The sequence below is a fragment of the Calypte anna genome, chromosome 1 (genome assembly GCF_003957555.1).
Source record: "Calypte anna isolate BGI_N300 chromosome 1, bCalAnn1_v1.p, whole genome shotgun sequence".
NCBI lineage: Eukaryota > Metazoa > Chordata > Aves > Apodiformes > Trochilidae > Calypte > Calypte anna.
In genome coordinates, this window is record NC_044244.1 from 173,861,010 (window position 1) to 174,005,188 (window position 144,179).

Sequence of the window (144,179 nt, forward strand, 5' to 3'; positions counted from 1 at the left end):
GTATAAAGTATTGATGTAGTTTGTTTTAAAGTTAGGACTGTCTGTAGTTAGACTACTGCACTGGTACCAAGGGTACATCTAAAAGGGACTTGAACTATGATGTAGAAAAGGGAAACAAAGCGTGCATTGAAGAACCAAATAATTATCATTCATCTTGGGGATGGTCTTTGTACTGGGAACAGGAAGCCCCGTGCTCACAGGATGCAGTGAGGAGGAGGTGGGAGTCAGACACGTCCATCCCCTGTGCTGGGCCAGTCCTCAGGATCTGACTGCAGTGCTTGGAGCCCAGGGAGCACTTACTGACACTCGCTTTGTGCAGCCCCATGGATGGTTTCTCATCTTAGATCCAGGTTTCATGATTTGCTGCACTTTTGGCTTCCCTGCAGAGTATGGTGATGGAGTGAAAGCCACAAACAAGTGATGAGTGAATCTGTGTGCAGGACCTTTTTTAAAAGCTCCTTCTCTGTGGTCCTTCTGTAAGCTGGAAAACCTGCTGCCCAAACTCTCCTCCACAGAGCAAGTCTTACAAAATGCAGTCTGCCTGGTAATCTTTTCTGAGGAGGCAGCTGGAAGTCTTACTACATTTTGATGGTCCCTATTACCTTACTGAAAGGGTGGAGTGTTATTTCTCTCCAGGTATAATTGTCTACTGAAAATGGTTTTGGTTTAAAGGTCAGAGGGGGTGTTAGCTTCTCCAATCTCATTCCTCCTTTGAACACACCAGAAGTATCCTGATGGGAAAAAAAAAGTTTACAAAATGTTTCTTCTCTGGTGAATAGGTGTTACTGCATGATTAGAAGAGGATGCCTGATACCTTCAGCTACATCACATCTGTAGATGTAACATCACACCTGTAGAAGTAACATTCACTGGAAAGGCTTCTTAGGTGTTTTAGATGCTATGTAATACCTGTTACAGAGTAGTAATAATAATGAACAGAGCAGAAGAATCAGTGAAGTAGCAGGGTTACTTCATTTGAATGCATCCTCAGCTGCTTGCAGAATTTGTAGAGCACAGGAGGATAATTTGTTAAGTTTGAGCAGTAATAGCAAGTTGTCTAGAAAATCTGTAAATGTGAAGAGCCCTATTCAGTCACCGTTTGACATCAGCCAGCAGTGTCACTGTGGAATAAGAAAAGCTTCAGTCTCCTGTAGCAATTAAATCTAATAATAATGTTACACAGAAATTCCAGGCATGCCATTTACTGGTTAGCAGACTTGAGGGAGATGAGTTTAGAAAAAGACATTTTTCTCAGCTCCCTCACCGTCAGTGTCATTGTACTGAGGTACAGGTAGCATGGTTTTTATAGCATGAAAATTTCAACCTTTCTACAGGAATTTCTCTGTGCTTTTCATGTTGCTTATCCCTCTACTTTCTTAGCAGAAAACCACCTCTCTTATTCAAGATCTAACTCTGCCCTTTATCGTAGATACTTCTTCACCTTTGAGGTTGAAACCTCCTTCCCTTCTATTATAGCAACCTAGGGGTTGCTTTTAGACATTCCCAGCATTGTCATCTTCCTCACAGAAAGCAAAGGGTGATCTGAGATGCATCCACTCTTGGGAAGCTCCAGAACCCCGTTTCCTGCCAGTGCTGCAGAGGAAAATCAGACGACCAGTTAAGAGGTTCTTCTGGGACATAATTCAGTTCATCATAAGGCAGATATTTCAAGTAGGTGAAACACACTGTGCTCTGAGCATGCTTATATCTACTCACTCGTTGAGTATAAAGGGAACTCAGGATCACTAGCACAGATGTGGACTGCTCCATTAGCTGTATCCAAGAGGTGGGCCCCTAGGGAGGAAGTGGTGGCTTTCCCAGCCTAGTAATGATGCTTGCTCAGTAAGTGTCTGTGCTGTTTAAATGGAAGCTGGTAAATTCAGAACAGTTTTTACTTTCCTAAATGTCTGCTTTCACTGTACATACAAATAGGATTTGGCTTCATTGCAGCCCACACATGCCTCTCATTAAAGGTAGTCTCCTTAATGTTACCTTACTAGCAAGTAAAGAGGCATTTCTGGAGCACAGTCCCTCTGAGCTGTTTAAAATGTCTGCATGAGGATGAGATTTCAGCAAGTTTAACTGTTGGCTGAAAGTTTGATCAAAACACCTGCTTGTGGGCAATCAAAGCCAACAGCCATCTCAGTTGTTAGCATTTGGGATGGCTGGAATCACTGTGTGAACTCTTCACTCCTTTGATGGCCTCTAGGGGCTTAGATGGTAGAGATCTCATTTTATGAGATGCTGTGCAAAGGCACAGCAGCTGACAGCTCCTCCCCAAGAGAAAGGGAGAGCTCACATAAGGAGGGGGTAAGAGTAAAGAGTGAAAGAGGCAAACAAGTAAATATGGAGATGATCCCTGCTGAGATGCAGTGATAAAAAAGTAAGGCTATAAACCATCTGATTCCTATTATTTTTTAATAAATTCCCTCTTACAGGTTTCACTACTGTTTGATTTGAGATCAGTTTAAAAATCAGGTTTCTCAGAATTCACATCAGTTTAACTTTGCATCTCACTTTAATGTATCCCCATTTTGGAAGGAGATATTTTCTGCTGAAAGGTCTTCATGAACCTATCAACCTGTAGTCAGTTTAAAGCCTTTAAATGCACTCATTAATACTCAAGCTTTGGAGATAGGCTTCCTGAGAGATTTAAAACCACTTACAGTGAGACTACTTAGCTTAAGGCAGATTTTTTTTTAAATGTTTATTTGATCCATCAACAATTCAGACTGTCTTGAAAGTTTCTGTGAAGTACCATGTATCAGCTGACAGTGGTGGGAGTTTGATCAGGCAGTGGCATAAAACACCTTCATCGTGGTACATAGACCACTTGTTTTCCTATTAAGTAGCCAAGAGAAGAAGACATTTACTGCTGCCAGTTCTTCAGCAGCACCAGTATTCATGTGCCATTTGCATCCAGAGGCAATGGAAGGAAACTTGGCACACTGACTGCATGGAGCCAGGCATTCAGCGACACTGCTGCTCTCATGGCTCAGTCCCACATCCTCACACAGCTGATCAGGTATGGTGGAGCAGTAGCTGTAGGATTCAGAAGCACAACACGTGCTTTGTTTCCCCATCAGAGGCTATGCCACAAGCATCTTTTCTCCTTATGTCACATTTTCCTGTGCTCCCTGAGAAGGATAATGGATCAGCAGCATTCAGAACTGTGGCCCCAGGCAAGGTCAACCAGAGTAGAGGAAATTCCTTCTGTATCTCCAGCAGGTCCTGTGTCAAGACTTTCACTGCAAAGCCTTCTCCAAGTGGTCCCTGACTTGCTCAGGATGTCAGACTTCATGCCCTGTAGAGTTCTCTTCCAGTTTACATTATTCTGTGGGTCTGTGCAGAGATTCAGCAACAACTGGATGCCACAGACAGGAGCTCTCTGTTTATTAGAGACAGGCTCAGGATGAAGCATGTTTATCCTCAGCTATTTCTGCATGCATTCAGTGCAGGACAGTTATAAGGTATTAATGTTCCTTCAGTATATAAACCACACTTCAAACATCTCTCACTGTAAACATATCTCCATCACACAACTCTTAAAATGTAAAAAATTGGGCATTTGTGACCAACTTTAATCTGAGCTTGTTCTTGCTGGCTTACAACACTCACCTCCTGTAAGCTCTGCATCTCGGAAAGTCTCACCAGCAAATGAGGTGCTGCACAAACAGCTGGATTTACATCAGAGACTGCTTGCTCCTTGGCTGGATGGAAATGATTTATAAAGGAGAGTGATCAAATTTAGAGACTTCACTGGTGCAGCTGCAGCTTTCAAGAATACTTGAGCACTACTACAAGGTGCTCAGCAAAGGAAAGAAACTCTGCATCCTTTGTACTACTTACCTCTTCCCCTGGCTCCCCATAATTTAGTAAAACCAATAAAATAAGGATGTATTTGGGCATAAGGTATAGAAATTAATACTGGTTTTCAAAGTTGAGAGAAAAGTGCTGCCCAGGATGTAGATTATATAATCAGGAATGTACCAAATGTAACATGTCCACATGCTCCCCAAGGTGAAAGGCAAGGGCTCCTTGCTTGAGAAGAGCCTGGAGAACATCTCAACCTGAGCCCTTCTAGGTAAGCAGAAACCCCACTGAACTGCTAAGAACATTTTTTATAGAGGACTTAAAAGAGTTCACAACTGGTCTCAGTAGCCAGGGATGCACTTAGAGGATGAAGGGACTGAGGAGGAAGGAGCATATAACCAGATGCTCAGTGGGAATTGCAGGTGTGAGGCCAGTATGTACTTGAGCAGCCATTGTGTTCACTAGAGCTTTTTACATTCACATCTGAAGTCACCATCAAGGTCTGCATTAGAAGCATCTGGGAGTACTGCAGTCCTTGATCTGGTTCTTCCTGTACTCACAGTCCAGCTGGCTCTGCTGGCCTCCTGATGAAGCCATTAGGTATGTTGGGGCAAATGGTGTCCCATGTGATCCAGGGAGTAGGCTCTGGTTGCATCTGGGAATTGCACTTTTGCAAGATTACTCTCTGCCTCACTGCAGAAGTGAGTTCAGCTTTGAGTTGAGCTTTGGGCAACCATTCAAGGACACTGTAAGCACATCCAGCCTGTGCTCCCCAAGCTAAACCATGGTCTGAAGAGGAACTACAGGACTGAAAGACACAGATGCAGTGTCCCTCTAGGAACTGCAGCAAAGCAACTCAGTTCAAGCCTGGGTAGGAAAATGCTGTGCCCAAAGGAAGATAGAATCAGCAGAAGCCTTCACAGGGACTACTGATGATTGAAAACATTGGTAACAGGAACTAAGGCTGGACAAGCATCCTTCCCTGAGAGTGACTAAGAGGTCAGGTCACCATCCAAAAAAAGTAAGTAATAGAGTTGGTCCCATCTTGCAGCAGGGAGAGAGATTCTATGAGACTTTTTATTCACAGACTAAGAAGTGAGTAAAAAGCTTCTCAACCTGGAAGCCTCAGTGCAGTCAGTAAGAGGGCTTCTTCCTAACAAGAGCTCCAGGAGTACCTTTCTGCAAGGTACAAAAAGCCTGAGCAGGCATTTAGTCTTTCTTCAGCAGAAACTGCTTTGAGTCTCTAGTGCAGATAGATGCTTCTGGATGGTGTGCACCAGCACAAAACACAGCTTCTGGTTAGAACCAATCTTCTGCTCACAGGAAGCTCCGGAGTGGCCTGGAGCAGCCAGGATCCTGTTACTTTTTCACCCCAGGGCTTTTCAAACAGCTTGCCTGGGTGTGCCTTATGTGATATTGCCATACTGATGTCCCACCTTCCTGCCAGAGGTGAGGCATGAGGGAGTCCTTATCAAGAGGACACCACCACTTGCACCTGGGCCATGCTTGCAAACTTGGTGCCTGTACAGATAATGAATTTAATTTGCAGGCCATGTGTCTTATGCAAGGTAGACATAACCACTAGGTCCTCCAGAGTCAGTTACTCTTCCATTATCACCAATGTGAATATTTGCAGCTAAGTGTGAACAGTTTTTAGATCTTCAGTCATAGTGTTTTTATTATCCATGGATGCTGCTATTTTATATTCTGTGTTAGTATTCAAATAATATTGCATATGAATAGCCTAGGATGAAATAGACCAACCAGTGAATAATTTTAAGTACAGACCTCATAATATAGAAAAAAGTTTGGTAAAGTCTGACCCCTTGCACTTTCACTGTAGTGAGCACATCATATTTCAGAGTGGTTCTGTTGATGTGTGTTTGTTGCATCTTACTAATTCAGTTACGTCCATGAGATGCTTTGCCAACAAGAGAGCAAGGGAACAAATGCATTGGTGAGCAGAGATAATGCACATTCAGATAAATTTTCTTTGCTTACTCAAGCAAGTGGAGTTTTTAATTATTTATAGTACTAAGTACAAGTTAAATGTACCACAGCATACTTTCTGCAGCTAATTCCATGTTAGCAATTTAACCCCTCATTTCAGTACCACCTCTGTGATATAAATTGGGTTGAGAAGTGAGACAAGAAAGTGAAAAAATGGGCCTTTTTGTGTGGATCAGTGTTGCCAAAAGGTTGCAAAGTTCTGTACAGTCAAGGGGCCAAAAGGGTGGATTTGAGGAGGGTGTGTTTTTTGTGTTAAGTACAAGCTATCAACATCTGGTGCAGAAAAGAACCATGAATCACACATGGACTGACCAGGGCCACTTCTGTCTGTGAACACTTCTGCCCTCCCTGTTCCATCAGAGTCAAGGCAAAACATCTGTACCACCCAGAGGAAGGTATTATTCACAGTTAGAACATATCTGTAGAACAGTATAGACAACACTCTCTGGACTCTTGCCTCTTGAGAATAACAAACCTCAGACATACTTAGGTTCAGAAGCCTAAGAGATCAGGGCAACTCAGAGTCCTGGTCATCCCCAGAGTATTCTATCCTCTGCCCTGTCATAACAACAAAGATACAACCACTGCTTGGTGAGTGGACATTTTCACAAGCATTCCTCCTGCTGCATTTGATCTGAGGCATTCTGAAATCAATATATTTAGTCTGGTGTTTGAACAATACACTTTTTAACACACTCCATTTTCCTTTGGCTGGAATTATTCGATTGTAAAAGGGATTATTCATGTCTTGTGTTAATAAAGGTATTTCTGACTTAAGAGCTCTTCTCCTTTTTGTGTCTTTTTTATCTTTGAAAGAGATGGGCCTTGAAAAGCTGTAGGTCCCAGTCTGATCACAAATGATTCTGAGAACCAGAATATTCAGTCACTCAAGTCAGTCTTAGGCAAGAAAAATCAGGGATCTCACTAAGCAACAGAATAAGGCAAAACTTCCAGCAGAATGAGATGCTACACACTGTAAAATGCATTGAAAATCAACGTGGCATAAAATCTAATTGTAGATTCAGGAAGGTTGGTCAGTTTCTTTTTGAAGGAGGTGGCCCTCATCCAAAAGGCATCACATGACCAGTGATGCTTCCTGATGATGGGAGCCCTTGCTGTGGGCTGACATTAGTGGGAGGACAAGACCTGCAGCTGTGCAGGTTTCAAAACTAAAGGAAAAAAAGAGAGATACAGCAAGCATGTACTGCTAGAGAAGTCAGGTTTTAATCTTCCTGAAATTCAGATTCTGTTCTGCAGTAACAGAAGCAAGACAGTAGAACAGGTTAACAATCTTGAAGCCACCCAGACCCTGCTGGGTTCACACACAGCATGGGAATCTCATCTGACACTGCCCAAACAGAGGAGCCCTCCCTCTTAGCACCAACCTGTCAGACCACTGGAACACAGGATGGCTGAGCTGCTGGACATCTCTGCACATCTCCAGCAAGTTCCATTTGTTTTGAGGTAACCAACTCTTGCAGCACTGTCTTAAACACTCCCTGTGACCCTTTTCAACTGTGTGGGTTAGTTTGGTTTTTTTAAAAAAAGTTAATCAGATCTGTTCATCCAAATGTTTTTAATCAGCTGACCATCTAAAATAAATGCAAATGCTTTAATTGTACAATTTCAGCCCGTGATGTTTTGACATATATTCTGAGACCCTGAAAAGAGTAATCTGATTTTACCTCAACCTAAAATAAATAAGAGCCTTGGAACAAAGTTTGAATGCCACCTAGTTAAGAGCTAGCCAATTCAGGAGAGGAGAAACAAAAACACAACACGCCCCCAATTTAACAGAATAAAAAAGAACAGGCTTTTGTTTTGTTTCTTAAAGAAAAGCAAAGATTTTACTTCAACACTTATTGGTCCAGAACTGTTGATCTAAAGTTTTTCAATTCCCTTTTAAAGAACAACTTGCACAACACTAAATACAACAAATCCCTACTGAACAAGTTCAATACACAAACGAAGCACAGCTTGCAAAAATTCATAAGACTTAACAAATACTCCTGAAGAGATTATTCAGGGGATCAAACTGCTGCAATATCATAGTAATACTTCAATAAGCATCTACACCATTCAGGTAACCTCTGTTCTGAAAGGAGGTTTAATACAAACTTTTGTTTTAAAAGCAAACAGTGGGATTCAACACTAACATAATACAGGGTTTGGATTCTTTTCCCAGTCAATTCCAAGTTCATCTGGATTGGCTGAAAACCTGAGAAATCCAGCACTACAGCTGATTAGCTATCAGTTGTCTTAATAGAAGAATTTGAACTTTTTTTTTTTTTTAAATACTACATAAAGGAAAAAACGCACAATTACACATTAGTTTTTGGATGCAATTGCTATTTTGAGTGAAAAGCTTTAAGATGTAATTTAGTCACTTGAAAATAAGTGATACTCTCATCTGTACTTCTGTATCATTTGTAAGAGCTTGGTCCTTACAACTCCACAGAACAAGGCTGAACTCTCAGTTGCCCACGTTCCACCTAGTTCTTCTCTACAGCATTTGCTATTTGCCTCTTTTGGAACTTTAAACACAATCTTTTACAAGCTTTGGACAGACAATGAAGCATTTCAAACCTACTCAACTGGCAGCTAATGAATAGATGACAGGAGGATCACACAATTTGCACTTTTCCAAGCCACTGGATCTACTAGTTCATGGCATGCTGTCTTTGCCTTTAGTTCAAGATTCTATGGGGCATCAGTTTCTCATATCCCTGAGCAATTGCTGTTGGGTCACACCACTGTACGGGCTCAAATTCAAGATTTTTATTTTACAACTTCCATAGAAAGTAACTGACTTTCTTCAATGATTGTCATCAAAGAGTGACTTGCTTAACAGTAAATGCTTATATAGAAAAAATGTTAATTTGGTGGAAGACTTTGGTAGGAAAGGGGTGGATAGCTAATCATTATTAGAAACTTACTTAGTAAAAAAGTAAACAGTAAAATGAAATTTTAAAAAGACTCAAAAAATAGTCCTCCAGATTTGCTTACATGTTTGCAGACACCCAAGCAGCTCAAAATCTCAAAAGTGCAAACAAGAAATATGTAAAAGCAGCAACTTTCCTTTTCTTTTAAACATTGAGATTCTTCGTATTTATATAAAACACACGTCCTATTCCTCCTTCAGCACCAGGTTCATCAGCAGGTTACCAATCTGTTCTGATTATCCAGGTGCTCCTTGAAACTGTTGCTGCCTTTGTTCCAAAGCCTGCTGACTTAACAGTCGCTGCTGTTTCTGTAGAAACTGAACTACTTCTGGACTTCTCAGTAGGGACTGCAAGAAAGAGAAAGTGGACTTTAAAGGACACATATATATGTTAAATAGCTACCACAGTGATTATGGTATAGTATTTTTCCATTAAATCAAATTAAATCAATTTGCACATTACCCATTGCTGTGGTTTAAGCCCAATAAACTATTAAACATCACAAAGCCTCTCACTCCCCCCACAGTGGGACAAAGCACTGTTCAGCAATACCTGAAAAAATTGCTGTGGTATCAACACTTTTTTTCATCACAAACACAAAGCATAGTCCCATACAAGCTACTATGAAGAAAATTATCTACATCTCAGTAAAAATCAGTAAGCCCCTATAAATGAATTTGAGCTGAATTAAATGTTAAAGAATTACTAAATATGCTCACAAAAACAGTCTAGAAATCGTTTTCAGTACATCAGCAGGCAAGAAAAAGCATTAATACACATTCTGAAAGCAGATTCAGAACATAAAGAATATACAGTATCACAAAAAGCAAATGGAGTAATCTACTGATACACTGAAAACACTTCAAAATTGTTCTTCAATTTTGAGCCAATTTTTGCATTTTCCATTCCAAACAGCTCGAAATCCCTCTAATAAATAAAACATTGTAATTCTACAGCAAAGCAGATGTGCTTGTAAGAGCTCAATGTTTTTAGTCATACAGTTTACTTTTAGGTAGCCCTGTGAGGAACAGGGAATTGGCCTCAATGATTCTTACAGGTCCCTTCCAACCTCAGACATTTTCTGACTGTGTTTCACTGAGTGTTCAATAATTTCCCAACATGCCAAAACAGTAGTCCAGCCACAAGGAACAAGTTAAACAAAACCCTCTGTTTTCAGCCAAACGACAGAAGTACTGAAAAACCACTGGCATCTGACTCCTGGCCTGAAAAACTGCTGTCTGAGGCTCAGCTCTGGTTGTTCACTCTCATTCCTGCATGGTGGCAGCTCAAGTGTTTATAAACTCTAACAGCAAATCAGGTTGCAAATTAATCCAGAAAGTAACAGAAAAAAAAAGTTATTTTTTAGCTGAATTAATTCCTTACACTGCTTTACCATTATGCATGGTACTGCAACTCCATAATCCAGATTTACATTCAAAAGGCCCAGCAACTTTCAGGAGAGGGTCTAGAACTTCATGCTACTACGGGCAATTCTGCAGAGATTATATGGAAAAAAAGCCATTCTGCATAAAACTCACACCTCAAGCAGCTCTGAGAAAGTAAGCTAAGTGAACTGGCCACTTACAACACTTACTATTATAAGAGGCTCACTGAACAGATGCACAGCCACCTTCCCCTTACTGTACATGAGCTTTACCAATTCACTTCACTGCACAGGGTAGGTTCTGCAGTGAGGAGTCCTTAATCTGCTGTTCCATGACACTGAGGTGCTTCAGAATCTCCATCCACAACTTGCAGCTTTTCAGCTCCTCACCTCAGTTCTCTACATCTTTATGTCAGTGCAAGCTGCACATCCAGGCAGATGTGGGCCACTACAAAAAGCCTCTCCTCACAGAGATTAGCCACACACAACAAATTTATGAATACACACAAAGGACCTGGAACTTCTAAGTGAAAAATTTAAAAACCCCATGTACTTAGTATTTTAGTAGGGCAGTGATCATTGCTTTAGTCATCTTATTATCCTTCACACATAAGCTGAAAAACACTTCTGCTCTGCAGCCTATTCTAAATTTGGAAACATGTACAGGTATCACACAATCATTAAACTGATTTTCACCTTTCACAAGGGTGACAGCTGACAGCTAAATACTGTTACACTACCTTGATATATTGGAGTTCAAAACCTTAAAAAAAACCCAACTCACCAGCCTCTTTTTATTCAATACTTGTTCTAGAAGAGTAGGCCTTGCTGGGCGATCTCCAACAGCTCCTGTCCTCTGTTTTGTAACAGAAACTGAACCTTCAACACTATCCTGCATATGAAAAGAAAATTAAAAAAAATAACATGATACTATAAAACCCAATATAATGATACATTTACTTTTCACCACAGCAAGCCTCCAGAGTAAAGAATGTTTGCCTCATTAATCTGCAGAGGAAAATAACAGCATAAGAATGGAGACATACCTATTTAAGAATTGGCCTCTTCTTTCTGTATTATTGTCACTATTTCACCAGTCGCAGGGAAGCAATACAGCTAAGTTAGTCTTCCAAACTGCAAAACTAACTAGGTTACTATGGCTAATTAGTGGCTTGAATTTGACTACATATCTTCAAAATCAAGCAATTCTGAACCACCCAATCTCCAGTTTGTGAAGGTGAATGATATTTAACATTTACCATTGGGTAGGACTGACAGTAACATTTTTAATAGCAAAACATAACATAACATACTTCAGAATAACATTATAAACTTGTTAAAGCTATAGGCAAGAGACAGTAAAATACACACATTTTTCTTTGCAAGTTTATTCTGTTCCTTGTGCATTTGCCATTCATATGAATTTGACTGGTCTTTTAAACAACATGGCTCTACAATTTGCTGTAGAAAAAAATATTTGAGTTTGGAAAATTTCAACCAATGTTGAATACCATGTCTATTAAATTCAAAACCTTCTGACACTTCCATTTAATCAAAAGGGACCAATGTAAGAAGAACAACAAAGCACTCCAGTATCTTTCACTTCAGTCCTGTCCACGGTAGTGAAAAATGTAACTTCTGTTAGAAATCCAACTGACCCCACAAGATGCCAGTATCTTGAAAGGCCAGGAATCAGTGGTTCACTAGGTCTTCTAATGTAAAAACCAACTGGCAAATTAAGGTAACAGCAGCAAGTTTCAAAACCAAGAAAATCATTCAAACCATGCAGCAGACCTGAATAAACTAATCAGAATGAAACTGATGCTGAGTTTACAATGGTCCAACAAAAATCTGAAAAAGTAAAGTACAGGGAACAGACATTACTTAGTTACAAAGTACATCAGTAAAGCCGCACCTGTCTCAACCAAGTGCTTTAAGCTGAAAAGGAAGGAAGCTGAGAAAATATTCCCTAGCAACATCAGGTACAAATTTCTGTCCTTTTTCTTATGGACTTGCTTTCATTTCGCCCCTATACTCAGCCCTGGTGAGGCCACACCTCGAGTACTGTGTCCAGTTCTGGGCCCCTCAGTTCAGGAAGGATATTGAGGTCCTGCAGTAGGTTCAAAGGAGGGCAACCAGGCTGGTGAAGGGACTCGAGCACAGACCCTATGAGGAGAGGCTGAGGGAGCTGGGGCTGTTCAGCCTAAAGAAGAGGCGGCTCAGGGGAGACCTCATCACTCTCTACAACTACCTGAAAGGAGGTTGTAGCCAGGTGGGGGTTGGTCTCTTTTCCCAGGCAACTCTCAGCAAGACAAGAGGGCATGGTCTTAAGTTGTGCCAGGGGAAGTTTAGGTTGGATATTAGAAAGAATTTCTTTATGAAGAGGGTGATCAGACATTGGAATGGGCTGCCCAGGGAAGTAGTGGATTCTCTGCCCCTGGAGATATTTAAAAAGAGACTGGATGTGGCACTCAGTGCCATGGTCTGGTAACTGCAGCGGTGGTTCAAGGGTTGGACTTGATGATCTCTGAGGTCCCTTCCAACCCAGCCAATTCTATGGCAAATTTTACAGACAAAAACGATTCCTTGGTTACTATTTCATTTTTATAAGAAAAGCCGAAAAAGGAAAGGGTTTTATGGTTAGTTTGCAGTTAGATCAGTTCCCAGTCACACAACTGCAGAGGGAGCTGTGCAGACAAAAAGAGTTGCTCTTAGCAGGAGTGCCAGGTAACATTTTTTTTCCTCCTGGCAACCACTACTTTATGCTTGTCCTTTCAAGCACAAACTAGCTACCACCCTCAGAAGTAAAACCACTTCCCTCTTTCTGCCTCATCCAAATTCAGGATCTTAAAAGCTAACTCGGTACAGGTAACCACCAGGAGCTGTGTTATCATGGCAGAGGCACAAACTGTAGAAAAAAAATATCTGAACAGTTCAACATTACCATCTGTTCTCCCACTGGCAATATTACCCCATCTGAAAATCATACACAAGCTTATGAGAGCAAGTATGGACTATTAGTGGTCTAAATATCTGACTGCCACTTTATATTAAAAAACTGACACGCATTTTGAAGAACTGTCGCAACTGATTTTTATGTGCAACATAATCTGATACCCAGCTGTCTTTTGTTACTTTAAAACCCCAAATTTCAGTGCCAGCTAGGCAAGAGGACAGAAATCTCTTTCAGATCTATACTTCCATCTCGTGAAATAAACATACGCTGCTCTGCGAAGCGGCTTTTAGCAATTTTTTTTTTTCCTGGGATTTTCTGGCTCATTTGTAAATTGCTACAACTTCTATCAGAAAAGGGACTGGCTCTCGCAATAAAAAAAAACAAAACAAAAAGCCAGTTCTAGGTCTGCCCTTCACTGCCTGTACCAGAGACCTTTCCCCCCTTCTCCTGGGCAGAAAGGCCCCGCTCCGACCGACAGAAACCCATCACCCCCGGGAAGCTTCCCCTCTCCTCCCTTCCTCCGCCCTCCCCTTCTCCACCCGCGGAGGCCCCGCTGCCCCCACACCGCCGCCGCCTCACCCACCTCGGCCCTCGGGCCGCCCCCCGCCGCGGCCGCTGCGCCGCCCCCCAGGGCCTGGTCGCTCTTCTTGCGCTTGTACTTGTCCTTGTAGATCTTGTTGCGGTGCCGTTTGCACATCCAGGGCTTGCGCTGCTTCACCACCTGCGTGGTGGTCTCGCTGCAGCCCTGGTAGTTGCAGCTCTTGCAGACTCCGACCACCGCCCCTTCGCCGCTCGAAGCCGCCACGGTCACCGCAGTCGCCGCCGCCGCCGCCTCCTCCTCCTCCAGCTCCTCCGGACTGGCTGTGCTCTCACCGCCCGCCGCCTCGGCCTCTTCCCCCGCCTCTGTCTCACCGTCTCCGGGACCCCCCAGCTCGCAGAATAACATGAGGCCGCCGCTACCGGGGGGCGCCAGCGGCGGGTCGGCGACTGGGAGCGGCAGCACCGGCAGCATCCCTCCCCCGGCCGCCGCCTCCTCCCCGCCGCCCGGCTGCATCACGAGCAGCGCCAGCTGCGGCGGCGAGGAGGAGGAGGCGAAGGAGGAGGAAGCGGAGGAAGGGGGAATCGGCGGCGGGGCTGGCGGGCAAGGAGGGCGCCGGTCACCGTGACCGCTGCGAGGATTGCGCGCACCCGGTCCCAGCGCGCACGCGCCTCGGCGGCCCTGGCGTGTCCCGGGGAAGGCGGGGCGGGTGCGCGCGCCTCGGAGTGACGACACAGAGCCCGAGGACCAGGGTTCGAATCCGGGTCCGGGTCTGGGTCCGGGTCTCGGTTCCTCCTGCCTTGGGGCCGCGGAAGCACCACAAACGCGAAGCCCTCGTGTTCTTCTTAGCGCGAAGTAGCCGCTGGGGGCCATGTTACAGTCACCGCGGCCGTTGGGTCCCGTCAGCCTGTGCAGCCGTTCCCAGTAGAGTGGGAGGGGGGGACCCAAAGGGCCCTGCAGGTGCTGTCCCGGGGCTGTGCTGTGCCCTCCGTCTCCATCCCCTGTCACCTGGGGTATGGGTGCAGTTTGGTATCTTCTCCCTCTTAGACTTCTTATGGCCTCCATCCTGTTGTTGTTGTACCTTTCAGCTTGATGCTCATTGAGCCTTTTCTCCCTTAACGTGCCTCAGTTCTCTCCTTTGCTCACTTACACGTCGTTCTTTGGATGCTTTTTCAGTATTACAACGTTCATCTGAGCAGCTAAGACCCATCTTCACCCAGTTTATGCCATTACAAATAGATTAATCCAAAGTAAATGTTCTTATTTTGCAATGCAAACGAACGCCGCGTCTATAATCTCAGCCATTTCTTCAGTCCTCAGTCCAGTCCTTTTTTCCCCCCAACAGTCTTCAACATTTTATTCCAAGAATAAACACAGGTATCGTGCCTCCTTTCAGTTTTCATTAGAATTTCTCCCAATTCACAGGCATTGGATCTTCCTCACTCCTGCAGAAACGTCCCACCAGCCTCCTTGATCACCAATCACTTGCCCCACTTCGTTTTTCTGAACTCATTACTCTCCCTAAATTCTTGACTTTTCCTTTGCACGCCTCATTTCATCCCATATTAAAGAAACAGTGCTGCCTCCTTTTGCTCTCTGGCAACTACCAGGGTTCCCTTTTCCTGCCATCAAATAAATGTGCTGTTTATGGTTGTAGCCCTTCGGTTTCACCCCTGACTCTGCCATAATACAGTTTTTCTCCTGGCAGAATAACTAAAGATGTGGTACAGCCCCAGACAAGTTACAGCAAACTGAGTTGCTCTATCCTCAGCACCTTTTACACACCAGTCATCCTTAACAGAAGCAAGATCACTCCCAGTTGTAGTGTTTAAAATGGAATTAAAGACACTTTCTTTTTTTATCTGTGGAGAATTGCTTTCCCCACACGCTGCCTCAGTGCTTTTTCATCTCCATGCTGGGAGGACTTACAAGGCCCCTCTTCGGACTCAGCCTTGCATTTGTGCCAGTAGTGAAACGTGGAAAAAAATTACAGGTAGCCTTGTTGTCCTCTTGCCTCTTACCTCTTAAGATGGGAGCTCCTCGAGGCAGAGTTTGTCTCTAATTTTTTGTTCACTTAGTTCCATTGATGTAATTCTAGTTTACTTATTTTGCCTTAAATGCATCTTTGAAAATTGAAAACTACTTGAAGTTCTAAGTGCCCCTGATATTAATAAAAATAAAACCAAAATTAATTAATTAAAAAAAGGCTTTTCCCCCAGCAATGTTCCCTGCATGTAGCCACTCTGTAATTAATGAAAATCCAAATAAGAGTTTGGAAGTTGATAACCTTTAAATCTCAGGTAGAAGAATTGCTTGTGCCCTTCCCCAACACTTCTCTGAAGTCCCACTGAGACAGACCAATAGACTGAAGCACTTCAAAGCTTAATGAGAAGGTTATTTCCAGAGTGAAGCTTTCCAAGCAAATGCATGGCTAAAAACTCCCTCCCTTTTGAATTGGGTGGATTCTATATCAGGCAACCTGGTAACACACAGGGATCTGATTGGAGACTGTGCCTGGAAGCATACTTGAGCTCCTTAGTTCTTGTTTTCCTCATCTGAGGAAAAAAGAACAACAAACCTCAGAAAACTAACAATACCTTACAAAGATGTAGAGAGGGTTAATTAATTAGCAAATTGATTTGATATTTAATGTCCCTTTTACTGTACTGCAGCGTGAAGTATTATCCAGTTCTGTTTACTCCAGAACCTTATCATCTGCTTGCTTGAGGGCACAGAAACATAATTAAATTAGGGACAGCTAACAAATTAAGCCCTTCTTTAAAAAGTGCTATTGATGCTCTTATTTTCTGCTTGGTTTGCTCAGAAAAGAGAAACATTGTGATGGAAAAGAAATCAAGCAAAATATTAGCTTCCTTGGGCTGCACTGCTGGCTATCCAGCCCTTGGGGAAGGAAGGTCATATTCAGAAAATTGTCACTAGTCTGCACATCATTGCCATCCACCCAGAAGCAGCTGTATCATGTTTTGTCTTCCCAGGTGCAGTTAAGAGGAATGCCAAATGTGATTATTGAAATTTGGTAAGTTCATTTGTCCTTAGGTTGACAGCTTGTTGTTTATATAGATCCTGTAATTTCACACTATCTATTTAATTTGTTTTTGTGAAATTGTTCATTTTAATGTTTCAGATTTCTATGCCAGTTCTTAGTATCCAGTTCTTTGTCATCTTGGGAGACAACATGCATTAAAAAAAGCACATATCGGAAGGTAATGATCATTGGAGAGGCTGGTTTGTCTAGCTTACAGACCACGATAGTACTAATGAGTGTAGCTGCAGTAATATTTTCAAATTGTTAAAGTTATTTCAGCATTTTTCTGTGAGTAATAGTATGAATTCTGTCCTGTTTCTTCCCTTCCTTCCTTCCTTCCTTCCTTCCTTCCTTCCTTCCTTCCTCCTTCCTTCCTTCCTTCCTTCCTTCCTTCCTTCCTTCCTTCCTTCCTTCCTTCCTTCCTTCCTTCCTTCCTTCCTTCCTTCCTTCCTTCCTTCCTTCCTTCCTTCCTTCCTTCCTTCCTTCCTTCCTTCCTTCCTTCCTTCCTTCCTTCCTTCCTTCCTTCCTTCCTTCCTTCCTTCCTTCCTTCCTTCCTTCCTTCCTTCCTTCCTCCCTCCCTCCCTCCCTCCCTCCCTCCCTCCCTCCCTCCCTCCCTCCCTCCCTTCCTCCCTTCCTCCCTTCCTCCCTTTCTTCCTCCCTTTCTTCCTCTTTTCCTCTCTCTCTCTCCCTAGCTACCTATCTCTGTATCTAACTATATTTTAAATCAGAAGCACATTTGCCTTTATCATGTGTTTTAAAATCACAGGCCATACTAAGAACTTATGTAAGAAATGGGACTACAAAATTCATACATCCAGTATTGTGATACCAATTGCAAAGAAAACACAATCTAAATGCAAATTACTTTGTAACCTTCTTGTTCTGTTATAAAATGAAAAGATGGAGTCAAAGAGAGCATTTGGGTTTTCCAAGCAGCTATGAAAGTTACTTGAAATATAACAGGGGATTGAAGACTGCAGGAGGAAGGTGAGAACTAATAACTTTTAAAGCACATCTCTTCCTAAACATATCACTTGATGACGGAATCAAATTGCGAGTATATAGTCAAGAGAGATTTTGTACTTTATTGGACATCTTACTGCTTAATAATCTCCCCACTTATTCCTCTTCTCTGCTCTTGGGGTTCAAATCAAATGTCAGAGTGTTACAGTCGTGGGGAGGTTCAAAAGCTCAGCAGCCTCAAAACAAATCTCCCCTTGAAGGCAAAGTGCAGAGTGATCAGTGTGTGAACTGATACCAATTCCCAGGTGACAATGAGTGCTGAAGTCTTTATTCTGAATAGCAAAGCAAATTACTTTCAGCTACTGCAGTCAGATTGTTAAAACTTGGTGTTCAGTAGATGTGCAAAAGTTTGAGGCCAATTTTACAAAGCTATACGATTTATAAACATCTTGTTTTACACTATACAATTATTTCTGTTTCCCAACAACACTAGGAAGATGCTTAACTAAACTTTATGAATTACAGATAACCTTATTTTTGCAAATCATGAAAATAAAAATTCTAAATAGAGGTTTGGTTTGTATTATGGATATGTATTCTGCTTTTAGTATCTGTATGACATGAAATGGCTATCAGAAATGGGTTTCTTTCCCAGACCCTTCTCATTTTGTGTGGTTACCTCTGTCCCATGACAACAGATAAATAGATCTGCTGACCAATTTATAAATAAAAATACCATCTACAATAAAACCAATAAAAAATAAAGCTGAATAAAAGTGTGCAGGACAGGAATTAAAATATGCCTTGGATGTCACTGTGGACATTTATTAGCCCCTATGATCCCAACAGCTTTAATTCCTAGAACACTTCCAAATCTCAAAAACAGTGTTTCTTTTCAGTTGCTGAACTAAACCTTACCTGTAGCCCATCTTATTAGCCCATTTTTATTAGAGTATTTCAATTACAGTGAGTGTATGGGTGGTTGTTACCCATACCTGAGCAGGATTAGTGTCATTCTGGATGTTCTGTCCCCATGCAGGGTCAGCATCCTTGACTGTCTCCTGTTTTTTGTTCCATACCAACAGTGGGTTGTGGTATAGTATCTGCTAATTCTAGTTATTTCTGTTTTACAGAGTGATTGCTTCTCAATCTAAATCACTCAATTCAGGCCTACTTTAAAACAAAATGCCAGAATATCTCTCTCATCAAAACTGTGAAACTGAATTACAGGGAAGAAAATTGCTTACTATAGAAGAAGTAGGCGTAGTCACTCTGATTAATGAAGCAGTAAACAAAAGTAGTGTGATAAATTTAGAAAAAAAATAGAAAAAGGAAAATTTATCTCAGTTTAGACAATGGAATGTTCTCCTCCAGGAGAAATAAGGGGAGTCTTGCTTGTTAAGAAAGTTAAAACTAGATGGAAGCAAAGCTCTAGGTAAGGGAAGCAATTCTCTGTTGGCAGGGAAGGGAAGTGTGTTAGATGAGCTGCTCCATCTGTTGCTAACATCTGTGGCTGCCAAATACCAGCACTGCATACCTGTATCTGAATGTCAGCATCTTTTCCTTCCTTTTCTATAACAATTGGAGATGTTGCTCACAATATTTTGACCTCACTGCTGACATTGTTTCATGATCTAAGGGACTTGTGCCTTGGGGTCACTTGCACTGTACATTTACTCACACACATTGTGTTCCAAGTAGTCTGATTTCAGTCTAGCAGTGAAGTATTTCCCATATAGTTCTCATATAGTTTTTTTACATGTCGTTTCAAGCAAAAGTTGAATAAAGTTCTGGCGTAGTTATCTGAACAGTAAAATTTGTATTTTCTGGTTTTGGCTTAGTGCCACACATTTCTCACATGTTAGTATTATCAAAGGTGGCTTGTTTTTCTGAAAGATGTATTTCACACTGGAGAGTCCCTTTCATCCCCCCTTTACATGGGAGAGTCCCCCTTTCTTGCTTGAACTAGAGTTATTTTTGCAGACTTTTCCATCACTTTGTTGAAGCTGTGAAACCACATGCCAATTATTGTGCACAGTCCCAGAAGTTTTTTGGTTTGTTTTGTGTCTTGCTGCAGCAGTGGAGGTAGAACCCACTGGAGAAAAGGAGGGACAGAGATGCAGAATATTCCTGAGACAGGAAAGTCAAAATGGCCTTGTTTATGGAATTGCATGTTAAGAAGCATCAGTGGATAAGATCTGTAGGCTCCTCATTTGCATGCTTTGCTAGTCTGCCCTTCTCCTTTACAGAAAGTCAGGGAAAAAGCAGTGAAATTCATGGCTTTTTAACTCTTTTGTTGTATTCTACTCAATAACTTATTCCTGTTCTCTTTAAAATGCTTGGCAAATACAGGTACAAAGGGACTTCATACATAGGGACTTCAGTATGATCAGATTCAGACTATCTGAGATTGAAAGGGACTGATATTTGCAGGAGAGAAGGTAAGGAATTATCACTCTGCAGGACTGAAAAAGATTTTCCTCAGAAAATCTGTGCCTAGGAGGCTATTTCTTCACTGGTTTCTCAGACTGATGCAACAAATATACTAATATTTAGGAACAGGGATAACATATTTGGGGCAAGTACACTGTCTTTGCACTGTGTGCATGCAGCTATTCTCTGCCTTTCATTTGCCAACCAAGAACATGTCTAATGTGGACCTGAAGTCATGCATGCAAACATCTAAGATTAACAGCCTGGTGAAAGTCCTTGGGGACCCCCCTGTTTTCAAAGCCATTTTATTAAAGCTCTTTATACAATTAAGGATGTTTAATTCTTGAGGAGTCAGGGCCCATTCTTCCAACTGGATCAAACTGGTTCCAAATACAGGGACATGAGACCAGCTGTAAAGGCTGGAAAGAGTTCAAAAGGGTGTTATTAATGGGCCATCAGAGCACTGCTTCATCATTTGCTTATAACTCTTAATTCTGATTAGGTTTATCTTTCAGAGATCTAGGGCCAGTTCCTTGGTTAGCTGCTGGATGCCCTGGGACTGCTACTTCACTTGTTTTCTCAAACATTGAGTTTATTCCATAATAACTTTATTCCATTGAGTTTATTAACCTCACTTCAAGCATCTTACTGATTTTCAGTCATTTTACAACATTGGCATTGCATACCATATGGAGGCATATCACAGACTTTGTTGTACTTCAGCATCAAAAGCAACTTTTAGGCAAAAGAAGTCCATTCATTTTTTCAGAAGATTTCTGTGAACCCAGAAGTCCTTGTCAAGCCTGCCAACCCAGTTCACTTACTCACATCTCTTTCTGCATAATTCTTATCAATTCCAGCCAGAAGGGTAAATGTGATTCATGGGCTGAACCTGTCCCAGTTGGAGTCAATGGCTTGTACTGTTCAGTAGAAATTCAGATGCTGACCAGATCCTGGTTATTATTTTAGAAGCACACAATGATGTATTTGCATACAGAAAACTAGAAGTTCATATGGTCACTCCAGATTATCACTTAATGGCTATGCTGAATAACACATATTCTGGTACAAGAAAATAAATGAAGATAAATGTTGCTTTGTACATTGGAAGTGATCAGCTTCAGATCCACAATTTTCCCAAGACAAAGCAGATGCTCATGGAGCTTTGCAAAGCAGTTACCATGTTACTTCCAGTTGTAGAGCTGAGTCCACCTCTTTCAAGAAGCAGAACACAATGTTCCCTTTCAAGCAGAGCCACCCTGACTGCTGCAGATTTTCAGTAAATCTGTTAAGCACAGGGAAGTCAAGCTGTTTGGACTGCAGTGGTGGAGCATTGTGTAATGTTTTTAATGAGGTAAAATGTAGGTAAACAACATTATGAGTGACATTATACAGAGTGACTTGCAGAAAAATAGTATAACACAGTCCCCTAGGGGTATAGGTACTGTCCTCGAAGAGAAAATGAGTTCTTGCATCTGCAAGTTTGAGAATCACTTGCAGGGATAGGATTCATGGATAACCGTTCAGAAAGCATGGGAAAAGTGCTGAGGGGTCTTTTTGTATTAAATGTTGAGAGAAGTAAGGAAAAGTTCTTCCTAAAGACTTTGCAACTTTATTTCACATTCTAAATACACAGCATCTTGTAGTCCTAATGAGTCATTAGCATTCAGCATCTTTTTTTGTATTGTTGTGCAAGCAGTCATAAAACAGTGGTCTGTGCCACATAGTCTGTGCCTGATCATCCATTGAGTTGTGTTTGGAAGGGAAGAAAATAATGAGCAATTTAGGCTTTTCTGCCTTCTACTGTCAGTTAGCTTGACCATTTTATCTGTTCTATATAAAGCTGGGTACTTAATAAAAGCAGGGTAGGGAACTTAAAGAGCAATCTGAAGATGCTCATATGGTTGTGGAATTTTGTATAGCTCCCCTGACATTAACATAGGGATAATTATGACTTATCCTCTCCTCAACAGAACAGTTTGTATAAAAAAATTCTCAGTACTTCTGAATGTTCTCCTCATATTGCAGCTGTTATACAATGTTAGAAAATAAAGGAAGTGGTTCCCATGGTATTATTGTCTTATAAATTATTCTTCACACAAGGGTTTTCATGAAGACAGTTTCATTCAGGTAATGTGTGAAAGATGACTAAGAACTGGGTAATTCTTGCTTGGCTGCTTTTTCTCAATAAAGAACTATAACTCATGTTTAGAAATGTGTAAAAGTCTGAAAACTGTTAATTCTTTCCTCTCTGCTTCTTTTGGCACTGCCACTCCACCAGGAGGTTCCTATACTCTTCTTTATCCTGAAATGAGGAGGACAGGTAGCTTCAGACCAGCTTTGAGCATAAAGTTAACTGGCAGTCTGCAGTGTAAGGAGCACACTGATTCAGATTTTGTTTTTCATTAGTGGTGATGAAAAATGCAAATTCAGTATGGAAGGAAGGAAGGAAGGAAGGAAGGAAGGAAGGAAGGAAGGAAGGAAGGAAGGAAGGAAGGAAGGAAGGAAGGAAGGAAGGAAGGAAGGAACGAAGGAAGGAAGGAAGGAAGGAAGGAACTGGACAGAATTCATAGAATTACTCACAGAAAAATGCTGAAATAACTTTGCCAATTTGAAAATGTTACTGCAGCTACACTCATTAGTACTATCTTGGTCTGTAAGCTGGACAAATTAAGTACACAAGCTGGGAGTTTAGATCATTGTGCTCTTCTGAAACTGCCTGTATTACAAAAGATTTTTAGATGCAGAGAACTCAGATGTTAGAGTCTGCTCTCTCATCTGTTTCAAGTAGGCGTTATTGCTTTAATTATTTTTAAAACAGTAGTAATAAGATGAACCTATCTCTAAACAGGCTTGTTTGCTATCTAGTATCAAGGATTTTCAAACTGCCAAATTCAGCTTTGATTTAAAGCCTGAGCAGCCACCCTGATATCAGTAAAGGCAAAGTCAGTTTCTGCCAATTTCCACATAAATATGCAAATACCACTCAAAGCAGAATTTGGACCTACCAGGCATTTATTTGATGACAATCTCTTCCACAACTCAGGAAATGACAATGCCTTTACTTACTCAAGGGGTGTCTGGTAGATCCATCTTGCTTGTAAAAGAAAAACTAGAAAAAAAACCCCTACCAAAATCACATTAACAAAAAGTCAGTCCCCACTACTGACTGTAGTGATATCCTTGAAAGCTAATTTTTTTTTCTGGTGTTTAATCCCCTTAGTGTTCCCCTGACCTGGATCTCATTACAAGGCTGTGTCAGGTGTTCACAGTGATGATGTGACCAATTGCTGCTGTGTTTGGTCTGTTTCCTCCAGAATCTGACCTGAGCTTGTATATAAAATCCTTTATTTCTTGGCAGCTTGCTGACAAGTCAGCACTACTTGGTGTATTAATGTAATCCATGAGCGTTGCTCTTTAATCCCTATCTATCCTTGTTAGTCTTATTTGCTCCTTTAATCCCACATAATAAAGTGATTGTACCTAAATTAAAGGTGTTTCTTTCAAGCTTGTCTTGGTCAGGCAGGTGAACAAAACTTTCAGTCTTTAATAGTGTGTTCTGTAACACACTGTCCTGCTACTTTAAGAGTGTAGAATACCAAGGAGGGAGGGCTAAGACCATCAGAGCTAAGACACATTTAAACTTTCTAAAAATTTAAGATGGTAATTCTCTTACACAAGCAATGCTGAGCTGTTTATTGCCAGATTATAGTAAATAAAATTAATAACAGAGTGGAAAATTGGTGGACCACTAACCGAGATTAATTGCAGTCACTTTATTGTGGAAAAAAGATTATCCTAAATAGTGGTTCTAAAAATATGGACTACACAGAAACATGCACAATGTATGAGTTGATATTTACAACAGAAAAAAATCATTACCAAATTATGTAGGAAAAAAATGAATTAAAATACGTGGTCTAAAAGAAAAATTTATGGTTAAAAAAGACAATTGCAATCAGAAAATGGAAGATAACTTTGGCTTAAAGACAATATTGACACAGTAAGGATGCCAGGGCAGGATTTGTGAATAAAAAAAATTATATATAATGAAAAACAGGTAAGAAGCTATGGCTAGAAATTAATATGCAATCATGAAATGTAGAAGAAAAAGCTAAAGAATGTTAGCATCATAGATAAAATGAGAACTTGAAGATTATTAGAAAATAAATTCTTCTTAAGCCCACTGCTAAATGGGGATGATAAAGTTACTAGAAGTTTATTAAATATTTTTGTTAATTCATTGTAAGATGTACCATACTTTTTTTTTTCCCATCGTAAGAGGAAATGGAAATTATTTTCCAGTTCAATGTCAACAAAGGAGGGTATTAGACATCTACAAAAGAAAACGTTTGTGAAGCTTACAGTCCTATATAATTTATACCCAGAAACTGAGGAGCTGATCAGGTAGACCTCTTGTCTGTTGAAATTTAGTTTTAGCAAATCTTGGAACTCCACAGCTGTTCCAAGGGACAGGAAGATTTTTAATGCTGCAGCAATATTACAAAGACAGGAATGATGTCTCAAAGCAGTGTATCCTGGTTATCATGTTGTAAGTCACAGGTACAGAATCATAGAATGTCAGGTTGGAAGGGGCCCCAAGGATCATCTTGTCCAACCCTTCTAATATTATTGTTTATATGAGATGTCTCAGCACCCCGTTGAGCTGAGACTTAAAACTTTCCAGAGTGGGGGAATCCACCACTTCCCCTGGGAGACAATTCCAATGTCTGACTGTCCTCATAGTGAAAATTTTCCTCTTGCATCCAATTGGAATCTCACCAGGAGCAAATTGTCCCCGTTGCCCCTCGTCTTGTCCAGGTGACTCCTTGGAAATAGGGAGTCTCCATCTTCTTTGTAGCCACCTTTTAAGTACTGGAACATCATCATAAGGTCTCCCCTAAGCCTGAGAGATCTTACAAAGAGAATGGCTTTCTTACAGACAAGTTGCCACTGCAGTGACTGTCCAGGAGGCTGAGACCACAGCAGCACAGTCAGGCAGAGAGAGTTTTTGCAGATCATGTGAGAAGAGGAGAAGAAACAGGCAAAATTTTTTGTCTCTACTCTCTGTAAATGTTTTAGTGTTCCCAGCAGGGCAGCCCAAGTTCTGGCAGTCCTCTCCACGGAGGGACAAATCAGTCTCAAAGCAAAGGCCACTTTCTGAGCTTTTTATATTTCAGGTTTCTCAAAGCAGTGTTTCATGTTGCTCTTTCCATGTGTATGCCAGCAGAAAGGCTTCCTGACAGAAACTTCCTATGGAGTCTATAGCTGGCAGGAACCAGGAGTCATAACATATATGAACATAGTTCTTGGTCCCCTGCAGCCTGTCATTTCTAGCTTCCAAAGCCATCCCAGAAGAAAGAATTAAGATGAACTGTACTTCAGAATATTCTTGACTTGAGTTTTCCCATCAAAGGGCACTGATATTCATATAAAAACAATAAATACATTGCAAAATTAAATATTAAAAGCTTCTAGCTTGAGGTAAACTGTTCCAGCCACTCTATCTGTGAATATTTGAGGTTATTTGTAGAAAAGACACCTGTACTTCCCAAAGAGGGAGGAGAGGGACCAAGTATGAGCCATCAATTCATAAAAATGGAGTCATCAAATTCTTAAAAAAGAAAATGTGTTAAATTCTCACTTCCTATTCTCATGTGGATGAGATATATTTTATCTGCTGGATCGTGTTCTGCCTGGTACTTACTCAGAAATTCATGTGGCACAGAGGCTCTCTGTCATTTGCTGTGCTGCACCTACCAAGAGTCCCTAAGTCATCAGTTGTTATTGCCAAGAGTCATCATCAGTAAAAGACATAAGCTAAAATTATCTAAATAATCTAAAAGCCCTTAAACAGTCCAAATAAGCTATAGCCCAAGGCACACAGCTGAAAACCTGTTTTTTTAAATGCCTGAAGACAAGAAGGAAAGGTCTAATAAATAAGCCTTTGTCACCCCTCTTGAAACAGAACAATAAAAGACTCAACTAGAAAAATGGAAAGTGAGAATAACAAGGGACCTTTGGTCTCCTCCTGCTGCTGAGTAGAGGATGCTTCTCTCAGAGACTGAGGGGTCAGGAAGGTAACTACAATCCAGTAAGGATGGAAAGCCTTTCCCAACCCCTGCATCACCTGGAACCCCACCAGTGCTGATTTCACTCAGTAGGATGTTTCCTTTCTTTCCCACCACAGTTTCGAGTGCTTTTACTGAAATAGCAAACTCTAGTTTTGATCTGAAATGAACTTATCTTCTCAGTTGGAAGATAAGGGAGTCAGACTTTTTTCTCTTTATACAATGCCAGGGGATTCTTCAGTATTTATATGTTCCAAATTTTGTCAAAAACAGATGCCTGAAACTGTGAGTGCTGCAGGATCCTGGTGGAGCTGTGACAGGTTAGGTTAGTTACTCTAAATGTAGAATTACAGGTGAATAAATGAATATACTGTTAAAACTTTTTTTTTTTTCTATTTTCTCCACAGCAGAGTTGTTCTGTAGATGAGGCTCACAAATTGGAAGTGTTCCTTTCAGCATCAGCATCTCTGAATATCTTTACTGAATCAAATAGAACCTGCAACAGGAGGTGTTATGGATCACCCATACCAAATTCTAAATTAGTCCTCTCTCCTTTGGCTTCTTTTCCTTTATTGGTCATTCTCCCATTTCTCTCAAACTTGTTCTTTCCCAGTTTTCTTACATATGTCATAAAAATTCTTATCATTTTTCTCCATAGCTCTTATAACACAACACAGATTATTCTAGGCTATTTCCTTGTTATTTCTCTAATACATTATTCATTGTTCTGCTTTCAGGCAAAAAGCAGGTAGTGTATTAAAAATTATGAGAAACACAATAGCAAACAAAAGACAAAATAATCTGCATTGTGCCTCTTTGAGGTGCTCAGTACACTTCTGGGACTTCTATCTCAAGACTGGAAGAAGTACAGAGATGAGTGATAAGGATGATCAAAGGTATGAAATTGCTAAATAATAAATAGACAAGTGAGTAGATTGGCAGAGAGACACTGAGAGGGTAGAAAGGTCTATGAAAATAAGTGACTGGAAAAGACAATTATAAATTGCTATTATAGGCTGTATCATCCTGTACAAAACCAAGAGAACTTGAAATGAAACTAGCAGATGACTTGATAAAAGCAAACAAAAGAGGTGAATTTTCAGGTAATATTAAGTTGAGCTGTGGAAATATTCACTGCAGAAAGTTATAGATGCTACAGAGTCACATAATTCAAAAACTGACTGGACAAATACATGAAATAAAACTTCAGCCAAAGTAAAGTGCAGATGTATTGTGTTATATGCAATGGTACTGCATTTTTTTTTTAAAGTTGTTTATTTGGGTTCTGGGTGTCCTGTTACTCTTATGGTGAAGTTTTTTTCATATCTTCAAGTTAAACCTCAAGTTTGTGGCCACTGGGCCTTGTTCTCTCACTGGACAAAACTGAAAAGAGTCTGGTCCCATCCTTTTACATATTTGTAAGCATTGATGAGATCTCCCTTCAGTCTCCGCCAGGCTGAACAGACCCAGCTCCCTCAGCCTTTCCTTGCATGGTTGATTTTTCCCTACTTATCTTAGTGCTCTGCATTCTCTCCAGTAGTTCCTTGTCCTTCATGGACTGGGGAGTCCAGAACTGGATGTAGTATTCCAGGTGGGACCTTACCAGGGCAGAGTAGAGGGGGAGGAGAACCTCCCTCCATCTGGGTGCCACGCTGTATTGAGCAGTATACAACAAATATTTTAGATATCCATTATGTACACCACAATTGCATTAATCAATTGCAAGTTACAGCTGTACATAGTGACATTATCTCTGACTCAGGAAGTCCCCAGATGATGCTTTGTTGGATTGCTTTCATGAGAGCATTTGGACGAAGGACTGTGGTGAGTGGACAGTTCTTACTGCCCTTATCAAGCATGCTAACCACTGTTTTCCTGGGGACTGTTGTTGCTGTTGGTTTCTTCTGCCTTTTTTTAACTTTCTGTTCCCCTCAAGAGAAGATAATCTTACTGAACTGAGTGCCAGAAACCACTGTCTGGAGTCTTTCACCAGAGGTTTTATAACCATCCATTCCTGCTTCCTTTGAAGTCTGGCTGCTGCCATGGGCACAGGATTGGCAGCTCCACTCCACTGGATGGTGCTTTTGTCAGTGCTTGAGAAAAAGGAATAAAAAAGGTGCTGGGGTTTTAGAGTCTCATCTATCACTGCCCTTCTATTCTGACTTGGTGATTTCCAGAAGCACCACTCTGAGGACCAGATGTTGAAGAGTTGCAGTTAGTGATAGTCCTGGGAAATGGAAAGTCCTTGTCAAGAGGACCATAGCTAAACAGCAACTTCTGTGGCCAAATGTGCCACATATCATATGCTGCCTCTAAAAGAGCACATCCCGACACAAGTACTTCACAGACTGGAATTCACATCTACTAAGAGTCTGAATCACCCAGAAAATATGCAAACTGGCTTCAGCATCCTCATCAGCCTCAGAGGATGCAAGCCATCTACACTTCCTTCCAACAGTGTATTGCCACCCAGGCTGTACATATGACAGGGACAGGGTACCCACAGTACCTCCCTCCAAGTGGAATCTCTAAGGATCCAGGAAGGCAAGTACAGTGAGGTCGAGAGGTGAGTCCCCAGAGAGACACTAAGTCTCACAGCTGAGAAGTTTATGAGGTTAAGTTATAAGGAAACTGGGCTCCTGCCTCCTGTGCTCACACAGCTTACAGAATCTCTGAATAAAACCAGAAGTTATCCTGTGAACAGGAACCACAACCACCAGCTCCCCAAACTCCACAGCATACTTTGTCTATCCCATGCCATGTGTAAAGTGATCCTTGCCAGTCAGTGCCAAATTCTGGTATGGTGTCTGTCACTGTCTGGGAATTTGCATTAAGAAATCCTAGACATTGAGATCCCCAGAGGACAGCACATTGAGCAAAAAGCCCAACAAACAACCCATGCTTAAGTGCAAGATTCTGGAAAAATGTTGGGATAAAAGCTGTAGGCACCTCCAGATGATGTTGCTGTTGGAGTTGGTTGGGGCTTTGTGATGGCTCTTTGACAGGAATTGCAAGCTCATTCACCTTTAGATTCAAAAGCAAGTAAACACATGTCCCAAGATATTCTTGAAAGAGATTGTTGTGAGCTGTCTGGCCCAGATCCCTAGCAATGGAGAATTTGAAGGGTTTTTGGTGGTCTGTGTGGAGAGAGAATTGTCTCAGCCCTAGGCCTCTTGCTGTGCTGTGTGTATGAGCTATTTCAACAGAGGAAAAATATGGATTTATAAGGAGTCTTAAGTTGCCTCTTGCAAATATAGGTGATTATTCCAAATTAGGAAGGAAGTAGCTCAAAAAAAGGAGTTGTAGGAAACTTGCAATAATTTTGCTGTACCATTAATGCCTGTTAAAGTACCTGCTTAAGTAAGACCACATTTCCTTATTAATGATTGCTCAGGGAGATGACCAATATCATGGTAAAGATCAAATAGCAGCAAGGAGTCCAATTCAGAGGAATGTGAGCAACAATTATCGGACTCAATGTTCTTCAACAGATGTAAGGATGCAGACAGCTTCATCTCAACACTCTGCTTGGCTGTCATTACCACACCACCATGCACGAGTATGTGGTCACCCAGCACTGTTCGACTAATGGAACCATAAGGATTTTTTCTCTAACAGAGCTGCTGGTGTGTTCCCTGCCAGCTTGCACACTTGTTCAGCAGCACAGACACAAATTGTGATGATGAGGATGACGTTAGACATCAATGGGGAGAGACCAAAATGTCCTTCAACTTCAGAAAGTTCCTCATCAGCTGAATGCAACCTTCAAGGCTTTGATTCATGCCACGGGTTCTGCTTGAGCAGCAGTTTTTTATGCTGCTTGGCACTGGGTTTCAGAGGCATTTCATTGGCACTCTCTTTTAGGCCACACCAGCTGTGTGATCAAGTGCTCTGAAAAGTTCAGTGATTACACTGCTGCAGGCTTTCAAGGAACCAAGCCATCAGGAACAATTTATAGCCCAGCTCTCTTTGCTGCCAAGTTTTGCCCCTGATAACATTCAGGATCCCTGACGGCCTGGCCTGAGACCGTGTTAGTGAGTAAACTTTTGAAAAATCAATGTTTTATAAAAATCCATTTAACTGATAACCCACCCAGTCACCTTCCAAGCTTCCTTGACTGTTCTGCATCTCTCATTCTGATTCAAAGTGGATTTTGTTCTTCAGGAGTACACAGCAATTCCCAGTGGTGATTGTTACTGATAGCTTATAGCAGAGCTCAGCTGGCTTGCTCCTGGATTTCTAATCATCTTAGCAGTGATAGAACTCCTGTTGGAGAATTGCTCTGAGCCTATTTCATGTTCAAAACTACACAAGCAAGAACCCCATCTCCCCCCCCAAAAAAAACCCCCAAAAAACCCACAACAAACAAACAAAAAACCAAACCCAAAACCAAATAACAAACAAGCTAAAAATAAAAAATCTTTGTCACAAAATAAAATAAAAACAGGTGACTACTTTTCACCTCTGGGGCATGTCTTCTAGTCCTTGGGAGTTAGCAGGAGTGAGTGCAGGAACAAGCTGCCACAAGGCAGGTTTACACCTCTCAGGAGGTATTCTGCTGGGAGAGCCTGAGAGAAAGTTTCCACCCCACAGCATCCATGAGGTAGCTCAACCTGTACTCACCAAGGCACAAACCACTTGGCTCCTAGCCACAGTTTAATGAACAGTTGCTACAGGATGATTAGTACTTTGGAAAATCACAGCTTCCCTCACCTGTTAATAAGCTGGTTGTGTGGCTGCAGTCAAAGTATCATAGAGGTGGTCTCCACAGGATTCTTAAATGTGGTAAGCAGAAGTCAGCAGTGTTTTGTTGTGGTTTTGGACTTGTATTTATCAGATTCAATTCCTTTTCTGCAGTGGTCACAGATTTCCTGGTGACCTTTAGCAAGTTGCTTTGGCTGAAGTCCTCAGATAATTAGTCCCACATTTCCACTGAATTAAATATTAATCATCTTTGAGGATCTAAGGTTAATCCTTCATTTCTTCAATTGAGGAACAAAGGCAGGAAGCAATAACAGTTCTTTTTACACTTTTTGCCAATACAGCCTGCAGTCTTCTTGGGTATAAACCAAGAATTACTGCAGTGACCACAATGTAGTACCTAGCTTTGAAGTAGGTGTTTCTGTGGGTTTTTTGTTCCCCAAAGTGATAGCTTCATGTTAAGGGAGCTTGCTATGATATTTTGTAGAGATATGAAGTGTTTTTCTCATCTGATGAGTATCACTTTGAAACCAAACCAACTCATTTAAAATTGGTAAAAAGTGCCAGCTACTGATTGTCACATTCACATGTTTATTCAGCTGTTCTCCCAAGAAGAGATACTGGCCACATTTGGTCAGCATTCAGTGTGGAATAGAGCTCTCTGTGACACTGATTTTGGATGTTCATGACTAAAATAATGAACTTATATCTCCTAAACTTGGATGTGTAGCTGCTCTGAAAGAATCTAACCTTATTTTCATTCTAGCCATAGTGTGGATACCTCAGACAATTTAACATTTGTAAATCAGTGAGAAGATTAATTTAAGACCTGAACTGGATGAACTTTTTCTGTATGTACACTCTGTAATAAGCCACAAATCTGCATTTCAACATGACAAATTGATTTTATTCATGATAATTATCTATATAGGGCTGACACACTTTCTGAGTTGGTTTCATCTTTTCCTGAAAAGGCACTAACCCTTTGTGAAATAAAAGTGCTGAATGGGATGTAAAAGTCCTTCCACAGGAGAAGACAGCTTCTTCATGGTTTCTTTCTATGCAGTCCTCTGCAGTCAATGATCTTCATTCTCTTCTTAAGGTTTGCTTTGCATTTTTTGCAGTGAGCAGATTGGAGATGTTGGAAGATTATCTGTGAAAATGGAAAAGACAATGGTTGGGACGTTTCTACATGCCACTTCAGTCTTCCCTGTTATCAACAGAGTGAATAGGTTTATTAATTAGCTAATTAAATAGCTAAAAAATCTGCCCATTGTGCATGGCCTCACATTGCCTGTGTTTCCCCACTGGTAGTAAAGACAGCCCTGGGTGTTCTGAAGTAGAAGCCTAGTGGACAAAGTAAGGAAGACAAGACCCCAAAAAGCTTTAAGTTACAGAGACTGGGACTTTTTTCTATCATCCAACACAGTTTTTGTTGCCTCTAAACCCTCTCATGACTCCTGGCAGTGCAGTGCACTACCTATTCCTTTCTCATTCTGGTTTTTTGCTACTCTCAACCCCACTCCTCCCTAGGTGGGCTCCAAATTGCACTTTAGATGATGAAGGGAAGGGCATATTATAAGAAATTGCTGCTTTTTTGAGCCCCTGTGTTGTGGAGAGATAACCATGTTTCTCCAGATAATTCTCTTTTTACTTTCAAAGATGGGAAAGCAATATGCCCAACACACAGAAATTATGCACAGAAAATGGCAAATGTTTTTTTTCCCTTGTAACTGCAGAGAAGGGAGACAGAAGGTTCTTACTGTAGATGCATTGATTGCACTGTGCTAGTGTCCTGACATGAGGTCTGTCAGAAAATATTCATCTTCTAGGGGAATCTGCCTTCTTCATTAAGCAAATGAATACAGTTTTTAATTGGCATGGAGGTGTATTGAATGTAGAAACACATAACTAAGGCTTCCTATTTTTCACTATTGTATAGCCCAGTTTCTAAAAACAGATGTTATCAAGGTGACAAGTGATATAATTAATCACTGGGTGATTGTGAATTCAAGCGGTTGGCAGGGTGAAAACCAGAGGTGTATGTGTGCTATCTTTCAGGTATTTCTGGGTGTTACACTTGGCTCACCTGTTGTGATCCCTCTTTTCCAATAGCCAGCTGGTTACACTGGGCTGTTGGATCAGCTGCAGGACCCTACCTGAAAGGGTCCTTGATATTGACTGTGGCAGAAGCAGCTTAGGTTTCTGAGCTGTCCTAACACCAGCTGCCTGCGTAATCCCACCTTGTACATCATTTCTACATCTTGGAACATCAGAGGAGGTACAGGTCACGGACATATGTGTCCAGTAACTTTATGGGTTTATGTCATCAATCTTATGTGATAGGTTATGATAATAATAGGCTGTAATAACAATGTTCAGCAGGGAACTGGCCTGACAGAAAGGTGAAGAAGAGCAGGGAGTCCCTGTGGATCAGCAAGACAGGCAGGAGCAGGAGCAGAGCTGTGCTGCAGGGGAAGAGGGGCCAAGAGAGAGGATGACAACAGGACAGGGAGGGACAACAGCCCTGTTCCACAATACCTGGCTGAGGAGAGCAGAACAGGACTTGGGATGGTATCTGCATTCTGCCAAGAGCCCAGACTACTGGACAAGTCCATAGTAACAGGGCAGGGCCTGAGGAAGTTAAAGTCCATGGCTCATGGCCAGGTCAGTGCACTGACAGGGATATGCATGGCTGCAGCAATGCTCTAGGATGGACCAAGGCAAAGAGCCCCAGCCAAGCAAAGAGGTTCTTTGCAAATCTTTCTCTCTTAGCCATCCAAGGCTGTGCAGCTCTCTGGTATCAAAGCTGGCCATGAGCACAGGCAGCCAAACTCCTGGGAGCAAGGCAAAGGTGCTGGTGCATTTAGGACTCACATGTGGGTGCTGCATAGGAGAGAGAAGCCAAAACTGTTCTCTTCAGCAGCACAATGTTAGACAGACTTGGCCATGGTATTTAATTTCACATCTGGATTTTGATGCTGAAATCAATGAAAACCAACTGGAAGAGCTGGAAGAGCTATTTTCCAAATACCACAGCTGATTCTATCTACCAGAATTAAAGAGAAATACTTAATCGTGATTCTCTGCCAGATGCAATACTAGGTTACATAGCTTATACAACAGCAGAAGTATTCCTTGGACAGAGGGGATATCTCTTTTGGGACAGACGACCTATCTTTGTCTGAGGAGCACTGGTAACTGCTTTCAATGAGGCTGACAAAGTGTAAACTTGCAGGAGTTTCTGGCCAGCTTGTACTCAACCAGTCAGTAATACAGCCAGCTTAATTTTCCATGACCTGGCAATCAATTCACCAATTTGTTTGCATATACCACCATGACTTATAGAAGCAGTACTACAATGTATGCATTAATTATAGACCTTCTTAGTCAAAGAGCATGCATGTAAGGCTGTGGCTTCATGATGCTTTAAGGAGCTGCCATCTTTCTCATCTGTGCCACCAGGCAGGTCCCCTACAGTTGTGCTGGCAGGATATGTGTTTGTAAGGATATGCAGTGAATGATAAGGAACTAGATTGAGCTCAAAATAAATTCAAAAACACACATCTTTGTTCAGTTGCCTTGTCTAGTCCATTGGTAAAACTGGGGGAGTGAGCCTCCAGCTGTGGGGAAAGCAGGACCTGAGGGAGAACAGCATCTGACTTGTGAAGTACTTCAGTCAATAGTCACATCTGATATTCTTCTGATGGAAAACCACTTTTACCTTTTTGGCTGTAGAAATACTGAGTAAAGGCATCAGGATTTAACTCAGAAGACTTCTGAAAGAGACATTAAAAGTCCATGAAAGCAGAGGTTCTCTCAGGAAATTAATTCTCATCAGAGAGCTGTTTTGTTGCTTTGATCACTTTGTCCATGCAGTCTCCTTTGTGAAATAATAATACATTTCAATGCTAATTTATTCTGATATAAGATAGAGTGACTTTGGACTTAATTTTTGTTGATGATACCCTATGAATTTTTGGATGAAAATCAAAGAACTTTGGTATCCTGCTCTGTAATCTGAGTGATGTAAATACTATGATGCCTGTTCTGAATGTTTGGGTTTTTATAAATAAAAATTTGACATTTTCATGAGTGACCACTCTGTACTGAAAGTTTTATTACTCAGCGTTTTTTCCTGGAAGTGGTTTAATGAAACAGGGCTTATCAGCCTATTACCTATTTCATTACTGAAGGACAGGATATTCCATGTCAAGATGGAATGTCAAGATGTTTCGTTCTTAGTTGTGGCAAGTCAGCATGAAATCCACAACAGGAAACAGTTTGGACCAAAGAATTTAAAGGCATACATAGGGACTTCTAAAATTTTTTTTCTTCAAAAGGAAGCATTACAAAGTAATGAAAACTGAAAGGAGCAAGATTTCAGATGCATGCCTTACAAATGGCAATCCCAAAGTTGCTTGAACCTTAAGACATAGTGTAGTACATTGAACTGGCAATTTGTTAAATACCTCACCACATCCTCCTCAAAGGAACTGGCACAGTCTCATGGGGCTTTCCTGGATGTAAATCTATTTAGAACCTCTATGCCACACTTAGTAACCTATTAAAAAGATACCTTGCCAGTCTTTGGTAACCTCCTTTCTCCTTAAATATCTAAACACAAAGAAGCTGTGTTTCATGCTCTGAAAATCCAAAAATTTGCTTTAAAAACCCCCACATAATTAATATTTGAGGCCTCAGCTTCAAAGGTTTCTCCTGGTTTCTGTTAGCTGCGTGCCTGGATCTTGCACCATGCCCATGCTGGATCAGAGGATATGTTGAGGCTCTTGGTGAACTTGAAGTTTTTCTTACACTGAATTACCTCCCCAGTAATTTTAATGGCAAACAGAAAGTTAAAAACCGAGCAACAAAGAGTCAGTAATAAAATGCCAAGAATTGTATTTTGAGTAGCCTTGGTACTGTCATTTCCTTAACAGAAGGTGGCAACTTCCCACCCAAAGGAAGTGTTGACAACCTTCATCATCCATTTCTTCCCCACTAGCCCATAAGTAACTACACTTCAGAGCCAGGTTTCTCATACCTGTTCAAAATGCAGTTGATAAAAGTTATTATTTTGGAGTTTAAACTGTTAAAGTTCTGAGCATTTGCCATTGGATGGGGGCTTCTGTAAGAACCTTTGTCCCTTGCAAGGGATGAAACAGGTGGGTTACAACCTTGCAGCAAATGGTTAAGGGGTACTAAAGATAAGAGGAATAGTGGGTTTTTTTATATATAAATTCTTTCATTAGTCTCTTCTCAGTGGGAAGAGTGGAAGGACAGGCTTCACTGTTAAGAAAGCCAGTGGAGCAAATTTTTTTTATTTCTTGCTTTCTTGCTTTATTTCTTTGCTTTGAACTGTCTTCTCCACAAAGGAGCTAAAATGACTGTACCTCCTGTGTGTTTATCACCACAGAGAACAAAATAGCTGGCATTAAAAGAAACAGGTAAATAAATCAGTTTAGCAAAAATGCACATACTGACGCTCTGAATAGAACAATTTAGTCTCTTTCTATAAGACATCTGCCATCTTCTATTACAGAAGAACATTACTTAATTTTATTCCTTTTTTAAAATTTATAATTCATTAAAATTTAAATCACCTTTTCCCTAAACCCTTGAGACTCTTTGCACTAGCAGGAGAATAGACAGGTTTTTGCTAAAGCCCCTAATTCTATAATTAATCACTCACTGAGGATTTACCAGCAAAGTGCTGGTGCTCTACCTGCCATCACTATGGCTTCATTAATTTTACAGAATATATCAGAGTACATTAGTCTGATGTATTGTCAAAAATAATTATAGTGTAGTTATGCTCTGGAAAGCAGATATGTAAAAATGACACCTTCTTACTTAAGAGATCACTTCCTGTGCACATAGTCAGATCTGCCTATTTTATAACAGAAATACTCTTTTTTTGGTGTTCAGCTCTAAAAGTACCTTATATGCATAATGTCATTAACACTGAATGTGTTGAATCCCTCAAGGGCATTCACAACTCAGTGATCACCAAACCTGGCAGCATGGAGCTGGGCACAGATGTTGGAAAAGCACAGTTGGAAGATTTTAGGGCTGACAGGTCTGGAATGAATTCACAGCTTGCCTTTCAATAGCCATCAAAACAGACATAACAAGGAGAGAAGCGGGTCAGAGTTTTAGAAGGCAGCAGCCCTTGCAGGGCTGGCAGAACACATCTCTTACTGATAAAGGGAATATGTCTGATCTGAAAGTAATTAAGATGTAACAAACATGAAACCCCAGAATGTGGTTTTACATCACTCTTCATTTTCAAACAGCAACACAAAATTAAGCTGTAGTTGTCCAGGGTTGCATTTTATTGTGCAAGAGCCTTGTTTCGGTGGGCCTACTCTCTTAGTATGTCTTTATTAATTCATACAACCTTATAATTATCAGTGTGTCATCAACTCCATCATGGATATAATTCAATCTTTCTTATTAGGATTGGATTAGAGACCGATTTCAACTTAAACAAATACGAGAATATATGGTAGCTTGGTGTTAAAATGAAGAGTGATGATGCAATTATATAGAAATCAGTCCTTCTCTTCTGAAAAAATTTAGGGACTGGACAACTCTCATGAATCAAGAAACTGTGTCACTTCAGGTGACATTTTTACTGAGCATCTTCAGACATGTCACAAGGAGCCACTAATGAGTCTTTCTATGCCTACTAGCTGTAGAAAGTGGGACAGGATAGGAAGCTGAACCTTTCCTCACTTCTGCCTTACTTACCTGCAGATTACTTGCCTAAATCCCAGTTGGCAGGACAATATTTTTGTGCTTGATCCAGTGGCCTTGCAAGAGGTGAGACAGGCCAACATTTGTTCATAGGAGGAAGTTCTGTCCTGCTTCTTGCCTTCACCCTAAGCTCAGAGCTCAGAGCTGCTGCCAAGGTCCAGTTTGGATCCAGTTTCCACTCAGCAGCTGCTTGAGCATGATGCATGTGTGCTTTGTAACATGCTTGGTTTTCCATACACTTTTCTCAATACACCTGAAGTTATCCTTCAGTGCATGCTCAAAAGCACTTTAGTTTTGTGGTGTTTATCTGCTAGATTCCTGACTCCTACATCCAGTTGGGAACTCTAAATCAAGTCATTTTTCATACTCCTCTCAGAAAAAATCCTACACAAAATGCTCTTTTCTGAAACAGGAAGAGAAAGCAAATTTATCTTTTTATAAACTGCTCTAACCCTCTTCACACTTACCCAGCAAGTGACATGCTTCAGTTCAGATCTTCCCCACACCTGAGTCAGGACTGCAGAACAAAACCATCTGTATGTTGGATAAATTAATTGCCTGATCACCTGTTGTTCTACGTTACTAGGAGTGCAAGTGCTGTGCCTATGTATCTGAAGTTATCTGGGATGGATCTGGATTTTTTGGAAGACAAAGTCATTGTGGATTTCCTATACAGTCATTGGAGAACATGAAATAATGGAATTTTTCTTTGTGGGGAAGCAACATGAGATCTCAGGGTATCTTCTGGAGCATTCCTCCTTTTCAGTCATGTTGCAAAAAATTGCTCCTGCTTTAGGACAGCCCTCAGGCCATGCCTCTATTACAGCCCCTGCAGAAGGCATCCTGCAGGGATGCCATCCTCTTGGGAAGAATATTTAGTGGCATTTACTTAGGCTTGGTTTTTTATCCATACTCATGGGTGATGGTGAATGGAATGTTGCTGGAGTCAGAAAGAAACTTTTTTGGTAGTGGTAATTCCCCCCACACTGGGAAAGTATGAGTTTCATGCACTAGCATTTTTATTAAATAATCCTTATTTTTCCCTAATATTGCACCAAGCTCAGTAAGACATATAATGCAAATACTGACATTCATCTGTCAGCTCAGGTTATCAATATATTTTGTGCTTGTCCACAAAGTCCCAGGATTTGAGTAGCTTCTGCCTGATTTTTTGCTATAAATTCCAATATGGGTCCCAGGGAGAACTCTGTGATATGTAGAGGCCCACCCGTGGCACATACACCTCTGGTATATTTGCCCTGAATGCTGAAAATTTACTTTGGGGAAAAATGCAGCTGCAGAGAAGCAATTATTTAGCTGCAGGTAGATATAGCTGACTCTATAAAGAGTCTCTAATTTGCAATTCTGAGCATATCCTGGCTCTGTGTGAAATAACCCCCTTGCAGAGAAAAATCCTTAGACTAACACACCCGGAACCCTATGCTGCCATTTTTACAGCATACCCAAAAATAATTACAGCAGTGCTTGCTATAAATTTTAAAATTATCATTGCTCAATATTAGCACTGCAGAATACATCCTGGAAGGCAGTCCCTCTTTCTTACTTTTTGCATTTACATTCCTGGAGCTTAAGTGCTAGCAAAAAAGCAATTAGATTTTTAATTCTGGTTATTTTTAGAGAGGTGAATCTGCTTTCATTTTATATTTCCAATAAAGGGAATTGTGCTATGCTATGCCTTGGGGTAGACAAGTAGGAAGACACACTCAGACTCTTTGTAGATTTTTCTTTTAAATGGTGTACCTACAATTAATTGCATGCATCTCAGCAGCCCAGTTCTGGCAGAGGTGCTGTGTTGAAAAATCCACCATTCCATTGTCATCATTACCTTCATCCACCCAACAGAGTTTACATTGTCCCTAGGACATATCTGAAAGTAAGTGGTGTAAGAACTGGGTCACATAATAGAAGTCCATTGATCCTAGCATCTTATTTTCAGCAGCAGCCTTAAGTAGATACCTAAGGGAGGAATATAGAATTAGGACAACTAGATGTAATTCCTTCTCATAGTCTCTCAACTGCAAACCAGTTTCAGGTGTCAGGCCTCCTAAGCCATATGTTGTTTCTATTTATTTAGAAACATTAAACACAAACTTTTAGCAAACAACTCTTTGCACAAGGGACCAACTTCTCTCCTTGGTCTTCTGTGTGGCTCCTACTTTCTTCATTTGCAAAACAGAACTAACCACTGATCCCCATCCATTCTCTCCATGAACAAATATGTTTATGCACTCGTTCTTTTTCAGCCTGAAGAATCTTACATGCTCCATATAAATGCCATTTCATACCTCTGAATATCCTACTGTCTTCTTCCTGCCCTTCTAAAACCTTTCAGTGAGGAAGGGAGCAGAGCTGCATGTAGTTTTCATAATACAGGAACAGTGTGGATTTGTACAGTGGCACAAGGATACTTCTTCCTGATTTGTCTTTTTTGCTTGACCGCAGCTGAGAACTAGGATGGGGCTGTTATTTTCATGGCACTCTCCATTATAGCTCCAGGAACTTAATCTTGAATGGGGTTGAGCAGTTGAGAAACCACTGAATACATTTTTTAAAGTGCATCCTTTATATTTACCTAGAGTAAACTTTATCTGCTTTCCTATCCTGCCCACTCACTCACTTTTATAGGTTGTCCTTTTTTCTTCATTGTTGACTTCAATGTTACTACCCCAAGTAACTTACTTTATTCAGAAATATCACAACAGCTTGTTAACAACCTCCTCTTCCCTCTCATTCATAAATTACGTCAAATAGCAAAAAGATCCCATCCCCTCCCATCTGTAAAGTGAACACTTGCTCCTCCGTTCTGTTTCCTATTTCTTTACCATTTACTCATCCACAGAAGGACTGTTCTGCTTGCTCCATAGCTGCTTAGTTTCCTAAATGATCTGTGGCAATGGGATTAATCAAAAGGCATTTGGAAATTGAAGTAGACAGGGTGATACTGATCACTTCTGTCTGAGTTCAACCCCTCAGACAACTTGTTCATAAGGCAGAATTTTTCTTCACAAAAAATGGAGTCTTCTCAAACCATTTTTATCCACTGATTCTAACCTTCATTATACTTTCAATTAATGTGCCTGGTAGAGGCATCAAGATTACAGACCTAGAGCTCCTCAGAGCTCCCCTGGAGTCCTTTTCAAAACTGGCATCACACCAATTTGCCACCCTCCAGTTTGCTGGGATCAAGAAAACCCAGCACAGCTGCTTCCCAGACTACTGAGATTTATTTATTCATAGAAACATAACAAGCAGAGAAAACAAGATTAAAATAAACAGAGCCTATATTCTAGCCTTTCCTTGGCAGATCAGTTTTTTTCTGAAACTGAAGTTCCTCCAACACTTGCCCAAGGAAAGTATTATACTTTTTCAGTGTCTCTATTGGTTTTCCTGCAAGCAATTGCTTGCTCTTTCTTCAGAAAAGTCTTGTAACTTTTCAGTCCCAATGATTATTAAATTTTCTGGCTTGATAACACTGCTATTTGACTTGGTTTGGATTCTTGACCTTCCCATTTTGCAGGCAATAGCTGGATGGTTTCTCTCAGTCATTTTCCCCACTTCCACATTTGGGGCTGTCCCTGCCTGCAGTTACAGACCAAGCCAGTGTTTGATGCACTGTGCTACAGATAAATAGCTGAGCAAAATATTCCTCATGCATCCCCCTTGGGCTCAGTCCTGTCTTGAGATGGAGCTCTGGACAATAACTTTGGGTGGCTTGAGAAGGTCCAGCATGGGCCATGAGGTGAAGCAGGGAGGGCCAAGAGACAGAGTCTGAGCAGCTGGCACAGGGGGGAAGGAAGCCAGCAGCAAGTAAAGCATCCATGAGCCCCTGTTAGTTCCTGTAGATGAATGAAGGAGTCTAAAACCAAGCTTGGGGTGCCAGAGGATCAAAAGGTTTCAGAGTACAACATTCCCATGATGTGGGCTAGTTCTGGTGTGCCATGCTTCTAATAGGAAGAGACACAGGTTTATTAAGGTCAGGTGCAGCTGCTGTTTCCCCTGAAGTTGGAGCAGATCTCTCTACTACTCTAAACACCCATTCAGACTGCTAAAGAGGTTTCAGTGGAGTTTGACAGCCTGCAATCTTTGTGATTAATGGATCATGGCACATCAACAGCAAGGGCAAGTGTGGAAGCAAATGATACCTCGGCTTCCTGCTCTTTGCTCCCTCTGCTAGGCTGTAACAAGACTGATGGATGGTAAATGGCATCTGTAGGGTATAACTTATCAACAGTTTAGCAACCCAGTGTGTTGAGTCACATTTGGTTTTCTTTGTATAATTATCAGAAGCTACAATGTACAACCTTTAATTCAGTAGAAGTGCTGCTGCCTACTTCAGTGAGCAACAGGCTTGCAGGTAAGCACCCACAAAGATACCAAGTCAAACCACAAACACAAAGAATAAAAAATAACCAGGGAAGAGATGAATATTCACAACACTTTTAAAAATAACTGGGGGTGGACTCTCGCAGCCCACGAGAGCAAATGGCCTGAGTGACAACACCTGGTAACACAGGAGTGTGGAAATAGTGTCTCTGTGTGTACTGAATACACAAAGCTGTCTGGAGGACATTTGCTCATTGTTAGCTGATCACATTAAAGATGAAGGTGACCATCAGTCTCCAACTGGTGGTGTTAAAGGGGAAGAGAGACCATCAGTGGATTAAACAGTAGCTAGGGAACTTCAAAGGGAGCTTTGAAGCAAAGAAGGAATCAGCCTATAAAGTACAGAAGCAGCGTGAAAATTTGTATTGGCCTGGGAAAGACACCTTGGAGGGTAACCAGCAACAGACAAACCTGGTTTGACAAAGTCAGAAGCTGCCCTGCCAGCACTGCAACCTCCAGCTATGTCAGGCAGAGCAACATCCCCACAGGATGTCCCATGGAGCCTGTGGGCTCAGCGTGATGGTATTGGGTGCGACAAGTGAGGACCCAGACCCAGGTACACATTGAAGGACTTGTGGAGGGATCTTTCTTCTCTTGAAGGAGACGTTGTCTATTTGTTTTATTACTGATGTATAATGTACTGCATTTGACTTATATATTGCTAAGAAATCAGTAAATTGCTTCAATCCTTATTTGGTTTAAGTTATGAGAACTGAACCATTCCCCTCTGCTACATTATTTGAGAAGTGGACAGTAACACAAAAGGAATCTTTATATTGGTAATCCTTGCTTTGCTACAGATGTTTGTTATTTCCAGCTGCCTATCTAATGGCTAATTTCCAGTCTGTATGAGCTTTATGAAAATTGCTCCAGCAGACATTGCTAAAGGAGCTGGTGAGTGAATGGGTTTAAAAAAGCAGACATCAAACTTTATCTCCATTAATGTTTTCAACTGTTGTGCAAAAAAGAGAAGTCTCTGATCCCTGGTTGGTGGGGCTTGATGTGTCCAGAGGAGGGAGATGCAAAGCCAGTGCATTACAGCTCATCTGTGGCGGTTTCTCAAGTGAGGTTTTCAGAGAGCAGAGGTGTATGGAATGAATTCACAGCAGTGCCCAAGCTGGTCAGCCTAAAGTCTGCCAAAAATCAGTTCTGTCATGAAATGCCTCACCAGAAAACAGGTATCTGAAACTTTAGATCTTGGAAGGTTTTGTTCATTAACACTGTTTCCCTCCATTAGTTGTCCAAGGAGACTGGAGCAGATCCTTTGGGACTGGAGCCTATCTTGTAGTTAACTAAGGTGGGATTCAGCTTGCAGGTGAAGACTCTACATGTAAGCATTTACTAACAGTTTTATTGCCTCGGCATCCATTCTAGGCAATCAAAATCTGGTCAATAGCATTGATGAAACCTGGAATGTTGCTGAGCTTACCATATGACTGTGTTAATGTTTAGATAAAGAGCTCCACTGTCTATATTAACCTATATGACTCCTCTTCAGTAGAAGATGCTTATTCTCTACATTAACTAGTAACAAAAACCCCACCCAACACACAAAACCCCAAGCAAACAAAAATCCCTTCTCTTAGATAATGAAAACTGAAACATTTCGAAGTAATTTTGATAGTGCAGCTCCTCATCTTGAGTTTCTGACACTGTGCAGTTTTGTCACCTTTTATCACCTCATATGGAAAAGAGATTGTCACTTAGCACTGAGTATGTTTGCTGTGGTAGGAAAAGGAGTGAGAGACCTAAAAGTTACCTACCCTTTGAGAGACATAAAAGGTACCTACCCTTTAACTGAACATTCAGAGTAGAGACCCTTCTAGGCAGTACCTGGGCAGAGGATTGGATACTGAGCTCCAGCTCAAATTTGCCATATGCCTTTTTTATGACTTTGGAAAAGACTTCCCAATTTTAAGACCTAATAATTTATCTGTGAGGGAGCAAAACATCAGGTTTGGGTGGTTTTTTTTGTTTGTTTTTTTGTTTGGTTGGGTTTTGTTTTGTTTGGGTTTTTGTTTTGGTTTTGGGGTTTTGTTTGTTTGTTTTTTCCCTTTCAATGTGTTTAGACTGGGGCAAGGATTGCCCTGTGCCTTATTATGATTTTATTTTGAGCTGCAAGTATGGTAAACAAATGAGCAGCAAAGCCAAAAGAAGTCTGTTTCAGGGGTAGTGATGGTGGAAAAAAAAAAAAAAAAAAAAGAAATGAAAGCAAGAATGTCTCATTGAAAGATGTTGCAGAGATGTCCTGGTCTGGTATGTCTGATGGTGCAAGGCAGTGATTTCTGCTGCCTCATGTGGTGGCTCAGTGGTGGCTTTGCAGGCTGATTGCTGCAGGAGGGGTCTTAAGCACTGTGAAAAGCTGTAGCTTCCTGAACTAAATGAGCAGGTGTCTTGGTTTGAGGGTACCAGGATAAATACTGACCTGAGACTGCCCAGGCCCCCCCCATCTGCTGCCCACCTGGGGAGGGGGCAGATCTGTGCCTGTAAGGTGATCTGTGGGTGGGAGCTGTGCCTGTAAGGAGAAGAGGGTGGTTCTGGTGACCCAAATGGACCAATCACAGTGCTCCTCCCCATGGTGCTCAGTATGAAATGGCTTTTCAGAGTGTCCTTCTCTGGCTGGGGTGCAGGCTGGTGTGGAGTTTGCTTATTTGTCATCTTTTCCCTTTGATGCCTGTGTTCCCTCATCTTGTTTTCCTGAAGAGGAGAATGTGGCTCTTTGAGACAGCTTCTCTTCTCCTGCCTTCCCAAGTAGGACCATCTTGGATGCTCCAAGGCTGTTGTAGAGTGTCAGTGGGACCCTGAACTCAGGCACTCCCATCTCCTGCTGAGTCAAGTGTGGAACTTTTCTGTCTGGAAAGTAATTACCAACTGCAGAGCATGGGTTCTGTATGTACAGATCTGTATACATTTGTATGTGATTCAACATTATTATTACTATTTATTATTTCATTACACTTATTCTAGTTTTTTTCCAGCCTTAAAGTCTCTCTCCCTTATTCCCCTTTTTATCTTCCCCTGGGGGGTCTAGTGGGGAGATAACAGAGAGCATCTGTCACCCAGTTATTGCCTAAAACATTGACAGCAGGGAAGCAGAGACTGCAAAAATAATGCTTTGGCAAAGGTTTCTGTTCATGCAGCATACCCAACACTTCTCTGAGTTCAGTGATATTTCCACATTTCTTTTTCTATTTATGTAAATATATTCATGCTTCAGATCCACACTGAAACCTAAGCTGGACTGTGAAATATTAAAAACATCCTTTCAAAAGATTTTGCTCTTATTACTATTTCATACAATCTGATTCAATTTAATTAATTAATTAAACTGATCATTTGATCATTAGGAAAGGTTCTTCATAGAGACAGCAGTCAGTCCAGAAATGAAACTCAAGACCAATGAAACTGAGAAGTAACCACTCAGTTGAAAACACCACTTGCAGTCCTCTAAAATAAAACTTCAGCTTCTTTTACCCCTTGCATGATGCAGCCAGGCTTGAAATGTAGTATCTCAAGCCCTATTAACTTCTCCTTTAGAGACAGCCCAGGCACTCCATATTTTCCAAAATCTTCTGTTAAAATCTTCATGTTTAAAACAAAGGACAGGAAAAAATGCTGCTGCTGCTATACTCAGCTACCTTGCAAAGCATCTTGTGGTAAGGCAAATCCGTGTGAGATGACAGAATTATCTTGAAGCATTTATTTTATCTTAGGACAGAACTTAGTTTAGCAAATAACACCAGTGGAAGTGATGAGTTGAGTTTGTGATTCTGCAGATAGCAAAGCCTCTCTGTGATGTTCACACTTTTTTTTTTTTTTCTTCAATGACTTAATAGCATTTTTATCAAATATTTCCTTGGAGTAAAATTTGGGGAGTGTCTTCTGCTCTGATACTGTCATGCTTGGAAGTTGCACTGCACTAGCTGGGAGGGTGAATGCTTTCAGTGGCCAGGAGTTGGGTTATCTGTAGCACTGCTAAGGAATCCACACCAAGGCACTGCTCCTTTTATGAGGTGTTTGACTTCATGCTTAAGGCTGAGAGCTCAGGAATGCTTTTTATTTTACTTCTTCCCCACTGTCCTCATCTTCAGGTCTAGACTAATGAGCTGCACAGAACTGGGATTAAAGAAAATCTGCAATAACAGAAGAAAACAAAAAAAGAGAATTGGCCATGGCCTTTTCCTTAAAGGTATAAGTAGGAAAGCCAGTAGAAATATAATTGGAAAGCTTAGCAGTAGATCAAAGCATGACTGAAAAATATAACACATTTTAATGAAGGCCACTACCTGTCTAAAAAAGGCTGCCAGAAAGGAAAACATCCAGAAACGGGTGAGGGGCTGAATTTGCAGAAGAAGAGTTTTATCTGACTCTAAAAAGGTTATGTCTGTAATGAGAAACTAAAAGAAGAGCAAGAAGTAAAGGAGATCTAATAAAAGACCTGTTAATTGCTAAACCAGACATGGACTCCCGGAAAAGATAAACTTAAAAAGGTCAGTGAGTTCAGATCATATGGGGACTGTGGTAGTTATGCAGCAAATGTAGGGTTTAATTGGGAACAGCCACATTGCCAGTTCCTGCAGAGCCTGAGACAGCTGGGACAGTGCCTGGGAGATGCCATCAGTCCTGAGGAGCTGCAGGGATGCTGCCAGAGCTGGATGTGCATCCAAAGGCTGGCTGCTGCTGGGACCAGGCAGAACAAGACTTCCAATGGTTCTTTATGGTTTGAGCCAGGAAGAAGTGGATGAAGAGTGGGGAAGCAAATCCTGTCACTTCATGTGTCCTTCTTGAAAGGGAGGTCTCTTACAGGGACTGCCTCTTAGTTGGTGGCGTTGACTGCAAGGAGCAGGAGCCTCCCTAGCAAGGTAGCTCATGCTCTAAGATGTGCGTGAAGAAGAAGAGAAAGTCATATGATGATTGATTTCTCTGGGAGGGAGGAATGACCCTGGATGAGCGTAAGATCCCATCATGTAACTGAGAAAATGCTGAGGAAGGAAAACCCCACAAATCTGTTACAGGAAAGCACAACCCACAGAAGCAAGTACTGTAGGATTTCCCTACCCAATACAACAGTCCATAGCTCTCTTAGTTGTATCTTCTCCACAGTATCTCCTGGCTCCAAGCACTGCCCAATCTCCCCCATTGCTCTTAGGTCTTTGTTCTGCCTCAAACTGGGTAGTTAGGGAGAAAAAAAGCAGAGGAGGTAGCAAACAGCAGACCTTCTGCAGATGTGACATGCCTAATTCTGTTGATAGCTCTGACAATTTACACAAATATAATTACATTTCAGTAATGCACTATCTTTACTTATGAAATACTACTCTGATAGTTGTCTTGATAGGGACTTTGATCAGGATGATCCCTGAGTCATAAACAAAAGGTATAAATGTGTCAAGTTGGTGACTTATTGCTGAGGCAGATTCTCAGATTCTTTGGAGGACAGGGGTGATGGTTTCTGTGCACCTGTAAATTCATGGGTTAAATCACTCATAACTGCTTATTCTTCCAAATCTACTTAATTCGAAACAGTTCAAATATTCAGCATAACACAGAGAGGTCACCAGGAAATCTCTTTTGTGGTCTTGCAACATCACATCCAAATAAATAACACGTATTTGGGAACAAAAATGTCAGGCTGTGATAGGACAAGGGGCAATGGATTCAAGACAGAGCACAAGAAGTTCCACTTCAACATGAGGAAGAATTTATTTACTGTAAGGGTAACAGAGCCCTGGAATGGGCTCCCCAGAGAGGTTGTGGAGTCTCCTTCTCTGGAGACTTTCAAGACCCATCTGGATGCATTCCTCAGTGCCCTTGCCCTACTTTTGGTCCTGCTCTGGCAGGGGGATTGGACTCCATGATCTTCAGAGGTCCCTTCCAACCCCTGACATTCTGTGATTCAAACTGGGAAAAGGTAAGACAAGCAGAGGCAGAGATTCCCAGTGGGAGCATGAAACCAGGGAAACAGTTTAACAAGGATTAGTGTGATGAGGAGTAAATGAATAAAAGTCAGTTTGCCACACTATAGGGACAATCAGGGGCTGTTTATGCAGAAGCTTCTCCTAGCAAAGAGGAGATCCAACAAATGCTCATTATTCCTGTGGAGTGGTGGAAGGAGCTGAAATACTTGGGGGGATGGGAGTGGGGCTAAGCATCTTCCCTGAAGCTATTGGCAAATTCAGAGAAGAATGACAGAAGCATCTGGGAGGACAGACAAGTTTAGTGGCATACACACAGGCACACAAATATATAGATGTTTATGTGAGAGGGAGAGAAAGCAAATGAACTCATTTGGCTTTGTCAACAAACATTTGTCAGACCAAGCTGTGTTCCATATGTATGTTGTGAAAACCATCATTGGATGGCTTCTTTTGATCCATAGCTTTGTGAAATCATAGCCTTGACAAGTCCAAAAATGTGCACTGAAAGTGTTTCTTTAATGTTTTTCTTCCAGATTTTACTACTGGATTTTACAAGGGAGTAAGCCAAGAAGGCCAATGGTATCCTGGCCTGTATCCGGAACAGCGTGGCCAGCAGGTCCAAGGAAGTGATTCTGCCCCTGTACTCAGCTCTGGTGAGGCCACACCTCGAGTACTGTGTCCAGTTCTGGGCCCCTCAGTTTAGGAAGAAGATTGAGGTGCTGGAGTGGGTCCAAAGGAGGGCAACCAGACTGGTGAAGGGACTCGAGCACAGACCCTATGAGGAGAGGCTGAGGGAGCTGGGGCTGTTCAGCCTGGAGAAGAGGAGGCTCAGGGGAGACCTCATCGCTCTCTACAACTCCCTGAAAGGAGGGTGTAGCCAGGTGGGGGTTGGTCTCTTTTCCCAGGCAACTCTCAGCAAGACAAGAGGGCATGGTCTTAAGTTGTGCTGGGGAAGGTTTAGACTGGACATTAGAAAGAATTTCTTTACGGAGAGGGTGATCAGGCATTGGAATGGGCTGCCCAGGGAAGTAGTGGATTCTCCATCCCTGGAGATATTTAAAAAGAGATTGGATGTGGCACTCGGTGCCATGGTCTGGTAACTGCCTGGGGTAGTGGATCAAGGGTTGGACTTGATGATCTCAGAGGTCCCTTCCAACCCAGCCAATTCTATGATTCTATAAATAATTCCTAAATAATAAGGATAATTTCTTAATTAAAATATTCTAATTCAAACCTGCAAATCCACAAATCTTTAGGGACTTCCAGAAAGCCAGGATGCAGTGATGCAGAGCTCTAACTATTAAGATTGGAGGTTTATGAAAACAAAAATTTTTCTGAAATAACTTAGCAAAGAATGCTTTTAGAATGCATGTTATAGAATAACACCAGTAGTGTTTTAAGAAAAGAATCATCTCTGAGGTGATCACATCCCATAAAGCCTGGCTTCTAGGAACTAATTTAAATCATACAGTGTATTAATATGTATTCAAGAACACTTGGCAATTATTTAATTTCAAAGAAGGAAAATTATACTATGAAAGAAAATCTTTGCTACTGTATACTTATGACCTATTAAAATTCATGGACATACTGTACCAAAGGAAGTTGTTTTTTGTAGTGAACACTTAACAATACCTTCACTGGACTTTAGCTCAGAGATGTAAATAACTCAGAATTTTACTTCTAGATTGTGGACGCAGATATTTTGTACAAATTACTGACACATTTATTTAGTTCTTGCACTACAGCTGTGGCCAGTAGAAAAGTCTCAGAAAGTAACAATATTTCCCATTGTAAAATCCAGTTTACTTTTACTGTTGTATTGCCATGTTGTATGTCTTAGGCTGGGATGTTCTTGCTAGGCATCCAACCATCACCTTGGCTGGATGCAGGGTCTGCAGAGGAAAAAAAAATGTAAGAGGAAAAAAAATACATTACTTTTTTCAGGTTCTCATTTCACTAAGATTTTTTGTGTGCCTTTGTGCACTGGCTCTGGAATTCTGGACAGTCCTGTAGAGTTTCCCATTAATATATGTCTTGGTTTGGACAAATTATAAGACCTAATTACTGAGATAGGATGTCTGGATTTATTGTGGGCTTGCTAAAATCAGGAAAATTCACTCCCTGAAGCCCTTCTCTATTATGCAAGCCCCCAAATGCTAACATTCATGCCTGTGGGGCATCCCATGGAGCAAGTCATCACCCTTCATCATGGGGCTCAAAATTCTGAGCTGCATTTTCGTGGAAATTCCTCTCCCTGGCTGCCAGCTTTCCTGTGACATGGGACACCAGTCCTCATAGGTTTTTAATCCTTTGAAAAAAAGGTTGGAGGTGGTTTTGGTGTCTAAGGGGGAAAGCCTCTCTCTAGATCTAAGTTGGTAACTCTGTATTGTGAGAGAAAGCAGTTACTTCCCTGGCTGCTAGCTCAAGTTGTCCAACACTTAGGATGGGGAAGGAAAGGATCATGCTATGTTCTTCATCCCCACTTCTCCTCGTTAGAGCAGTAATCTGCCACTTCTGGAAAATCAGAAAGTGTTTACTCATACACCCTTCCCAGTGCTTGTGTACAGGAAAAGGGACCTAAATATACTCAAGGCTGAATATTTTCTTCTTAGAAGACACCCTAGGAAACCTATCTGTATTTTATAATAATTAATATAGAATTAAAGAAAATAGTCCCAGTGAATGATCATAGAACATGTAGTAACAATAAGAGCATTTTCGTAAAAGGGCTTTGTAAAGAATAGTGGCAATACCACCTTTGAGCATTAAAAGTAATTGATCTCTACCTTACTCAGCAACCTTATTGTCCAAAAAGGTATTTATACAGTGCCCTATTTAAATGCAGGGATTTCCACATGTGTACACCAAAGAGGCATGCTGAATTTTATTAGGATGCAGGAGATGCCTGGGAAATAATTACAGTTACCAATCCAAAACTCAAATGAGGTGCTCTATATGGATACCCAGATGAGAGGTATGTAACCAAAAAAGCATCTTGTCAATCCTATTATTTTGTGATACATCTTCTCTACTTACAATTTGCTACAGAAAACCAGGGGGAACAAAGTCTGCCTGCAAGAAGTACTTGTTCCTTACCCTCTTGATCTATAGCAGATGTTACCTATTATACCTAAATACCTAAACAAAGTAAAGGACACATTGGTAAAGTTACACTTGAGAGGGGATACACACATATTATTTGTTGCTATAGAGTTACCCTACTGTTTTACTGCAGTTTTTATTGGATTGGTTTCCTAGGCTCAGTAAATCAGCAGGAGATGGTCACACCTTGTTACTATATTGGAGGGTTTCAGATTGCTTAGAATAAAATGCCACATACATAGGTGAACAGTAATTTTGGGAAAACTAAAGAAAATAGGAACAACTAAAGAGGAGAGGTAAAAAAAAGGGCTTCCTGAAGTGCCTGCATGCCAAAGGAGCCAACTAAAGCCATTGTCATGTTTCATGGGAAGACAGCAACAAACTGTGTCATTGCTGATGATGCTGAGACACTTACCCCCTGAGGCTGGATTAATGACAACGTGATTAGATCCATCCTGTGGATAACTCACAAAACCCTGTCCTGAATGGAGATTATAGAATCATAGACTCATAGAATCATCCAGGTTGGAAAGGACCTCTGAGATCATCAAGTCCAACCCTTGACCCACCACCACTGTGTTTACCAGACCATGGCACTGAGTGCCACATTCAATCTCTTCTTAAAAACCTCCAGGGATGAAGAATCCACCACCTCCCTGGGCAGCCCATTCCAATGCCTGATCACCCTCTCTGTAAAGATTTTCTTCCTAATATTCAACCTAAACCTCCCCTGGCAGAGCTTAAGTCCATGCCCTCTTGTCTTACTGGTAGCTGCCTGGGAGAAGAGACCGACCCCCCCCTGGTTTCAGTGATTGTAGCTACAAGATGATTGAGTCTTCCTCTCATGGTGATGCACATGGTGTAGTTATTGACACTCAGTTTCTCAAAGCAGATATTATCCATGTTTCCAGGGATGTGGTTTTCTGAATACAAATTAGTGGAAACAGCAATGGAAATAAAAATCTGTGGCATTTGTAATTCAAGTGAAAACTCACATTTACCAACTGCTCTGTTTCTGGCACTCTAATATATTGCTAACCATTTTTCCTATCTGATTACATTCTCATTCCAGCATACATTTCTTTTCCCCATTAAAAATCAGTAACTTGGACCCTGAACAGCGGAAAAATTAAACACCAGTTGAAGCAATTAGAGAAACACTGATTCTGCCCCCTGAGTCTGGTTCTGCATTCCCTCTAGATGTGTAACTTCCATAGAGGTCAATAGGAGGTCTATGTGCAAATGTGCATTAAGATTAAGTCATAAAAGAAAATTAGATTGAGGTTTTATAAATAACTTACCTTTTTTTTTTTCTTTCCGGATGAATTTAATGACTGAAAAAGTTAATCACAGATTAACTCCTCCCCCTCTATTCTGCATTGGTGAGGCCGCACCTGGAGTATTGTGTCCAGTTCTGGGCCCTTCAGTTCAAGAAGGACAGGGAAGTGCTTGAAAGAGTCCAGCGCAGAGCTACTAAGATGATTAAGGGAGTGGAACATCTCCCTTATGAGGAAAGGCTGAGGGAGCTGGGTCTCTTTAGTTTGGAGAAAAGGAGACTGAGGGGTGACCTCATCAATGTTTTCAAATATGTAAGGGGTGAGTGTCAAGGAGAAGGAGTTAGGCTTTTCTCAGTGATGACCAGTGATAGGACAAGGGGTAATGGGTGTAAATTGGAGCACAGGAGGTTCAAGTTGAATATTCGAAAAAATTTTTTTACTGTAAGGGTGACAGAGCCCTGGAACAGGCTGCCCAGGGGGGTCGTGGAGTCTCCTTCACTGGAGACATTCAAAACCCGCTTGGATTCAAAACGTTCCTGCACGATGTACTCTAGGTGGCCCTGCTCTGGCAGGGGGGGTTGGACTAGATGATCTTTCGAGGTCCCTTCTAACCCCTAGGATTCTATGATTCTATGATTCTATGATTCTAATGTGAAGCAAATTTTATTCACGAAAACACAACCCTCTTTTTGAAAAATAAAATAAATCTTTTAGGTTAAACAAAAAGAATTGTTACATTTAATGTATTCAGACATGCTCTGGATATTTATTTTAAAATCAGAGATACTTGAATCACTTTTAAATATCTATCAAAACAATCTTCTTCCAGAAGATTGTTTGTTTCAGAAATGTCGTTATAAACCATTTCAAGTTAGGTGTTTTATTTAACAATTGAAAGAAATGCAAGAAGCTCATTACAGTGAATTATAACATCTATTTTTCAGTGAACAGAGAAGAGGGAGTAAGATATAACATACCTAGAACACAGGACTCTGCTGCAGGTTTGGGTGCTTGTGGGTTAATACCAGGAGAATCACTGCCCACTGCCTTCACATAGTTTGTTTCATAACACCACAAATAGTATTTAATCTTTCTTTCTGCTGCATCCCAACCTGCTGTATTAGTCTTACTTCTGCAATTTTAAGTTCTCTTTGGCTGTAAGGGCCTGGTAGAAGGTAACCAAGTGAAAAGCATTGAGTGATAATGGGATGTCTCGATGGAAATAATGACTAAAAGGTACAGTGGTCGTTGATAGAGTTTAAATGGAGTTGAGACATGAACATGACTTAAATGAAAACTGTTTTGACTAAAGGAATGTGAAGAGAGGGAGAGTTCCACCTTTGTGTTTCAGCACTCCCATGGAAGTGAGGCATGACTCCCCTGGAGTAATTATAATGCAAATTACAAGGGATAAAGAAATCAGTGAAAACTAATCATTTAACTGGAAAAGCTGTCATTGAAAATGAAACTCAGTGTTAACTCTTTTTCTGCCTCTGAGTTGCAATATGCAGATACAAACTGATGCATTAATGCTCCTGCAAATGATCTTTTGGAAAAGGTAAGAGTAGTGGATGGCAGGCTAGGCTGGTGTCCCACCTCAGGAACCAGAGAGTGCTGGAGCACCAAAAATCCTCTTTTGTACTGAAGGCTTAAAGTTACATTAGGGCCAGTGATCTCCAGGGCTCAAAGAATGAGGTGGTTCCCTTCACAGTCTTGGAACCATTGCTTTCCTCACTTTGCCCTAGAAGAAGTGTATGAACCAGCATAGTCTCTGCTTTCAGTGGAACTTTAAAAACATTATGAAATGAGAGTATCAAGCATAATGATAGAAACAGCTGGAATCACAGTAGGATCCATATAATGGTTTACACCAAACTAGACTTTACTAAGTGCAGATGTTGGTGTTACAGGCAATAGCAGTGGACAAGCTCTGTAATTCTACATTAATTTCTTCTCTTCATACCCAGTTTCCATCTCACATAAATCAGTACAATCTAGGGGAAAAAAGGTAAATTGTTACGAAGAAACTGTAGTGTAACGAGGCAACCAGGTGCCACTAATTGCCAGGGAGTGAGCATGAGCTTGTGTCAAGCCCACCTGTGCCCAATTAGGGTGGGCCCCCACTGCACATGAGCAGGACCAGGGGGCAATAAAAGGTGAGGCCTGAGACACAGGTGGGGCTCACCCCTGAGCAAGCCACGAGAGAGATCAGTCGCTCTCAGAGCAACAGCACCGATCCAGGCTAGTCAACCCTGTGGGCCATAGGCTCGGAGCACTGTTTGTGAGTCTCTGCTGGAACAGCTGGTTGGACCTTGAAGCGCTGTTCTCTATGAGAGGTTCGTCTTGCTACAAGAAACCATTTCTTTGTATACCTATTTATTTATGCATCTGGTTCTATTTGGACTAAAACTTGGGTTTTGCTTTTCCTCTGCTGGGATCTGTCCTTGGGGAAGCAAACCAAAAGCCATGCTACAAAATCATTCCAGTAGGGTGGCTTTAAGAGAACATCTACTCAGATGGATTGGGGCATGAGAGAGAGCAGCAGCAGAGCTCTGCTTTTTTGGCAGCCATTCTGAACAAATTGGATGGTGGAAGCTAGAAGTACCCATACTGAGAAATAGCATTTTTTAACCAGTCTGCTTGTCTGTCTTGCTAATGCTTCCACTGTCCCTTTCTCTCTGTAACCACCCTTGTATTACAAAATTATAACTTTTTGTAATGTAAAAATATGCAAAATGTGGGGGTTTTTTTTCAGCTGTCTCCTCTTCCACTTTGAATGAAGCACTCTGTCTCTACTACCTAATTGCTTTTGAGCTTGCAGAAGTTCAAATCTCTGTATCTGATCTTCTTCTTTATCCCAGCAGCCTACATTTCTACTTAATGAATGCTGATGAGTTATACCCTAGTAAGCACCTCTTGTCAAATAGCTTGCCTTGTTCTGAATTCTCAGTAGGTCCAAGCAATTATAATTCAGTCATTTAAATCTTCTTTACCTTCAATGTGAGCTATGATGTTTTCTAGTACAATGCAGAGTTTACCAAAAGGTTTGTTTTTTTTTTTCCTGGAGGTTCTTCAGGGGAACAGGGTTGATTATGGTATATCAGCTGGTGGGTCCCTTTTCACTACAGACATGGAGGTTGAGCTTTTGAGGCCAGCTAAAGTATGCATTAATGAATTAGCATTTATATCTACCTTTAACAATCTTCATAATATGGAAGCTGAAAAACCCATTTGCCTACTAGATAAAGAAACAAAGAGATTCAAGAGGAGATGGTCGGGTCCTTTAGTTGGTAACATTTGACTGTACATGCCATCAGGCATAGAAGACCACTCAAAGAGAGCATCTGGGCTGACAGAGGTGTGATGCAGGTGCTCTTATGACAAACAACATGGATGAGATGTTTTTCTTGTCACCGGTTGAGTGTCTCCAGAACAACTTGTGGCATCACATCAGTAACTGATAAGAAAGCTTATGCAAGGGTGTGTAATACTTGCTAAAAGGGTATTTCACTGCGTTTGCACTTTTGAAACATGTGGAGGTAGAAAACACACCTATGGCACTGAGTGAAGTTTATTTGGGGGTTGCTGGAGTCACAGAGCCCATCAAACACACACAACATGGGTTTGCCCAAGCAAAGATTCTGGGCATGGTCCTATTAGAGCAACTGTGCAAACAGAGCCTGGGAAAAAATTTGATGATAATCCCAGAAGAACTGCAGTCTATTGAACAATCCCCTGGAGCCTTCTGTTGCAAAAAACTTGTTAAAAGGTGTACCCTGCCCATTTACCTGTCCCCATGTGGACCCCAGCACTGGCACTGAGGAGAAAAGGGCACTGTTTGCCTTGAGGAGGACAGTATCCTGGCTTACTCTTTTGCCGCAATGCTGCCCATTTGTGTCTTATTCACCCCTCTCATCAGAAGATGCTTTTCTCTCACCGTTGCCCATGTTTTGCCTATCAGATTTTCAGTCTTTTTTCAGTTTACTTCAGATGCATCAATTTACATGTTTTTCAGGCTGCATTCCATTTTGCTCCCTGCCATGCTTCTCTTCTCACTTGGTACCTTTGTATTATTAATTCCTTTGTCCTGGCAGGTGTTTGCAGCTTCTCCTACCTTAATATCATCTGCAGGCCTCTGTGCTTACTTCCACTTTCTGCATCCCAATGAAGCTGTTTGGGAGAAGGGGTGCAGCTGTGAGGGGCACTTCACCCACAGACAGCCCCAGGAACACAGCTCCCAGTGCTGGAGAAGCATCCAGGGAGCTGGAGCATGGCTCACTCTGAGCAAACCACACAGGAAACCTCTGACATGACCTTATGCCTTACACTGATTTCTTACTTACTTGTTAAGCCCAGGCTCATAATAAAGCCATGCAAATGAACTATTGGCTGTAACTAGTATCCTCAGATAAAAACCAAACTGATCTCTGTGTTTAAGGGGAGTGAAGATGCAGCTAATTAACTGCTTAATGTCCATCTTATACTTGACTAATAATACTTTATGATAAAGAAATGGATGTAAATATATTCTAAGGCCTGATATTGCTGACTAGTATCAAGGCAGTATTACAAGTGCAGCTTTATATGTGTTGCAAAGTTGCTCTGATAGACACCATTCATTGAGCCTAAAGCAGAGAAATAAGAGTAAAGAGTAACTATATGCCCCTTACAACAGTAGAATGTCCTACCTGGAAAAAATCTGTGGGTAAAAATATTTGTGTCAGCACAGCTGGAATAACGTGTTCCATTTTTAATAATTCAGCCAAATAGTTTTTACAGTATTTAGAAATAGATATATTGGCAAAAAATGTAATTTCCCAAGGAAAACTTCTGAAGTTTGTTTGTAAAAAAAAAAAAATTATACATGTGATTATACTCTCAAAAATAAACTTCTTTTGCTTTTAATTATTTTAGCTGAAGTTGCTCACAGAGGTTGATTGTGTTAAAGCTGCACCTTTTGGCATATATATTAACCATTGAAACAAATTTACCCAGTGTGCTGCTCTCAGCAAGGAGCAGAAGGTGAACTTCAGCCATGCAAACGAACCTGGTCCAATTTCCTGAAGGCTTACAGAGATCCTAGACATGCTGATAACCACCTGCTGGGATTTCCAGACTTCCAGTGGGTGCTGAGTTGATCTAAAACAAAGAAAACACTCAGAGAAGTGCAAAATGGCTCATCTCACCTGGTCCTGCTTCACTGTCACCTGTGTGGTGATCATCTGATGACACCAAGGTGTCTACCTGGCCTTGAGAGCAAATACACATGAGGCTCTGCTGCTTTTGTCTCCAAAGAGGTGCTGAGAGGAGCCATGAAAACATCTTTATCTGGCATCAGCAAAGTGTCCCTGGCCTTGGCCCAGCCTGGGATTGCATCTTGGCCACATTATGCCACTGGATTTGTGGCTGTTCTGCCAGAGCCAGGAGTTTTATGGAGCTCTGGTGTGAGAGCAGGGCTGTGATTGCAGGTGGGTCCCATTTGCATGTCAGACTGTCTGGCACCCCAGAGTTCATTTAGTGTCAAGCAGCTCCAGGGTTGCCCCTCTGTTGGGCCAAATTCCTATGTCTTAGATAACATACTTCCCAAAAGATGCAGCAAGAGCAAGCCCGTGTTTCCTGGAGAGAAAAAAGGGCTTCTTCAGGCTACTTCTTTCTGCACGCTGAATTTGGGGCTTGTAATCCTTTGCTGCAGCCACAGAGTGGGGCCCTTGTCTTTGGGAGGGCATGAGGGGCTGTGGATGTGAAAAGGGCATTGAGCTGGGGAAGCAGCTGGGCTGTAATTCACAATGTTTCCTTAGACAACCATAGCAGATGCATTGAAAACAGTCCCATCAACAAGAATGGGAGGTATATGGGCTTTGTAAAGAGCCCTCCCATGCAGATGTCTTTCCCAGCCATCTCACAAAACAACCCCAAAGGCTCTGAAGGAAAAAAAACTCAAGGATAGTGGGAGCATGATGCTCTGGGGGGATGCAGGCTTGCCAGAGTGCCACAGGGTTAGGCAGTGAAAGATGAGGGCAAGCAAGCTGTGTGGAAGAGAAGTAAGAATTGTTCCAAGTTAAAAGACATATAGTCAATCCAGGCAAGATTTAAAGCTTACAGAGACAAATATTTCAGGTGAGCTGCTGCTCAGAGAAGGGCTGAAAGGAGAAAATTCACTCAGCGGAATGAACTCCCTCCAGACTTGAAGAGTTGCCAAGTGATGAGTGTGGCTTTGTTTTAGGGTGCGAATAATTTGGTAATGTTGAGGACAGACAAATATCATGAGTTAACCAAAGAGTAAGGCCAGGGTGACCAGAAGTGCAAGGGAGTCAGAGGCTCCAGCTTCACTGGCTACTCTTTGATGAAATACACTGAAATGGACTGTAAAGCATTTTTTTTTTCTGTGTGATCCAGAAACTCCTTCTGTATTTTCTTTATCCAGCACGTACTAGTATTCTGTCTGTAGATTTCCATGTGTATCAGCCTCTGAACGAACGCCACAAAAAGGCAGTGGAAAAACTGGAAAAGTGTGTGGCTGCAGGCAGGAGAAAGAACAGAGCAGCTCTTCAGTTATTCAGCAAATCACCCCCTTGTTAAGATGTTGTTTATTCAGGTCCAGAGCTGACAAAACACATCAGAGGAGGCAGTGAGCTAAAAGCAATTGAGTTGTTGCACTGCTATGAATCACAGAATCACAGCATGGGTGGAGGACCTCTGAGCATCATCTGGCCCAGTCCTCCTGCCCAAAGCAGGGTCAGCTGCAGGCAGACTGCCCAGGTCAACACATGGAGGTTCCACAGCTTCTCTAGGCAACCTGTGCCTGTGATTCATCACCCTCAAAGTAAAATGTTTTCTTGTATTCAGATAGAATTTCATGTACCTTGTCCCATCATAGGGCACCACTGAGAAGAACCTGACTCCTTCCTCCCTCCCTCCCACGAGTTATTTGGAGACATGGATAAGATTCTTCCCAGCCTTCTATAAACACTCCTAGCTTCCTCTGCCTCTCTTTATATGAGAGATGCTCCAGTCCCTTTAATCAACTTAGCTCTGCACTGGACCTACACCAGGACGCCCAAATCTCTCTTGCACTGGGGAGCTTAGAACTCGATACAGCAACCCAGGACGCTGATCAGTGTACTCTGCATTTTCCCTTGCTGGACTTCATGAGATTCCTCCCTGCCTATTTCTCCACCTTGTCCAGGTCTGTTTGGTTTGTGAGTGACAGAGAGAAAGGGAGAGAGGGAGAGGTAGAAAACACAAAAAATAAAGTGAAAATAAAATACAAAAATTAATTTGTTTTACAACTTACCATGGTGGAAAATCCCTGCAGCTTTAGTTCATGTTAACTCAAGCCTAGGCTCTCAGGTGGGATTTGTTTGGTTTTGTGTTTTTTTTTATTTTGGTTGTTTTTTAGGTTTTTTGTGTGTCTTGTTTGTTTTGTTTGGGTTGGTTTTTTTTGTTTGGTTGGATTTTTTTGTTTTTTTTTTTCCATAGTGCTTTTCGCCTGTGGCTTCTCCTGATGCTATCTGGTTGGGTCCAGCTTTTTTCTACTCAAATCTGTCCTGACCAGAACAGGTGCAACTCAGCTGAAATCATGATGACTCTATAGAGTCCCATATGTCATCACTGAGAGCATCTAGCAAATTACAAAGCAAAAACAAATGTGCAGTTTAAGTACCCTTTGCTGCTTCATGTAGTCTGAAAAATAGTTTTTGCTCTTGTGTAGCCTGACAAGAGCTCATTGAACAAAGCCAAGAGGTTTCAACAATCTGTATTTAATATGTCTTTACATCCACAAGCATAAACTACTCATGAGAAACATATCGCTGGGATTAAACACCCATCTCAGACTGAGGTTTTATCTCTGATTTTGATTAAAGTCCTGCATCTGTAGCAAAGGAAGCAACAAATTTACAGCTCTGTAGGTAAGAGTAGTTGAACAGTTGCTCTGTCTTGATTTACAGTTCATTTGTTTTTATCTACCAGTCAGCACAAAAACACATTGTGTTAGAGGTTTGGGATTTGCAAAAGCTTTTAGAAAGGAAATAGTGTAAATAGTAACTACTAATAATAGTAAATAGTACTTTTAAATAGTAGAGGACCTTCATCAATTACAGTGAAAACAGACTTACAAGAAATTTTTGTCTAGTAAAATATTCCAGAGATTGCATACATTCCTAAAACCAGTTTGGCTCAGAGAATGTGCAAGCTTATATTTTTTATTAGTGAGAATGCTCTTTGACCTTTGTAAGGAGCCAGTAAGTCACCACCAGACGTCATTACCATGTCCTGTGCTGTCGGTTCACTTTTAAAAATTGAAACCATCAACGCCAGCATCATCTGTAGGTTGTCTGGCACTGAACAGCTGCTCTTCTAGTGATTATCTTTCCACATTTCTCTTTTAAAGTCTGTGTAGTTAATGGCAAAATGTGTCTTGCTGATGAGCAGACTGACAGCTCGGGGGGGGGGGGGGGGGGTATTTGTAACAAATCCTGTCAGGAGGTCTCCTGCAGCTCCCCAGCCCTGCGCTCATTCTGAGACCATCCCACTGCCCAGGGCTCTCTGTGCTCTTATGGCAGCAGCAGAAACAGCAGTGACATTTCCATTCCCTTCCTCTGGTCTTTCCACTGACTTGGATTTTTCCATGAGAGCAAAATTTGGATGGACTTGAGTCCTGGGAGGCCCAGGCTGTGCTCACAGTCAGAAGAGCAAGGAACCACACAGCCCAGTGTGGGGCTGCACTCCTAGCAGGTCACACTTGGAGTTTTGCATCATTTCTTCAGTCCTTTGGCTGGATTTAATTCCCAGCTGAGTATAGGATCCTGTTCACAGTGCTGCCAGTTGTTTCACTGAAGAAACTTAATGCTTTGCTACACTTTGGGCCGGGGGAAATCATAACCCACACTATGGCATCTCAAAGAGGAGTGAGATTGTGAAAGATCATCCATTTCCTACCCCCTTATCTCTGTTGCCTCCTTATGCTGATGAGGTGTTGCCTCCTTATGCTGATGAGGGAAAGAGGCAGAGCCACTGCTTTTTTCTTTCCCATCTCTTCCTAACCTCAGCAGGAACACTTCACACCTCCTGAGTGTCAGAGCTGAGCTCTGCCTGGCAATAAAGCAAAACCTTGAATGTCCCCTTGGCTCCAGTGTGAATTGTGAAATGATGGGGTAAAATCTGTCTCGGAAAAGTCCTCACCAGTATAGGGAATTTCTGGCCCTGCTGGCCCTGCTCACATCACTAAAAAACACATCTTGTGCCTAATGAAGCCTAAAAGAGCTATTTGGTTGCCAGCTATGGTGGTTGTATGCAGATCTCCTAAAAGAAACTACTGGTTTGTACTAGTATCCATTAACAATAAGCTGCTGGATGAGTGGAGGATCAGCTGTGTGATATTTATGAAGTAGAAGCAAAACCTGCCCCCTGGAAGAAAAAGTCATTAGGCAAATGAGATGCAATGGGGTTCAAAAATATCTCTCCACATTCAGCACTGAGCATCATTATTGCAGTCGCTTTACTAAGTCAACCAAAGAGATTCAAAAAATGAGACACAGAGACTTTATACAGAATGAGTTGGGAGTACAAATAAACAAAAGTAACATTCTTCAAGAAATGGATCTTACTTGTGTTTTATAAACATCAATAAATACTGAAAAAGACACAAAAATTTAAAAAGAAACAATACCAACAACTTTAAATTGTCCCATGTACTATATGATTAAGCTGATTTTTGACACTTTTGCAATAGGGATTTAATCCAGAAGTCTTTAATTAAAAAAAGGAAAAAGAAGAGTAGTCAGCATATTACTGATACAAAACCAGGGAAGGCATCACAACTAGAGCAGAAAAATGACACAACCAGTTAGAACCATATTACAGTTTGGCAGGAATACTCTTAATGAACACTGTGTATGGGTGAGAAAAAGACAGCACCACTATTACAGGCATTAAACAATTATCCATTGTCCAGATTGAAAGGAACATTAACAAAAGGAAAGACTAGAAAAGGAAAGAAAGGAAAAAAAACCCCACCACCTAAGGAAACTTAAAAGCCACCTCTTCATTAATAGTCTTCTAAGGCAAATGTTGCATGCACTACCTCCCCAAGACACTAATCACAGCTCTTCCATTCCCCATGTTTTTCCTTTCCTGGAGTTTCATGAAGAAAGGTTTGAGAGAGCAGAGCGCTGGGATGAAATACTACAGACCTCTAAATTAGTGAAAGAGCTTCCACCGTCACTATTGTATTCTGGGTAGGAGGAACTGGAAGAAATGATGTTTTTCAGCCTCTGAAGTGCAATGATCAATAATAAAAGGAGAAAAGCTAAGAGACTAAGGAATATAGAAACATAGACATAGACGTTGGATAAACGGCCAGGAGATGAATCCACTGAAGTTGAAAGGGATGTGGGATACAGCTCCAGGAAAGTCCCGTTTTCCATGTTTCCTACAAATCCAGATGAAATGTCGAGTTCTGACATTTTGGGGTTTGCGTTTTAAAAATCTGAACAGATCTTGGAATCAAAGGCAGTTTTAGCAGCATAACAAAGGGTTTATTTTAGGCGACCATTTTTCCATCACAATGAAGAGATGACAAGCCAGCCAGTTATCAAATTTATCCTTTACTGCTCAAGCCCAGGACAATGTAGGATTGTATCATTCAGAACTGCAAGAAAGGAAAAAGAAAAGAAAGAAAACAAAAGCAAGATTAATTTACTAGCATATAATGTCATTTAATGTGCTCCTGAGACAATCTAATTCTTCAGAGTTACAAGCTACTATTCCTTAGCAGTAAGCTGCAAAACTTTAGCCAACAACTAACCATATACCCGTTTCCCAAAATGCAGGGATTAGGAGAAATCCCACTCATCAGTGAATTAACATTGATCCTTCCACAACATTTGTTGAACTGAGGAATGGCACAATAAAAAACTGTGCTTTATATAGAACAGACATATTGGAATCTTAATTTGTCATGTGGATAAAAGCTGGACAAGGAACAAAAAATCCCTCGCAAGACTTTAGCTCCCTAAGCCCAGAGCAAGGCTGCTCAGCACCATGATGGATGACAAATCCACTACAATTAGCCACTTACCCCACACTGCCATGGCAGAGGTACTTAGAATGAGACAATCTGCCAGACCTGCTTTCTTTCTTCACATTTACAAAGGGAATCAAATGGTTTTGAAGACTGAAATGCATCTCCCTCTAACACTGCCATGGAGATCTCAATGGCAGATCCGTTTCAGCAAAGTCTTTGCAGCTTCTGACACCTAAAAGCAGAACCCTGAGGGAACAGGCAGCCCTGGCAGCTCAGCAAACACAAGGGGACCAGCTACCAGCAGTGACTGCTACCTTTGGAAAAGTTTTATCTTTGAAAAAGTTTTGCCTCCAGCCACTTGGTGTTGGAAGCTAGAAGCTCAGGTGCAGGCAAAGGTCAGAGTAGAAGAGGGTGTTCAGGGTATGCTAAGCTGCTTTTCTTTAAACTGAAATAGATAGTCCCAAGGTGCAGTCTACAAGTGTAAGAGAAGGCCTGGTGATGGGGAATTGCTTGTAGAAACCTGATGTGCTGTAGCTGAATTTCATGACATCACCCATTGCATTTGTCTGGATACAAAACAGATAATGCAAGGTGTGAGTAGGAAATTAAGCTGATTTTCTGGACATAATAATCTATGTGCAATGTTCCCTTCCATTCATTCACAGCCAACCCCTCTCTGCAGCTAGAAAGGCACTACAGGGAAAGGCTGAGAGCTTTCCTCCCACTAGGAAGATAATACCCATACAGAACAACATTCCCAGCATCCTGATCTTGCTTTTGGCCTCATCCCATGGTCCCAGGTCAAAATAATTACCTCTAATTCACAGTTTGAGGCTTTGAGGAAAATCCCACTGATTTTCATGGCAGCAGAAAGAGCAAATACTGTCAGCATCAGCCAGAGAGACAGAATCAGGCCCTTAAAGTAATGATGTGACAGTCTGGGGTCTCCTTCTATGTGTGACAACCACCAAAGTACCTCTTGAGTTTCCATTGAAGTGTCCAGCATTGTTCTGCCTTGCAATTTTTCTTTCAAACACACTACCTCTGCTAACTTAGTAAAGTACCTCTTCCTTCAAGAAACTGACACTTGTTGACACAAAGTGTGACCACAGAAGCCTCAACCTGAACTGAAGATGCTTAAGGTACTTTTCTGCTGGTGCTGTTTCATCCCTGAAAACACAGAAGCTCTGGAGACACCCACAGAAATGCTATTAAGTTAGCTTCACAGTCACTGAAGTTATTTGCATAGTTATCCACTGTACTATTGCACTGTAAATTCAATTTTGGAGGCTATGCTATATGCTGTAAAAATCCCCAAGAGCATGAGTAAACAAGGGCTATATTAAGCAGCAGGTAGAATCTAATTTTACATTTTTAACCCCTATTTTATTTTCTATCTCTCAGAACTGCATCTATGCTGCTACACAAAACAGGTCAAGGTTGTTCTCTGGTTTCAGGGATAACTTTTGTGGCAGACTGCATCAAGCCAGCTAAACTCCCTTTTATCCCCATGGACAGGATGGCCAAATCACTGATGCTTTTGGAAATGAATGATAGCCAGTCCTAACCCCAAAGATGTCCAGGTGCAGCCAAAACCCTGCAAGGAGGTGTGCTTGCTAATTCAACAGGAGAGATGATGAGATGCCCATGCCATGACCTGGATTAATTTACTTGTGCATGCATATCCACGCTTTCACAGCTAAAAGGTTACACTCCTGATGCTGTTTTATTATTTATTTCATTTATTGCTTTATTGCAGAGTTCTTGGTAGTCTTAATCAAGCACCCTGATGGCCTACAAGATATGAAGGAGCACAAAATTGCATCTGCAAATACCAGATAAAAATACTCTTATCCTTGTGCTATTTAGTTCATACTAATGCATTAAATATACTAAATCAAAACCATTTTATAACCTTAACAGTATTTAGCCCCACAATAAACAGTATTTATTGTACCTCATGAAATAAGTCACAACAGAATGAACAACGGGAGATCCTTATGAGATTATACCCCTTTTGAACTGTCTTTAATTTAGTGATCCAAAATTACTAATGGAACAACACACATTCATTTCATGTTCTGGAAGCAGTTATGTCTGTTATAGTGAATTTATCCTCATTAACAAGTAGGCTTTGATACAAAAGATGTTTATCCTTGATTACTTGTCATAATGAAAAGCAGATCCATTATTAATTGAATTTCTTTTTATTAACTTAAGGAATTAATTCACATAAATTCTTTAACATGGCAGAAGTTAAAAGCCCTTAGATTCTTTGCAAATTTGAAATCTGCTGCATTCTACTTATCGTGCTAACAGTTTTGGCCCTGGTACAAGGAAGAACTTTGGCATAGGCCTCTCTTTGAAGTGGAAAATTTATAGTCTTAAATAGGACTAATCAGAACTTCACCATTAAGCAGAGATGGGAGTGCTTTGCTAGATCACAGCCTTTGCAGGTATTGCAATGTCAATTAGGCTATTTTTAACAGTGTTTTGTAGTGAGATCTGAGGCACCGTAAACTCCAATTCTGGATTACTATGGCCCAGACACACTGTGTAGTGATGTGACATAAATGCATCTCACCATAAAATGTAGCTTCAGCTAAAGTGGCTCTTTGGGTAATATTTTAGGAATAAAAAAATAATCTATGTTGTTTAATTACACATTTAAAAATATGGACCTAATGCATAAGGTCCTACCCAGTCTAAAAGGGTTTTTACCAACCATCTGTACCCTGTTGGAGTCAAACAGCAAAATCCTTTGGAGTGTGAACATATCTGAGAAGAATTCATAGGAAAAGTACAAAAAGTGTAGGGAAAGAAAATGGATCTGATGCTGATCCCCTTGTGCTGTTCCAGCATTGCAGTCCTGCTGGAGAGCAGCCAGGACAGCTCAGCCAGCAATATGGGGCAGGGCTGCAAATACTGCTGAGGTTCAGCATGCTAGGACTGTGTCCTAGGGCTGCCCAGACCTCTGCCATGCTGCAAATCAGACCTCCCAGCCTTCAAGATGAGGATCTGCAAGCAGTTCTGTTTAGTGCACCAGCTACTGCTTCAGCTCAGGCTCCTGTTTCTCCAGGGAGAAGAAGGTAAGTGGCATAACCATTTGTCTCTTACCCTAATCTCCCAAAGGAATAACCCCCAATAAAGCCAGACATCAGTTACACCTTCTTGGTTTCAGAAATGCACAAAACAAATTACCAAGCTAAACAGAACATCGTCAAAACATGAAGCCCAAACCTGGTCCCAAAAAATTGATTGGGAATTCAGTCAAAGTGTAATGGTAAAATTGAAAGTGATCGACTGCAATAAATCTGTTGTCTTTCCAAGAGCAACAAACCCATCAAGGAATACAACCAAAGTTTTAAAATTATGTAGTGGTCTCTACTTTTCTCCCCTCTACTGTTTAAGTCAGAGACTCAATTTAAAGTGCTATAGCTTAGACTGGAGATGGAGAGGAACTCTGACAGAAGGCTTCCTGAACAAACCCCTCCTGAAAACTCCTGGGACAGAAGAACTGGGACCTGTTTGCTGGGGGATTCTGTTGTTGTGCTGTAGGAGTATCACAAATACTTTCTCAGAGACACCTCTGCAACCCCAGGTCAGGCATTCGTGGCTCCCTGAGTCCAGCCCCACCACTGAAACTCACAGGTCATACTCTGCCTTTCCAACACCAGCTGGGTTTTCCTGCTCCTGTTACTCCACTGTGCACACACACAGCCCTTCTGCTCTGATGGGCAAACTGCTTAGATAAATACACATTTCAGTAAAACAACTCACTGCAGCAAAATGTTTCCACCTCTACACTCTGCTGCTTTTAGATGTACAAGAGAGCAAAACCTTGTTCTGCTACTTCAGTTCCCAAATACGAGGGATGGCACTCAAGGAAAAGCTGGACATGAAGTCATTTAAACATCCTTGCTTTTCAACCAGAACCACTATTTAAGTATTTTGCTCCAGCTCTGTGTTGTTCCTCCACTCTTCATGTCCTCAGTACAAATCACTTTTCCCTGGTGAAGACAGCCACTCTTATTCCAAGTGTGGGGCTACCTGACAGATAGTGCAAGCAGGCTCAGTTGGAGCTTTTCATCTCTTCTTTTATCTCGTAGGCTAAAAGGGAGGTAGGCAAATTGGTATTAATGAAAAGCAGGGCAGACTGGGTAGGTGAGGGATTAAGGAAGCCATCACTATGGAAGAGGTAAATCCCAGGTACCTTGCACTACCATGCCTGGGTAGCCCTGCCTAACCTACTAACTGCTTGCATCTTTCATGGAACCTTCATAAAACTTATTTTTATCAGAAAATGGAAATGTGGTCAAGAGCAGAGGGCTCATGAATGAGAATATGCACTGGGTGCCAAATTATATGTCCCATAAGCAATTTAATCTTCAATATACCTGAGACAGTAGTAATCTCCCTCCTCAGCCTGAGGTGAGTGTTAAATGAGACTGTGGCCCTTTCCAGGATGGAAGGCAGTAAACAGAAAACTTTTTCAGAGGCCCAGTGTCATAAATCCTTTACCATCCAGTTGCCTGAATTGTATGCCTCTGCATATTTGGATGCAACAACTCTATTTCTCCAGGCTCAGTGAAATATAATTTAATGGAGCATACTCACAACCACTGAGGCCCTAAAAACAGAGGAAAAGGAATATCAGTCTGGTAGATTAATTTTGTTCAGAGTTTATCAGCCATAGGTAAGCACTTTGTTTTCTTGGTTCTTCCTAACTTTTTATGAGCAGAAGCTCAGAAATACCTCGTCTGTTTCAGAGGCTTCAAGATGTTCAAGCAGAGAGACAAACTGACATCAAAGAAAATCAGTGTTTTTATGCTACATAAATTAACATTTTTGTCAGAATCTCCCACCAACTCTTTCTTTACAGATAGAAGGTATTCTAAAAAGCCATCACTGTAAACAACTCCGAAAAGAGGAGAGCTTAATTTGCCATTACCATAGTGACAACTGTGAGGTTCCTCATTCCATCAGACATCAATATGCTTTCCATTGTATCTGCCTTCTTTCCTTAAAAACTTAAAAGCCTTTTGGCTGATTTTAGCCCCACATATACAGAAAGGCAGACAATGAGTACAACAGAAGGATTTTATCTCTACTGTCTTCTTCAAAATAAGAAGATGAAGATCAAAGAAGCAGACCCCACCATGAGTGGAATGACATGCCAATAAGGGATGACATGGGACTGTCCCCCTGATGGATAGGATCTGGTAGTTAGCAGATCCTAGATGTCCTGAAATTACTGAGCATGGAGATGAACTGCAAGACAGTACTCTGTCTGTGCAAAAATTTCTTGCTCTGTATGAGGCAGACAGCTCTTTGTTTTGAGTGGTAGAGAGGAGGCTGAGGCTATTTATTAAAGATGACTCTGATTATCGCTATGAAAGGACTCACGAGTGTGTTCTCTGCTCTCTCTGTCCCTTTTGGAAAGTTAAAGTCAGGAATAAGGAGATAAGGATATCAACCCCTCACGATCTGAAACCAGAACTACCTCTCCTTTTTTCAGCATCTGGGCAGAAGGAGCATGAGGAATCTGCAGGTTCCCAGAAAACTGCATAGGAGATAGGGTGATGCCAATTCCAGGATGAAATGTCCTCATCCCTAAAGGAATGTCACCCAATCAAGTCCTGAGTTATAACAGTGATCAACCCCAAAAGCTGGAAGCAAGTTTGCACTAGATCTAAAGATTAAGGTTTCCCTTGACCTTTGCTAATCTGATCTATGTATGAGTGAGCTTCTGGTTTAATTCTGCTGTTTTCCCCCACACCCCCTTCATTTTCTACTTTCTCTTAGACCATAGGGATGTTCCAGATTACACGTAACACAAAGCATTTGATGTCATTGAAAATATGTTTGCATGCTCGTACCAAAGGACCGAATGAACTTTGTATACAAGGAACCTTCAGTCTTGAAAGGCAACTTGCTTTAGACTGGAAAAACATAGCAATTCAACATCATGCAACTAAATTAGAAACAGAAAAGAAGGGAGCAACATCCTGTTCCATTGAAAATGTAGAAAGCTTAGGTAGGAAAAGCAAAGAATGACAGCTCACCTGGAGTTTAGAAAGAATACGATCCTTAATAGTTTTTATTCTTGCATAAATGCATTTGACAATTTAAAGACCACAAGTATGCAGGATGCTTCTTTTTCCTGTTACAGATGGACCCTTCAGGAGCAGAGAATCCCTTTACCACTCTGCCCGGGAAATAGGATCAGTCACCAGCTGACTCAATAAAAAAGTACACACAAGGAAATGTAAGAACTATTTCCTGCCAAAAGCAAAGTCTTCCTTTTAATTTATGATCTAATTTCATTTTTTTATTATTATTTAATATGATTTAAATGTATTACTTTGAAAATCTAAGAAGACAAGTGCCCAGATGGCTTCATTGCAGGTTAAAATCAAGTTATATTTTATTTGGGGTTTTGTGTAGGTCTGGGAAAAGGCAAGTCTCAGAGTCATAAGGATACTTAGACCACTTCAGATGGAATCAAATCCTTGCATCATTTACACTTCCCATGAATCTGCAGATTATAGAGTTATTCAGATCAACATAAAGCAAAGACATCATGACCTGGGATCAGACCCAGAGCCTGTCAGTGACACCGGCTCCTTAAGAGTATAAAAAACCCCAAAGAGAATGAATAAAATACTTACAAGCAGGAAGATATGGGGATGCAAGCCAAAGGTCCAATGAGCAGGATGTGGTAGTTATCACGCCCAAATCTAACAGGTCTGCATGCTGAGAAAAAACCCTATAAAAAAGCAAATCAAAGCTGCAGAGTTTAGTAATAACTAAGCTAATTAAAAAAAAAAAAAAAAAAAACAAAACAAAACTAAACAGGAGGAAAAGTGCTGAATTTTGCTCTCAGTGCCAGACATTTAAAAAGAAAAACTGACTGGAACAACTGGCTGGTGTTTTATCCCTGCTAGCCACATTCTCCAACTGTCCAGTTACAGCACTGAATGCATAAAATAGAAACCATGCCTATCTCTTGATTGCTGCTTTACAGCCATGTCTTGATAACACCTTTCTCCTCCTCTTCTGCAGGGTGCTCCAGGAACAACACAATTTGCTGTCCCCTTGCACAGCTGTAAGTACTGGATCCCTGTATCTCCATTCCAGTTCATTTCACATTATTCCCTAAAGATTCCTGCCAGGCATCAGGTCTTCCTGGATTACACATCATTATTTACAAATGCCATTTTCAAAAAGATCCCCCCCTCTGGGAGAGAGAAGATGCTTGCACAATCATTACACATCTCAGAGCTCCATCCTTTCAGCACATTTGGGTTGAACTGCATTAGAGAAGCAGATCTCAGGGGATGAATGTTAATGCACAGTTATGTTTCTTTCATGCCTTTGATCACCAAATCACTTCTCGTTAAAGCCCATCCAAGTTCAATAAAGAAAATTATCCAGTGGAGTTGTTGAAAGTCAGCATTGTCGAAATCCAAATGTTTTGATAACATTGATTATACTTAATGTTCCATCTAAAGGGAAACAGTTTCCTGACCCCCCCCTGTGCAGAAGGAGAGGTGGGAGGCTGCAGGTGAACCTGGGGAAGCCACCCCAGCACATCCTCTGGATGTGAAACCAGACACCCCATCACCCAGAAGCACAGAGGCCAAGGCAGGTGGCGGTTCTGGGATGGAGATGGGGATGCATCAGCCCCCATATATCTTTTCTCTGGCAAATCTGCCTCGTAACAAAGACCTCAATCCTGTGCCCCGTGGTTTTCTCTGCTTATAGAGAGACCCTTTCACTTCCCTTTGCTTCTTTCAGTGACTCTTGTTGCACAAAGAGGCACAAACATCTGCAACACAGAGTTTATCTTCAAACAAAACACATAAATGTTTTTGCTTCTTTTCAGCTCTACATTGTCTCTGAAGAATCTTCTGAAGTCCCTCTCTCCCCAGATATACAGAGCACTGCTCTTGTACATTCAGCTCTTCATTCAATACAGCACCCCAGTCCCTGGGAAGAGGAAGGGAACAGAGCCTACCCAATCTTAAGTTGATTGAACACTCCAGAGTTGCAGTACAAAACACAATACCTACTCAAGACTCTTTAAATGCATGCATTTGTACCCAAATGGAAAGTCTATTCAGTGAGATGGAGAGGTCTGAGCTTTTAATTACCTTTGAAGAACACAGAAATATTTGGACAGAGCATCAAGAAACTTATCTACAGGAGAGCCCCTGGCACACACAGTTGTATCCCACAATCCTTCATCCTTTTCTGCAGCAGTCTAATGCCCTTTCCAGATATTTTCAGTCTCAGCAGCCCACAGCCAAGGCCTGTTCTGACAATGTTCTGGGACAGCAGGACTTGGCCCAAACATTGTATTCACTCCCATCACCAAGAAGATACACAGGGAGCAGGGACCTATCTGTACCCTGCATCTCTTGGTATGCAAATGGGAGAGAGGAATCTCACTGCTCTACATCTGGGACCTCAGGTAGGGAAACAGTCCCTCATAGTACTGCCTCCTGTGGAAGCATGAGTCTGAATCCTACACAAAGGACACACAGTCCTCAGGGAAAGCAGTCTCCTTCTGGTGTTGGTTTGCTAAAATTATTTATCTTCCACTTTTGTTGAACATCTGTGAAAAATTACAAGTTGCTAAAAAACCTCAATAAACCTCAAAACCCCACTCTTCCTTGACCACAGTGATGGGTCATATTTGATTTCTCAGTGTCCATTCACAGCTTTATTCACACTCTGAATAACTTTTGTTCTGTTGGCCACTTTGAGTCAAATCCAACCCCTGGCAGAAACCTCAAAGATAGAAAGGCCCCTAAAGTTTAACGATGGCAGATGACGGGGAAGAAGAGACACAAAGTTTCACACAGCCATTTAGTTTCCCGTAATAGCTTTGGGTCTCAGTAACTGACTTTTACCGTCAACCACAGACACTGAGTTGTCACTGCCAAAGTAACAGAGCTCAGGTGGCTGTGGAGGCTGGAAGGAGGTGCAGGGCAAGGTTAACTGGGGAAGAAAAAGGAATTGGTGGTTATCTGGATTCCTTAATTTCTGCATTTTGTTAAGTGATTTCTTGTTTGATTTCTTGCAACCAAATACAACAGCTATTTTAACAGAGAATCTGGGCCCCTCAGTTTAGGAAGGATATTGAGGTCCTGGAGCGGGTCCAAAGGAGGGCAACCAGGCTGGTGAAGGGACTCAAGCACAGACCCTATGAGGAGAGGCTGAGAGAGCTGGGGCTGTTCAGCCTGAAGAAGAGGAGGCTCAGGGGAGACCTCATCACTCTACAACTCCCTGAAAGGAGGTTGTAGCCAGGTGGAGGTTGGTCTCTTTTCCCAGGCAACTCAGCAAGACAAGAGGGCATGGTCTTAAGTTGTGCCAGGGGAGGTTTAGGTTGGACATCAGAAAGAATTTCTTTATGGAGAGGGTGATCAAGCATTGGAATGGGCTGCCCAGGGAAGTAGTGGATTCTCCATCCCTGGAGATATTTAAAAAGAGACTGGATGTGGCACTCAGTGCCATGGCCTTGTAACTGCAGTGGCAGTGGATCAAGGGTTGGACTTGATGATCTCAGAGGTCCCTTCCAACCCAGCCAATTCTGTGATTCTATGATTCGGGTGGAAAGCCTGCTTAATTAGATAGGTACTTTTTCAAAGGGAAAAACAGAAAAGAACGTAAAAATAATTTTAAAAATTCAGTTAAATCCCATTTCCCTCATTGGACAAGAACAATGAAAGTATTTCAGCTGCTTTGGTCTTTCCATCTCCTTACATGGTTGAGTCAGCCCATCCCTGCTACCCCTTGCTGTCAGCAGGTCTGTGGAGCATCCCCCCTCTGACAAGCCCCCCAGGAGATGCCACCCAGCATGTGTGGGGTGATGGTGATACAATTAATCTCAGAACAAATAAAAGTTAATTAATCTTTGCTAGCTGGTGCCTGATGACACAGACTCCCCATGCCTGCCTTTTGTATCTGACACAAGCAAACTAACACTCTGCTCCATGCTTGGGTGAAATGAACACTGCAGCAGAGAGCTGTGCACTTTGGTCACCTTTCCTGAAGCCACCTGAACCTGCCATGGGGCAGTGCTCCAGCTACTCCTCCTTGTCTTTTACCCAGAAAAAAACCTACCAGATAAAATATCAAGCACCAGGGCAAGCAGTCTCTGTTTCAAAGAATTTGCTTTCATTCTTCATCACACTTATCTGTGAAGCTAACAAACTGCAAAGCTCAGACCTCCAGGTTCAGCATCCCTCTAGATAAAGGGGGAAAACCCCTCTATTACACCAGGCACAGTCCTCTTCACCTACCAGGAATACAGCTGTAATTATCTGTAAATGTTGATAAATCTGGAAGTGAATGGATTTCAGGTCTCCACTGCCCCCTCCAGTGTTGTGGCACAGCATCCTGGCCCATGCCAGAGGAGGTAGCTGCACACATGAGCATCTCCTCCATCTCTCATACTCCACAGGGATGTGTCCATCCCCCATGGGCACATCATGCCAACAGCTCTCAGGGGTCCTCCCTGCAGACTTCAGCAAGGGGCTCTGATGAACAATGTAGTTTGATAGTAAAGTAAGTTACTAGTCCTTAACCTATGAAGTTGTGGCCCAGCAAGCGGAGTTCAGAGTAGTAAGGAAACCATTTCCTATGCTAGAATTCAGCTGGCACACTGGCTTCAATACATTTTATAAAAGCAAAATATATGGTCCATATCAAGCCCTAAAATGTCAAGCAGATTTCATTTTAACCTCCTTAGAAATCCTGGCACAATATAAAGCTAGGACAGAAATTTGTCTGGTTTATTCAGTCACAACCTCTGTTAATGCATTTATTTGTTTGGGAATTTTTTCTTCCCCAAAAAAGCAGATTCACTACCAACTACATACTGTGAACTTAAACATCCAGGGAATTTTCAGCACAGATGTGCTATCACATTAACTCTGCGTGGTATAACCCTGCTTCCCAACTTTGGTGCCTCAAGCAGATGGCTTTTTCCTTCAGTTCTCCATTTCCCCTCCATCTTCACGCCATTCCTCATTTTACCAACGCAGGCTGCATGACCTCCTTTGACAGAGAGACTGTGGCATTATCATATCTGTATTTGTGTGCATGGTATTTACATACTGTCACTGTTTGCAAAACAGTCTGCAGTAACTTAGGCAAAGCTACAACGCTACTGCAAAGGGAATTGCAGTTAACCATGCTGTGATGTGTAAGCATAAGGGGGCAGGGTTGCACTTGAAATGCCAAAAAGCAAGTTAGGATAACAGAGACCACAGACCTTCTCCTGGTGCCAGATAACATGATCTGCCCGATGTGGTTGCCTCTCAGGTGTCCTATCTTTAGTGGATGCTGTTATGTTCAAATCCTGAGCCAGACTAATTGCTGTGACAGGGATGTGTCAGCACAAGTGGGGGCTTGTCTCAGCCATCTCATCTCAGGCAGCTACTGAAGGCATCAGAGCAAAAGCAAATATGTTGGGAAATATCAAGGAAATTAATGAAATGATGGACAAGGTGCCTATACGAAGCTACAAGTAAGCACAAGGGAAGCTCAGGGAAGCACAGTGGTGATAGCTTGAGGGAGACAGCTGCTGAGAGCACAGGCTGGTTAAAGCCCTGGGGGTATGTCTGGATAAAGCAGGACAGGTGGTACATCATGTGCAAGGAGACTACGAGGACACTTGAAAGTGAAGCCTGCACCTGACATGCCTGATGCAGGGGACAAGGGGGAGCAGCTGACGGGCTGACAAAGAGGGGAGATGCAGCCGAAGGGGCAGGCTGAGGGGGTTTCTGCAGCAGTGCTGTGGATCAGCAGTGCTGTAACAGGATTTCCTCTGAGCACGCCAGGAAAAGGAGGCAACCGCAAGCATGAAGACATAAGACTGCTTGCAAGAGAGTGCAGGAGGTAGAGGTGAAAATGCCTTGTCTTTTTAGTATTTATATTCAAAGTCTCAAACCCATCAGACACACCAGATTTTACAATAACTTCCGATTGTACTCTATGGTTGAGCAAATTCCTCTTCTGCTTCTGCACAGACGGGGCACCAGCAAGAAAACTGCACTGCTCCCTGCCTTTGGTGAGGAATTTACAGAACACCATTTATAAATTGCACTGCAACAGTAAGACCCAATTATGAACCACGACATTTGGCAGACACAAGCTATCCCAGTCAGCCTTTTACCTCTGAAAAGGTTAACAAAATGCAAACAGCAATTCCTTCCTAAGCCAAATATAGACATCTACTCACCTGCTCTGTACCAGTGTAGACCTGAGATGCTGAAATAGCCTGGTACCCCTTTCCCAACAGTTCAAATTCCTATAGTATTTTTCCTTTTGACAGGGATGCACACAGGATAAAGCAAGTAGCAGCTTGCAGGCAGGGCAAGCCTGCACACCAGAGCAGAGGGAAGGCCAGGGAAACATGAGGAAGATGGGGATGACATGCCTGCCTCTTCTTCCTCCTACCTTGGGTGATATGGATGACCCAGTCTGAGGAGGAGGTGGGGAAAGAAGGTAGCCAGAATCCAGCTACAACCAGCAGCAAACATCCCTAAGGGATACTAAGCCCTTCTAGACATGAGAGCAGAGAGCTGGAGGCTTGTGGTTTCAGGGTGCCTTTCATTTCAGTCTGCTCAGGCACAGAAAAGTCAGAGCTGGGTCAAAATGACTGTAAAAAGCAAAACTGTAAGGAAATAGATATTTGTGTTTCACCTGGATCCCGTATCAGAATAAAACTACTAGCACTATGTACAACCTATATGACACAGATTTTGTAGGTTTCTTTATTCCGCTTTCTCCCATTCTCCTATAACCACTTGAGAATTAAATTTAATAATACTCGGTGTGCATTCCTAATTTTCTTTGTTTATATAAATGTTCAGCAATGTGGCAAATGCTCAGCCCTTTACCACTATTTTCACAATCTCCCTCGAACTTCTGTTTAGCATTTGCAAGGGTAGGAAGAGTTTGCTTCACTTGCTTTCTGTCCTGAGCTTCACAACCTCTACTGAGGTGATACTGTAACAGGCTGCATCTTTTAGCTAGACACTACGTATTTGGAAAAGGCACATTCTTGTGCATCTGTCCTGGTTTTCTTTTTCCACGTTGTGCTGTCTAAGCTCAGCTCTTTTCCCAGTATACCAGATAGGCGTTTTAAAAATTTATTTGCAGAAGGAGCAATTCTTTTCCCGTCTTATTCCTGCAAACAATGCTGAAAGAGCACAAGGGGGCTAGTCTATGCTTATATCCACAAGAGCCAAAAGTGTGCTGGAATAGTAATGAACCAGCATTCTGCACTATGAAATTCCCAATCCGTAGCACCATGCAGACGGGGAAACCAGCCCGTGCCTCCCTTCTCTCGCCATCCCTCCTCCCAGAACCAAAGCAGCCCCAGGCGTTCTCCCCACGCTCCCCCAGTGCCCTCCCCTCTCTGCCTCCAGCAAAAGCAATTTCACCAAAACGAAGAAGTGTTACTTCAGTTCAAACACTTTGACAACCCGCCGAGTCAGTAAGGGCAAAAATACGTGCTTTCCCCCTTCCAAAAAAACACCAAAAAAACCCAAAACAAAAAAACCCCAACAAACCCAAAACAAAATAAAACAAAACAAAGCACAATTTGGGAACAAATCAAATAGAGACCTAATGCATTCCTTGGTTAAACGCATGTAAAAGCCAAATACCCTTGATTACGGCACACGAAAGAAAAAAACATTCTGCAGACCCTCCGGGAGCAGCAGCCGGTGAATCAGGGAGAGCAGACACCGCCCCTTGTGCCCAGGGTGGCTCCCAAATCCCCGCTCCGGCCCCGGGAAGGCACCGGGCGGGAAGAGGACGCGGCGCTGGGCGCTGCGGAGATCGGAGCAACAGTTCTCGGAGTGCGGCTCAGCCTCCAACAGCGTGGAAAGAGCACCGGGATTTAGGCAGGGGAGCGAGAGAGAAACCACCCCGAAGTGCTGACATCCCTTTAAAAAGGAGAAACAGCCGGACCTCGACGACATACTCTGTGGCACCCTCCGTCCCCCCCGCCCGCAGACGACACCCCCCGCACCCCCCATCGCTCACCGCGCTCGGCTCCGGCCGCAGCTCTGGATTCGGCTGCAGCTCCGGATTCGGCTACAGCTCGGGCTCCGGCTGCTCTTTGCCCGAATCCCAGATCCCCGCTCCCGTCCCGCACGGCCGGCGACAAAGCACCGCCCCCCGCCCGCCCCTAGCCCGGCCCCCAGCCCCGCTCGGGCCCGAGCGAAGGGGCAGAGGCTCCCCCCGCCCCCGGGGCTGGGGGCCGGGAAGGCTGTGGAGGGCACATAGACACCGACAACTGGTTCTTACCACCCCATTGCCTTAATCCTCGCCCCCCACCTTCCTTCCTCCCAGCTCCCGACGCTGAGCCTTTTCCCGAGCATCTCCTGGGAAATGCTGGCTGGGATGGTAGGTCCACAAGCAGGAGATGCTGGGCCCGGAGGAGGAGTGGGGTTGGGAAAGCAGGATCCCTGCCGGGGGTTGGAAACTTGCAGGTGTCTTTTGGAAAAGTCTTCTGAGTTTTCAGGAAAGCTGCTGAGGCCCTCAAAGATACTTTGACGTCATTTACACGGTAGTGAGTTCATAAATCATGCCAAGACCAGCTGAGATAATGCTTTTAAAGTAGCACAAATGAGAACAAAATCTGGCTTCACTAGTTAGTTTAGGGAGTGACTTACTTACACATATCATAATAGCCTGGAATCTAATACTGGGAAAATGCTGTCTGGGACACATTTCCTTCTGTGAACATGGTGGAAGGCAAAGCTCAGCTGGCTTTTGGTGCACTTGTCGCATCCACTCTGGTTTTTTTTTGTCCAAATGACTTTTATCTGGGTTGTAAATCAGTGATGATCACTGTGAGGAGCAGATGGGGAGTTTAATGCACCCTCTGCAGCTTGGTCTTGTGTCTGGCTAATGTCCACGTGCAGTTCTGAAAAGGATGTTGGAAAAGGTTGTTCTTCATTTTCAATTGCTCTTTGGGAGCTGCGCAGTTCATAATGTGCTGCGGAGGCACTGCTGTGAGATGTGCTTGCTTTGATATAGTCTGTACAGTTTCAGCAGAAGGGTAACTTTGGATGTCATGGAACAAAATCAGTTTTCCAGGAACAAGGCGTATGAAAAAAGTAAACAAACCACACATTTTTAAGGGAAATTTGTTCCCAAAGATTGAAGCAAATTTATCCTTGACAGTAACTTTTGAATTCAGAAGCGTACAGAAGAAATGGCTTTCAAGTGTCAAAATTACACTTTCCATATTTTACCTCTGAAAAAGAAAGTTGGTGTTCTTGTCATTTTGGTGTTTTTTGGTTTTTTTTTTTTTTTCTTTTGTATGTTTGCTTTGTTTTTTCATTTTTGTTTTAGGTTGTTTTGTTTGGTTTTTTGCTTTGTTTAATTTTTAAGTTTTGGCTTCTTGGAGAGGAAAGAAATGTATATAGCATATGAGTTCAAAAAGAACAGAGTACCAGTCAGCACTGTGATATCCCTAATCTGCAAGCAGACCACTGGCTCAATTCAACTTGCAGCATCTGCAGAAAAGGGCACATTTGACAGTGGACTTGCTGATTACATGAGCTATTTTGGCAATAACACACAAAGCCTGTTAAAACTATAAGGAGAGAAATATTGTAGATACCTACTAGACTATTGGCAATTATTAGATAAGAAGCGAAGAATCCTGCTGAAACCATTTAAAAATACTGAGAAATTGCTATATCCTTTCTTATTTGTATCCTGAGACCAGAGGCTCTTTGGTACAAGTCCTGTGTCTTGGATACCTCTGGATGTAAACAGAGACAGGTGATGGATTAAAATTCTCAACACTGATTTTTTTTTAGAACCCCATGTACAAAACGCTATGGAGATGGGAGAAGCAAAAGCAGTAAACCAAATGTTTGAATCTTGAAAAAAAGAAAGAATCCAAGAGAAATGCTTCTCTCATAGCTCAGTTATTCCAGCAGTGGAACTGCAAGATAGGACAGACAGCAAGAATTTCCCCCTGAGATCAGGCAGGAGGAAGAAGAGAAGGAAAGGAAAATGCAACAGAACTGAAGTGGCTGCTAAGCCAGGCATGCAGCTGCTAGCACTGGCCAAAAATCTCAGGTGCTTTATAAAGAAAACCAGTTATGATCCCTTGGATTTTTCTCACTTTAGTGGATTTTAATTCATAGCCTAATATGCTGAGGAATGAGTAAATTCCTAAGTGCTTCCTACTGATAAATGTGCTTACCTCCCAGCATCAGCCCCAGTCAGTAGTAATCTTTTGGCTCCAGGACAAGCTCAGCAGTCAGCTCCGGATCTAGGCAGTGTGTCTCACAGTCTCAACTGCTGTAATGTGGGCTAGGTCATATCATCCTAGCTTGTAGAGCTACAAAAAGATATCAGTCCTCTGGCAAAGTGTGGAAATTAATTTTTGCAGCTGTGCTGCTTTTTCACTCTTTACCTGAGTAAAGCACTTCTCAAATGGGGAGGTGAACAGCTCTGCTAGAAGAGGATACACATTGTTCAGGGGAGGAGAACAGGGTAGAAAGGCTTTTGTACTTCTCGAAGGTCACTGATATTTCCTGATGGTTTTTTAGCTTGTGTTACATCACTGATGTCCTGCTGCTCTCCGTGGCTTCTTCATTTGGTGTGAGCTGCTCGGTGACGTTGGTTAAAGCAGCACCAGAGGGGTTGTCAGCAAGATCGTGCCTCTCACAGCCAACTCTGGTGGCTGCGTCAGGACCTCATGCAGGGGCCGTGGTAGTGGGAAAGGCTGCAGCTCCACAGTAATTAAGTCACTCTTTTATTGCTCTTCCTCCTTCTCCCTTTCTGGGCAAACAGCACAGTATGAGCTGGCCCTTCCTCAGGAGAGTGTGTTTCATGCAAAATGCATCTCAAAATGTTTTGCAAAGATAAAATGTTCCACTAGAGCAATAAACAGAAAGAGCAGCAGGAAGATAGAATAGATCTTTCTGGAGATGGTTTGAAAAAAGGATGAAGGAACAGCAAAAGAGAAAAATGCATGAAGTCTTTAGATCTTGAGAACACAAAAGTCTTTACAAAGCCACTTTATTGTTTTTTTCTTTATGCAGTCCTGCCCAGGTAGGTGGCCAGAGTGGCAGGTTGTGAGTGTGGAGAGCTCTCTGAATGGTTATGGTTAACTCTGATATTGAAACCTGGAAAGGGCACATAGGGGTGACAATGCTTGACCAATGCTTGGTTTGGTTGGGCCTCTAGAGCTCAGTGCTCCTTCTGCTCCTCCTAGGCTGTCTATGAGACAGCACAGCTTTAGTGTGCCTTAGAATACAGAAAACCATTGGAAAATGTATATTATTATTATTATTATTATTATTATTATTACTGCTTTGATCATTCTTGGTAGAATTCCCTGTACCTGCTTAGAGGCTGTGGGTGGTCGAGTAAGCAAGCAGCTTCTTGATGCCCCTGTTCTGCTGGAAGATCTGCCCACAGAGTTGTTATATTGACTTCAAATGTGTGTAGGGGATGCTGTCCACTGGGCTTCACTACATCTTTTCTGCTTTAGTATTCCTTCCAGGTGTACCACAGCTTGAGGAACTTTGACAGAAGAAGCTGATAGAATCCCAGCCTATTGTGGGTTTCTATGATGTGTTGTTATAAAATCAATCAACAAAGGAGTGTTTTATCCAAATGTCTCCTTTTATCTTCATGGTTAGAATTTGTAGCTGGTTCTTTTTGTCCTCACTCAGACAATGTAATTTATATATTATAGTGTATGGTTGGGTGCAGCTCACTCAAATTGTGAATCAAACAGAGACAAATTTTAAGGCACTGCAGATGAGTCTTTCTGAAATGCTTAAATATACTTTGCTGTCCATGGAAAGTGGCAGGTGACTGTGCTGTGAAAACCTCCAGAGGGTGTTCTTATTCATCTGAGCACATGAGTGAGATGTACGTGACCTTTTCTGATGGCCTTAAATCCATTTATTTTCCTTTAGTCTAGAGAACTTAGGGACTACTTCAGAAAGGACTGCTCCTTTATACTTCTAAGATATAGGCACACAACAGTTACATGAACTAAATCCTACCCTAGAAAACAAGATCCTTGTCTGTCCAGGTGAGATCTTCCCTTTGAGCAGTTGCAGGTAGGTCTACTAAGATCCAGGATAAAAATAAAACCCTTTGCTATTCGGACAGATAGTTCTTTCCCCCAAAATGCTGGCTTTCACCTCATTCTTCACTGGACTCCCAGAGAGAAGCAGTGAGTAGCAACACCTTCCTGAACCTAACCACATTGTCTTAGCACCTCGGTTTGTACTCAGATGGTAACTCTGACTTCAGCACATATTTTGACTTTTACTTTCTTGTGAATTCAGTGGCTGAAAGCTAATGAGTTTGCAGGGTAATGTTTTCCAATACTGAAAAGCCTTCTGCACTGCAATTTACATAAACATTACTGTTTAATAGTGGCCAACACTGCAAATAGGAAAAGTCTTTAAAGACTTATTGAGCCAATATTTAACTTCTAATTCCTCCATCACATAAAAGCTACTTGTTAATGCAAGGACCAGCTAAATGACTTCTAAAGCTCAATTCAGCCTATTGTCAGATGTTTTTAAAATAGTGTCAGACCACTATTAGACCTAGAATTCTCCAGGTACCTCTAGTCTTTTTAATTACCTGTAGTCACTAGTAAGAGTAGTCACTACAAAGTTCAGTCATCCCCTCTGTGCTTCCTACTAATCCACTTAAGAACTTTGCTATCAAGCAACCACAGGAGAGGTTATCTTTAATGAGAGCCCTATGGAATAACAGGCTATGCATTTCCCTAAATGTCACTTGTATAATATTAATATATTCATATGCTAATGAAAGGAAAAGCACCTCATGAACTGCCTGTCTGTGATATGAGAAGCTGGAATGGATCAGCTCTGTTAATAGTTAACATTTATCATAGAATCTTTTTGATGTTTGTAAGTCAGCTCTTTGTTTAGGACGTATCAGCAGTGAGGTACATAAAGTACACAGATAATGTCCAAGGTTAGCTGATGATGTCTGCTTATGTTATGTCCAGGGACTGCTGCTCCTTCTGGGAATAAGGGTGAATGAATAGTCAACAGCAAATCTGGTAATACAGAGCCAGATGAGAAAGCTGCACTTGTTGTTAAAGACAATGAAATCCCTATGTGCCTTATGATAAATAAATAGTTCTGCAAGTACTGGAACTGAAAAAACCCTTGTGTTCTTAGGTAATGGTGTCTTGTGACTAATGACTTCTGGTCTTTACAAAGATGCAAGCTCCACTTTAAGTATCACTAGGAAGAGTGTTCCAAGGTGGTATGTGTCTGTGCCTGCATATATGTGTGTGCTTTCTGACACCTAATAGCACCTTTCTTTCTATGAGGAGGACCTATGCTACTTCTTTCCCTGAGTTCACATGGTCTAGTTCCTCTATTCCAGTGAAGTGATTTTTAGTTTACATAAACATGGGTAAAATCAAATTAAAGCCATAAATTTTGACATCTTGGGCTTGATTCAGCTGCTCACAGAGAGCCATCCGTGACATTTCTGGTGTCATAGGGCATATATTTTATAATATATATCTAATTAATGAAAAAACATTATTCTCTGTAACAGTGGTAGATTTCCAGATCAGAACTTTTCCTCTTATAATGCACATTCAAAGTGCCATTTGAGGCACAACTTTATATTAGGTCTTTTGACAGACAAACTGATTTTTGACATCCAGTGTCCTTTTTGAAGTTTCAGATTTTTATGTGACACAGAACATAATTCCTTTTTCTCTACTTTGGTTCTTATATTTACTTTTGCTATTTTCAAGGAAAAATATATAAGCATGAGTTATTGGAAGAATTCTAAAGTGTGATTAAGTTAACCAATTTAATATTTGCACTTTGGAATTTTTGAAGCATTCCATTACATCCATACTAATTACAGTTTTACACGAGGCTTTGCACTAATTTGAAAAATATCATTTTGTAAAATGAAATTAAACAGTTGTCTGTCTTTCCAGCAAGGGCTCGCATCCTGCAAGATGCTTAACTGGCACCATTTAAGCATGTTCAGCATCTTACAGGAGAGTTATGTGTGCCTCGCAGGGTTATATCAAATTAGTTACCTTATTTAACAGTTACCTAATTTTTTTTTTTCAGATACTTTATTGTTTGACTTTTCTTAAGCCCTATGCTGTTACAAAGAATTGTTTTGAATGGTCTGAATGTTCTTGGTCTTGTTGCACTTGTGTCAGACAATCCTCTTACAAGTACTTGATATATCTGAGGCAGAGCTACCCTGGTATCTTTACCTGTGCTGTCTTAATGTTGATGTCATTTTCAGAAGAGAGGCATATAGCTGCTAGCTAATCAAAATGCTACAAATCTGATGCCCATGTACTCTACAAACACTTAATACCATCCTGTCAAAACAGAAGTGCTTTAAAGTGAGTACAGATATGGTCTAAGCTGATTTTAAAGCCCAATTTTACTGCTGGAGCACTCCAAAGTGGCCTAAGCATAAATTAAAACCAGGACCTCATCACAAAGATAAATGATCCAGTAAAAAGATCAATCTCATCCCCAGAAAATAGAAGAAGTGATGATAGTAGGGACAAATCTCATCAGGGCCCTCCTGGCTGTGGAACAGACAGTGAGAAGGGAAAACAAACCTAAAGCACAAGAATTATCTCACACTGAGCTGCTTTTTACCCAGGGAACACAGCACAGCTGCTGCAGCCCATCTATTTACATGGTCTGGATGAAATATTCCCGAAGGGGTGTGTGTGTGGATGTGTGTCTGTCTCCTTAGGTGACAGACATTTCTTTTTTTTTTCAAATACAATACTTGATTTTGAGCTAAGGAAAACTTAAACCAGTGTAAGGAAAGAAGTTTCATTGTAATTTAGAGAAGTCAGAGATTTTTTTTATAATTTTGGCATCTCAAAGGTCAATGGCTGCTGCATTTTGTTCCTGAGGGGTGAAAATGCCTTTTCCAGCAGTGCCTCAGTTTCATCAGAATCAGAGGAAATCTGTGAACTGTGTGATAACCTTAGCTAATTATTCAGAGAGTGGCAACATAAAATCATATGACATCAGAACCAAGATAGAATAATTCTGATAATATATCAGCTCCTGAGTATGCATCTGCACGTCAGCTTGGGAACATAAACTCCAAGACTATCAGCTTCTCATCTCAGCCCTATAATGAAACGCAGCTTCTGTCACCAACCAGGAGTGAAGAAATAACAGCTTTTTCTGGCTCTTTCTGTGATCTATTCACATTCAAACTGTTGGGGAGGAAAAAAACAACAAAAAAAAGTGGATTCCCTATCAGTTCAGAATCTGATAATACCGAAGGCAAACAATCACAGGTTAGCTTTGGCCAGACACACTGAAGACACACAAAAGAGACAAAAGCTTTTTTTCTTACCAACCCAGCCATGCTAATGTCAAGTGCAATTTTCGCAGACTTTTGTCTGTGACAGTGACTGAGAGAGTGTTTAAATAAGCTGAATCTGATTCTGAGAAGTACTAAACCTGCTCTTGGCAATACAGGAGGAGAGTCCTTCATCGACTTTATCATCAGATCCATTTGCCTTTGTTGTCCCTTGACTGCAGACAAGGATGCTAAAGCATAAGACTGATAGAGAGGGAAATGACTCTCTATTGGAAGTGCTTATCTCTTGTAGGAAGCAGAGCTTTACAATTTTCTACACTGTTACCCAAAAGCAAGTATATAACATAGGTTGTGTTATCCAGCCATGCTTCAGGCCACTTATAAACTACAGTGCCTTTGTTGCAGCCTTCTTAGGTTCTTCTTTGTATTTTCTCCTCAGGTTTTAAAAAGAGAACACAGAATAAGGATAGTTATGCTTTCTCATGCAATGTTATCTGTATCTGTCCAAGTGCAATTCTTTTTTGCTATTGCTGTGTGACTGTATTTCAGCTCAGAGGAAGCCTGACAGACAAGCTCATCCTATGTTGCACCTTTGAGACATGGAAGCTCAAAGTTCAGCTGAAATATAAACTGAAGCATCGAGAAAAGACTCCTGCTCCAAACATTTGGTGGGAGAGGTTTGCCTGTGCAAGGCAGGTCATTTAAGCCATGTTAGATTTCTGGGTTATGTTCTCCATGCTAACTACAAGCGAGACTGTTAACCTGGCCTAGACAACTCGAAGAGGGTAATGCAATGCTTACCCATCTGTGAACTGTGTCAGGAGTACAACTTCCTGTATTTTTTCCGCCTGAACAATTTAACCTTAGGATTTTCCCTTTTCTGGTTTTCATTTTTTGCTATCCTGGAAAGCATTACTCTCATGTTCAAGAAATCACACAAGGTATCTGGAGGGCCAGCTGTGTGATGGGAGAGACAGGTGGCACTTAGAGGAGAGGACCTGCCTTGGTGTCTCTGATGAGATCTCTCCAGTGCATTTCCCACTTCCCTTTCTTGTGTGCTAGGCTTTTTTTTTTTTATATTAAAAAAAATTTATTTCCTAAATATTTGTTGTTCGTCAATTAAACCGAGCAAAACTAAACACATCACTGTTGAGAAGACCCAGGAGATGCCTGAGAAAGATGGTTTAGCAGTTTCAGGATGGTGGGTTAATAGCTGCAAGCTGGGGATGATTCACTGCTCATACAATTTTATGCATCTGCATTTCCACAGGCACCAGTGATTCACGAGAGTGGCAAGAAAGAGAGAGCCCTCCAAGGAACCCAGACCCGTGTAAGGAGCAGCCAGCCAGAAACTGATTTATCCCCTTAGCTCGGTTTGGAAGATAGTTTTCTTGAGACAGGTTCCGAATATTGGAATCCATAAAATAATTCTGTTTGGCAGCTCTTTCTTACTGTTAGCAGAAGCACGACAGAAAATGAATTTGTGATTTGGTTTATGATCTCAGTTCCCATTTGTCCTTCATAACTAATTGAAGGGGTTCAGCTGGTACCAGTTTGTCACCCTCTGCAACAACAACAAAGCCATCACTGCTTAAAATCTGTTTTTTATAGATTTCTCATAATTTATACACATACATACATGCATAAATGCTAGTTAGATGCTGGGTTTCTCTGCAGCCCTGACTTATCACCACAAGGTAAAGTCAAACCCCTGGTTATGGCCACATGAACTGTGAAGGACTTGACATTTGGAAGCAAGAAAAAGTCAGAGAGCTATTTGGTCAATCTTTTAAGTTTTGAACATGTGGTAGTGTAATGAATACAAAGTCCTCAGTAAATAACATCAGGGATGAAGGAAGGATTTGCTTTAGTATTTCTGTTGCCTTTAGGCCAGAATAACTGTTTTAATACTGTATAAATTGGTTAAAAAAAAAATAAATTAGTTACTACTATTCATCAATAATGAATTCTCGGAAAAGAAATTGAATATGATGGTTATTTCCCCCCCATATAAATACAAAAATATGGGAGTTAGTTCTAAAAATGCTCAGGATGTCAACGTGAGGTGTATACAAGAGCCTTCTCCCCCAGGATCCTTAAGTCCAGCTCTGTAATAACTGAAGTCTTCAGTTTTACCACTTTTTAGGTATTTCCTAGTCCAGCTGAAAGAGGCCTGCTTATCTGAATCCATCAGCTGTGCAAGTTAAAAGAATAAACATAGCACTTTTCATGTCAAATCACTTCATAAACTTAACAGTATTAAATGCACATGATACCTATAAAGTTTACCAGTGTACTTTGGTAGGCTATAGCAAAAACCCCATCCATGGAGGATGGAATCCTATAAGCTTGTTTGGCTTCCCTGACATATTTTTGTTCAAATGCCACAGAAACTGCCTTACAAAAAAAGTATATAAAATTTTGAAGTTATCACTTCAATTGAAGCAAAGGCATCACACTTTTCCCCAAAATACATACTTAATTTATTATCAATTGTTGTTCTTGCTTTCTATCATGGAAGTGGTGATACTATACCTCCAGGCTTCCTACTCATCAAAGCTTATACCAGAATAATAATTTTTTTCTTTAATTTACTAAGATTCATGTCATATAGCTGTAGAACAGTTTGCATTGGAAGGGACCTTAAAGCTTGTCCTTGTTTGGGCCAGGATAAAGGTGATTTTCTGTCTTATACTTTTGTTTTTAGCTAAGTCTCTTGTAAGTAGTTGCACTTGATGACATTAACAGCAAGTTTCTCAGACAGTGTGTGCTTCTAGGACTGATAACACTCGATGTTTATAGTTACTGCTAGAGACTGGTGTGCAGAGCCAAGGACACTGCTCAGCTCTGAGGAAAACTTTTACCTTCCAAAAGGAAGAAAGAGGTCCCACCTACTGCAGCCCTCCTTTGGGGAGGAACAGACAAGATAGATGCCAGAATTGACCAAACAGAGTATTCCATCCCATACACGTCATACTCAGTATAAATCTGAGGGATCACGAGGGCCAAGACATGATTTCCTGCTTCCAGCTTCCAGCTGCCTGTCCTTCCTGCCTTTCCTGCTTCCCTTCCTTCACCTGGCATCCTGGAAGGATTCCGTCCATTCCTCTGCCTGTGGTCCTGATCCGTGCCAGCCCATATCTGTGTGTTCCTGCCTCCAGTTCCCGACTGCTGCCGACTCCAGCCTGGACTTTCCCAGGGCTGCCCTGCAGCCTCAGTGGTGACATGAGAGTTACTGGGGGAAAAGAAGGGAGGAATGTGGTTTCCATTTTCCTGTATATTTGTATATATTTAGTAATTTTTCCTATTTATCATTACTGTTTCAATAAAGTTGTGTAGTTTAGTTTCCAACTCATAAGTCTCTCTCCCTTATTCTCTCTCCTTTCTTTATCAGGGAGGAGAGATTAATAGAGAGCGTCTGTTACTCGGTTTAATTGCTGGGCCAGTGTTAAACCGTGACAAAGCTTGTTCAGTTCCAACTCACCTGCATGGGCAGGGACACCTCCCACCAGACCAGGTTGCTCAAAGCCCCATCCAGCTGGGCATCGAACACTGCCAGGGATGAGGTGTCCACAACCTCCCTGGGCAACCTGGGTCAGTGTCTCACCACCCTTACACTGAAAAATTTCTTCCTGATATCCAAACTAAATCTACCCTCTTCCTGCTTGAAATCATTATCCCTTGTCCTATCACTCTATGACCTTGGAAAAAGTCCCTCCCCACGTTTCCCATAGGCCTCTTCAGGTACTGGAAGGCCACTACAAGGGCTTTCTCTCCTCTTCTCCTTACTGAACAACTCTGAGCCTGTCCCCACAGGAGAGTTGCTCCAGCCCTCTGAGCATCTTTGTCGCCCCTCCCCTGTACTGGCTCCAACAGCTCCATGTTCTTCCTGTATCGGGGGCTCCAGAACTGGACACAGCACTCCAGGTGGGGCCTCATGAGATGGTGAGGAGGGGGAGAATCCCCTCCCTTGACATGTTACTGGCCATGCTCCTTTTGATCCAGCCCAGTACCCGGTTGGCTGTCTGGCTGCAAGCATACATTGGATGCTCATGCTGAGCTTCTCATGAACTAACACCCTCAAGTGCTTCTCCTCAAGGCTGTTCTCAGTTCCTTCTCAGCCTAACCTGTATTTGTGCTTGGGACTGTCCCACCCATGTGCAAATTCTGTAAGGACCTATGGGTTCCAACACCCAACCCTGGGAAAGGGAAACAAGGCCAAGTGGATGTTGGAGCTCATAGGTACTTTCAGACAGGTTTCTATGCTGCTTCTCTGCACCTGCACTACAGCCCCTGAATTCAAGAAAGAAATTAGTGCATCATGGATGTTTCTGTTCTCCAGAGCTTTATGAGGTCAGAAGACACAAATAGGAAGGATACACAAGAACATGCTTTGGATTCATCTCATCAGACTTTGTACACTTAAATGTTGGACTCCCACACTTGTTATGTAGTGAAAGATCATTTTTTCAAAATGCTTCCTACTGCTGATCCAGATCTTCTGGGTCCCTTGAGCAAAGGGAAGGATGTAGCTGGGTTATGATTCTTTCTGTCCATGCTTATATCCCATAGCAGCTGAGGTTCAGGACCCACCTGCTAGCTGATGAAAGTCAGCTAAGAGCCCTGATCCTGAAGGCTGCTGAACTGGAGAGAAGCTAACCCTGCAGTTTGCTTTGCATGGGCTGCAGTGTACAGCAGAGAAAGCCTCCACGTTGTTGCTTCTTTTCTCTGTCTTTTCCACACTATATCCCAAGGCAGGAGTTCTGGTCTTATGGCCAGAATTTACCTCATAAACCATGCCAGGGTCATTGAGTTTCTATAGTCTATCTCTGTCCTTATCTTGGGTAATCATTGAAGTATTTAAAACTTCCATCTGCAACTAGGGCTGTCCCTAACCTGGGCCTCAAGTGTATTTGCTTCTCTAGAGGTCAACAGTCATGTATGGATATGCCCCTTCTCTTCATTTATCCCTCCCAGCTGGGCTATTTTATATGTTAAGATGGTTGTTCCACTCACTTAATCTTATTCTGGAAGACACTGAAGCATTCTAGGAGGGCACTCAATCTCATTAGCTTTTCTGAAAACAAAAACACAGCATGAACACCTAAGCAGAAAAATTAAATTACTAGAGGCAAATTGGAAGAGGAAAATGGCATGATACCAGCTTTACAGGCTGCAGATTCTTTATAAACTTGTCACTGTGGTAACTAAAATTATAGCCACAATCCCAGCGGCCAAAACTTTGTACAAGGAGGAGCAAGACAGGGTGACTTAGTGCTGTGGTGCTTTATGAGTGTCAGGAGAACAAGGTTATGTCTCAAATTAAAAAAGCTATGAAAGGATTCTCATATGGTCCTCTTCTATTAATCAAATAGTTTCACTGTAATTTGTTCATTGTTTCTCCTTGAGGTACATTTTGTCTTTTCTTTGAAAACCATGGCTGCCCAGGTGTTTTCTTCTCCAGTAGCTGAAAACCCTGAGACTACTTTGTTCACTTCTGAATAGAACTGAAAAAATGGAATTATTTGTCCTCTGAATAAGGGTAATTATCATCTAGATACTTGCAAATTTCAGGAAGTCTTGCATAAAATGTATAAATTTAGATTTTATACATATTTTTAAGATGTATTGTTTTATGTTAGCCAGTGGGACTTCATTATCAGGGTCTCGTATCATGAAAATACATTTTTTTAATCTGTTCAGTGGTAGTAGTACGCATCCACATTAACTCAGCAGAAATCAAATTAATTAATTCCTCTGACATTACCTCAGTTATGTGAAATAAGAACTTTATTTGATAAACTTTACAAATTAAAACTCTCATAGACATTTGTGCCTCTACTTTCAAAATTATTGATTAAATTTCTTCTATAAAATGAGGATCTTCATCAGTTGTTCAAACAAAATGTGTTTTACACACATCCGAGTGGGTTATTGGATAGGTAACAGAATTTGCATATAAATAGAGGATATCACATGTAAAGTGTTTTCTAGTTACTGCAGGAGACTGGGAGCAAAATAGGGTGGTTTGCAGTCTTGTTCCTACTACTGCCAGTCCCCTCAACACTGGGGCCTTCCAGTACGTGAAGAGTCCTGCAGGAAAGCTGGGGAGGGACTCTTTACAAGACCATGTAGTGACAGGGCAAGGGGTAATGATTTCAAGGAAGAAGAGGGTAGATTTAGATTGGTTGTTAGGAAGAATTTCTTTAATGTGAAGGCAATGAGACATTGGCCCAGGCTGCCCAGGCAGGTTGTGGATACTTCATCCCTAGAAGTGTTCAAGGTCAGGTTGGATGGGGCTTTGAGCAACCTGGTCTGGTGGGAGGTGTCCTTGTCCATGAAGGGGGGTTGGAACCAGATAATCTCTAAGGTCCCTTCCGACCTGAACCATTCCACAATTCTGTGAACACCTCCCAAAACCAAAGTCGTGGGCATTCACCCAATTGCACATAATGCAAGAAGCAGCAGTGGCAGAATTCAAACACTGGATATCAATGCTAATGATGAGGTGGCAATATTGTCCTTAATAAGGGCTGAGAAATCAGCAAGGTGCAGCCTGGAAAAGCCCTAAGAACCTCATAGAGGGGTTCCTGAGTTGAGTGGAGCTATGGCCAGGCCTGACTATGGCCAAGTGCAGCAGGAATGGGCACTGGTGGGAAGGCAAGGCTGCCAGGCTGAGCAACACCAGGTGAGACTGCCTGGCCTCCAAACACTACCACTATGTGGATAATAGTAAATAATGGTATTTTTTGGTCTTGGATGACACAACAACCCCATGCAGCGCTACAGGCTGGGGACAGAGTGGCTGGAGAGCAGCCACGCAGAAAGGGACCTGGGAGTCTGGATTGACAGGAAGCTGAACATGAGCCAGCAGTGTGCCCAGGTAGCCAAGAAAGCCAATGGCATCCTGGCCTGTATCCGGAACAGCGTGGCCAGCAGGTCCAAGGAAGTGATTCTGCCCCTGTACTCAGCCCTGGTGAGGCCACACCTTGAGTACTGTGTCCAGTTCTGGGCCCCCCAGTTCAGGAAGGATATCGAGGTCCTGGAGCAGGTCCAAAGGAGGGCAACCAGGCTGGTGAAGGGACTCGAGCACAGAACCTATGAGGAGAGGCTGAGAGAGCTGGGGCTGTTCAGCCTGGAGAAGAGGAGACTCAGGGGAGACCTCATTGCTGTCTACAACTCCCTGAAAGGAGGTTGTAACTGGGTGGGGGTTGGGCTCTTTTGCCAGACGACTTTCAACAAGACAAGAGGGCACGGTCTTAAGTTGTGCCAGGGGAAATTTAGGTTAGATATTAGAAAGAATTTCTTTACGGAGAGAGTGATCAGGCATTGGAATGGGCTGCCCAGGGAAGTAGTGGATTCTCCATCCCTGGAGATATTTAAAAAGAGACTGGATGTGACACTCAGTGCCATGGTCTAGCAACCGCAACGGTGGTAAAAGGGTTGGACTCGATGATCTCTGAGGTCCCTTCCAACCCAGCCAATTCTATGATTCTATGGTTCTATGATAAGATAGAGAAAAGTAATAAGCATTATAATGACTCTAAGTTTTGGTCATTATTTCCAAGTTTGGAGCCAATATAAAGCCTGATTGTAGGATCATTCAATGTTATTTTACTTAAAAGCTAAGCAGAGTGGTAGCTGAGGGTGAAATTACTAATCATATGTACATTTGCTCAGCAATGAATTTAAAAGGAGCTGAAGGATAAATTGCCATCCGTTCAAAGCAAGTCTAAGGAATTGTATCTGATTCTTCTCTAGTGATACAAGTTCTATATTTTAGTGCAAGATTTCACACAAAAACATATTGTATTTTTGCCCTTCTTTGGGTCTTCTAGGTCGGAGGCATTGTCACTTTTGATTATCTAAAATTTTAATAATGAGAGATGCATCAGCAGTGACATCAACCATGGATCTACCTCTGACAGAAACAAGCGCTCTGAAAAGACTGTGCTTGAGGCTGGGTTTAGAGAAACTTTGCTCAGAATACATAACAAAAATAAAGGATAGGCTGTGATAGTCTTCACATTATCCCTATTCTCTATGTATTCTAGATGTCAGAAAACAGTAATATTATGTTTGTTGCAATGAGTTTAACATGCACCACATAATTAATATAATATGATAAAATTCTTGCAAACTATTTTGAAAATAAAGTATTTTGAAAATGTAAAATGCAAGTGTTAAGTGCTGTTACTGTAATGGATGTCTTTTTTTTTCATAGAAGATGTATAGCATACAGTTGTAAAGCAATATCCTGGAAGACAAACAAGATTTATTAATTTGATAAAACAAATAATGGATAGCCAGTGTTGGAAGATTTTGCTTCTTCGGGTAGTGTTATTAATTTCCTAATTTACTACTTCTTTATCCCAAAACATAAATGACTTTTTGCAGGCCAGAATGAGAAGAATTTGAGCAGAAGGAGATGGGGAGGAGGTAGAAGAGGAGGCTGAAGGGCAACAACACATGTGTGAATCTTTGATTAATTAAAGGGGAACATGTCAACCCTTTACAATAATTTCTAGGGTTTTCCCCGTGATGTTTGGTCCTTGTACTTGGGAACAGTATAGTATGCCAGCCCCACTGCAGCAGAATATCTCATTGGTGAGTTGGGGGTCTCAGGAAGAGGGGAAGGATGGGCAAGGACCAAGTGAGAGCAGGCAGGAGTTTCCCATAAATCCTTTTAGGATGCACTGGTGGGAAGATGAGTGGCAGGCATGATTTAGGTATCTGAAATTCCTATGTAAAACACAGAGGAACCTGAGTGGAACTCATCATTTTTGTGCTGCAGTTCTTTAGGCCTTTATTTTTTAAAAAAAAACCCAACTCTTCCGCCATTAGAGCAGCTGGGTAAATTTCAAGACTTTTAAAATGGTATTCTTTTCAGTCCTTTATTAGTGACAATTCCTTTTTATAAAAAATTGTAGTTTGCTCATTTAGTAGCTTTTGTTCTTTCCACAGGAAGATGCATCTCTTAAGGAGTCATTTTACTTCTGATAAAGCCCCAAAGTCCTGCTCTGCACTCTTTAATTGATAAAACATTCTCTAGTTTACCAAGTGCAGTAAGCTCAGATGCTGCTGCATCATCAGTTTAGACATGGGTCTGTCTGGAACTGAGTGCACCCTCAGCAAGGTTTGCAGATGACACCAAGCTGTGGGATGTGGTTGACATGCTGGGGGGGGTATGCCATCCAGGGGGACCCTGACAGTCTTGAGGGCTGTGCCCATACCAACCTCTTGAAGTTCAACAAGGCCAAGTGCAAATTACATCTGAGTCAGGGAAATCCCAAGCACAAGCACAGGTTGAGCTGAGAAGGTACTGAGAACAGCCTTGAGGAGAAGCACTTGAGGGTGTTAGTTCATGAGAAGCTCAGCATGAGCATCCAATGTGTGCTTGCAGCCAGACAGGCAACTGGGTCCTGGGCTGGATCAAAAGGAGCATGGCCAGTAACATGTCAAGGGAGGGGATTCTCCCCCTCCTCACCATCTCATGAGACCCCACCTGGAGTGCTGTGTCCAGTTCTAGAGCCCCCAATACAGGAAGGACATGGAGCTGTTGGAGCCAGTCCAGGGGAGTGCCACAAAGATGCTCAGAGGGCTGGAGCAGCTCTCCTGTGAGGACAGGCTCAGAGTTGTTCAGTAAGGAGAAGAGGAGAGAAAGCCCTTGTAGTGGCCTTCCAGTACCTGAAGGGGCCTATGGGAAAGGTGGGGAGGGACTTTTTCCAAGGTCATAGAGTGATAGGACAAGGGATAATGATTTCAAGCAGGAAGAGGGTAGATTTAGTTTGGATATCAGGAAGGAATTTTTCAGTGTAAGGGTGGTGAGACACTGACCCAGGTTGTGCAGGGAGGTTATGGACACCTCATCCCTGGCAGTGTTCGATGCCCAGCTGGATGGGGCTTTGAGCAACCTGGTCTGGTGGGAGGTGTTCCTGCCCATGCAGGTGGGTTGGAACTGGATGATCTTTAAGGTCCCTTCCAATCCAAACCATTCAATGATTCTCTGATTCCATGACCTAGCAGTTGTCACCTGTTCCCAGACAGCATTGGGAGCAATCAGTTGTGTTTTCAGCCTTTTGTGTCACAGTCTCTGCTGCTGCTGCTTGCTTTGGCAGCCAGGGTGTTGCCTTTTTCTGTTCTCCCTGTGGCCTCACGATTGGAGGAAATGCCCACAGAAACCAGGGGGCATCTCACGGGCCATTAACATTGTGCTTAACACTTGAGGGTCAGTAAGAATTGCTTACAAACTCAGATAACAGCCAACTAAAAGTCAAGTTAAAACTGTTCAGAGGAAATGTGAAAATATTTATTGCAGTTGTTTGAGACCTAATGTAACTGAGCTTTAAATGCTTCTAGATGGTGATCTGATTAGAACCTTTCACTTTCTTCCCAATGGTGTTCTTCTGTTGTAAAAACCAAAGTATTTTCATGAAAGGGTAAGTGGGGACTTTTAGAGTATCCAATTGAGTCAGCTTTAAAAAATTTCAATTTTTCATGTCCTTAAAACTCATAAATTATTTATTATCTGATATGAGGAAATCTGTTGGTAAATAATCCTCAAGCACAAGTTTACAATGCTTTCAAATGCAGAGAGAACCTATTTCTTCCATTATTTCCCAGGGCTTGTAATCTATGTCCCACTAATTAATACACTGTTTGAATTATACATTAGCTCTTACTCTTGTTGCTGTATAGCACTCTGACTGGTCTGCACTTTAGCTTTTTCCCTTTTAGCCTTCAGCCCCTGGGAATCAGGCTGAGGTTTTTATGTGATACAACAATGGCCCAGCAGTGATGATAACCCTTCAGGTTTAACTCTTTTCAGTTCTATTTGAAGAACTGAAGCAAAAGCAACATTTTTGTGACTGTGAATTTTTCTATTTTTCCCTCTGTTTTCTTTCTTTTTTTTTTAATATTTATTTCTTTGGCTAGAAGCAGCCTGCTAACAGTAGCAGAGCACTTGGGGTAGGATGGTGAAGTGGTAAATTATTCCTAATTCTGAGTTATGTTAAAATCTCATTTTTGCTTTTATTAATTTGTTAAAATTATATTATTTAATATTTTCTACTGACTATCAGAGTTTTTAAATTGCTTTTAATCTAAAAATTGAGTCACTACTAGTGTTTTTAATCAAATGAATATGGAAAACAGATATTACATTTTGCTGAAATACAGAGCATTTTCATAATGCATCTTTTCTTAACCGTGACCAGAATTCATGCCAACAACTTCAACAAGCATAAGATTTTCTCCACACCTTTGGTAACTTTTTTTCTCTGAACTCCTTGTAGGGCCAGTGCAGAGGAAGAGACAAGTGTTCTGCTTGCATTTTTGTGTGTGTTCTGGGTAAATCTTCCCATCCAAAGCTCTTTTCTGAGTGGAACCCTCTTATAATGTTCTTCCTTCTCTTGAATATAAAAATTTCAGACTATTTTCCTTTCACAGTTTTTGTTTCTTCCTCTAATCCTTTTCAACAGATTTCATTAGCTTGGCCTGGGTCCTTATTCCTGGATAATTTTTTCAGATTATTATAAATGATATTAGAAAGATTAGACTTGAGATGGGCAAGTACAAAATCTTGGTACGTGTTTGTGTTACAAAGGTGCAGCCTGCAGAAAAATGTGGGTGAGAACATTGTACTAGTGATTTGCCAGTCTAGGGCTTAAAAGGTCTTAAAACCTTAAAAGGGTCAATAATATTGTGTCACAACAGAGCAGATGCTCACTGAAGCAGTAGCTGCCTCTTTGTTAAAGCTTTAGCTTGGGTCTATACCAGAAAACTAAACAGTGACCTTCATCTCCATGGCTCCTTGTCCTGGGGACTCCCCAGGATCTAATACTGTGACTGAGCTCACCCAACAGGCTTTACCTCAGTCCATTCACTAATTCAAATCTGATCCCTACACCACTTTGCAATTTGCATGAAATTAATGGGAATTAGTATCTCGGAGGTTTTTTTCACTGATATTTTGCAACTTTGAAAAGATATAAAGGGGCAGGAAATTACACATAGGTGAGACACAAGATTGGGTCAGCTTTACTCCTATAGGAAATCCAGCATGAAATCTGTAAAATTTGCTTTCTTGTAACCTAAGAACCATTGCAGCTCTAACTCATAATAAGAAAATGCAGTCCCCTTTTTTTGTCCTACTTGTCTCCACTCATTAGATTAACACAATTTCTCTCATGGCAAATGGGTCTAAATAATTAGCCTTCTGCTGGACTCGACTCTTGTCTTTGAAATTAAAATAGAGGATATATTTCACTTTACTTTGGAAGTAGATTTATCTTGATCACAGCAACTATACAGGGCCCAACACCACTGTCACTGTAAAAATTAGTGTCCCTTACTCTTCTGAATGTCCTGTTAGAGTTGGGCTTTATTTTTTTCTCATGTCCTTGAAAGGATATTCTATACCTCAAAATATCAGTCCTACTTCTGGATGAGTCACATCTTTCTTCTCAAATGCTGTTTTGAAGAAAACTGCTTCTGGCCATGAACTGTTGATTTTGGGATATGATGAAAGGCTGTGATGTAGTATCTGGTTCTTCATTCCTTGTGAAAGAACATGAAGCTCACAATAGGCAAAGGTTGTCACCGTGCATGAATATTTGAAGTCACCTGCACCTCCAATGCATCAGTACAAAACACATTAATGGTATGCAGATTTTGGTGGAAAGAACAGCTTGAAGAGCTTGTCTGCATTAAAGAATATTTTTCATCTACAAACAGAATATTTCCCTGCCAGGCAAGGGGGGGAAATTTTAGACAATTTATGTCTGCATACAGGTAAAAAATAATCTGATTTTAAAAAAATTTCCAACTGATCAAGGAAAAGAGATCAATTTGTTTTAATCAGATAAGATATCTCTTTACAGTCTTACAAATCTCACCCACCTTTTTTTCACCTTGTTTTGTTCCTAACAGCTCAGATTTTTGCAATCTAAGGCCCTTGTATTGACTCTACCTACCACGGGTTTCCTGCTTCATAGGCACCTGCATCTTGTGTCTGCTGGATCTGTATGTGAGAAAAACTGAGATTCCAAAGGTAAATTATTATTTAGTTTCATCAGTAAGACTTAGCTTAAAAGCAAAGAATCAATGAAATATAGCTCTGGTTTTGCACTGTAGCCTATGTAGAATCTGATCTGGGATTATACTGCAGAAATACCAGTAAATTAGTATCACTGACATTAAAAGTGGAATATCATTATTTTGGGACTAACTAATATGTCTCTTTTTTTTATTCACCAGCAGAAAAAATTCTGCAATTTCTGCTGCTCTTTCTGTTGATGTTGCTACAATAAACTGTGTGTATCATACTTGGCACTTACTATTCTTTTTAAATTTACTCTAACACCTAAAGACTTTTAATTGAAAAACTCAGCTGTAACTCATGCTTGCATTAACCCCATGGTGCAATCAGAGAAACATACACTAACCCAAGCTGTGTTATAGATAGAGAGGGTTTCAGTGTGCAAGGTACAACCATGTGTTCAGAACACTATAGTTAATTTTTATACAGGCATTAGAGATGCCTGTTTATAAATAAATATCACATCCAAAGTATTTTTTTCCATTTTATGCATTTAATTGCTTATTTTACTGTTATAGCCATCATTATAACCAGTGATTACATTTTTAAGGCTCTAATTTTTAAGGCTAGTAGGTTTGTATATTATTTCAAAAGCTGACTTATTTATATACCGTGTCAAATTCATTCTCAATGGGGTTCCCTTAGATAATGGATTCACTTCAGAGATTGGAAAAGCATAATTATAGTTCATCCCACGCTGTTTCATATATGGGGATGAAAATGAAAACTGGAGTAAGGACATTATGAGCAAGACATGGATCTTCTAAGATAACAGTTACTAAGCAATGTTATTCTTCCCTTTTGTAAAGCACTAATCCATGCAAATATCTTCCTGTTGAGGGTCAAAGAATAATTTTTTACTTAATTAGAGTCCCCTATTACTTATTTGTTACAAGCAGAGCTTTCTTTTTCTAACACCACACAGATTTTTGTGTTGTGATTCTCTGCATCAGCTGGAATTAATTCAGATGCATCTCCCAACACCTACTCCAGTTTAGTGTGTCTTGCATCCACCTTTCTATTTTCCATAATCAAAAATCCTGTTTCCAAATAAATGATTGTGGGAGATGTTGTATGAAGGGGATATACTAGCAGGTTTTTGGTGATGGTTCCACTTAACATCAAACGGGGTATGGTCTGGGTCATAACATAATATCACACTGCAAAATAAGACCTTGATCATCTCCAGTTTTTAGGTGATTCCATAACTTTTGAGGGCCTCATTTCTAAAAAATATGAGTGAACTCAATTTACCTAAAACAGAAAATGGACATACTACCCTTTTATGACACAAGTTATTTTTGCAATGCAGAGGATCAGAGCAAGAGCTGATCTCCTATCTCAAATTATTTTGCATAAAACACACTCATTTTGTTGCAGACATACACTTTCTACAATAAAACATCACACATGTCTCTTTAGCATGTTGTTTATCTCACCGGTGACTGATCATTTCTGTTTCTTCACCCCCTTATTACCACTTTGATGGAAACTCTGTCACCTTTACTGGGGTGGCTCTGATTTTCAGAAGGCTTCAGGGACTTACACAGTTCCAGTCCTTCCCATTTATAATGAGAAACCTTTTCAACAAAAATCTGATGGTGCACATCCAGCTTCTGACTTGCTGTGATGAGTGAGGAAGGGCTATGAAACCTCTCTTACTTTATGTATTAACTGACAGTTTGCCTGTATAATATATTCCCTGGTCCAGCTTCATTTTGATGGATGGACTCCCATAAACTGGTTTTACCAATACATGACCCTTTGTGAGGAAACTTCTATTTGGATGGAAAAATTACTCTTCTGCAACTAACACACTGTGAGGTGACATTTTTGGGAACAAATAAGCCTGTCTGCAATAAATGAGGCTTCCTGTACCCAAACTTTTCTCACACTTCAGCAGAGGAGATATCATTTGTGGCATATTTTAGGTTCTTATCACCCAAGTTAGCTCTTTCTTCACTGTGATTAACCATGAAGTCCAGGTGAATCCTATAGAGCTGATGGAAATTATAACAATGATAATAAAGACTAGTACTTTGGATTATAGGCATTTTGAATTTCTGTTTATTTCACTAAATTAAATATGCCTTTAATTTGTGTTAAAACCGTAACTAAGGCTGATTGCAAATGACAGGAGGTCCTGTTAAGACAACAAGCATAGCAGACTGTGCACTGTTATTTGATGACGAGCAAAAAAAGAACATTCCCCTCATTGCATATAGGATTAGTACCTACATTACATTATAGAATCATAGAATCATAGAATTGGCTGGGCTGGAAGGGACCTCAGAGATCATCAAGTCCAACCCTTGAACCACTACTGCTGCAATTACCAGACCAGGGCACTGAGTGCCACATCCAGTCTCTTTTTAAATATCTCCAGGGATGGAGAATCCACTACTTCCCTGGGCAGCCCATTCCAATGCCTGATCACCCTCTCCATAAAGAAATTCTTTCTAATGTCCAGCCTAAACTTCCCCTTGCACAACTTAATACCATGCCCTCTTGTCTTGTTGAAAGTCGTCTGGGAAAAGAGACCAACCCCCACCTGGCTACAACCTCCTTTCAGGGAGTTGTAGAGAGTGATGAGGTCTCCCCTGAGCCACCTCTTTTTCAGGCTGAACAGCCCCAGCTCCCTCAGCCTCTCCTCACAGGGTCTGTGCTCGAGTATTTTCCAGTATTTTTTCTCATCCAAATATGATTAACAACCTTCTATTTGCAAGAAGCTCTCCTGCACTCTCCAGCCTTCATTAGCCAGAGAAAGTATTCACACTGTGTGTTCACTTTTATCTATACCTGGACACAAGTCAGGTGCCTCTTGTTTGCTTTGTCCTGTTTTTGCAGCTTCATTTTTTGTCTTCAGCCTAGCTGCACAATACCTGAGAAAAAGAATCTTTTTTCTTCTTCCATTTCTCTAAGATATGGGAAAAAATTTTATTGACCTGAGCTACAGTTTCTGCTGATTGCTGTTATTCATTGTCTATTCTCTTGATTTAAGCTTCCACGCAACTTCTGTGTCTACTTTTTATATTCAGGTTCTTTGGCTGCTGAGATTCACAAAGGTCCCAGCTGAGACACCCGCCACCTTTTCTTCTGTTTCTCATTTCCCCTTGCCTCAATGCAGTGTCTGGTAAGACCAAATGGATTACAAGGCTTGTTTTTATTTGCCTGGTTGTGAATGCTGGTTTCCTGTGGTTATTTTAGATGATGAAGAGGCAGCACATGGCCTTCTTTTATCCTCCTGTTGCTTGGGTCTTGGTATGTTGGTATGTTGGATGTCACTGCACTGATGGAGTAGCACAGCACTATTTGACATCTCTGTTGATTAGTTATCAAAGAGTTTTGCTATAAGTAGTACTTTTTTTTCCCCTGATTGTTCAATGTACATGGCAGCAAGGTTGTGTTAGGTAGATGGTATAGGAAGGCTTGCAGCAGGAGTCCTCTTGCAATAGCTTTCAGTCTCTGTACAGCAGTTTTGTAGGTACAAGCTAGTGTCAGCTATAAAAGGTGATATCTGGCTTATCAATTTATGCTTATATCTCAATTTATATATGGGTTTATACTCAGCTAACTAAGTCCAATCAATTAGCATTCATTAATATTCAGCATCAGCATTAAATATCCATACATTACTAAAAAGGGAGATGATCCTTGCTGCATTCACATCCTCCCTTTTTCCAAAACTAGATTTCAGAATTGCTCGTTTTTACACCCCAATTGTTTATGGCACTTAAAACATTTCATTGCACTGCTGCACATCTCTCTCTCCCTCTGCCTTGAGCTGATGGTTGTAAGTCAGACACTGATAGACTTTCAGAGATGGTTGCACTGCCTGTGCCTAACACACAGAGCTTCATCAGCCTCAGCAGAATGAGCCTCCTGTCTAGCATCACATGCAAACCCAGAAATTCTAGTAGTCAGCTGCCAGCCACTTTCCACACCACAGCCTAGTATGAATACAAACCATCCTGGGAGTAAATTCACCATTAGGTAACTTACCCTGTGTACAGACAGTGCAGTCTGGACATGTAATGATTGAAGAATTACATTTGGCCCATGCTTGTTATGTTCCTTCCTACTCCACAAACCAGCTGGACTTCACCTAATCATGACTTAAAGGACTTTCTTGCTTTAGCCATTATTTCCATGGCCTAGGATTGAATGAGAATCTTATTAAATGCACTTTACAGAAATGTAGGCAAATACTTCTCAAGGTTGGCCTTAGCATGCTGAGTCTCAGTACAGTGATTTTTTGGCCCTTCTGCTTGGTATTGCTGTAACTCTAACAAAATGCTCAGTCCTGAAATAAAGACAGCAAAACCTTCATTTAGATAAATCTGTTATCCCTCGCTCCTCAAAAGGTAGGTTTCTACATATTCTTATTGCCATGATTAACAACAGGGGAAAACCACATAAATTAAAGTAAGTTCCTCATCTATCCCTGTTATCTAGTAAGATGTGTGATCTATTTCTTCTCCACTGATAAAGTGAAAAAAAAAAGGACCCAATTTCTGAAATGGTTTTTCAGTAGTTGCAATAGAAGAGATTGAAATGTGAATGATTTTAGCTTTAGGTAAAAAACAAATAAACAAAACCCCAAAACCAAACAAAAACAAAAAACCCCAAAGAAACAAACAAAAAACCCAACCAACCGAAACAAATTGAAAAACCAAATCCAAAACCAATAGACAGTTTCTTTTTTTCCCATTACATAGCAGAGTAACAAACCCTCTGATGTGCTGATGCGTTAAACCAGAACGTGTTTTGACTGAGCTGTTGTGATAACTTTATATTTGACAACTGATAAGATAGTTAAAAGAGCTGTTTTGGTTCCTCATGCCTGACATTTGCTGGGAGGTCAAGAGAGGTGACATTATGGCCCATAATGGGGATGTGATGTAAATGCAAAATAAACAGTGGTTAGCTAAAAGAACTGAGTACCCTGATATGTAGCACAGAACCAAACCAGGTGTTAATTGCAACATGTATTAGATTACTCAGGGTTTGCTGTGACACTATATGCAACAACATTGTGCTATGTGCTTGATTTCTGATTTGGTGGTAAAGAAAGTTGTTTTGCTAACAAAGAAATATCTCCATTCCCAAAGTTTAAGTTTAAAATTGCAACTACTTCACAGCTGCTGTAAGTTTTTATCTGTTGAATCACAAGCTGTTTATTTTAATTGTTCTGGAAAAAGCAATTTTCACCTAATTTTGTTTATCTAGACATCATAGATTTATTTTACCTGCCATGTGATAATCAGAGACAATATCCTTTTGACTCAAATGAAGTTTTCTAGGTGAGAAGGTGTGCTCAAGGAACTGTTCACTTTGGTGAGTAATGTAAATGATCAAATACCAATATATAGTACCAACTTCTGAGTAGCCAATTAGGTTATTTTTTTTAAATTTAAAACCAAGCCAGAAGAGACCAGTTAACCTGACAAAATCAGGTGTAGTTCTCAAAGGATGAGCTCTCAATTTATGTTTAACACTTTTATGTCATTCAATGGAAAGAAATGAAAGCGCTTCATGGCCTTGTGGTTGAAAAGCAGGGTAAAAGCTAATCTTTTTTAATAGTGCAGTTATTGGAATATGAAGTGATTAACTGGTGAATGAGAATTCAGAATAAATTAACTGAAAGTCACAGTTCATGTAGTAGGCAAGTAATAGCAAAATTACCATCATGGGGAAAAAAAAACAGATTTAGTAGATTTTTAGTCATGTCCTGAACTGTAATGGAGTTTAGCCAGATAATGCTTTTTGCATCCCAACACAGAGAAAAGTCCATAGGATCATGGAGAAGTCATTGTTCTCATTTATATTAGTAGCTTATACACATGCATCCAAACCTTTGTTTTTCTTTGACACATGAGGTTAAATAACAGGCTGCCTGGGTTTAGCACCACATTGTGTATATAAGATACTCAGGGAAAATTTAATTAATAGAGCTCACCACATAAATAGGTCATTCTGTGGCCAGTAAGCTGTTACTAATTTAATTCCTTTAAATATGTACATAACTACAGTTAAATCTGTGTTTTATAAAAGTAAGTAATAGATTAAAGATGCTCAGATGAGCCAAAAATTGTTCCCAAGAGCAAAGAAGAAATTAGCCCTGGTTAGTAGTGTGTCTAACACCAAAGAGAGGCAGCTCTGGACTTATGTAGCTGGTTGGTACCTGGAAAAATACAGGAGGAAAAAATTTGGATCCTTGACACTGGGTAGGACTATATAGCAGAAATGGGAGAAAGACTCCATTAGCAGAGGAGAATTTTGTTCTCTTTGCTTGCTCATCTCTGCTTATCAGGTGAGAGTGCTAAAATCCTGACTGATGGTTTAGGATGTGCTTAGCCTGGATGATGAGATCTGACAAACCATTTGGGCACTAGGATGGTGCATTACATACTTGTGAGTTGACTGTGGCCCCAATAATTTTTTTACTGTGGAAATGCTGTAATATAAATAACTTTATGTTTAATCAGTGTAATGCACTGTGGAATATATGACCACAGAGAAACAAATATTTAAGTGACATCATCTGTGTTGTAAAATAATAGGTGACTGAAGTGACTCTTTGGCACTCTCCCAAGGATGATACCTTTAAAATCTGATAGATATATAATGCCCTGCTGGGTCAGGAAAGATGTAAATTGGAAATGGATGACAAGCTGCTATCTAGAGTTTGCTATATAAAAGTATTGTTTCAGAGGCTGGTGATCAAGAGTGCTACATTTATCTCCTGTCTTTTTGTGGTAAATTCAGAGCTAATGGCCAGGACTTGAGGCCTTGCAAAACAGAAGTAATTATTTGCTTCCATAATCACAGTCTAGTCTGAGAGAGACAAGCAAATTGGTCTGGGTTTTAATTATTTAAAAATCCTGACTTTTTTTTTTTTTTTTCCCCTTACCTGTTTCACAGCTTTTGTTCTTAAATAAAATACCAGGCAAGCTCTCTGAGTGTTAATTGCAATCATGTTTATTTTTGGAAAAATCACACAGTTCTTAGTCTCTGGCACAAAACAATGGTCACTGTGAAGAGAACAGAATACAATAAAGGCACCTGATCAGCTACCAATTCTCTAAGTACCAAAGGTAAAAATGGGTGGAAATTTAGAGAATCCAGACATCTCCCTACGTGCACTTTTTTGTGGCAGGAGGTCATGTTGCTCATGTTTCTTGGCATGTCCTTGTGCACTCTCAAAATAGGAGATCCACTTCAGACACAGACAAAACCAGGGTGGGCAGGAGAGAGCTGGTGTATCACCTTGAGAGTGGTCTCCCTTACCTTTAACCACCAAAAAACCAGGGAAGTGTCTCAGTGCTGCCAAAGGGGAGAGGCAATGCTCAACAGCACTTCAGGTGACACTTCATAGAACTTTCAGGGTTGGAAGGGACCTTAAAGATCATCCAGTTCCAACCTCCCTACCATGGGAAGGGACACCTCCACTAGATCAGGTTGCTCAGAGCCCTCTCCAGCCTGGCTTTAAAAACTTCCAGGGATGGGGCTTCCACCACTTCTCTGGAAAACCTGTTCCAGTGTCTCCACCCTCGTGGTGAAGAACTTCTTCCTAACATCTACAGATAGGTAGATAAAAAGCTATTTAGCATTACTGAGTCAATAGTGAACCTGCTGAGAGGCAGCCACTCTGAAGCAGATGAATTAGTGCAGCCAAAAAGCCTTAATCTTATAGAGTGTGGAAGAAAACCAATGTCCTTACCATAACTAGGAACAACAACAACAACAAAAAGAAGTGAAACTGAAAACCTTAAATGTACATCTATCTGGATTCTTGCCTACAGAGAAAATCTCAGTGAAACAAATGAGGTTGAAAGTGATTTAATCACATTTTAGAGGGACTATGGAAATCCTCCCCAAAACCTGGAAAAGTCAACAGATAGTGACTTAGCTCATCATAAATGTTAAATTGATATTTAATATCCATACATCAATCTTTTTAAGCAATGTGCATAGCATATTTCTGTTTTTTCCTGTGTGTTCAGTTCATACTCTGGCAGAACTTAAAGGCTCTGAACAAGACAGAACTCATTATACACGTATTTAAAAGGTGTTTTAAAAGGTGTAGAAAGACTATAATTTTCTAATACATTTTCTATAACATTTTACTGTGTGTGTTTTATGCTCTCCTTAGCAAAAAGTGTCTGGAAACACATCAGTGATCACATTTGCCCAGTTCAGTTGTTAAATCCCTTGAAATAGCTTCTTCCTTTTGCTCATCCTGCTCCCCTGGTTTCCAGAAATAGAGGAATAGTCCCCTGTAGTATAGATTTGTAGAGACCTCCAGAAGAAATGTTACTGACCCCAAAGAACTGCAGAAAATATTTCTTGTGTTTAAACATTTATATGAAGCTGCTGCTTTTTTTTTTTTACTTTTTTTTTCTTTTTCTTTTTTTTTTTTTTTTTTTCTTTCCCATAAATAAATGAATCTGCCAGGATTACTGGCTTACTGTTTCAAAGTTTCCAGATTTGGAACTTTTCATCTCAAAGTATGTTTTTAGCTTCAAAGTGATAAAAATGCAGGAAAACCTGTCAAAGCTGTTAATTTCCTTTTTCTACTTGGTTTCCCAATTTGGAAGGAGAGGTGGGAATATTTGTTTGTGTTTATGTGCTTCATATGTCTTTATTTGCTTCTGGGATTATTCAAAGATGTGAAGTTTTTCCTGTAATTTTTCAGTAGAACAATTACTTAGGGTTCTTTATGTTTTGAACTGCAGCTGATTTAAAAAAAAACAAAACCCAAACCCCAAACAGACAGGAAACTTCCCACAATAGTAAGGAAAATAAGGAAAGTAATGAACCACTCCCTGAGAAAAAGAATAATATGAGATAAAGAAGCAAAGATAGGAAAATAATTGAGAGAAAGAAAAATAATTGTGGCGTTCAGCACTGCCACTGTTTTGCTGTGGGAAGATTCTGCTTCTTTATGAACAGACTGCAGAGGGCTTTGACTGCACAGGAGTGAGGATGCTGCCCTCCCTGTATTTGAGAAATAAATAACTGGTGTGGCTGTTTTCCCTGAGGGGTTTTGTCTTCTTTAAACATGCTTTTCTCTAGGGCCTGGCTGAAGTAAAAAGACATTCGGACTTGAAAATCTTGTAACTCTTTTATCACTTTTCTCTCTTGCTCCTCCTCAGTTAAACAAGGAACTGTGCTGCCATTTGCCATCTGAGCTGAGTTCTCCAGCTCTGAAAGAAACAAAATTGCTTTGTTTCTGGGGCACCCACTAGTGGAGGTGATGCAATTTTCATTTTTATTTCCTGACATGGTTTGCCTTAAGAGGCTTTTTCTGGTGGCTGGGCCCTGCATCCTCCTTGGTGGTACAGATGTGCTCCACTGTAAAAAACAACAATCTCTTAGTTACTATTTCAAAACAGAGGCTGTCCCAGGAGGAAATGTGCTAAGTCTTTTATGTTCCTAATTCTGATGAAAAGCAAGAGTCCATTTTTAGAGCTTTTTACAAGCAACACAACTGAGTAATGCAGAAGGAATGAAAATACTATCATATCTTCTTATGGTTCCCCAAGTCAAGTTTTATTACCATTTTATCTGAACTTTAGACATTTTATGGTTTGCAGATGCAAAATTCAAAGTCTTAGTTACTTCTTACATCCCCAAAAGGAACAGCTCTCAATTCCATGGTGGTGACTGGAGCTGACAAGGGCCTCTGTCTGTCCTTCCTGGGGAGGAACACAGAGCAGATGCCACGAGGTGATGAGTTTTTCCTACTGAAATTCACCCTTCTCAGATGTCTCAGGCTGTCACAATACCAGCATTTTAGCTTGATGCAGAACATATTTCTTTAGTGGGGTTTTCTTAATATAACATTGACAGCTGGTTGACCATCTCCTGTGCTTTCAGAAGGTCTTATGCAATACAAGAACTGTGCCTGTGCAGGGTAACAACTCTTTTTAATTTGGTTATTAAATATAAAAGTAGTACTCAGATGAGATGTTGATAAAAGTCTTCAGAAAAAAACAACATTTCTCCCTGGTGATTCTTTGGGGTGATTTTTCTGTTACTTATACTGTTCTAATCCCTATCCAAATCATGCTGTCGGGCTTCTTCCAAGCTATTTAATCAGAAATAAGCATAAAAAAACAGTGTGACAAATGCTGCAATCAGTTGTTATGGGACAAGCAGAATTTCAGGAGAAGTTGGATGCTTTACATGCTAAGTAAACATGACATTCAGCTCGTTGTCCTTTGAACAAATATAGACACCACAAGAGAAAAACACTTGAAAAAATATTTAGGTATCATTATAGATAAAAATGCATCCATTGATTTTATATGAGAAAAGAGAATACTTAACTGTAAGCCCAAAATAAGAAAATCCACATCATGTTGAGGTCAAATGAGACAGTGAATGTGTGGAAGAAAGGATCAGTTGTGAAAACACATTTTCCTCTTGTGTTACGTGTAGGAGGTGAAATTGTACCACTTTCTAGATGCACATAGGAATTTCATCTGCTGCTGAACTCTTCACATCCATAGGGCTTGTCTCTGCAAGTCACTAGCACTCTTATTTAAGAGAGATTGTCAGCCCTGTTTCCATTTGTCGGTAGTGAGAATCCCCGTGCTCAGAGGGATCAGGGCAGGGCAGCTGCTGTCACCCCAGCACATCAAGACCCCCGGGAGACCCTTGCAGTAGCAATCATCCCCTCTTGCTTTCTTCCAGGCTGATGCCAGGAGTTTTGGGTAACACTTTTCCTGCTTGAATGCCTTTATACATGTATGGGTGGAGTGGTGGGATCAGCGCAGCTGAGCTGGGCTCGGCCACCCCGTCTGCCCCTCTGTGAGGCTCTGCTCAACACCAAACATTGCAGATCCACCACCCCCAAGATCCCTAGAAAGGGAAAATGAATGTGTGAAGCTGTAGGAGCACACCTGAGAAAAATGTGTCCAGAAGACATTCAAGAGGAATAAATCAGAGAGGGCCAGAAGACAGGGATGGGAAAAAACCCAAGAGTGCTTTTTTTAAACTTTGTGAAAGGCATTAAAGATGCACAACAACATATGTTTATACCACTGTACCTACACATCTACTCTCTGTTTCTCTTCCTTCCTTCCTTTCAGCCTGAATTTTGCTTTTTTGGGGGCTAGATTTGCTTTCTTCCCCTTTGCTTTGCATTTCACCTCAGCACGCTTGAATTGAAACCTGAGTATCCATTTGGAGACAGGCCAAAAGGAATCACTCTTTCTTTCAGACAGGTCTTTTCTGAAAGCTTTTTCCCTTTAATTTACCAGGTGTCTGCTTGGGTCACATCCCTCCACTGTGCAGGGAGCCCCATGTCCCAGCTCCAGGTCCTCCTGCAGCATCCCCCCTGGAGCACGCCTGGAAGCCACCCTGAGTGCTTGGCACGCTGCAGGATTACTCACTCTCAGCTGACATTTTTTTGGGACATTCAGCCTTGCTTTTTTTTCTTTCTCTAATTAACGTCAGAACTGTTTTATTGTCATGCTCTCTTTATCCCAGCATTCCTCTAATTAGCTCCCCGAGTTATTCTGTGTGTATTTGAGGCTGTTCAGTGTTAATGAGCCTGTCAGTCACAGCCTTCAAAGACTGGGAGAGTCTTCAGCTTCAGAGGAGCTGAAGATGGAAAGGACTTATTAGAGCTGGTTAGTTCCTGTCTCAGAAAGCAAGAGTCCTCCAGGCTTAGTCCAACCACTTGTAAAACTGCCAACTTTTCTTTCATGCTTTGAGGGTGGCATATATATATGGGTTTGTTTTTTTTTCAGATCAGCAGTTTGGCCAAGGCAAACTTTGCATATTAAAATGAAAAGTTGCTGCCAAGTGTCAAAGGCTACATGGAAGGATTATGCCTGATTTGCAAATACTCTGCTCTCCATTATGGTCTTAGATTATTCTGAAACTCCATTGTATGTAAATAAAATCCTTTCTGAGCTTGCTAAATTAGGGACAGTACAGAAGCCAATGAAACCTCTGAAACCCACACAGGATTGTTGGAAACCAGTCACACTGGACCTCGGACTGTCACCAGGACCTGAGGTACCTCTTCAGTTTGGAGTTGCTTCATGCAGGTCTGGACTCATCCTGGAAGCTGCTGTAGCAGACTTTCACTGAGCCACATGTTCACAGAGCCACCTTTCACTTGTCCAACAAACTTTTCTCATTTCATTAAATTCAAGATTTCAGAGACTACAGCCATTCCAATATCAGCTAGATGGTTTCTGCCATGATGGGTCTGCTGCAGAAGGGGCCTCCTTCTGTCACTGCTCTGCCTACCCACCATGTAGAGATCCAGCCCTTTGTGCAGGGAGCCCATCTTGCTGTCTACTAAATAGGATTCTACTGGATGAGCTGATTTGGAAAGGCTTAACAATAATAACCAGAGAGAAAAATTGTCATTAGCAACATCATGACAAGGGCCTATTTCCATGTGGACTCATGAGTGGTTTGATTGCAGGGATATCTCCCAAAAGAGAAAAAGGAGTCACAGATCTTTACAGAGATTTATCTAAGTGGGCTTTTTATTTGGGAGCTGCTCAGAGTCACTGCTGTGACTGGGGCAGAAGCTGCGAAGCTCTAAGAAGTCTCAGCTCTAAATCCTCCTGCTATATGGATAAGCTGCACAGAGAGGGCTCCTTGGCTGCTCCTGGAGACACAGTTGCTGATGTTGCATTATTTAAGTGGATATCAGTGCCCACCAAAGTTTCTGAGAAACTGCACCAGAAAATCCTGAGACTTTTCAGCTTGCCACTGAAGTTGTTAAAACACAGACCATCCTCAAGTGGCTGCAATGCCATCAGGGAGCCTTGCTCATGAAATGCTATTTTTTCTCTTTCATTCCACTCAGATCCTCGCAGCTTGAGGAGCTCCTGACAGCTCCCAGCAGCACCACAAGCCCACCAATTCCCAGCCAGCCCACATAGGGCAGAGAGCAGCTTCTTCTCTTCCTCTTGGCAGTCACCTCTTCTCCCTCTCATACACAGACACCAGCCTCCCCTCTGAAGTCTAAAAACCCCCAGTTCATTCTATCTTTTCTCGTATGCCATATCTTCCCCCAGCAATTTTATTTGCTCTCTTCAGCACCAAAAACTGGTCACAGAAATCCAGAGCTGACCTTCCCACAACTGAAAGACAGCTCCTTGCCTTGTTTTCAGGCTATCTTCCAGTTTAGGGATGATATTTCCCTGTTTTCCTTTTCAAAACCATGCAATTCCTGCCCCATATTCAGCTGCTGACTGTAGCAACCTGCCAACCTGTTTCCTATCAAACTGTCAATTTGGAGTGGGAAGTTTATTCCTAAATAATCTCAGTAAATCCATAAGAGTCAATAATTTTCTTCTAAGTGCTTCCAAAAATCTTATTTTTTTTGCAAGATCTTTCTGGGACCTGGAGACTGGGAATTTCCTGGCTCTTCCTTGCCCTCTCACAGAGGTTCAGCAGCATCAGTGCCTTTCTCAGCCTCGCAGGAGCTCACATCTTCTGCAGCTTCTCACAGCTTTGTGCTTGCTGTGACTGTGGTACACCCTGAGGTGCATTCTGTCCCTTTGTCACTGGTATAAAATGATTAGTCAATTGATTGCAGTTAACCCTTTTACTAAGGGAAGCAAAAAAAAAAAAAACCAAACATTTTACACAGGTGCAACCAAAAGACATTAAGTATAATCAGTTAATAACTCTCCTTCTCTACTGATAATGGATTATACGATTCCTAATTCTCTCCTTATTGCTGGTATTCCTAAAGAAGACAGCAAGAAATCATGCAATGACCAGAGATATCTCATTTTCTGCCTTTCTTTTCCTGATTTCCCTATTTCCACCTCAGAGGAGACTTCGAGGTGACCTTATAGCAAGGTCAATACCTTGCTATACCTGAAGGGGCCTACAAGAAAGCTTTGCATGGGTTTTTGCATTGGTGTATAGCAGGAGGACAAGGGGCAAGGACAAATATGAAACTTGAAGAGGTGAGATTTAGATTAGATATTAGGAAGAAATTCTTTCCAGTGAGGGTGGTAAGGCACTGGAACAGGTTGTCCAGGGAGGTTGTGGATGCCCCCAGGTTGGATGAGGCCTTGAGAAGCCTGATCTTATGGTCGGTGTCTGCCCATGTGTCCTGGTTTGGGCCAGGATAAAAGTGATTTTCTGTCTTGTACTTTTGCTTTTAGCTAAGTCTCTTGTAAGTAGTTGCACTTGATGACATTAACAGCAAGTTTCTCAGACAGTGTGTGCTTCTAGGGCTGATAACACTCGATGTTTATAGTTACTGCTAGAGACTGGTGTGCAGAGCCAAGGACACTGCTCAGCTTTGAGGAAAAATTTTACCCTCCAGAAGGAAGAAAGAGGTCCCACCTGCAGCCCTCCTCTGGGGAGGAATGGACAAGATAGCTGCTAAAATTGACCAGAGTATTCCATACCATATACATCATACTCAATATAAATTTGAGGCATCACGAGGGCCAAGCATTGCTTCCAGCTTCCAGCTGCCTGCCCTTCCTGCCTTTCCTGCTTCCCTTCCTTCACCCGGCATCCTGGGAGGATTTTGTCCGTTCGTCTGCCTGTGGTCCTGATCCATGCCAGCCCATATCTGTGTGTTCCTGCCTCCAGTTCCCGACTGCTGCTGACTCCAGGAGTCCAGCCTGGACTTTCCCAGGGCTGCCCTGCAGCCTCGGTGGTGACGTGAGAGTTATTGGGAGGAGAGGGGGGAGGAATGTGGTATCCAATTTCCTGTATATTTGTATATATTTAGTAATTTTTCCTATTTATCATTACTGTTTCATTAAAATTGTGTAGTTTAGTTTCCAACCCATAAGTCTCTCTCCCTTATTCTCTCTCCTTTCTTTATCAGGGAGGAGAGAGAGATTAATAGAGAGTGTCTGTTACTCGGTTTAATTTCTGGGCCAGTGTTAAACAGTGACACTCTGGCAAGAGGGTTGCAACGAGATTATCTTTAAGATCCCCCCCAACCCTGGCCATTCCATGATTCTGTAATTCTATACCCTTCCACTTATGTTTTAGAGTTTAGAGAATCATCTATCTTGTCTCATTTCTCTTTCTATGTGCCCCCATGAGCTTGAGTCAAAGGAGACCTCAGTAATTAGCCATAACTTCCTACTGAATTTATTGTTCCTCCTCTTCTCTGGGACAGCTGTGAGTTGTGCTCTTAAGATCATTTCCTTAAATAAGCAGCCATCTATTCCATTTCCAATTCGAATGTCTCCCCTGAGATCTTACTACCAGTTGACTGAGTCTCCCTTGTGAAGGGAGGCAATTCCATCATATCATGGTCCCTTGCACCATCTCCTCTCTCTCCTTGATTGAAAATAAAGAGAATCTCCTCTCTTATAACTACTTCTTGTGTTTAAAAGTAGGTCCTGTGTATTTTGACTTTTTTCTTGGAGACAGACCCCGCTTTACTTGGGGTTTGCTACATTTTACCTCTTCATAGCTTAAAACTTGTAACTTCTTACTCTTATGTACTGGTTTTAGCTAGTATAGAGTTAATTTTCTTCATAGGAACTATATCTTGGATTTGTGATGAAAACTGAGTTAATAGCACACCCATGTCATAGCTGTTGCTATGAGGCTTAGAGGCTTTTTCTGCTTCTCACGCTGCCCTGCCAGTGAGCAGGCTGGAGGTGCACAAAACACTGGGAAGGGACACAGGAGTGCCAGACGATCCCAGCTGACCAAAGGGATATTCCAGACCATTTGGCATCATCCTCAGCAATAAAAGTGGGTGAGGGGGGAAGAAATGGGAGGTTGGCCAGGGCTGCTATTGCTTGGGAACTAGTTGGGCATCAGCTGTTTGGTGGTAAGCAACTGGTTTGGGATTTTTGAATCACTTGTTTTTCCTGGGATTTGTTGTTATTTTATTTTATTTTTATTTTTTATATTTTTTCATTATTATTGTTATTGTTATTATTATTTTAAAATATTAAACTGACTTTCTCCCAACCTATGAGCTTTCTCACTCTTATCCTACTAATTGACTCCCCCATCTCAGTTAGGTGGAGGAGTGAGCAAATGACAGTAGTGCTTAGCTCCTTGCTAGGATTAAACCATGACACCCTGCCAACCAATTTCTCATTCATCTCATGCCTTGCTTCTAGTGTCCAAGTCACACACTATTAGATGTAATTAGTCCTGAAAAATTCATGCTCAAGCAATGAATGAAATTGGAAGCAGCAGTGACTGTGACTGAAGTGCTTGTTTAATGTATCATGAGCAAGGTCACAGCCAGGCAGGGCTTATCTCCACAGGGATATACAGACAGGGCCTTTTCTTTGCAGTTTATGTGACAGGGTTGGTTGATCCTCAGAGCAAACTCACAGATTGAAGAAGTGTGTGGGAATGGCATGCTCAAGTCTTTCTGTGTCTTTCAGTATCTTCTTACCCTCACAGAGAAATATGCTGGTGTAGGTATTGAACCTTTGGTGAAGGGTGTTAGCTGCCAATAAAAAAGAAAAGAGTTCTGTGTTCATCTCTGCTGAAATTATCCAGGAACAGCTGGAGCCTCTACAACCCCTCGTAGCAGACCAAAGGGACAAACTGTTCAGAGACTCAGAAGAAAATTCAGACCTTAGGTCCTGCCTTTGGCATGGCAGCAATTAGACTGTTCCTCTTGCAGCAGAAAGGCTCAGATTTGTAGATCCCAGGTACCAAATCCAAGCTTCAGGCTTCTTCCATCAATTCTCAGTAGATGTTGTTGATCAGATGTTTATTCTCTGTCCAGTGGCTCACAGGAGATCTGTCTCAGTTCAAAAGTATCCTCAGTCAATAGAGGAGGAAAGCCTTCTCTGGAACATCTATGTTTTTGTTATATATGTAGCAAGTATAACAGCCATCTAGGCCCTGATATTTTTCTTGAGATTATAAATTTTCATGCAGGGTCAGTAGGAGAGAGTCCGCCAGCAGTAAACATGAGGAGCAATTGGAGCTAATATTAGGAAAGTAAATGACTGACAGTAATATCCCATCTTGCTTATTTTGCACTCTGGTTCTCTAGTTTATTTAGAGAATTTCTTGAAAGATAAGAAGACACAAGATAATTATGTGACCTTGACCATTAAATCTCACCAATAGGCCTTAGAAGAGCTTACTCAATGATTACAGCAACTGATTTCTCTCAGAGATGAAGTAGCCCAGCAGCAAGTACATCAGATGCTGAGTTTTATAAATGGGGACTGGGAAAGAGAATCACTGAGAGGTGTTCAGGCTGGTTTTTGGTGGTTGGTTTTTGTGGGGGTTTTTCACATTCAGAGAAACATTGTGGGGATTTGGGATGAGCTCTGTTTTTGCTTTTCCACTGGTGCAGGCCAAATGCACTGCCAAAGCTGTGTTTCAGTTTCAGTGTCAGCTATAGCTGCAGCAGTAGTGTTTCAGCACACTGAATGCCTACTCCCACGTGAATACTGAAGGATGAATGACCTGGGCCATTATAAAGCAATAAACTCACTTCCAGAAATTCTACATGCTGCTGTGAAACAATCCAGCATCCCTTTGAGTACATTAGCTCTGGCTGCATGAGGGGGCTCTAGGGGCAGCTGGTGAGAGTAGAGAGCAGGGGAAGGAGGAGGGAGCTCTGGCTGAAGCCCTGGATGCTGCTCGCTTCCCATTCCACCACTGACTCCCTGTGTGATCCCTGACAGGTTACTTAAGCTCTTTGTTCTCCAGTTCTCTGCTGGAAATACAGCTGATGCGATTTCTCTGAATTGCAGGAGGGAATTTATATGGCTAATTAAATGGAGGAATGTGAGAGGCTTGCAGACATTGCAATACCAAGGTATTTTGCAGAGAATGCCTGATGCAGAGAATATGGTGAACAATAATGCCTGCAAACAATAAAACACTGAGTCTCTTTATAGTGAGGATACAGCCCACCAATTGTTCTCTCAGTGACATGAAGCATTCTGGTCCAGGTTTTTTCTCCATGTAGTGTATGAGAAGATAACATTATTCCTATTGAAAGAAATCTCATGAATTTGAAAAGAAAAAAAAGATCCACTGGGAGTGTTTCCTTCAAAGTCTTATTCACCACTTCAATCCTCAGAGTGAGCTCAGAGTGAAGCAACAATACCTGAGCTGTGAATTCAGAAGCTGACAGAGAACCACTTACCTGGTCTCTACAGTAATGCAGCTACAGAATTTGGAAAGGATTCATTAAGCCATTAATAATACTCTTCAAGCCCCCCCTTGATTCCTGCTCTGCCACTATATGCTGTTTTTTTTAAACTTTCCTACACTTCTCACAAATGTGTGAAGTTAGGTTCTACTGTTGCCCATTCAGTTGGGATTTGATGAATTCCTGCACTCTCCTGGGTATCTGAGGTGTGACTGGATGAAACTGGAGTGAATTTAATCCTCCTGGGCATGGGTGCCTATAGAAAGTCTGACACTGTTTTGATTTTCTTTTACATTTCTGTTTATTCTTCTAGAGCTAAATACAGTGTTTCAGATATCTCTTCAGATACTGACCAGCCTCTCAATATCCTATCCCAGAAGCAATATTCTAAATATATCTTTCTTCATAAATGCTGATGAAATTTTAAATCCTGTCCCTTTCCATCCTCCCATCCACCTGCCCTCTTGTTGGCAACTGTTCATGTACATGAGAACAAAAAACCCAAAAGCACTGGCTCAGCAAACAAGTGTGTACCTCCCCAACAGTTGTCTCTGGAAGTGGTCTGTAGGATATGCATAGGGATAAAAGACTTTTTTTTTTTCATCTGATGACCTTTACTCATTCATAGCCTTCCAAAAGAACTACTTTCACAAAGATAAGAAAAGTAATGAATGAAAGAGCTACTAAACTGAAAGAGGAAAAGAAAGCTTCTTGGGTGAAGAAAGCCTTCTTCTGCACATTCATCTTCTGGACTGCAGATGCTCCAGGGTGAGGACCATGTTGCTGCTGAATATCTATGAGTCAGCAGCTATATCATACATATCAACACTTAAAACAACATATCAACAATTAAAACAATTTCTCATTTTTCTCATTTTAAATAATTCACAAGTCACTGCTTGCTTTCTTTTTTTTTTAATACAAAATTAACCTTTCCTTTTTACTGAGAGCTTCATAATCTTAATTTTCCAGTATTTTTTTCTTTTTTCCCAAACTGTTATCAATTTTCCTTCCAACTCCACACTGCACTGAGGTCTCCCACATTTGCTGGAGCCCAGAACAGGTGGTCAGCTCCTATCCTCTGCAGTGATTATAATAAACATATTTGTCTGTACTTCCCATGCTGCACCAGAGATCATGCAATATACACATACTCCTGTGTGACCTACTTTAGGTGATCCTGCTCTGGCAGGGGGTTTGGACTCCATGATCTCTCAAGGTCCCTTTCAACCTGTAACATTCTGGGATTCTATGTCCACAAAGAACTGTTCCTGTCACACTGATGTTAAAAAATGTGTACCAGAAGTTAGATTCCTGAGCAGGCCTGCTGCATTGCAAGGCTGTTTCTCTTGCCTTCAGGAACACTCAAAACCTTTCAAACTTGAACTTGTTCAGTGAGCTGTTTAATGTTGACCTCGTAATGTAATAAAAGATATCTGAGTTTAGAAACTTTGGGTGTCTTTCAACTGATACTCAGAAGATGACTCTGAATAAAACTACATAGAAAAGCAGTGACTGTGAGCTAGCACCAACTTACATTGTCAGCAATAAACCAGAACAAAGCACTATATTAACCAAAGTAGAATTGCACCCAGTATATTAGGATTGGATGTAGGGTACACACAGCTCTTTACTACAGTAGAGCCTCTAGAAATTCTGGCTCGTATCCCAGCTGAGAGCTGATGGAATAACAGAATGAGTCTCTGTTTTCCTGATCTATTCTGGAAGAATTTACTAGACCTGATGTTTTGTTAATTGATTTTTACCTGCAAGATGTAGACTTGTCATGGTGCTGTGTATTGTCTGTTACAGCCTGAGCCAAGATTTTTATAAGAATAATCCTTCTGTAAAAAAGTGCTGCAGTAAATGGATTAATCATAAAACTTCTGAAGCTTAAAGTAAATTTAAGGATAATGATTCACCCCAGAACAAGAATGACAGAGAGCTCTTGGAACAATAGCCTCAAAAAGTTCAGGAAAGTGAGATGTTACCATCACACTAGACATCAGTGTTATAGAGTGAGTGTTTAAATTTGTCACCTACCTTTACAGGGAACTTTAATTCACCATGGAAATACTGACACCACTGTGAGACCTCTTACAAAGGAAATCTAATCAAGGAATTAGAAATATTAAAAAAAAAAAACAACTGACAAATGACAGAATAGAAAAGATCTTCCTCTTTGCTGATAAATGTGTAATTAAAAAGACTGGAATGAGCTTCCATGAGAGCTTCTGGGCCCATGGTAGCTCCACATGTCTACTTAACATGTGATTCCTTCCACAGTGACATTCCAGAGCATCAGAAAGCCCAGACTTTTTTTAAACTGACAAGTCAGTTTTCTATTGTTCAGATAACTCTAAATGTAATAAACATAATAGAATATCTTGGGTTAGTGCAGTGGTGTGTTGGAAGCAGGGGAGCCACAGGGGTGGCTCCTGTGAGAAGCTGCTGGAAGCTCCTCAGGTTCCAATCCCTGCCCCACCTCTGCCCAAGGCCAAGCAGGTATGGGAAGCTGGATGCAACTGAGAGTAACATATTCAAGAAAGGGAAAAAATATGAAAAAAGAGACAGAGTAGAGGAGAAGAAGAGGTGAGAGACTAATGCCAGAGAAAAAACACCCTGGTCAGTAGAAAAGGAGGGGGAAAGGTGACTGAGCAGAGATTTCCCCACAGATCATGGTGAGATGGCAGCTGTGCCCCTGCAGGCCATGGAGGAGCACGGTGGAGCAGTCTCTGAAGAAACAGTCTGAAGCAGTCCCCGAAGCAGTCTTCGAAGGACTGCGGTGGGGTAAATGTGGATTTGCAGCCTCTGAAGTGTCTCAGGTGGGCAGATGTAAAGAATCAATCTGTGCAGGATGGCAGAGAGTGTCAGATGTGGATCTGCATCCCCGGAGCACCCGGTGTCAGGGGAGGTGACTGTTCCCGCAGCAGCCGTGACTCTGCGTGCAGCCCGGGCTGGAGCAGTCTGTGCCCGAGGGACTGCACCTGTGGGAGGGACTCATGTCCCTCTGAAAGACTCTGCCATGAGAGGGACCCCGTGTTGGAGGGGGGAAAGATTGTGAGGAGTCCTTCCCCTGAGGAGGAAGGAGCGGTAGAAACACCGTGTGGGGAACTGACCCTAAACCCCCCCTGCCCCTACCCTGTGCCCTGAGGCAGTGAAGCAATGCGGGCATGGGAAGAAGGGAGGGCTAGCGGAAGGTATTAAGGTCTGGTCTTGTTTTCTTTTCCTTCTTATAGATTATTTTTTTTCCTTCCCAAGTCGAACCCGTGTGTTTTTTGCCCAGTACTGTAACTGGATAATCAAACCCGCCTGTCCTTGTCTCAATTAATGAGCCTCAAGGTGGGTTATCTCCTCCCTGTCCCACAGCCGGGATGAGGGAGCTGAGGACTGCTTGTTACTGGCTGGTCCTAAACAGACAAATGGGCTGAATAAAACACCCGGGTATTTCTGCAGCTTAACACTGACGTTCTCATCTCGCAGTTTTTGCCCTTCAAATGAGCTTTCTCTCTTTTAAGACCAACTAAGAAAGTGGTAATTTTAAAAGTATGTTCCATAGCAACTACTCAAAACCTACTCTGAGCACCAGACAGAATAAGAGCGCTGGTACAGTAGTAGAGCACTGAACCCAAAAGCTCTTTCAGAAAACTCTGGTGAAAACTAGAATAAACTGGATTTGTTCTTCATAGCTTTTGCTTGTAAGAGGTCATTTAATCAAATACCTCTGAATTGCATCCTAGTTCTATCTATATTTATAATGGCAGCACTTACTGTAAAGCTCACAAACTCACAATACAAACAAGATGAAATTTTGTCCACATATCCTGCTTATCTTGCCTTCACTGTATTTCATTTTAAAATAAGACTGTGACAGTTAAATTCACTTATTTGGCTAGGGTGCTAAAAGAAATGCAACTATCTGATGAGATTTAAAATGCGTTTGGCTTTGCAGTGCTCCCTGGAAGTTGGAGCCTGCCATGATACCTGTATAAATTGAGAAGTTGTATTTCTTTAAGATTGTTGTGGATTGTAGCCACCTGAAAAATTGTACTGGGGAAGTCTTAATGACTTAAATGGATAAGTGGCCATCAGTCACCACAGAACCTCTCAGGCATCCCACTCTTTTCAATGGGATTCTGAATCAGCCCACAGAGACATCAGTATTACAAAGTATTACTGCAAAGAGAAATGCAGAAAGCAGTTTGACATTTACAGCTTGTTTTTCTGAATATTACAAGCCCAGAGCAGGGTTTAGTTACTGCATTAAGAATGGCCTTATTTTCAGGATTGCTGCTCAGTTTCTTCTGATTCCCAAGCCTAGAACTTTCGAAAATCTGCTGTCTTTTGTTTTGATGTCTCAGAATGGGTTTAGCAATGTGCTTGTGGCAGCTTTGTCTGAAGGTTTCAGGTCTTATAATGGCAAAGTAGGGCAGAAACAAATCCTAACCCCCTTTTCTCATCAAAGGCATGGAGACAGGCTATGCTTCCCATGATGGGCTGGGCTACTAAAAGATTGTTACTGGAACTGGAAGCTGCTGTGTTGGGAGACAGCAGGTACCATATCAGCAGGCAACTAATACTCTTAGAGGCCAAGAGAAAAAGACACTCAAGAGCCATAAATTTCTCAGAATTTTCCTGCCATAAATTTCACAGAAGGAAGAAGGCAAAATTAAATCTCCCATTTTTGCCTCCCTGCAAGATGCACGACAGACACCTCTGTAAAATGGAGATCACCAGGAGCTCATAGGAGACCTGAAAATCCAGAGGCAGTAATTACGCTAGCACTGCTAATGAGAACAAACCAGGAACAAAGCTTGAGCAGTGCAGCTCAATCTGCTACACTGATTAATGAACAGTTTGTTTCCTGCTGGGCTTTGCACCACTTCACCCAGTTCACCTGGGCAAAATTAGGGTTAGACTTCACTCCAGGAACTTATCTTCAAAGATGTTAATGGAGGAGTCTGCACCAGGTCTGGCTCCCTATGTCCCTCACAGTCCTCTAATGCTGTCCCAAGCATCTGTAGAAACAGTATTTTGGTGATCTGCAACAGCAGTAGAAGTTAATCAAAACTGGAAAAAACATACAAAATCACTCAGTTATGTGTGAAAGCCACAGGGCACTACACAGGACATAGAAAACCCTCACATCCAAATGCAATGTAGTGTAGATACAGTCAGCTCTACTCTGCTCTGCTCTGCTCTGCTCTGCTCTGCTCTGCTGTGTGGTAAGCTTTAAACCAGTGTGGGCAAGAGCCATTTGATGCCCCTTGACCTCAAGACCACAAGTTTCCTCTCTGGCTCTCCTCTGCTTAATAGCATAGACATAAATCATGAGTCCTGGTTCCCCTCCAAAAGAGATATCTGGCCAGCTTCACCCACTGGCCACAGTTTCAACAAGACATTTAAAAGGCATTCAAGAAGACATTTCAACAAGGCATTTAAAAGCCACGGGGTTTTTTTTGGTTTTTTTTTTTTTCAGTGGGGCTGCATGGAACATACAGGAGTTTTCCTCAGATATGAGCTGGAAGAGCTAATAATAAATGGCACCAAGCCTTTTCCTCCCATGACAATTCAAGGACCTTTCTGAATCCAGACTTGCAGTGCCTCTGGAAAGACAATTCTTGTGCTCAACAGCTTGCTGATGCTCAAACTATTTAATTTCAGTCTGCAGCAGCTATCATGAGACTCTTTATACCTTGCACATCATATTGTAGAATGAACTGGTGTGGAAGGGACCTTAAAGATCATACAGTTCCAAACCACCTGAATGGGCAGGGACACCTCCCACCAGACCAGGTTGCTCAAAGCCCCATCCAACCTGACTTTGAACACTTCCAGAGAGGGGACATCCACAGCCTCCCTGGGCAACCTGTTTCAGTGTCCCACCACCCTCACACTGAAGAATTTCTTCCTAATATCTAACCTATGTAACCTTTCTTATAGTTTAAAGCCACAGCCCCTTGTCCTATCACTCCATGCCCATGTTAAAAGTTCCTCCCCAGCTTTCTTGCAGGCCCCTTGAGGTACCAGAAGGCCACTCCAGGTCTTCCTGGAGCCTCCTTTTCTCCTTGCTGAACAACCCCAACTCTCTCAGCCTGTCTTCACAGGAGACAGCCCATTGATCATCTTTGTGCCCCTCCTCTAGACTTGCTGCAACATTCCACATCCTTCTTGTGTTGGAGACTTAAGAACTGGACACAGTATTCCAGGTGGGGTCTCATGCGAGTGGAGTAGATGGGGAGATTCACCTCCCTTGACCTGCTGGCCGTGCTCCTTTTGATGCAGCCCAGGATATGGTTGGCTTTCTGGGCTGCAAGCACACGTTGCCAGCTCATGTTGGGAGTCTCATCAACCAGCACCCCCAAATCCTTCTCCTTAAGGCTGTTTCCAATCCATTCTCCACCCAGCCTGTATTTGTGGTTGGGATTGCTCCTGCCCAGGTGCAGAGCATTGCATTGGCCTTGTTGAAGTTCACACACTTCGCATGAGCCCACATCTCAAGCCTTTCAAGGTCCCTTTGGATGGCATCCCTTGCCTCTAGGATGTTGACCTCATCACCCAGTTTGGTGTCCAAGGGAAACTTGATGAGACTTCACTCAGTTCCACTTTCCATGTCACTGACAGAGCTCTTAAACAGCCCTGGGCTGAGTACCAACCCTTGAGGAATGCCACTTGGCATATGATAGAAGACTGATGACGAAGGCTTTCCAGTGTATCAGTATATCTCACCTCAAATACTGAAGCAGATGGAAGCACTTTTCAGCAAGTAGCAACCTGGACAGGGATTTAACCTTCATTATGATAAGTCCTGTATCTTCTCAGCAAGCCTCTGAATAATTTAGTGCCCTGGTTCTTTCCATCATCTCACTTGAGATATTCAGCTCTTATGGAATACAGATTTGAGGAACTAAGATTTAAGTTCAAAGATGTTATTGTTTTTGTTTGGGGGTTTTCTTTTTTTTTCTGAAATGATAGTAAATGAGAAACCAAGAAAGTATATTGAAGGATCTGTTTCGAGCGAGGTATATGTTGTATTTTTAGGCTTCTGACAGAGAGCTGCATGTGATTCAGAAAGATGTCTGGATGTTAGTCTGGGGGATAAAGTAAAGGATAAAATTAAGATATTGACTAGCATATTCTCTTTTGCAGGAATAAGATCTTTCACATTTTGGTAGCAAGTTTTCCTTTGTTTCAGGTTTGGTGTCCCCCAGAAGCTGAAGAAAAAGGAAAAACATATACACATCCTGTGTATCAGGATGCTCAGATGATTAATAACACAAAATTAGAGAGCAGAGCTTCAGAAATGAAGAACAGTGTTTCAATAGGCCAGTGAACCAGACTAGCAGTGCACTCAGCAGAGTAACCCTCTCTTTATCAAAACATTCAGGATCAGCAGCAGTATGTTTTTAAGCAGCAATTAAGTGGTATCTAAAATGTCTCTTAATAAAAAAAAACACCTTTTGATTTCTGAGAAACAAAAATCACCTGGCTTCTGTGAATTCTCATGTTTATGGCTTTTTTTCTTGGTAGCTGATTGGCAGCCCGGCTGGTTTCCAAGAACAAAGAGAAGTGGGAAGAAGGGAAGTGTGGTATCAGCAATTAGTCACCAAGGCTTGTGAGTCTCTAACTCCTAAGAAGTGGAGAACAAGAGATAAAGAAACACTTCAGAGCACAGTGAGAAATCCATCAGACACAGATTTTGCTTCAAGTCCTGTACCAGGTTGGCAGTTGTTCTCACAGACAGTAGCTTAAGGCCATGGCTCTTCTGTATTCTGTTTGATTGGAAGCACTACAAGAGAAGACAGAGCTGGATTATATCCACTGTTCTGCAGAATAACTGAAGACCTGGGCAAACTACACATAGATATGTGCATAAATATACACATATATACATGGAAATTATACATCTCTGGGTGATTTTTAAAGCTTTTCTCCAGGAGCATGAAGACTTAGTGAAAGACTCTTAAAGCCTTATAAATCTGGAGTTGAAAACTTGTGATTATAATACAATTTCCAATTCTGAGTTTACTGAACAAGTCCTCTCCATTTCAGTACACTGCTGATACACTTCAAATGGGCACTGCTGGGATTCTCAGGGTGCCTCGGAGCCTGATGGCACTGTCCTGGTCCGTGACAGGCACACATTTGCCTCACTTTAAGGATCCCTTCATACTTTATGATTAGAAACCACAAAATCATCATAGCACAGCTCTGCAGGCACAAATAATGCAATACCCAAGTCAGAGTCCTGTGAACCTCTAAAAAAACATTTTTTCAGTCTTTCAGTAGAATTAGGTACTTAAATACCTTTAAAATACCTGTGTGTAATTTACCACATTAGCATGAGTTACCTCTGCTAACTTGGCCTCTGGTTTGTTTCCCCATGAGTCCATGGGAGAGGTGACCAGCACAGCTGGGGCTCCTGTAGCCAGAGGCTTCCAAAAATAGAGGAAATCAGACAGGGGGTGGTCACACTGCACCTGGGGCCCCTAGCAGTGGACAAGGCATGAAGTCCTTTTTCAGCTCCTCTGCAGGACATCAGGGATGATTTCAGGACTTTCCTCACCAGCATTCTTTAAGGCTGATCACCAGCCACACATACATATAACAGCAAATTAAAAATTTACTGAAATGTTTGTCAAGCTCAGGCAAATCCCAAGCAGGGACACGTCTGCACCAGAGCAAACCACCAAAGTAATGAATCCTGAGATCTAATGCTTATGCAGTGCAACACACTGCACCCTGTAAATTTTGCATTGCAATAGTCAGAGGGTGTACACTTAGTACACTTGCAGTGTACTAAGTAGTAACACCTTAAACAAGAAGTGTTGACCTTTTCCCTGACATCATTTCTGCTTTTCCTGGAAATGTTCTTTGAATGACAACATGAAAGGCCATATCTATCCAGCCCTCAGTTAAAGATCCTTCTGTCAGAAGTGTAAATAGAAATCTACATATCCTAATAGCAGACTGGTCAGGAAGACCACTGTGTGGCAAAACAGCATTGATGAGGAACATATTTTGTAGGAAAATAGTTAAGGAAATTAACAGAAATTCCAGGTGCCCAGTTTGACCCCAGAGCCATATATAGGTGCCACCGGGCAGCTTTGAGCATTCTCCCTGAATGCTTGGGAATCCAAATCTGCAGAATAGTTTTTCAGTGTTAGATAAAATATAGGTGTCCACCTCCATTTGCTAACATAAGGACCTCAGCTGGTATCCTCTAATTTTCTCTGGAATTTGCGGCCATAAGATTTTACTAAAATGAGAATTATCTGCTGTAGATATATGCTGCCTGTGGTGCTGCTTGTAGTTTTCCATTTTGTTTTTAAAGATGAATATCTAAACCTTTTCTTTGTGTTCACTCCTATAGCAAGTATCCACTGAGCAAGTGTTTGTATTGTGACATGATAAAAAATAAAAATCAATGAACCAGAACAAGAAAATAAGTGCTAATTGGGAACTTCCATCAGCTCTGCCCTGTCAGTGTGGGACAGCTCTGCCCACAGTGGCACTTAGGCAGCTATTAATGAACAAAGAAGTCACATTTAGCTCATTTACTGTAAATGTGAGTCAGTGTTAAAAGGTTTATTGGAAAAATTATAGAAACTGGAACATGGAAATGTAACAAACAGGGAGGTGACTTATCAGTTCTACTGCCAATTACCACCTTTAGCACCTCAGGAGTGGATCAGTGGGATTGTATTATAGGTGCTGCGATTAAAGTCTGCTGCAAATGCAAAGGGGCAAAGGAACAACAGCACTGGGAACCCCCTACCCTGGCAGTGCCAAGGTAGCACCATCCCTGGCCACTGCTGAGTGTCTAAGGGGGCTGAGTAGCCTCTGGACCTGGCAAACCCCCAGGACACGACACCAGCAGAGGTTCTGTCCCATCAGCCTGCCCAGGGTGGGTCACTGCATACAGGGGCAGGGGTCTCTCTGGGAGAGGCTTATGGATCCAAAGGCCAGAAGGGTTAAAAGATGAACTGGGCATCTAGCACTGGTTGCTGGAGGATCCATACTGTGTGTGCATGTACACAAGCACAAACTCCACTAGTGGACTGAGTGACAAGAGGAACAGGACTGGGCCACCTGTTTGTGTGAGTGTTTTCTGTCTGTACTGATCTCTGTATGTGTATGTCTGCATTTTGTGTGTGTGCTAACTGGGAACGTGTGCTCAGCCTTGCTGCCAGCTGGACCCGGGGTTTAGTGCCACATCAGCCTCACAGGTCTGACAGTACCTGGGAGATCCTATCATCAGCATGCAGGATTTCTTGATCTAGTCTATTTGGGGCACTGAGAGAGGTATCGTGGAAGTGACAAACACTGTCACTCCTTGGCCTGCCAGGCAAGGACTACAGTAACCTGGCAGGCCAGAGTTTTGATGCCTCTTTTCCCCTTTGGCAGCAGTGCAGATGCTCATCTTCTCCATGGATTTCAGTGCAGGTTCTCCAAGAAGGGGACTCCTGCAGTTTCAAAGAGGTCTCAGCCTCTGAAGAGCCAGTTTGGCTCCCAAATTTCTCAAGGCAGAAGAACAATAGGAAGGAACCACTTGCCACAGTTTTTGCTTCATTTGAAGTTGCAAAACCAAAAAAGTGACTTTGCCTTTTGAAAGTGGGCAGATACCTGCCCCAAGTAAGGCTTTTTAGCACCCATTGTTCTGCAGCTGTGGGTGCTCAGTCATGCCAATGTGTTCATACATTCAGATGTTTGTACCACAGGTCTCCTACTGTGAGCAGCAGTTGCACCTCTCCATTGGGATTCACTTCTCCACCTTGAGCTGTTTTAAACTTGGCCAAATCTCAGCTAAACAACGCCATAGTTAAAGGAGTTTATTTCTTGTCCTATCTGCTAGTAAACTGGGAGAGCTTTGTAGTAATGGTATTAGTAAGAACGTAGAGTTTGGCAAAAAGAAAGCACTGGAAAAAATTTTAAAACATTTGTTGTCTGATTGAATATAACAAAATTGTTGTCTCAAGTAGAAATTAATTAAAATTTACCTTTTCCTCTGTTCCATTCAAAAAGTTTTGGCCAGTGAAATCCTTGAGACTGAAAATAATATCAGGAACATTGTAATAATATGAGGAATAGTCTCTCTTCCTCTCTTTCTCTCTCACAGACACAGACTGTCCATTTTACAATATTTCAGCAGAGTTTTTTTTCTCTTTTCCCAGTGGTTTTTCTATGTAGTACCACGGTACATATGCTTAAGCTAATTAGAATGTTTTTACCCAGCTGTTATCAACAGCAGACTGAAACAACCCTTCCAAATATTCCTCTGATATTTAAAACATTGGTTTGTCTTTTAGCAATCTTTCAGCAAAGAGTTTACATTAAGGATGACTAATGGCTCAGCTTATTCCAGACTGATTAAAGAATTCAGAATTTAGTCATCAAAAGTTTCAGGTTGCACCAGACACCTGATTAAAAGAGTTTCAGTCAATTTCCTTCCATTACTGAAAGGTACTAAATCACAGACACAAATCCATCCCAATTTAGAAGAGCACTTATGCTGAATGAAAAGTCTGATTCAATTGCCTCTGCCATCAGAGATAGAAATGTACAGAATGATCATGCACTCAACCATCAGAATTCAAATGGGCTCAATGAACCTCCTTAAGAATGAATTATGGCTGCAAATTATTTGCATGAATTATTGACCAAATAATTATGAATAGCAATTACACTGGGAAGAGTTAGGCTTTATTCAGAGAGAATTCCTCAGTAGAAAAGATTATCTGAATTTTCTTGCTACAAATTATTTATCTTATCCTAATATAAACAGTGAAATTAAATTACTTGAAAAACATAATCTGAATTCTATTAATCTTAAATGCAATTAGTAAAACCAGAAACATATTGTGCACACATTTATGTCTCATATACATACAAACTGGCCAGGATAACCAGACATAGGCATCCATTTTGTGTAGCCTTAGTGAACAAATATAATTTAAAAGATTCTCTTTCTAGAAAACCAAAAGAATAAACACAGTTATTTTGTTTGTGAGACTGGATGCCTTCTCCCTGGAAGTGTTCAAGGCCAGGTTGGATGCAGCTTTAAGCAACCTGATCTAGTGGAAGGTGTCTGTCCCTACCCATGGGAGGGGGGTTGGAATTAGATGACTTTCAGTGTCCTTTCCAACCCAAATAATTTTGATTCTATGAATCAGTTCCATATGCAGTTAAAATAATAACCTTTCAAAGACACATCTTGAACAGAAAACACTTTCTTAATCTGCTTAATCTTTGGGGAATTTGTCTTTAATAATCAGAGAATTTTCTTCAGTTATCCTTAATGCAGTGGTGTCCCTCAGGGGTGTACATGAGGACTGTTGCTGTGTAATATCTTCATCAATGACATGGACAGTGGGATCGAGTGCATCCTCAGCAAGTTTGCTGATAACCCTTATCTGACTGGTGCAGTCAACATTCCAGAGGGACAAGAGGTCATCCAGAGAGACCTGGACAAGCTGGAGAAGTGGGCCCATGTAAATGAACTTCATGAGGTTCAACAAGGCCAAGTGCAGGGTCCTGCACCTGAGTAAAGGCAACGTTCACCATCAACACTGGCTGGGGGATGATGTGTTAGAGAGCAGCCCTGTGGAAAGTGACCTGGGGGTACTGGTGGGTGAACAGATGCACAGGAGCCAACAATGAGCATTTGCAGCCCAGAGGGCAAATCACATCCTGGGCTGCATCAAAAGAAGCGTGGCCAGCAGGTTGAGAGAGGCAATTCTGCCACTTTGCTCTGCTCTAGTAAGACCTCACCTGGAGTACTGTGTGCAGGTCTGGAGCCCTCAAGACAAGAAGGATGTGTTGGAGTGAGTCCAGAGGAGGGGCACAAAAATGATCAGAGGGCTGGAGCACCTCTCCTACAAAGGCAGTCTGAGAGTTGGGATCGTTCAGCCAGGAGAGAAGGTGACTCCAGACAGACATTATAGCAACCTTCCAGTACCTGAGGGGGGCCCTCCCAGGAAGCCTGGGGAGGGACTGTTTACAAGAGCATGTAGTGATAGGATGAGGGATGATGGTCTTAAACTAGAGCAGGGTAAATTTAGACTACACATTAGGAAGAAATTCTCTAGTGTGAGACACTGGAAGAGGTTGCCCAGAGAGGTGGTGGAGGCCCCGTCTTTGGATTCATTTAAGATCAGGTTTAAACTTGCTCTAATTAAAGATGTCCCTGGTCACTGCAGAGAGGTTGGATTAAATGACATTTAAAGGTCTCTTCCAACCCAGTGCATTCTATTATTCAATGATTCTGAAGATCTCTTTGTTACTTTTCACAATTGTCTTTGTAAGAAAATGAGAGAGCATTGTAATGCAAAAACTTATCACATGCAGAAGTTATTTTACTGGATTTGTTTTTTCACTACACTATAGTAAATCGCAGCTCCTTCGAAATGAAAACATTTCTTCAGGGCAATAGAGCTTCATTTATTTTTTTGGAGCAGTGCAACTCCAACTAACTTCAGTCACCTCATAAACACTTGGAGACAAGACCAGAAAGAGTAAATGGAAATAGCTGGCTCACTGCAGAGTGTGTGGCTTCATGAAATAGGCTTAGCAGGGGGTGTGGACCTTAGCAATACCTTTTTCCCATCTCTCCACTCCTACTGCTTCCAACCTAATCCAAATCAGCCTCCTACAGACGTGTCAATGTAAACCCAAGGGGACAATGATCTAAGCTAAAAATAAAAGCTCTCTTCTGGATTTTAATTAATAATAAGCATAAAATATCTTTAAATAGAATAGTTTTACAAACTCAGGTTGGAGAAAAAAAGTAGAGATGCTGGAGCCAGGAGAAGTGTGAGAATGGGAAGACTGGTGCTAGGCAGCTGCAAGCACACGTTTGGCAGGGCAGATGCTCAGAGAGTTCATTCTGCTTTGTGTTTGTGAGGGCAGCTCAGAAAAGATTGGCCATTCCTCAGGAAAAGAAAATGGCTGTGAAAAGATTCCCTGGGAGACTTTAGTCAGTCACAAATGTAGGCTCAGTTCTGGTGCAATGACTGAAGGAAATTCTTTTGAGATTATAATTTTCCTGCCCTCGTGAGTAGAAGACGTAAATGATTCGATCACAGTATGACCCTCTCATCTTCCCTCATTAAGAAATGATGGATAGACTTACACACCACTGGCAAATCACAAATATTGCTATTCCACAGAGAGAAGCCTAAATGAAACACTCATTCCCTGATACTCTGGAAGGCTACTCAGAAGATTTATGAACCCTCATTAAGTTTAGTGGTGCTAAAATGACTGGTTGCTTCGTTAGTATGCAGAAAAATTTTACACCAGCAATCAAAAAATCTTCACTGGGAATGGCATGTTTTTCTAAAACAAATATAATATGTGGCTGAATGCTACTGTTAAGTGTAAAATAGTCCTAATTCTGGTCTTGTTCTCAGAGCTTTGTGAATGAAGTAATGTGTAGTAGGAGGTATTTCCCCTTTTTAAGAACTAGGAGGGTTCAAACTCCCAGCAGGTCTGACCTGGCTCTGAAGGTCTCTGCTGTCCCAGACCCACTCATGAGTTTCATTCAGCACTGTGGTCCTCCCCAGATCCTTCAGAGATCTCTCTGGTGCAGCCCAAAGCCCAACAGCACATCCTTGCATCACTTCTCCGTCACTGCAGCTCTCTGTGGCCCATGAAGGCTGCCTCGGTGCTCTGCTCATTGAAGGTGGGATGATTCTCTGTGTCATTCTGGATCAGAGGGAAATTGGCAACTGGAAAAATCTTAGTTGAATCTGTTTGGTGTGACAGAGCCCTTTTTCTAGTGTTAACATTTCTATGGTAGTAAGAATGTGACCATTTTGTGACAAGTTTTCACTCTGCTCACACACGTGTTTCTATTGTTTATCGTTTATTTTGTTTATTTAGATGCTGATGAAAATCTAGGGGATGCCTGATGCGCAGACAACTCCCATTACAATTATAAATCCACAAAGAAGTAGGAGCCAGTGGAAACTTTTCCAAAGAAAGAATGGAAACACACATACTTCAAAAACATCAGGAAATACAGTGCCAAACAGGTGTCCCTAGAGGATACATATTAAAGGGATACTCTTCTGAGAGCTGATTGAATTCACCAGCACACTTCAGTTTCTTACTTTTCTGGAAATTTAAATGAAATTAAACAGCACTTACTGATGATGAAAATGTCACAACAGCTTTTGAGTGAAATAACTTCTAATCACTCCACTTTCAAGAAAGAAAGACAGCAACTACTCTGGCACAGATGAAACTTCTAAGAAGTGTCCCAGAAATCTAAATCATGTACAGCAGAATATATTTTCAGACAGAAATAAAGCAAGTGTGTATAAGAAGTGAAGCACTGGATACACAGACATACTGATGTAAAATCCTGCACCAAAGGAAGTGGGCATTAAGAATCCTGTCATAGACAGGTGACAGATGATTAATGAAGAAGATAAATTTCATGGGGTTTGTTACTTTCAGGAATTAAAAGGACAACAAGAACAGTGTGAAAATACACAGGGTGGATGATTTAGATGCTGCATGCTTTAAAACAAAGAAGTTCTGTCTACGAAGACCTGTTTGAATTCTTCAGAACTAATCTCTTTTACCAGAGTGGTAATGATGGCTGACTTTGCAGTTTGCACTGGTTGTCTTTCTGAAGCTACATGGGAGCCAGAAAAATAAAAGATTCAGTCAAGAAGTGCATTCCCCAAGAAACAGCAGTTGAATTTGGACAAATATTACACATCATACACGATGAAGGGAAATGTAATGTGTAACAACAAGACAGCTCGTTAATGGATAAGCTTTCCATAGGTAATAAAGTGCTAATGACAGGACTGAAAACAGCCAGATCAAAAGCAACAGATGGTGCAAGAGATTTTGAGCTGAGCAGCTTTACTGATGAAAGATGACATCAAAGTAGTAGCTGTGGATGAGTCCTGGCTTCCTCTCTGCCCAGTCTGTATCAGAGGTCAAGGTTACAGCTTCTGCCATATGAAGATCTTTTTCCTGATGTTAATAGACGAAAAAGAAGGCTTTTCCAAAACTGTCTCTTGGCTAAAGAAATTCAGCTACTGCTGTACACTGACTGATGAGATTAAGTCTTCTCTCTCCTAAGACTTTGGGTGGTCACATATAGAAAAAAAAACATTCTCAAGGCACAATATCCTAGAATTTGTTGTGAAATCATTACCAATTATTGTGGAGCTTATCTAAATGCTAAATGCTAAATAGATTAAGATAATGTCTGTCCTCCTGAATAACACAGGGACTGATTTTCCTTTATATTGATAAATTGTGATCAAATTTCAAGCTGTTCTGCTGCCATTCAAAATCTGTCACCACACCTACTGTGTCCTCACTTGGGTCATGATAGCCACTTCAGGATGGGCTTCAAGAATTAATTCAGCAGACATATACACCCACACCTGAGCCTTTCACCTTAAACTGTTGTTATGGTCTGTGGACAGAAAGAGGCACTTTAAGGGTACAATAATATCTGACTTATTTTGGACCTTAGTTATCTATGAGAAGAATGATATATTGGAATTGTGTAGTTTTCATATACAAAGAAGCTCTAAGAGGAAGGTAGGCCATCAGAAGGGGAGGCTTTTCTTTCTTGCCTAGAAACTCCTGCCCAGACCACATATTTTGTCAGGAAATCTGTTATCCCTTTTTCCTCCTTGTCTGAAAAGTACAGTACCAGATCACTACCAAAATTTAAAAAAATATATGGGAAATCAATATTTTCATGTGCATGAATAAAAGTCAATGAAGCCCATTATCTACCAAAACCAACACAAATTTTCCTCACTTTTTTACATTCTCTCTGTTGCTTTCAAGTAGCCCAGAACATCTTTTTCTCCCTGACCATCAATAGGTGTCAAAAGAAATCTCTGTTCACTGTCCTTTGTTTTTCAGCGTGGTTTTACAGAAACCTTCCTTGCAACCTCCTTAAATGGAAGAATAGGGTTTGCCTGAAAAATGAAGCCAACAGAGCTAACTATACGTATATACTAAATGTGAGCTTTTTGTAAGACCTTTGTCAACCAGTGAAAATATTTTACAGTGAGAAACTTGACAGGATCAGACTGTTTAATGTAGCACAAGTAGAATGACTGCTGGCTTGCTACCTGTGCCAGAGTACCTTTACAGGTAGAAAAATATAGATACTGAAGAAGTTTTAAATCTACTGGAGAAATGTATATTTGAAAGAGTTTACAGACAGGTTTGAAAGCTAAAGCTCTACACAGCTGAAGTTATACACAGATGGTTAAAAGTAAGGATGATTTCCTATTAAAATTGATAACCAAGCAAGATCTTCCCCTTTTTGGTGTTTTCAGTTTCAGCCTCACAAACCATTCTGAGAGATGCTTTAGTCACACAAGGTCTCTTCATACACGGGTGACTGCATGAAATGCAATGGCTTGTGAAGTTGATCAGACCCAGTCATGTAAAACCCTTTTTTGTCCTTCTGTGAGATGAATGTAGGAAGTTGTTAATCTGTGCAAAGCAGCAGTGCATTATAACTGCATGGGAAGGTTAACCTTCACCTCACATAGACCTCTGGAATCCCATTCAGACTGTATAATTTAGAGACAGTGATTTTTCCCTCTCTGATCAAGCAAAATGTACTTGTCTACGATCAAGGTGATTGACAACTTAATTTCTGTCCTGTAACTATTTATTATTTACTGAAAAGTACATTACAGAACCTTTTATTAACATGCTGGCTCCTAACTCTAGATGATAGTCAGGCATCATTGTCTCACTTTAAGGTCCAATAAGTACAGAAATGAGCTGCCACTTGCATCAGGGTTCAGAATCTGTGATACAGGTGGCTTAAATCCTACTTACTAACTCATATGCCTTTCAGAAGGGCTACATCAGACCCATATGCCCAACCTTCCCTCTGTGATCCTGCACTCTGAGCATTACTCTTCCAGAAAAAACAAGATTTCTCAGCCTCATCATCGTTCTGCTCCCTACTAACAGCAAAGTAGCACACTGCCAAACTATGCCTTGCATTCAGCCTGCATTCCCCCTTTAGTTTTCCATCCATATCAGTAAACAAAATCCCTTTTGCAGTTAAAAGAGTAGGGGTTTGCACTGTTGGTTGTTCTTGTGGTGCCCAATCTAAGTGGTTGTTTCTGCACATAGTAGAGTTTCTGGGCTTTCGGCTGTTTTTTTCCACCCTCAGAAAACCAGGTAATATGATTCACATAGAGGAGGGAGAGGTTTTAGAGCTTAACACTTGTGTGGGATGCAACAATAGGTACTCCAAGCAACTTCTACAGAGATGGTAGGTATTTGTATTATAAGCATCTAGGCATGATGGGTGAGAGGTACTGGAATATAGGGCCCTGGGCTGGTGAATGTTGGCTGATAACCAGCTCTCTGACAACACCATACACTCACTCCCAGTGTGCTGAGCACCTCCTGTGGGACATAAAAGGAATCAGAATGTAAAGTGCAAGAGCCTGTACTGTGCACATGGTGCACTTGTCCGGCTTTACTCTTCACAGCAGACTGCTTCCATTCAACTGCTTTGCAATCTCAGATCTCTTAGAGAAAAACAGATATAAATTTTACTCCCTAAGAGCAGCAATTCTGGTGTGCAACCAGGCTGATGTATAAGCAGGTGTGTGTAACTCAAATGGGGTGTTCCACACACAAATGCCTTTGGAGTTCATGTCACCTCCCAAAACAGATCTAAAGAGGAAGATCCTCAAGTATTTGTAATCTTTAATATACAGACAAAATTAACCTGGACATGTTCTGTCTTAGGTTCTTGGAAGGATAAGCAAATAGAGAAAACGGAAAGATTTATGACAAACTGGGTTCTGCTCTGGGTTGATGTGGTGCTGTTTTTGTTAGCAGAAATAGGGTCCTCTCTCCTAAGGATGGTCCATGTAAGCAGTGGGAATAGCTCTCCCAGCTCCAAAGTGCTTGGCCCTGCCTTAGGCCATCAGTGAACAAAAAGATTTTTGCCTCACAATGAGCATATTAAAGAAGGAGAGATACAGTGTAGTTCTGAGCAGGGCAGAGGAGAATGGAGTATTGAGAGAAAGCAATACGGGGAGAGAGAGAGAGAGGGAACATCAGGAGAAAAACAACACCAGAGGAGAGCAATGCCGGAGTAGAGAGACCAAGGCCTGTGAGGAAAACGAGGAAGAAGGTGCCTGAAGAGATTTTTCTCTGCATCTTGTGGTGAAACAGCATCCTGTCCCCTTGTAGACAGGGAGGAGCCCTCTGGAGCAGCCCCTGGAGGACCATGGTGGAGCAGATGTTGTGGAGCTGCCCCCTGTGTGGAATCCTGGCAGAGCAGCCTGGGGAAGATCACGGAGCTGATGTTGTGGACCTGCAGCAGTGGATGGGACTGTTCCCAAAGTAGTCTCTGGCTCCACGGGCTGCCCGTGCTGGAGCAGTTTGCTCCTGAGGGATTATGCCTGGCAGGAGGGACTCAGGTTGGAGGTGTTCGTGAAGGACTTTCTCCCGTGGGAGGGACCCCCTGTTGGAGTAGGGATAGACTGTGAGGAGAAGTTTCTGATAAGGGGCTAGTTCAGAAGCTGTCTCCAGACACATCCTAAGAGGGCAGAGGTGAGAGGCAGCAGAGAGCTCTGGTCACGGGTGCTGGCAAGAGCATCAGTGCATAAGCATTGCTGAATGGCTATGATGGGGAGTGGGGCACAGTGTCCTTAATCCCAGAAGGAGGACTGAATAATGTTAAGGATTTACCTGCAAAGACAGCTCAGAAGACAGCATTAGGGCTGGATGTACCAAGGTGGGCTGCTCCAGGGAAAGCCCTGTTGTTTTGGACTCAAGTAAGAGCCTGAGACAGCTCCACAGGCTGTGCTACCAGGTGTGTGCCAGCAGGTAGATGTAAGCCTGTGTGGGGATGCTTGCATGCAGTCACAGTTCCTCCATTCCTGAAGGCAAAGCTCAAGATGTGACCTGAAATGTATCCAAGAACAGGACTCTGACAGAAAAATGTGATTCCTGTGGACCTCAGGCACTTGGTCAGTGTAACAATGTTTTGGTATCACCAAATACATGGTCTGTCAGAATTGTGATGGCATCCTCAAGGGTCCCAGAGAAAACAAGAAATGTTCCTGAATTTGTAACTATTAACTTATACTCCTTTTTATACAGGTTGTTCTCCTGAATATCAATACCATGACATTTCCATCCTTTGTTTTTCCTACCCCAGCCTGCAGTTTTGTACTTGGTTCAACTTTTGTTTACTGAGGTTCACTGGCACTGCCTGAAGCAGTGCATCGTGCTTGATGAGGCAGTGAGTTAAACAGCAATGCTACTGCATAGCAACAGCTTTAGACAACATGTAACAATAAGCTTATCAGTCAGCAAAGCTCTGAGGCACTTTAGGAAGAAATTAGCAAACACCAGGTATAGTGGCCCAGACCTTAGTGTGGGTCTCGGGTGTCTTACTGAGTTGTGATGATTTTTTTTTAAAAGACCTGATGTGATACATTGATAGAGGAAAACATTTGGAAGGCAAGTAATTCTCTTAGATCTCCTGTGCACAGCCTGGTCTTCTGAGAGTCATTACCAAGTCTTTCCAAACAAATTCAAAGCTTAAAGCATACTCCAACAAGCAATCCTCCATCAACAAATTTGCTGGTGGAGGCACAGGGGATTGCATCATTAGGTAGGGGTCAACCAGAGCAGTTGCACCAAATTCTGCAGAGCTGCCTTTATGTACAAAGCTTAAGTCCAAGACTTCTGGGTGTATAGCACCTAGAAACAGAGAATTACTGCATAGTTAGCTGGGAAAAAAAAAAAAAAAAAAGAAAAAAAGGAAAACAGTCAAGTACAGACATCAAATGATTCAGTATGATCAATGGTTTATAAATATTTAAAACCTCAGTCATCCCAGATGAGACAAACCCTAGATCAGTCTTCCTGTGTCATGGTGAGTTACTCTGAGTGAAGAGGAGAAGCTTAGAGGCTTCCTCCCTTGTCAGAAGCAGCAACTGCTTCTGAAGTTCTTATTTATGGTGATGAGTTTGGAAGGAACAATGCTGAGCTGATTCTGCATAAACTCTTAAGGGATGCAGCACTGCACAACAGGAGAGGGAAGAAACAGAGAGGGAGTTCAACCTGAAGCCACCCTCTGGCATGCAAAATAAGGTAAATTGCTGTGATTTCTGTGAAATGAATACCCACTGTCCACACACTATAAATTTATCAGGGATCAAGATAGTAACCAAAGGCCTCTACTAATAAAGTTATTACTTACGTCATCTGGAACAGGAAATTAATCTAACAGCTTTGTAGTGTGCTTTGAAATTGGAAGTAGTTATTTATAGAGTAGATTAAATTCTTCCATTCAGTGTCTGAAAGTTTCCCTTCTGTAGGTCGTGTGCGTAATTGAAATACCCAGTCATCTTTCATTTTCATTTGGCAACTCCTTTAATTTAAGCTGACTTTTCAAAATATTGTCCTAATAACCTTGTATACATTAAAGTCAGCTCTTTTCTTCAGAACTCCCAGCATTTACAGGCTCATTGCTCTCATTTTGTAGAAACACACCCTGAGCAGAGGCAGTACTGCATGGCAGACAGAGGAACCACTCAGTGATGGAGGATGAGTTGAGTCAACTCTAAGAATTTTGGGACATTCCCAATGAGTTCAAGCTTGAAGTGTGATCTGTCAAATTGAATATTTGGTTAATATTCCAGGGTAATGAATGCTGAAATCACCCACACACCATTTTATCCCTTCCAGTTGGATGTCTGCTTTAGTGGAGTCGACTCACAGACATAGACATAGACATAGATATAGAATAGATATTTTGGAATCTGTAGAGGGTGGCAAAATTAGTTTCTCTCTCTGTAAACATCAAGTGAGCCCAGGGAGTATGGTCCAGATTTAATCTTTTACAGCACAGCTTTGATGAGGTGAATCCTACTCTTTTTTTTCTTGTCTAAAACATCCTCTGTTCCAGAACTGAAATGATGTGCCAGTTCCACCAAAGGGTCTCAGTTTCTCTGTGGGTCTGTAAAGCTCTGCTCCTGTTGCTTCTTAGTCCATCATCTTCAGCTGGGAAGCAGATCCCCAACCTGATCAGTAGAAAGCCTATCCAACCATCTTCATACTAATGCCATGAATAACTTCTGTGTTTCCACTAGGCCTTCTCTTGCTTAAGGACTGTCTTATTCTAGATCATACAAAATATTGGCTGTGATGCAATGGTGCCAGTGGCAGATTTCTCATTTACTAGAATGGAGCAAATAAAAAGTTCTTGCAGAGCTGGAATGTGAAACCATTTCATGTATTCCATTAACTGCAGATAGCTTCTGCATGACAAGATAATGAACATATGAAATTAAGTAAGTGAATAATATATATTGGGTATTGTTCTGAGTTATTCCTTTCCCCTCTTGTGCACTGCACCGTATCTCTGTTAATTTTTCATTGATTAATTTGAAGCAGTGGCTGACAATATAGCTGTGTTCTGTACTTTATTACATGCAGTAGTCCTTACATTCAATATAATAGCTTAAAAATGTTATGTTTTTAAATTCCATTCTCCTCTTATAAAACAGGATAAGTTCACTAAAAGCTTTGATTTGACTTTCATGACAGGACTGGAACAGGCAAACTCATAAACATACAGACAGCAGAGGAGACACGAGTATATTGTCAAGATCTGAAGTGTGCGTATTTTTACAGTATTAGAAATATAAGGTTATATAAAATCTTGACTTGTCCTCTTAAAATAAATGGACATATTTTAATATTTCTATATTAGTTCAAGTCCTAAGGGCTTTGATATCGTTGATATCAAAAGCTTTGGGATTAAAAGTTAAGAAAATGATGACTGAGGACAAAAAGCATCAGTGAGTTGAAAAAATTCAGCATAAATTAAATTTTTCTTAGCTCTTCTGCTACTAAATATGGGCTAGGACAAAGAGTACAGAGCTACTGTTTGAGGAGTTGCAAGTTTTATGAGTAATAGGGACACCAATCTGAAGGAATAAGCAATAGGGCATGTGACTAATGTGATAATCCCAGGAGCCCTCATGAGTCCCTCAGTTGATGACGAAGATGGCTAAACTGTTTTGTTGGGGTTTTTTTAAGTATTTTCCTGTGTTATTATACTTAACAGCAACATGCATCACAAAGAGGCTCTTTTACCCATTAACATGTTATGAAAACCATCAAAGAGAGCTGCCATTTTCCACACATTTCCACTGAGTAGGCACAGCTACAGTTCTGAAACTTGCTGGCTCTCAGCACCCAGCAGAAAAAGCAATTCATTTAATGTTAATGGCTCAGAATATAATGAGATCTATTTGTGTAGGCTAGAATGACATCTTTTTATTTTATATGTATATTTTTTTGGTGGGTTTTGTTTCTGTATGCTGTGTGTTTCACCTCAGCAAAGTCCTGAGATAAAATGTAGATATTTGCCTTCATAATTGTTGGGGGTTAATTATCTCTATCATTGTAAATTCGGATCTGTATACAATACCCTCTGTGGAGGCAAATATGTTACAGGTTATTACATGATTCCTTCACTGCAGACACTCCCATCCAAACAGAGATTGTTACCTTGGGAAAACTTTATATTTTCAACATAAAGCAATCCTAAAACTCCATTTTTTCCTATTTTATCTGTTTCCTTTTCTTATGTGGTCCTGTCATCTAATTTGGTTTTTCCATGTCAGTATACAGTGATATGCACTATAGTGAGTTATTTTTAAACCTCAGAAGAAAGCCCATGAGTTACTTCTCTAAAGGCTTCTGAAAAACTTTGACCTTTCCTTTTTCAGTAAATTTAAGGCAACATCTCATGCAGGTTTTCCTTCAAAACAACCTATTTCAGTTCACCTCAAAGTTCTTCTGCTTCAGACCTACAGTCCAACTGTAAACAGAGGCTGCAGAGAAAAAAAAGCTCTTTTAGCCTCTCTGCTTGCTGACCTTTGCAGGCTGCCAGCCGCCCTAACTCCAGCTGCTGTCTCTTCTGGCCTTCTCACAAAACACTCTAGAGAGAGAACAGAATATGGACAAAACATCCTAAAATTGTGAGAAAAGAGCATTCCGGCCATAGGTTGCCAAGACACTGAGGAGGATTCACTTTGTTTAATGTCTACTCCTACGTCAGCTCCCTGGGCTCCCCTCCCCTACAGCCCAAGAGGTCTCCTCACTCACAGAGGATATCAACCTATCCTAAGGGAGACTTAAAAACCAAATAAATAGTGAATCAGTCTGCAAAGGTAACTCTCTCTAGGGACTATATAGTGATTGCAGGAAAAGAATTTATACTTGAGACCCCTTAGACAGCAAAAATTAGAGGAAGGATGTCCCATCCTTGAGCAGAGACAGTAAGGGCCAATTCTATGTCTCAGTGTCCTTTCACACAGCATCTTTCCACAACAAGCAGAACCATAAAACCATTTTTCTGAAGTCCAGAAGTGAGATCCTCATGGCCATCATTTGGCTGCTTCATTACCCAGCATCTCCTGTTGGCACTATTAATTACTGATTAGTGGCTGAGCCCAGAATCAGATCTCCACAGAGAGAACTTGCTTCAGAAGAAAATTTCTCTCCTGACAGGCATCTTCCTGCTTGAGTAATTTGGGAAAAAAACTGCATCTCTTCTTCAATTTGTATGGTTCAGAAAGTCTCCTTTTCTTGAGACAACTTGCTCTGAAGAAATATCCAGAAATTACCAGTTTTACCTTCCTGATTCTCTTCTTAATTCACCAGCTACCTGATCCGAACATCAGCAATCAGAAAGCCTAATCCATTTTTCTGCAGAGTGGATTATCCTGTTCATACTGTTGACAGAATGTGGCTGTATGTGGCCATATTACCCAACAGCAGTTCAGAAATCTGCCATTGGAAGAGATAGTAGATGCTAGGACTGTGGTGATTTGAGTCCTGGCTTAGAAATCATGTAATTTCTAGCCAGAAAGCTGTGATACTGCTTAATTTGGAGACTGTCCCACACTGCCTGTTTTCTGATAGAAAAAGTGAACAGTCTTTGAAGGGTGTAGTTGTTCCCTTTTTATCATTTTATAATACTAGCCCCTAAATCCCAGCACGGTCTGGGAAATCTCAGACACAAAATGTAATCCCTGTGACTCTTCAGGGTTAAGTAATCTGTCTTCTTCTCACTGGTCTTTAACTTTGTTTTCTTAGACTAACAGGGACCTATCACATTCACTGTGTCATAATTTCTGTATTCTGTCCTCTTTTCTTTGGGCTGTGTGTTTCCTCCCTCTTTCATATTTTTCCAAGTTTTGTATTTTTAATTGGCACAAAGCTTGTAGAGAAGGCCACATTTTTCTTTTAGAACTAAACTAGGCTCTAAAAAACTGAGAAATTTTCAGGCACACAAACCTTTCCTTAGGTCTGCAGCAGGAAGAGCAGATCTTACATTAATGATCTGGGAGCAATAGTACTGTTTTTAACAATTATGTTTTCACTAGATGCAGATAATTCAAGTAAATACAGCATCTGCTGCCTGTTGAGTGCAGGAGAATGTTAGCAATGGGAGAGATGATAAAATTGTTAACATTTGTGAGACAGCAAAAGAGACAAGTAATTTCCTTTTGTAGAATTGCAATGATTTAGCATGAGAAGGGTTGTGGGAAAATTACTGTGCTGTAAAACTTTTTCTGATTCCATGCCTTTCATCTGTTAGAATTATCCCCTTTGATTCCAGCCTCTTGTCTTGAAAATGTGTAGGTTTCTCCTAAAACTTGAACATAAAGATGTGAGTGGGATGGTTGTTTTGCAATCATTTCCTTTTGGCATTGCTGATGCTTTTGATGCTCGTAGATCCATACTCACTTTGGTATCACAAGAAGTATCCTTTGCATACACATCGTAATAAATTTAAATTTTCAGATCATCTAAGAATATATTAGTTGCAGTACCATGTCACAACATCACATCTAATGTGCTCATTAGGTAAGTTGCTCATGGCTTAAAATTACTTTGGTTTATGTATATTAAAATATCCTAGGTTTCAAAAGTTTTAATTTACAATCTAGATGTTTGCAATATTTAACTGAGCTTTAATGAACTACTGCTTGACTAACAGAAGTCAGACTGTGATTATAGTGTATCTACCAGCAATATCCATTTAACATGATGGTATTCCATCTGAAATAAAGGTAACCAATCAGATGTTATACCTACCATTCTTTTTTCTGTTGTTACCAAAATCTGGCATTGTGCTGGGCAAAGACGATGTAGAATTCTACAGCTGGCATGAAACCTTTTGTATTTTAAAGTGCTTGGGTCTGTCTCCCTCTGTGTATGTTTATACATATTCTTAAATTAGAAGAATTTAAGAATAATGTAAACATAATATTTCTTCTAAGGGTATTCAGCTGCCAAGCTTTTGTGGCACAGGTTTTTTCAAGTAGAGAAGGTTAGATACTTAAAAACTCTCCATGTATTTCTCTTCCTTGAACTTTCTCTGAATTTTAACTTTTACTTAACCTTGTGGTAAGCACTTCCACAACCCCTCTATACATTGTTAGATAGAATACCTCTTCTTTTTTGTCAGTGCTCTGTAGGCTTTACAGCCAAGATATCAACAATAGACTTGAAAATGGCACAGTTTTCTCTCAGTTACCTCTCAGTGCCATGTGTGCTTGGGAGGATTTGGCTGTGGCAGCATCCAGCAATCTGCTCTAAGAGACTCAGCAGTGTAAAACTTTTGGCCAGGGGGTTGGTGCACCACCTCCTGTCCTGGCCACCATGCCAGCCAGCCAAATGGATACACATCTTAGTTTAACAGCACTGACATAACAAAATCAGGCAAAGGCATTTCAGTTAGTCTGAAAAACTGCAACATAACCTCTCCTTGTCAGCTTCAGAGTGTATCACCCCTTCACACACTAATACTGTGCCCCTTACTCCCTGTTCTTGGTGATTAATTTACCACCTGGCAGTGGCTTGATTCAGCCACTTGCCCAATACTTCCCTCAAAGATGAAACGGGGAATCATTCTCAGTAGGAAAACATCTGAACTTTGCTCTGTGAGCCCCTGGGAGGGTATGAGGAGGCTGATGGCATGGAATTATTGCCTCCTACAGACAGTCACTTGATAACCCTGGGTATTGTTATGAAATAGTAGCTAATTATTTCCCTTCCCTGCTATTTTTCTTACCTGTATGGTGTTTTCTCCTTCTTTCAATCACGCTCTTTCAGTCCCTTTTACTCTTCCCTTCATTACTGCCGAGTGCCTTGTCCCTCTGCTCTCACTGCTTCTCATTATCCTTCCATAAGCCCATTGTACAAGCTAACCATCAGCTGCACTTCTGTAACCTGAAAAATAGGGCCTGGAAGATATTAGAACATGTTCAAAGACTGACAATGATGATAAAAGGTTTTTAGAGAGAAGAGTGAGTAAAAAAAATACAGGCTACTAACTTAAAGGAGAGAGGTTTGGCACATAAAAGAATATGCAAGAAGTAAATTCAATTCTATTTACCTTCTCTCAAGGGGGCATCCTTGGAAGGCAAAAAAAATTTTTTTTTTTGAGCATATGATTACCACAAAATGTACTGCCACAAATAGAACTGAGGAAAGAATGTAGCATCATCAAAAAATTAGCTGGATAGGATGTAAGTACTTGAAACCCCACAACTGCATTAAGTGTGTTTAATTACAGTGGTTTATCCTAAACTTTAAATTTTTGTTGGAGCCCACACTAACTTCTGTGGAAGTTGGTTGAATGTGTGGGAGTCAAGCAAGCAGGTAAGTCTCTAATTCTCCACTATTGTGTTTATGCCTCTTCCCTCAAAGCTTGATTTTTGTGAAAGAAAAGCTATTGAGCCAGTGAGGGCACTGCTCTGATTTAGTACAGCAGTCATAACATGTCAGATTTTTTAGTGCCTTGTCTTTCAACCACACACATCAGACCTGGAGAGTTCCCTTATTCCTCTAGACTGGTGATTGTAGAAGGAGAAAGCTGGGCTGCAAGGAAATAAATGAAAAGCAGAATTTTATTTTTAAAATTGATAGTGCATCAATTTTTCTGTCCCTCTCCTGTGTCCTGCACCCAGGAGTGACTACACAGCAGAAACAAATTATTAGATAATTGGAAAGGCAGGCACTTGTATTTGAACTACAGGAAAAATCACTCTCCTGCCTGATTTAACACAGTGGTCTTTGAGACACAAGGGCTCCTACTAACTTGAAACTCTAAATGTCTGCTTCACTACTAATTCATTTTAAAAAGCAAATAATTAAGCAGT

The 144,179-nt window shown here is 41.4% G+C and overlaps 2 protein-coding genes across 16 annotated transcripts; both read right to left on the reverse strand.

The window, feature by feature from the left end:
• Positions 1-7,025: 7,025 nt before the first annotated feature.
• Positions 7,026-14,853, reverse strand: RFXAP (regulatory factor X associated protein). Its single transcript, XM_030460490.1, is given in 5 exon segments — positions 7,026-9,112; positions 10,934-11,041; positions 13,689-14,240; positions 14,243-14,487; positions 14,790-14,853. Coding segments are annotated over 5 exon segments (1,080 nt in total). The 3' UTR covers positions 7,026-9,001.
• A 16,923-nt stretch (positions 14,854-31,776) lies between these two features.
• SERTM1 (serine rich and transmembrane domain containing 1) lies at positions 31,777-77,505 on the reverse strand. Of its 15 annotated transcripts, XR_003988709.1 has the most exons (5): positions 77,414-77,505; positions 70,018-70,115; positions 51,809-51,966; positions 49,754-49,833; positions 31,777-32,010 (listed from the first exon to the last, which is right to left on the reverse strand). XR_003988709.1 is itself a non-coding variant. In XM_030467678.1 (3 exons), the coding sequence occupies exon 3, from the start codon at positions 62,784-62,786 to the stop codon at positions 62,463-62,465; it is 324 nt and encodes a 107-aa protein (XP_030323538.1). In that variant the 5' UTR covers positions 62,787-62,971; positions 70,018-70,115; positions 77,414-77,497; the 3' UTR covers positions 60,686-62,462. The 15 variants fall into 15 exon arrangements, 2 of the variants coding, with proteins under 2 accessions (XP_030323538.1, XP_030323545.1); XR_003988700.1 differs by lacking the exon at positions 51,809-51,966 and having other exon boundaries at positions 77,414-77,503; XR_003988705.1 differs by lacking the exons at positions 31,777-32,010; positions 51,809-51,966 and adding an exon at positions 39,574-39,593 and having other exon boundaries at positions 77,414-77,503.
• Between the last annotated feature and the right edge of the window lie 66,674 nt (positions 77,506-144,179).

What these genes read in the sequence shown, in the direction of transcription:
- SERTM1 (XM_030467678.1), bottom strand. Translation starts at nt 62,786, where the DNA reads ATGTCAGAACTCGACATTTCATCTGGATTTGTAGGAAACATGGAAAAC.